Source organism: Hakea prostrata, chromosome 9 (genome assembly GCF_041222555.1).
Source record: "Hakea prostrata isolate BN-2017 chromosome 9, UWA_Hpros_2, whole genome shotgun sequence".
Taxonomy (NCBI): domain Eukaryota; kingdom Viridiplantae; phylum Streptophyta; class Magnoliopsida; order Proteales; family Proteaceae; genus Hakea; species Hakea prostrata.
In genome coordinates this window covers 59715890-59860068 of record NC_142608.1, presented here as the reverse complement: position 1 = coordinate 59860068, position 144179 = coordinate 59715890, and the positions used below count along the sequence as shown (strand labels likewise).

The 144179-nt window shown below is 36.6% G+C and overlaps 5 protein-coding genes and 4 pseudogenes across 12 annotated transcripts; all 9 read right to left on the bottom strand.

Moving 5' to 3' along the window:
- Positions 1-18906: 18906 nt before the first annotated feature.
- On the bottom strand, positions 18907-22102 carry LOC149005873 (uncharacterized). Its single transcript, XM_089169556.1, is given in 7 exon segments — positions 18907-19363; positions 19552-19680; positions 19778-19868; positions 19870-19961; positions 20055-20231; positions 20323-20547; positions 21734-22102. Coding segments are annotated over 7 exon segments (1023 nt in total). The 5' UTR covers positions 21809-22102; the 3' UTR covers positions 18907-19129.
- Positions 22103-32518: 10416 nt separating this feature from the next.
- Positions 32519-66204, bottom strand: LOC149005871 (TMV resistance protein N-like). 2 transcript variants are annotated; one of them, XR_016175518.1, is made up of 7 exons: positions 65610-66203; positions 64113-65214; positions 63532-63819; positions 62512-63435; positions 61605-62365; positions 61400-61552; positions 32519-32558 (listed from the first exon to the last, which is right to left on the bottom strand). XR_016175518.1 is itself a non-coding variant. In XM_089168041.1 (5 exons), exons 1-5 carry the CDS (start codon positions 66098-66100, stop codon positions 61778-61780), a joined length of 3396 nt encoding a protein of 1131 aa, XP_089024167.1. In that variant the 5' UTR covers positions 66101-66204; the 3' UTR covers positions 61575-61777. The 2 variants fall into 2 exon arrangements, 1 of the variants encoding a protein (XP_089024167.1); XM_089168041.1 differs by lacking the exons at positions 32519-32558; positions 61400-61552 and having other exon boundaries at positions 61575-62365; positions 62512-63438; positions 65610-66204.
- On the bottom strand, positions 33852-38490 carry LOC149005872 (TMV resistance protein N-like; annotated as a pseudogene). Its single transcript, XR_016175519.1, has 5 exons — positions 37960-38490; positions 36432-37558; positions 35883-36170; positions 34852-35796; positions 33852-34708 (listed from the first exon to the last, which is right to left on the bottom strand). The product of XR_016175519.1 is annotated as a TMV resistance protein N-like (transcript).
- Positions 66205-71153: 4949 nt separating the features above from the next.
- On the bottom strand, positions 71154-79955 carry LOC149005870 (TMV resistance protein N-like). Of its 4 annotated transcripts, none has more exons than XR_016169973.1 (7): positions 79357-79955; positions 77843-78947; positions 77263-77553; positions 76016-77146; positions 75062-75880; positions 71982-72470; positions 71154-71900 (listed from the first exon to the last, which is right to left on the bottom strand). XR_016169973.1 is itself a non-coding variant. In XM_089136060.1 (5 exons), the coding sequence occupies exons 1-5, from the start codon at positions 79842-79844 to the stop codon at positions 75320-75322; spliced, it is 3576 nt and encodes a 1191-aa protein (XP_088992186.1). In that variant the 5' UTR covers positions 79845-79955; the 3' UTR covers positions 72479-75319. The 4 variants fall into 4 exon arrangements, 1 of the variants encoding a protein (XP_088992186.1); XR_016169972.1 differs by having other exon boundaries at positions 71155-72051; positions 72204-72470; XR_016169971.1 differs by having other exon boundaries at positions 71154-72470.
- A 4376-nt stretch (positions 79956-84331) lies between these two features.
- LOC149005865 (TMV resistance protein N-like) lies at positions 84332-141288 on the bottom strand. The gene is made up of 6 exons (XM_089136057.1): positions 140704-141288; positions 139189-140293; positions 138611-138898; positions 137602-138519; positions 136927-137480; positions 84332-84899 (listed from the first exon to the last, which is right to left on the bottom strand). Exons 1-6 carry the CDS (start codon positions 141171-141173, stop codon positions 84803-84805), a joined length of 3432 nt encoding a protein of 1143 aa, XP_088992183.1. The 5' UTR covers positions 141174-141288; the 3' UTR covers positions 84332-84802.
- LOC149005869 (TMV resistance protein N-like) lies at positions 84807-89021 on the bottom strand (annotated as a pseudogene). The gene is made up of 6 exons (XR_016175553.1): positions 88529-89021; positions 87818-88127; positions 87020-87770; positions 86422-86712; positions 85779-86330; positions 84807-85643 (listed from the first exon to the last, which is right to left on the bottom strand). The product of XR_016175553.1 is annotated as a TMV resistance protein N-like (transcript).
- LOC149005868 (uncharacterized) lies at positions 96967-99027 on the bottom strand (annotated as a pseudogene).
- Positions 103138-107983, bottom strand: LOC149005867 (TMV resistance protein N-like; annotated as a pseudogene). The gene is made up of 5 exons (XR_016169970.1): positions 107379-107983; positions 105852-106970; positions 105273-105558; positions 104247-105181; positions 103138-104087 (listed from the first exon to the last, which is right to left on the bottom strand). The product of XR_016169970.1 is annotated as a TMV resistance protein N-like (transcript).
- On the bottom strand, positions 123655-125585 carry LOC149005866 (TMV resistance protein N-like). Its single transcript, XM_089136058.1, has 2 exons — positions 125341-125585; positions 123655-124946 (listed from the first exon to the last, which is right to left on the bottom strand). The coding sequence occupies exons 1-2, from the start codon at positions 125562-125564 to the stop codon at positions 123800-123802; spliced, it is 1371 nt and encodes a 456-aa protein (XP_088992184.1). The 5' UTR covers positions 125565-125585; the 3' UTR covers positions 123655-123799.
- Positions 141289-144179: the final 2891 nt, after the last annotated feature.

Genomic DNA, 144179 nt, shown 5'->3' with positions numbered 1-144179 from the left:
AGACTAGTTTATGCGTACATTGACTTTATTCTTTGGGTAGCTTTTATATATAGAATTTAAATATACCAAGAGAGACAGTTGAATCCACAACCTCTTCACTAGGAGGCGTTGGTCATTGCCAACAAAGCAATCCTTTGATGTTAGAACCTAATTTTTATCATTTCAGTTAGTCAAGGCGCATGTAAGTTAGCTTGAGTGAACCTCAGTCCCCCCTCCCCCCGAAATTTTTTTTCTTGAGACCCACATTTACATTGAAATTGTTCTTTACAATCAAGAGAAGTTCTTTAGACATGATCGGCAACTTGCATCCCAAACTTAGGATGAATCCGATTAGGACCATCTGGGGTTTCTTGTTTTGACATAAAACTCATTGTGAGCCTAGTTCATGATGAACTAGATCGGAACCTCCTAGAGATGTTTCTTCCACATGATTACCTTCTATAGGTGTTCTTTCAATATGAACCCCACCTTGTGAACCAAAATTGTGATGAATTGGATTGGGACCTCTTGGAGTTCTTGACATGAAAAACTCCAGCTGACCAAAATTTATCACGAAATGGAATGTATTCAGCCGGAGAAGTTCTTTAAAACATGAACACCGTTTGGGTATTGACTTGAAGAAATTTCGCTCACTTGTCTTAATCTTGCTGCAGCAGCACGGGCATGACTTGAATGTATCAACCCTACCATAAGAAATACCGGAAAAAACGTGACATGAGGCTTTCATTGCTTCAAGAAGAATTTCAGGCACAAGCTTGGTTCATATATGAACTAGGAGAAAGAGAGATGTTTTGCTGTTATAGGTAGTGCATATTCCACGTAGCTAGCTAGTTGATCTCCGGATTAAAATCATACAATAATGACCATTGATTTCGTTAGATAATAGAATTCGTTTTTATATAATCAAATATGATTTTGGGCCCTCGTTTCTATTATGATGAGTATGCATTGTGTCCACTTAGGGTCCCAATGAGTTTGGATGCATTGGTTGCAACTGTTGTTGTAGGATGAGTGATGGTGGTTTCCTAATATGGTGTAAATATTATAAATTGTAAATTTTCTTTTGCTATTGTAATAAAGATGACCTTTTAGCAAAAAAAAAAAAAAAAAAAAAAAAAAAAAATTGAATTCTTGCCAATTTTGCATTTTGGTGGGTTTCTCATATTACTTTTTTCCCAGGTAAAAGTCTTTGACATTTAAGTTGAGATCCTTCTACATTTTATTGTTGTTATTTATATTTTTATTTTTAAAAGATTCTATCTTATATTGAATAGCCACAAACACTATCTTATGCCTATTTGCAGGGTTTTGTTATTTTATTTTATTTTTTCTATTGAATTTTATTTCTCCTTCCTATTCCTGTATACCTATTTTATTACACGGTATATTTCATGTACAAATCCTCAACCCACATGGATATAGGAGGAACAATTCCCTTTCATGATGTATATTGTTCACACACTTGTAGGCACGGGTCTCAGAAATTCTTTATGAAATAATCCTACACCTCATGGGAGGTGGAGATTTATTTCCTCCTATACCATCCATTTAAATGAATAGACCCAAAATCATGTATTTGGGTTTAAATAAAAAAAAAAAGAGAAAATAAATAAACTGAAGTAACGATGAAGTTCAAAAAGAAGAAGGAGAAAATAAATACATTTATTTATTCAAATAAACAAGTACGAATTGTAACTACAAATAATTCACATGATCATGAGATAGCGGTAGTTGTTTCGATTCTTCAAACTGGTCGTACAGTAATTAGTCATGGCCTTCATGATTTGGACCAGTTAGAACTAAATGTTTGATTTGGGCATTTCCTTGTGAGTTTACATAGTAATTATGGCCTTCTTGATTTGGATCAGATGGATCTCGTGACATATGAACAGCTCCTCCAAGGGGCACAGAATGTTGACCTAGTTTTGGATCAGATGGATCTCGTGACATATGAACAACTCCTCCAAGGGGCTGATGTTGACCGATGGATCTCGTGACATATGAACAACTCCTCCAAGGGGCACAGAATGTTGACCTAGTTTTGGATCAGATGGATCTCGTGACATATGAACAACTCCTCCAAGGGGCACAGAATGTTGACCTAGTTTTGGATCAGATGGATCTCGTGACATATGAACAACTCCTAGTCTTGCTTCAACATCAACAACATTGCTTGAAAGCACCATTGCAACGATAAAAATCACTAACATTCCCGATAAAAGGTGATTTGTGGCTTCCATTGTGTCAAGAAGAATCACGGGGCAAGATCTAATGAGTTTCCTATGCTTGGCAAATGCATAGTTTATATAAGAATTTTAGGCATCAATAGAGAAAATTAAACCATTTTAACGAAATTACTGCTAATTTAGGAACAAGTAGTTTTCTAAAAGCAAACACAATAACTGTAAGTCTACATTCGAGGCTTTGCAACAACCAGATATGACGTTAGAGAGTGATGGCTACCCAGACTTTACTCTTCATTAGATGAGACTCAATTAACAATGTTCTTACTTTCCACATCCTCGCCCTCAAATAATTGTGTAAAAGCCTATGAAACCAACAAAAAATGGAACTTAATCCAGTTGTTTCTTTCTTGTCTATTAAATGGGTATTTATACAAGTTTTACAAAGGATTTGCAAATTGAGAAATCATAAACCTTGAATATTTTAAAGGAAAAATAACAAAATCTATTAATTATATACATAAAAAGGCAAAGTTATATTTGTCTGCAGGGAGTTAATAGACAAACTACTGATATAAGCTGCAATCCATAAATTGCTCTTTCCTCCATGAGTAAATTTTTAATAATCTTTGGATATTCACTAGATATCCTTAAAGTACATGATCCTTTCGCCATTTATTTGGCATTATATTTAATTATGTTAAATGATTATTCATACATATAAAGATACCCGTTGAATTTATTGTTTCAGTTATGTTTTAAAACATAGTTTTTTTTTTTAATTATTTTTTTTATTTTTATTAATTGGATTTGAGGTTCATCAGGACTATTTTATGTGTACATCGATGTCATTCTTTGGGTAGCTTTTTATATATGGAATTTAAATATACCACTAGAGACAATTGAATCCACAACCTCTTTACTAAGAAGAGTTGGTCATTGCCAACAGAGCAACCTTTTGATGTTAGAACCTATATTTTTATCATTTTAGTTAGTCAACCAGCACAATGTTTTGAAAAAAACATGTGACTTTACGAAAGTTCCTCATGACTTGCAGTGAAAATACAATATTGTATTTGATTTGGACAAAAAGTCTAATATGCCCCCCCCTTTTTAATGTTTCTACTGATATCATTCATTGTTATTTATTAACTAATTGTTATTTAAATTTAATATTTAAAAAAATATGTATCATTTTTTATTTTTATACATATGAAGGCAAAATTGTCTTGCATATGGAGTGTTAATAGACAACCTACTTGAAGTACTTCTATCATCCACCCATAATTCTTCTGTGTGTAATTTGGAGACTCACCATCTTGATTTTCTTTTATAGCAAATCACTACGATACTCTAAATACTCTAAAATAGATGCCCAAATGCACTGCCACCCTTTTTGATTTTTCATAAGCATAGACACACCAGAGTTAGACCTTCGTTGGACATACCGCTCTAACCCATTAGGGGTTGCTGAAACCAACGTGTGTTTTTTTTTTTAATTCCAAATTTAACCAAAGACAAGGAATCTTGGATTCTCATCTTTTTCACTAGCAATGAATCGGGTTCTTTAGTTCCTAACTTACTTGTCTCTACCGAGAATATAGCTTCAATGGAAATAAGAAGCTATATCATTAGGCCTCTTAAGGGGTAGTATGCCCCCTAGGTTGGATGACACTGAGGATAGGACCAAAATATCAAATCATAGGTTCATTATCTTGAGTTGTGGATCCCACTTCCTGTGTGTTGTCAAAAAAAAAAAAAATAAACCCCAAAATGTTGTGTTTCCACTAATGCCCCATTCCTTTGAGGCAATATGCCATGTTATTGTAGTATAACCTCTTCTTTAAACAAAATTAGAAATGTAAAAGAGTACCTTCTACTGCACACTAAACATTTAAATAAATATATATATATATATATATATATATATATATATATATATATATATATATATATATATATATATATATATATATATATATATATATATATATATATATATATTATATATATAAATATAAAAATATATATATATATAGTAGTAATGACGCACGTGCATATGCACGTGTGAAATGTTTTCTAACAAATTTTTTTATTTTTGTGTAATTTAATTTTTATCTTCTTTGAGTTGAGCTTTAATTTAAAACCTGTATATTTGTAATGCCTAGTCATGGTGATGGTGGTAAAGAGATTGTAAATGATGCTTTACTACTATGATTAGACATGTCACCCTTAAGTTTGGATAGATGAGAGATTGCGTGACTCCCCTAAGATAGCAAAGTAATAATATCTCAACTTTGAGGATTTGGAAGATTATTTTGAGATCAATAGCTTCTTTATTAACTGCTAGGCCCGAATCACTTTTTTTGTAGGAGGGGGGAGGGAGGAGGGAGGACAACCAAGAAGTTGAATGTTGTTCAATAGTCATACACGAAATAGGTCGGGCCTTCCTATCCAAGGAGTCTATTATGCAGTTGGACACCCTTGGTACATGATTATAATTAAACACAAAGATCCAAGGGAAGATCACACAAAGTAACCGCTTCCAATTCATTCCCCATCAAAATTGTAGCAAATCTTTGGGAAGTTGTAACCACCCAATTAATCCCAATTGTTGAGGGACGATTGTCGGAGTGGCTCACATGGTTGGATGAGACCAATTCGGTAAAATATTTAAAATTTCTTTTATAGTAAATCATGAATTTTCTTTTTTACAAGAATACAATTATATACCAACAGAGAGAAGACTATTAGGCGTGATAAGGATGATTTTTCATCATTTCCCTAATTGTCTCTAATTTGAATTCTTTCCATATCATTTCATCCTCTCATTTGAATTCTTTTCATATCATTTCATCTTCTCATTTGAATTCTTTCCATTCATCACTCCTTTCATTTAAATTCCTTCCATTCATCATTCTTTACATTTGAATTCTTTCCATACCTCCTCCTTCTTCGCAAGCCCCCCCACGGAACAAGGAAACAGAAGAACAAAGAGATAGGATAGTGACCGTACATAGATTCCGGGGGACCAACCAGTGACGACCTGCCCGCCCCCCGGCGAACGTGATGGCTTACCAAGAGTATTGAGTCTACTGTGGCTCAATACGGTTCACTTTACCCCACGCGTTACCGACCGCCCCCCGGGCCGCCGGCGGCCGACCGGTCCGACCGGGTTACCCGGTCCGACCTAGTTTTCCACTGGTTCGAGCTAGTTTATTTCTCCTTTATCCCATACCATCTCATCCTTCATTTCATCAATATCCTAATTTGGCTTTGGCTTGATTAAGTTTCTCTATTAAATCATTTCCATACAAACATTTCCATGTATTGTATTTCTATGTTTTATATCTTTATTTTATTGTTCATAGTAGCCTAATAGCATGGGATATATGCTGCCTATATATTTGAGTTTCTCTCATATGAAATCATTCAACTATTTTTCCCATTGAGATTGTTTCTTAATATGGTATCAGCCTAACATATGATTCTACCTCTTCATCAGCCACATCTTCTTCTTCCTCGTCTTCCATCTCTTCTTCAATGGCTACCAATACTACGTCTTCAATGGATTCCTCTCATAAGGTTCACTCTTTTGCTGCAACTGCGATCCCTTCAGCTGTTGCACCATCTTTCACCACAGATCAGTACCATAAACTTCTATCTCTGTTGAAATCTGGTAACATTCTACCATTGGCAAATGTTGTAGGTAAAGTATCTTCTCTATGGGTTATTGATTCGGGTGCCAGTCTTCATATGGTTTCCGACTCATCTTTATTTCATTTGGATAGTTTTGTTCCCCACACCCAATCTATTTGTCTTCCAAATGGTGGTTTTGCTCCCGTTACACATATTGGGAATTGCAGCCCCATACCCACTTTACCTCTCACGAACGTATTATATGTTCCTTCTTTTGGTTTTAATTTATTATCTGTTACCCAACTTACCCAACAACTTCATTGTTTCATAACTTTCTATCTTGATCATTGTGTGATATAGGACCTACGCACGAAGGAGAGGATTGGGCTAGGCAAGGTGTACAATGGACTTTATTATTTGGAGTTGGATTATCCTATCATTGCTGTTGTTTTACTCGCCAAAGACCTTTGGCATTCTCGTTTAGGCCATCCATCTTTAAAGGTTTCTAGTTATATTGCACATTTGGATCCTAATATTTCTTTTCCTAAAGATTGTGTTTGCTCCATTTGTCCTTTAGCTAAGCAAACTCGACTTCCTTTCCCATCTAGTACAATTTCTACCACCTCTTGCTTTGAATTGAGACATTGTGACATATGGGGACCTTATTTCGTTCCCTCAATTTGTGGTGCAAAATATTTTTTAACTATTGTGAAAGATTTTTCACGATGCACCTGGGTGTTTTTGTTAAATCATAAATCTGATGCTTGGACCCGATTAAGGGAATTTTTTGCTATAATCAAAACCCAATTTGGATATCAAATTAAACAACTCCGAACTGATAATGGTCGTGAGTTTTTTTAATCACCATTCAAATGCCTTTTTTACAACCTATGGTATTATTCATCAACATAGTTGTGTTGATACACCCTAACAAAATGGGGTTGTTGAAGGCAAACACCGCCATCTTCTTAATGTGGCCCGTGCTCTCTCTTTTCAAGCAAGTCTACCTCATAAGTTTTGGGGTTCATGTGTTTTGACAGCCGCTTACCTAATTAACCATTTACCCACCCCGCTATTACATGGAAAGTCACCACTTCAAGTTTTATTTAGCAAGATCCCTTCATATTCTCATCTTCGAACTTTTGGATGCCTTTGTTATGGTCATAACATTCATCCATTCATCATAAATTTGATCCCCTAGCATCTCCAGGTGTTTTTACTGGGTATCCATATACATAAAAAGGGTATACGATTTATGATTTACAAACACATAAAGTTTATATTAGTCGTGATGTCACATTTGTTGAAGATTCTTTTCCTTTTTCAAAATTGCCATCCCCATTATTGCCTGTTTTACCCATTGCAGCTTCAGATATTGATAGTTTACCCATCTTGTTAGACCCACCCTTATCAACCACACCCTCTCCCCAACCGGTTGAAAAACCTCCTTCACCCACTCTCCCATCCACTACCATCTCTTGGCCATCTCGGGTTCATTGAACACCACCCCATCTTCAAGACTATCATTGTTACGCCATGGATGCCCAAGCTCCTCCTTCATGCATAGGTACTCTCACTCCTGAAAGTTTTTTTTTTTTTTTTTTATCCTATCATAGATTATCCTCACCCCATTTCAGGTATCTCAAGGCCCTCAATGCTATAACTGAACCTACAAGTTTTGCTAAGGCTATTATTTCACCTAATTGGAAGGAGGCAATGGACAATGAAATTGCAGCTCTTGAACTTAACAAGATTTGGTCTCTTGTACCTTTGCCCCCAAACAAGAAACCAATAGGTTGTAAATGGGTTTACAAAATTAAACGGCATTCAGATGGGTCAATTGAACGTTATAAAGTGCGTTTGGTGGCAAAGGGTTATATTCAAATTGAGGGGGTTGATTACCATGAGACATTTGCCCCAGTTGCTAAGTTGGTTATTGTCAGAACACTTCTTGCCATTGCTGCCATCAAAGGATGGTCCTTGCATCAATTGGATGTGAACAACGCTTTTCTCCATGGCGATCTTGATGAAGAGGTATATGACACTTCCACTTGGTTATCATCGAAAGGGGGAGAAATTGGTTTGTCGCTTGCACAAATCATTATATGGGTTTAAGCAGGCATCCCGTAATTGGTTTTCCAAGCTTTCTGGTGCCCTTATTGATCTTGGATATACACAATCTAAAGCAGATTACTCTATATTTTCTCTACTTATAGAGTCTTTATCTACCTTTGTACTTGTTTATGTTGATGACATTTTAATTGCTGGGTCTGACACAACTGTGATTTCCAACTTAAAATCACTTCTTCAGCAATGTTTTCGAATTAAATATCTTGGATTGCTTAAATATTTCCTTGGTCTTGAGGTGGCACGTTCCAAGAAAGGTATTTTCATCAACCAACGAAAATACACATTGGACATCTTAACTGATGTTGGTTTCACAGGTGCTAATCCGACTCAATTTCCAATGGAACAACACCTCAAGTTAACTACTTATGATGGTGATCCCTTATCTGATCCAACACCATACCGTCGGTTATTGGGAAGACTTATTTATCTCACAATTACTCGTCCGGATATTGTTCACACTATGAATGTTCTTAGTCAATTCATGCATGAGCCTCATAAACCTCATATGGATGCTGCTAATCGTTTACTTTGTTACCTCCATGGCACTTCAGGACAAGGGGTTCTTTTATCTACTGATAGTGAGTTATCTCTTCGTGCTTATTGTGACTCAGATTGGGCAAGTTGCCCTATGACTCGAAGATCTACCACTGGATATTGTGTATTTCTTGGTTCCAGCCCTTTATCTTGGAAATCTAAAAAACAAGTTACTGTGTCTCGCTCATCTGCTGAGGCTGAATATTGTGCTATGGCTGTCACTACTTGTGAACTGATGTAGTTAGTTACATTGCTAAAAGATCTTGACGTCATAGTCCCTCGACCAATACCTTTATTTTGTGACAATCAAGCTGCTTTACATATTGCTGCAAACCTAGTCTTTCACGAGCGCACCAAGCACATTGAGATTGATTGTCATGTGGTTCGTGATAAGGTTCGACATGGTCTTATTCAACCCACCTCCACCACTAGTGCTGCTCAAGTTGCTGACATTTTCACCAAGGCCCTTGGAAAAGATCTATTTCTCAGTCATAGAGGCAAGTTGGGAGTTCTTGACATTCACTCTCCAACTTGAGGGGGAGTATTATGTGTGATAATTTGAATTCTTTCCATATCATTTCATCCTCTCATTTGAATTCTTTCCATATCATTTCATCTTCTCATTTGAATTCTTTCCATTCATCACTCCTCTCATTTGAATTCCTTCCATTCATCATTCTTTACATTTGAATTCTTTCCATACCATCTCATCCTTCCATTTCATCAATATCCTAATTTGGCTTTGGCTTGATTAGGTTTCTCTATTAAATCATTTTCATACAAACATTTCCATGTATTATATTTACATGCAAACATTTCCATGTATTGTATTTCTATGTTTTATATCTTTCTTTTATTGTTCATAGTTGCCTAACAGCATGGGATGTATGTTGCCTATATATTTGAGGTTCTCTCATATGAAATCATTCAACTATTTTTCCCAATGAGATTGTTTCTTAATAAAGACTTCTTCTTTATTTTCTTTTGAGATATTCATGGGATTGTTGTGAATTTCTTTTTCACTACTATTTGGATTTGAAATTCATCTTGAGATATAAATGTGACTTATCAAGTATAGAATACCCAACAAATTTAACTACCTGTATTTTGAACAGACAATGCCTATCAAGAAAATACAGCTAAAGACAGGATTTGTTTTGCTTCCTCTGCTCCAATGAAAGTGGCTCAACTAATTGATGAGCGATCTCATTCATGGAACAGGTATATTTTGTAGCAGTGGTGGCCACAAGATTTTATAAAACAAATACCTGCAATTCCTTTACCACTTTCAGCCCAAGAGGGCCGATTTATTTGGTATTAGACATCGTCAGGGAAGTTTTCAGTTCGTTCAGCTTACAGGGCTGGCTCTGAACAACAATCATAGGTCTACCATCTCGGCTACACTATGGAAAAGGTTGTGGAAAGTTCTAGTCCAACCGTGAGTCATCCACTTTAATGGAAAATTCTTCATCAGAAACTTCCCATTGCTTCTCTTTTAATACCAACAAGGTGTTAATGTTCCAATATATGCCTTCATTGTGGGGAGCTGCAAACTTCGCCATATCACATTTTTGTGCAATGCTCTCTTGCAAAGATAGTCTGGGATGAGTTACATTTTCCCATGATGACTACTGATGGGACAATTGTGGAGAAATTCATCCAGTTAGTGACTCAATGGCATTATGGGGTAGCAACTGATGTGACTATTGCCAACTTGAAAGCATTATGGCTTTTGTGGAAATCTTATACAAGGCAAATCGATTTGAATACTAACACATCTCCCTCACAGGTTAAATTTCAAATTTGGAAAGGTCTACAATTCCATTGCCAAGATCCTAATATACACGGTGCTAGAACTTCTTTGATTAAATGGGTGGCCCCAAAACCACCATATTTTAAGTTGCATGTTGATGGATCACTGTTTAAAGAAAGAATGGTAGCTGGTTATGGAGAAATTGTGCAGGATCATTGGGGTCATATGCTGTTCTATTTTGGTCGTGGAGCTGCCGCCCATGACGTACTCCTTGTTGAAGCACTTGCAATGTGGCAAGCTTTACTTTGGGCCATCGATTTTAAACCGACTATGGTGGAAATTGAATCTAATAACCAAGCTCTCATTTGTATCATGAGGAACAATCCAGATGAAGCACCTTGGAAGGTGTTCCCAATCATAGTAGACATAATACGGTTGGTTGCTTCATTTGAATCTTCTCCTTCAATCATGTTCTTGTAGAGGCTAATATGGTTGCAGATGTCTTGGCGAAAGAAGGTGCTCTAACTCAAAACGCTTTTTTAACAATAAACTCCCCTCCCAAGCATCTTTGCTAGTTTTTGTTGTTTGATATTTTAGGTTTAGGTTGTAACCATAGCTTTTCTTTATAAATAAAAACTCTAATTCCTACCAAAAAAAAAAAAAAAAGAAATTAAAAGTATATGCTTCAACTGTGAGTAAGTTTGCCAAGGTGAGCCTTACATCATGTTTCAAATGGTCCAATTCATGGATGAAAAACATCCTACATGGGGGTTGAGGGAACCAAAAGATTAGTGATGTTTTGTTGATTCTTGTCTTTTCTTCTGCTCTTTCAATTTAGAAAGTATAGCAAACCTGCTACTATTTAGAAAGAAAATTACATAGGTAGATTACTTAATGATGTAAGTATTGAACTCCTTTATGATAAGTACTAAAATAAAAATTCATTCACGGATTACGTTGGGCAAGGCATTTACAAATTACAAAGCTTTGGGTAGAAAGTGATTCAAAAGCTATGGTGACTTTAATACAGCAGAAGAAAATACATTGGTATATATTTCATATGTGGAGAGAGTTACAAGAATATTTGCTGACTATAAATTGAAAGATTTCACATTGCTATTGTGACGCTAATACAGTGGCAGATTTTTTGGCAAATTCGGCAGCTAAGACAGGAACTTCTGATATTAACATTCATTGATCAGCTTCAATCCTTAATGAACTTGATGTGGATGCCTCTAGACGTCCTAGATTTCGTTTTATGAGTTAGTGGTTTTCTAATCTGAGTAGGAACCAGTGAGGAAGGGTGTATTGGGGGCAACAGTTGTTGCGGATAAGGGAGGTTGGTTCCTCATAAGGTATTAATTGATGTATTTTTAATATTTCTTCTTCGCTTAATATAATGATCATTTTAGCAAAAAAAAAAAAAAAAAAACTAAAATAAAAACTTTTTTGTTTGGGAGGGTGGGGGTGGGGGGATGAGGATTGTTATGTTATGACCCATTGGACAATAGAAAAGCTGTGATCCTGTAACTCCCTTCTAGTCAGAAACTCCACAAGGCTTGTAACAACAAAAAGCTTGACAACTAAAGCATATACATTGGTAGGATTTTGGCGAACATATGGGTTAGGAGCCTTAACATTAATTACTTTTGCAGCTTGAACTATTAACTAGGGGAGCTCAAGGAGCTAAACTATTATAGTAGATTTAAGATTAGTAAATTACAAAAGAAATACAATCACCTTTGAAATAAATTCAAATTAAATGCATTCTGCTGTTTGGTAGTTTTGGGTAGTGAAGAATAGTGAAACCAATGGTCATTGACTAGAAAGCCTTTTAAGTATGTATGTATGTGTGTGTTATTCTTGGGATGGTGGTTTAGGGAATTAAAAAGAATATATTGAAGTAGCACATGCAAAGAAGCAATAGGAAATTAAATAATTTGTTAATACCTTTGTCTCCCCCATTTGAGGTTGATCAACAACTAACATCCATTCTCCTTCGTGCATTCATCCTAATTTCTCTGCCGAATTGAAGTCAGCTCTGCCAAACATATGGAACCCACCTTGTTCAGACACTGGTGGAGTATTGGAACTCCATACAAACATGTGAAGCTCTTTAGCGTCGTGACTATTCGCTTTACTTTGCACTTGGAACTTCATTTGAATTCAAAGCTAAATAAGATTTGGCTTTCAACTATTAAGCTACATCTTTACTTAAAATCCGTTTTGGTTCTTGATTGATTTGTACATCGTTGATAGGAAGGAATTTGTAAGGTTTAAAGTCCCCTTACAACCTATTATGAATCTAATACATTTTTTTTTTGTTGAACAAAAATATGCAATTTCCAAAAAAAAAAAAAAAAAAAAACTCTCTTACAGTGGTTCATTAGCTGCAATAGGAAAAACTTTAAGTGTTTATCTCTAAAAACTTATTTCTTTTGCGTGTTAGGCAACCATTATTGTCGATCTTTAGACTTTGGTTAAAGTAAAAGAAAAGGAGAAGGAAGAGGAATTGAAGGAAACAAACTTGGAAGTTATGCTAGGGTAGCCTTGAATTTTCTTCATTTGAAAATTGCAGTTTGTATATTTTATCTTCTTGTTCCTTGCGACAATGTCACCGAATAGGATATCATTTTAATTTCTCAATAATTGTCTCATTACATTTTATTTCCCTCCAATATTCCTATGTATTCAATCAATTAGACATTTTCATTGGTAATAAATGATGTCTATAATGTTCAATCACAATTACAATCATTAAAAAAAATTATTTATTCTTAAAATTATTTGAATTCAAAGATTTTTCCAAAAACCAAGGAATGTTAATTGATGAAAACAAACTACAGTAAAAACGTTGAGAATTTTTAATTTCTCCCAAGAAATTACATGGGATTTTGTGATTTAAAAATCCGATGTAACTTCTACTGAAAATCCATAATAGAACAAAAAACCATTTAAGTTTTATTTATTAATAATTATTTTATTCTTTATTAATGGGGATCACAATTCATAAATGGCGATGGTTCGTTGGGCTGTGCGCACAATAGACTAAACGTTGTAATTGTAGGATTATCGTTTCTACCAAAACAAAAAAGAGTCATTTCTATTTATTATTTGCATTTGAACCCTTTTATATCTCTTTGTTTCTGCAAAATCTCTTCTCACCTGAAACAACTCTATGAATCGGTAACCAAAAAAAAAAGAAAAAAAGAAACACCTCGGCAAACGATTCCGTTAAAGTTGGATTCCATTGCAAGGAATTCAATGAATGTGAAGGTCTACTCCATTTTCTAACTCATGCACTAATTGGAGCTCGTCTTGTTCTTCTTTCTCCTGCAACTCCTTTCTCCAGGGGTAACCTGGAAACTTTTATGCTTCTTTCATTCGTCTTCTTCCCCCAGTCTCCATCTCTCTCCGTCTCGGCCTTTATCGGTCACGGTCAGCAGGTGTTAAAACTGCAAACCCACCATGATGCCCATCTCTGGTCGTTGTTTCTCTTTGTAATCATGCAAATCCATTTTGTCTTTCACATATGGATTGATTTCAGCTAGGAAGACAAGGGCTTTGAAGTCAAAATGTCGATTTATATTGTCAACAAGATAAGTTGGCCTCTATTTTGTTCTTTGGGTTCTTGAATTTTCGTTCTCTGTATCTCCTAAACGAGCTGAGGTGGTGATCGAAACCTGGTTTAGTATTTTGTCTATTCGAGGAAGAATATAGAGGAGCGGAGGCAGAAACTTTTTCCCATTGTATGATTTTACCGGTAAGTCTCATTATTCAGATTGTTTCGTTTCTGAAGCTTTTCTAACATCATGGTTTCTGTGACATGTCTCGACAGCAAAACGCTGATTTATATATCACTTTTCTTATTGCTGAATATCTTCCTCTCCGTTGAATTGTCTATTGATGGCCTTATTTATTAACCCCAAAATTTTTTTTAATAGCCTTCTCTCTTCATACTACTGCTTTTTGATGATCATTTCATTATGCCTAGATATCAGAATCATGGGCTATCCTGGAGTGACAAACATGAAACAATAATATGCCTACAAGGTTGATTTTTTTTTACTTTTGAGGTTACTAGGTTGGATCTATCAATGCTAGATACGTGGAGTATCCTTTGAACTATCACTTCTCCTACTACCTCTTGAGTGAGTCAATGAATGTCATGCTACGTAGAATTCATAATAAACATGCTTTAATTCAACAAATATTATAAATTGATTCCAGTAGATGAGCCCAGCATTTTTGTTGTTTTCTGATTTTTATGTTGGCATTTTTGAAAATTTGCCCAGAAACAGAAGTAATAAAAATTTATGGTGGTCAAAAAGATGTGGTGATCAGGGTTATCCCTATTTGTTGCTTCTCTTTCAATTCTTACTTAACTGCTATTTCTATTGTTCTATTTCCGTTGGACTCTTCATCTTTTCTTCTTCCTGTATTCTATTGCCTTTTTGGATGTTTGAATCCTTTCTCTTTCTAATATTTTAGGTGTTGTAATGTGAGATTCAGAGCTCTTTGGTTTATTTGTAATTCCTTATAGTTCTAGGTGTCTACTTTTAACTACCTTGCCTTCTCTTATTATAGATAGAACATGGGTGCTTGCTTTTGCAATTTCCCTTCACAATGTTCCTTGGCCGATTTATTATTCCTCTGACAGCAATGAATCAATAGTTAAATGGATTCTTGCTCAAGCCATGCTCTGGTTTCTTAGACCATTTTTTCTCCCTATTGACAGACCTTGAAATATTCAGCAGACTCAAAGTCTTCAGTGGCAAACTAATTGCAGGGAAAGCTATCTTCTATCTTCCAATTCCATGAATGAGAAAGAACCCTGCAGCTTCAATTGACATATGAAGACACCCACCTTGTGTAATGAAATGAAGAAGTTGTACTGAATCTCAAGAACAATTGGGAGCTCAAAGGTAATTGTTTTTCTCCAGAACTTTTCCTACTGGATTTCTGATGAGAGCTGCCAAGACTGGTTCCATCTATTGCATATGGACCATAGAAGTTTTTGTCTCCAATTTCGTTTAAATTTAGTCTCAGGATCTCAGATAATTTAGTTCATCAATTTCTGTTGGTAGCTTCCCAACCCCCCACCCAAAAAAAAAATCCATTATGGGAAAGAGAACTACTTCCGCTACTATTTTTAAACTAGGGATAGATAAATATTTTAACATTCTTGAGAAAATTAATCAGATAGCCAAATGACCATTTTTGAATGAAAACCTATGCAAGTTGCAGCTATCTTATTCATTATATAAAGGAGTTCTTGCCACCAACTTGTCCCAACCCCCTCCCCCAATTTTTTAATTATGGAAAAGAGATAACTACTTCCAAAATAGATATCTATGTTAACATTTTGGGGCAATTAATCTGATCTTAGGAGAAAAAAACAAACCAAATGACCCCCTCTTTTTTTTATTTTTTATGTTTCTACTAGTACCACTCCCCATTATTATTTGTTGTTTTTTCTGCGGTAAAATTTTCATTGATTAGTATTATGTACGTCCTTTACATTTATAACAACACCATCAAAGGAGCTATGTTATAATATCCTAACTCAATATCATGCTTTTGGACCCGAACCTCAAAAGTCAATCATGAACATGTTAATGATCCATTTGGGTGGGCAACATTGGGTTGGAATCTGAATCTATATGAGGGTTGGGTTAGTAAGAGTGAGTGGTATCTTTCAGACCGGGAAGAAGAGGGAGAGGGAGATGCTGAAAGGAGGCCGGAGATTTAATTACTGCTGTAAAATTAAGCAGAGGAATACAAAGTGCTCCCATGGGGACCTAGAAATCCAGGGGGGGGGGGGGGGGGTGGAGGAGAAATTTAATGGTGAACCTTGAGTGAAATTTAATTATATTTGCTATGAAGAGGATAAATGTAAAATGTGATTTCAGAAAGGGATGCATGTAAAAGAACTATAATCCAAAGGGATGCGTGTTAAAACTCATATTCAAATTGCAATCTTCAATCAAACGCTCTAATCTGAGAGGATGCATGTAAAAAACCCTTGATTTTATTCAAATTGCAACCTTTAATTAGCTTTTATAGTGATGCTAACAAGCTCTTTTCTGGCCCTGCACATATTTGGCCGTCCAGTGCTGACATACGTCAAAACCAAAGCTCAAAGATATAAACTTTTTCCCCACTTGTATATTAGTCAGGGGCAGACCTAGGATCCAATATTGGGGGCCAAAAGTCAGATAACTTTTCCGTTGGGGAAGAACTAATGTTTTTTGCCACACATATCGTGCTATGGGCCCTTGTACGACCCATTGAGAGTCACATATTTTTAAGGAATAGAGCCACATATATTTTGTGGGACCCACACATATTTGAAAAAAAAGGTAAATTATTAATAATGATATTTTTTTTGATGAATTAAAGAAACAATACAAAAAAAATGTACACGACTTCAACCCTAAAGTTAGATGCAAGCCACAAAAATTTTTGGTAGAAGATGTAAACCAATTTTTTTTTTAAGTAAGAGATGCAAACCAATGTATAGACCTTTTATTCACAATACAAAATAAAATGACAAAAATTGCACAAGAAATATAAAGAAACATAGAATAGGCTTGAGAATAAACTCGTTGTAAGATGATATATCATGGTGCTCAAAAGAAAAGAAAAGAAAAAAAAAAAAGAAGCGAAAATTAATGTTGCTTTAATTTCTGTACTATTGATTAATTACTATTTTATCTCTTATACTTTGTAAAATTATTAATTCACCTTTGAATTTTACCAGTACTTACTATTTCCCTCCACCCCTAAATTTCATTAGTTAAGTGATGATGTGATAATTTTAATTTATTTAAAAATCTCAAAATAATCCTAAGACTTTATGTTACTTGTTTATACTTTATATTAGATTATATTATTATCTCTTTTTTGTCCAAAAAAAAATTAACTCTAATTAAATGATCTTTTTTCTAAGAAAACTAAAGAGAGAAAGGAAAATAAAAAAAAAAAAAAAATTCAGCTTCTTCTCTTACCTTGCCCCCCAAAGAAAAAAAAAAAAAAAGGAAAAAAATAATGTTCGTCTTCCTCTTCCACTCAAAACCATCAAGGAATAAAAAAATATATTTACTTTTCAATTTGGTGTTATTTTTAATTTTCCTCATTTACTTTCCAATTTGATGTTTTCTAAGAACTTCCTACTTCCAATACGTTTTTATTTATTTACTGCCTAATTTGATGTTACCAATTTTAAAAAGTTTCTACAACCACTAGGGTGTTTTTTTAAGAATCCAATATAATAAGATTACACATTTACACTTGAAAAATTGGTATTTCATATGGTTTTTTTCTAAATGACTTTTGGCTTTATAATTTTATAATGACAAAATAGACATTAAACATTCAGTCATAATGGTTTCTTAACACCATTAAAACTGGGGAGGACAATAGTAATTTCATAAAGAGCAAGCTCGATCCTTTTAGTATCTGAACTAAAATTCAAGGGGGAAATAGTAATTATCTCCAAAAAAAAACATTGATGCAATTCTTGTTCAAATGCAATGTCTAGGGATGTGAGACTCATCACTCTTTTTTTTTTTTTTTTTGTAAATGAGACTCATCACTCCTTATTAGGAGCTTTGAGTCTAAGATCTTCATCAATCAACACAGCCATGAAGTAATCATGGAAAAGGTTCAAATGTAAATTTTTGCCAAGAAGTCCATCTCAAGATTTGCTCCATGGCAGCAGTGAGTGATCATCCACGTAATACCATTGAGAAAACGTTGAAGCACTCACCATCACTGCCTTGCAGTCAAAAACCACAATCGATCTAATCCCAAACCTTTCCTCCTCGTTGTTATTCATAATTTCAACTGGAACCATAGAAGGTCGCTGAGGAAACACACACACAATTGGGGGGGGGGGGGGGGGGTTTGTGTGTGTGTTGAGAGTGAGTAGCATCTTTCAAACCGGGAAGAAGAGGAAGAAGGAGATGCAGAAAGGAGGTGGTTTAATTTGTTGAAGTTGATATTATTTCTATTGTAGAATTAAACATAGGAATACTTACTGCTCCCATGGGAACCTGCTTTTGAAAAAGAGAAAAAGAGCAAACCCAACGTTGGGTGGGGGGGGGGGAATATTTTAACATGAGCTTGACTTCAGTGCTACGAACGGTTGAGATCGAAATCTCAGTTCGGTGCAGGTGCTGCGCATTAATTTATCAGCACCCAAGCAATTTTATTTCAACACAGGCTTAGTTCAATGATTTTTACTCAGTGACTATTTCAGTACCTTAACCCCATGCCACAACTGTGATCCCCGGACCATTGAGCAGTGATTGCTCAGAAGATATCCCTGGTCAAATTCCAAATCAGTGACTTGATGGTAAAACAACCATGCAGCTACAAAATGCAGGCTTCTGTAACTCTGTAGATGTAGGAAGAAAGTTTCAGTATCATCACTGACCTTATCCTACTAATGTGATAAAAGGACCAAAATGAATCAGTTCTGTGGTATGTTATGCTAACAGCAAAACAGAAGAATCAATGTTAATATCCTGTAAATGCAGGTCCTGACAATTTGTTAGACTGTACAACAGGACAATTGTTTTTCTTCTATAGTATATTACTTTCTCTGGCAAGGTTTTCCCAATGAACCCATCTCCACTTTGTAAGGGATGCACTTGAGAAAAAGAGGATTAAATGGAACTCTTCATATTAGTACAAACCACTCAACAGTTGAAAGCAACCACTATTGTGTAAAAATAGATAGAAATGTTACCACTCACATAAGGAAGCAAAGACAGATCTATTACAATTTGGCATGTCAAGCCATCTCTTTATTGTCTCCAACAGCACATGACAAAGAAAACAAACCATTTATACTCAAATAACTAACAAAGAGAAACCCCACTCCTTAATTAGAGAATCTGTCTCGATCATGTGGTGTAGAATAATCTATATTGGGACCAACAGGAATTATACCATAGGGGTTAATACTAGGATGACTCCCATAATAGTGTCGCTTGATGTGCTCCATGTTCACAGTGGCACTCATTCCAGGAATTTGGAAAATCTCCTTGGTGTAGTTAAACAGATTTGGGTACTCACGTAGCTGCTTTTTGTTGCATTTGAAGTGAACGACATAAACCTGTTGTTCAGAAAATTTCAGAAATGAGATAACCCCAACATAAAGATTTCGTGTAAAGGCAATTTCAATCACAGTTATTAATAAGAGATTTGGCTGATCAAGCAAGTTCATTTGAAAACCAGTAATTCTATACATTGTAATCATAGCTACACAAATCAAACATTTACTTCAACAACAGATCTATATACCTCATCAAATCTAATAAGAGTGACAAACAGACGAATGTCAGCTTCAGTAAGTGTGTTCCCACATAAATAACGCTGCTTGCTGAATATCTCCTCACATTTGTCCAAGGCTTCGAATAATTTTCTAACAGCCTTCATTATTAGAAGAAAGACATACATGATGTCGGTAAGAGAACTAGACTTTTTAAGGAAAAAGTATACTGAGATACCTCAATGTAACAAGAGTTACCTCATCATATGCTCCTTGCTTGACAGCAAACCCACACTTATAGACACCATTGTTTATCCCATCATATACCCATTCATTGATCTCATCAATGCTCTGCTATATCATTGAATTCAGTATTCAACATACGTATTATCTCAGAACTCTCATTGCTAACAATTGTTTTCAATTTCTTATCCCACAAAACCTGTTCAGACAGATAAATCATATTAATGGAACAATTTCAATTGAAGTAAAGAAGCTAAACCATCAAAAGAAAATAATGAAGGGTAATACATACAGGAACAGTGTATTTGCCAGAATAGTTTGTACTAACAAGCTCATAGAGCTCTCTGATACTTTTGGTTCCATTCAAGTGGTCAGGTTCAGCACCTTCTTCTTCTGTGCTTGACGAAGGAAAGACCCATCCCATATGATCATCAGTGTCCTTTGTCCTTCCCCATTTGGGCTTGACTGACTATACCAAGCATGGGTGGAGATTAGATGTATGACAAATATTAGATGGTAAAATTCTAACACCAGCAATAATAACTTTTAGGATGGCTTACTGAGACACTGATTGCTTTCTGAAGTCCCTTAATATTTACATAAGCAAAGCACCGTGATGCCCAGGGACAAGCATATGATATGTAAAGATGGTATCTCCCAGATTCAGCAGGGAACGGAGAGGATGGATCTTTTGAGATAAAGTTGCGGAACGTTGATGGACTACGGTTAAAAGCACCAGTCTCAGAAACCTCATCCAGTGCTGAACGAGCCATTTGAGGAGTAAACTGAACAATAAATACTAGCAACATTCAGTACTTGACAGATTAAAGGAAAAACTTCTAAAATAACCAGAAAAGAAAAGCTTCAAAATGAAACACAGAGATTACCACCTACATGCTTGTGATTACAAGAACTTATTCAAGCTTCTTATCCGGACAAAAAAATCCATTAAAATAGCAGACAGATGAAAGCAAAGCAGAACGGAACATTATTTGGCAAGTTAAATTCTAAAGCCCAAACTCTTTAAACATGCCTGTTTCAAAAAAATTTATGCATTTCCATATATCATGTTATTTGAGCTCTTTGATTTGGTTGACCCCATAGTATTGCATCTTTTGAGAATTATACGCAATACCTAACTCTGTTAACATCATGTCTAGCTCTCTTCTTCCACAAAACCCAATAAGAAACTGATTATGTGCTCAATGAAAAAACTTCTAAAATAACCAGAAAAGAAAAGCTTTCAAAATGACATACAGAGATTACCACCTACGTACTTGTGATAGCTTATTCAAGCTTCTGATCAAGAAAAAAGCGATCCATTTAAATAGCAAAAAGATCAAAGCAAAACAGAACAGGACACTATTTGGCAAGTCAAATTCTGAAGCTAAAACTTCTCAAAACATGCCTGTTTGACAATTTTATGCATTTCTGTTCTGAATATCATGTTATTTGAGCTCTTTGATTTGATTGACCCTATGGTATTGCATCTTTGAGAATCATACGCAATACCCAACTCCGTGAACGTCATGTCTAGCTCTCTTATTCCACAAAACTCAATAAGAAACTGATTATGTGCTCAATGAAAAACAATTTCACTGATGAAAAATTTAAACCTATTGAAGAAATTTCATGTTTCCTCTGCATTAGTGCCTAAATAGAAAATCATAGCTCGATCCTCAGTTAAGTGACAAATGATTCATCAAAAATGCGGAAAATGAGAAAACTATAAGTAACCCAATTAATTTTATTCATTTTTGATCCAATCCCAGAATCCATGAACTTAATTTCCCAAATTTTGATGCTTCTTCGCTAAAACTACTTTGCCCCAATATGCAGAACAGGAAAACAAAAGCAATAGATGGGTAAGGTGAGAACATCTACTACATCGATAAGTAAACTGAGAAAAAAATTCAAAGGTTCTCAGATAGAAAGATAGATAGAAGAGAGAGACAGAGAAAGCCAGTTTACCTGAGACAAAGATCTAACGGAAGAACTTCTCTGTTCCAGACCGAAGGCTATGAAAGCTTTGATGGAAGAGATCATCAAAAGAGGAAAGGTGTTGGGTTAATTATACAGCCTCCTTAATCATGTATTATTGTGGCGTTCTATTTTGTTTTATTCTTTTGGTGTAATTATTGTGGGTTTCTGTATCCTATAAAAGTGGATTGGATTTAAATACTGAAATCACGGCCCTGTAGATTCAATTTCCAGGTCGATTCTCACTTCTCAACTCTGCTTCAGAGAATTTTCTATTTTCATTTCTCGCTTCAAAACCTCTGCGATAGGTCAGATGCAGAGCAGCCCATGTGTTCAACCGAAGGGTGCTGACGTGGTCCTCGCCCTCTGACCTAAACTCCATTTTGGATGAGGCATGGCTGAGGTCATTCTTGCATAAGCAGCTTTACTAGCAAAACCCACCATAGGCTTATTCTATAAAACTCAGGAACCGGAACTGCTAATCCAAGTCGATCCAGATGGTTCTGGTCAATCCCCACTGTTTGTGTTCCAACTCCGCTGATTTCAATCAGGGTTTCTTTTTTTTTTCTTTCTCATTTAGGGGTTGTTTCTCATGATTTTTTTTTTTATCATATTTTTTAAATTAAGGCGGTCCAAATCAAGTATTTGTTATCCACTCTGTTTCCTGCAATTTATTTCCGCTTATTTTTTAAACAAATTGGCACATCGGCACAATTTTGATCTCACTTTGAAAAATCCTAAATTCTCACAACAAAAAAAAAAAATACTGTTCTTGAAAAAATAGATGGACATTCTTATTTTTCAACATCAAAACACAACCTTCAACTTTGAAATTCTAAAAATTGGAAGGTTGTTTCCGTTTAATTCATAATTTGTTATAGAAACGTTTGTTTTTTCATATAACCATTTATGATTTTAGTAACTCAAATCAATGAAAAACGCATAAAAATAAGAAAAATTATTTCTCACGTTTCTACCTCCCGCCCCTTGCAGCGGGAACCTATTGTTATTTGCAGATCAGTGAGTGGAATCTAAAAAATGATTTTCAATGAATTCAGACCTACAAGGATATTTTTGAACCCAGAAGGCTAGTGAATTCTACCATTTTCTGATATATGCAGTTTCAGTTATTATTATTATTTTTCTTTATCCAAAGAACCGCCTGTGTGAACTTGGGAAGATTGTTTCAAATTATTGTTATATTATTTTGTTCTTCTTCTTTTTATTTTTATAACAAAACCAGAGATGGCATTTAGGATACTTCACATCTTCCCTTGTTCAGAGTCCGTTCGGAGGCAATCAAAAGCATGTATGAGAAAGTTTACCGAGTTTTTTTTTTTTTTTTTTTTTTGGGTTCTTTGGAAGTCATCTTTAAAAGTCTTTGGCACAAATTTCTTGGGTTTTTAGGTTGAAGGTAAAGAGATTCTAGACATTTCTCATTTGTGAAAGCTTTTTTACCTCGGATATCTCCACAGACATTGATTTTGAGATCAAGAAGTGGTGTCATTATAGATATCTAGCTCATCCTAGATTATGAATTAAGTTCCATGTTAAGAAAGACATTGATTAACAACTTGCTTGACATGACAATCTAAGCATGAGAAATGCAGACTATTATAATAAACATCACAAAATAACAAATCATAAAAGAAACAAAAACAAAAACAAACAGAGATTTAACGTGGTATGTTACGTACATGGGAGATCTCACAACCAATCGCCAAGAATGACATTATAAGAATTCTCACTCAAAATCTTAATCGAAAATTTCAAATCTCTCAATAATGTGATAGGCAAACATAAGATACATATATATAGACTCCAATAGGGTAAACGGGTCAACCCATCAGGTCGTGTCGTGCCATAACGTGGGGCCTCCGCCTCTGTACCCCCTCCATAGACCTAGATTAGTGATGAGTTACAAGTTTGGGCCCCTCCACTTCCACCACAGATCTTCGCAATCGGATCATTCAGATCGCCTATCAAAATATGTCGGTGCAGGTCCATCTTTTAAATCGAGTACAAGAATTCTAGTCAAAAACATAACGCAGACCAATTAAATTTTGAAATATTCTAGATTTCTACAAACAATCAATCAATAATTCTCGTAATATGCAGGAGGAGCATCTCTCATAGTGGTTACCTGGAGGAAGCATAATCTCATCCCAATAGTTTGGAAGGCATAGGATTTTCACTCAGATTAGCCGATCAACTGCTTCCAGTCCATTTACTCAATTTGAACCAATATGATAGGTAAATATAGGAGGATCCAACAACATCTTGAACAATGCTACATTGCTACCTAAGCCCTTTATAACTAGCAGTTAAACAGTTTTAATAGCTACTCTAAGATGTGAAAGACGGTTTTGAGTGTTACTGCAACATTTGATACCTCTATCTCCACTTCTGTTCTTTCCCTCTCCCTTCCACATCTCTACTTCTCTTTTCTCCACTTCTTCTTCTTCAATGTCCCCCACTTGCAGAAGTAAAATGGATTCGATACTGTTCCAGGAGAATTATCACAGTTGGAAAAACTGAATCGAAATTTGAATATTTGGCCCTACACTACTAATCACACTCTCATCGTTGCAGGGACATCATGTAGGAATGCAAGGCATCAAGGATAGATGTTTTGCTGATCCATAAAGGAAGGAGAGCATCTGCCAAAGAAGATGATGTACATAAGATCATCAGACTTCGTGTTCTTTTTAAACATGTTTAATTTGGAAAATAACTTAATTAACAGGTTTCTAGTTTATGGATGAAGGATCAGGCTTTGTGAAATTTTAACCCCTTCCCTAAAACCCCTGGCTTGTTCATTATGTTGGCCTTATTATATCTATTGCACCCTGCTTCAGCTTGAGGTTAGCCCAGTTCAGGTTTAACTCTAATTTTGTTCAGAAGCAGGCTTTAGAAGCAGTTAGGCAGGGTGATAATGCTATGTAATCTTTCTCTGTTTATGCAAGAGTCACAAAATTTTCAATTGAAGATCCTTACAAGGAGATTCTGTTTATCATGATTTTTAATCTTCACTATGCTCTTTGAAGAATGAAACATATTTTATTTGAATTTCAAACAGGATCACGATGGGTTCTTGAAGCAGACACATCACCAAGTGAAGAAATCTGCTACCGTTAGGGCTGGATCGATAGGCTTTTGAAGGCCATCTGGTTCCCCTGTCCTCCTGCTCAAAGAATAATTCACACAATTTCACCTCAACATGGAGCAATGGCATATCCACTGCTTTTCACAATCCCCAAGCATTAACACCTTCAAATATTTCAGCCCTAAGATGTCGAATATTCCTTCTCAGTGAATTACTGCGGACACACTGAAGTTCAAATAAACTTGAGGAAACTTTTGGAAGGTCTTCCAACAGCTGGCAATCTTCAAGCTTTAATTTCCTCAACTTCTTCAAGTGGCTCAGATCTATTGGAAAAGATTTTAGGTTTCAAGACATTTCCAACACTTCTAAATTTGAGAGCATTGAAAAATCACTAGGGAATTTCTGAAATTTTGGTTCCAATCGGATTAAGGATATGCAAACACCTCATTCTACCCATTGATCTTTGGTAGCTTCACTAGTCTACCACACCTTTCGGCTTTTAATACTTGAAGATTCTCCAATAGTTCAACACTTTTAGGAAATCCTTCAAATCCTCAAAAAAGGATTGAAAACTAAAAACATTTATACCCAAATTGAGCTTAACCAAAATTTTCAGATCTCAATGAACTCAGGCAACTTCTTGAGTGATGACGAATTCTCAAGCTTGCAGATATTATCCGGAAGCTCTTTCACTCTCGTCTTCAACAAATCCATACTTTTTTGAGCTGACTCAACTACCCAATGGATTGATCCAAAATTTTTTAAACACAAGCACACTGAGAGATCCAATTACTCCAAATATAGAAACCATGAAAAGTTAGGAGACATATACCAGTAAGATGAGAACAACCAGTAAGATCGAGAACTTTCAACTTTTGGAACCACTGTCATACAAAAAGAAAACATATACACTATCAGTAAAACATAATAACCAAATAATTAAGAAAAGGAAAAATGGTTCCAATGGATAGACTTCAAATCCAACTACAGAGTTTTGAGTTTACTACATGATCAAGAAAGTTAGGTTTTCTTTTTTCTTTTTTTATTTTTTTGGTCAAAGTAAAAGAATGGAAGAATGCTTAGCAAATCTAAGAAGTTATAAGCCAAACTTGAATGGCTTACCTGGATCAGTGAGCTAGTATATCAAAATCAGGTCATGACTTCCCTTGCAGGCCAATGGCTCCAACTATGCAAGCATAAGTAAAGTCTTTGTAATAGAAGTGAAAATTGATTTTTTTAAATTTTTTAATAATTGAGAAGGCTATAGTTGAAATGCCGCCTTACCCCTGCTTTTGGGAGAGTTTGATTCCTGACTAACAAGAATTATACCATATCGTTTAATATTAATTACCATGACTTCCATACTAGTGTCGCTTGATGTGCTTCATGTTAAAGTGGTCCTCATACCCAGATTTTCAAAACTTTATCTGGTGTAATGCTACTTTGGGTTATTAATGTCATAGCTAGATATTTGTTGCATTGGAAGTGAAAAGTATAAGCCTATTGTTCAAAAACTTTTAACAGTAAGATAACAACTTACATACTGATCGAAATATTCATGAAGTGCAGTTCTGGAGAAATTCCATTTTTTATCAAGGAAACAAACTCTATTTCAATTTCAAACAAGATCTTAATTGGGGGTTTTTGAAGAATCACATTACATTATTTACATCACCCAGATACTCCACCCCACCTATCAAGTATCAATTTTCAATTATCAATTATCAATGATCAATACAAGGTGAAAAAAGCAATGTAAATGGAAGACAAATTAATTCTAAGAAAGTAGTGGTTGAATTATGATGCTGTCTAGGTCCAGAGTCAACACCAGCTGCCTCCTCCTCCTCATCATCATCATCCTTGTCAAGAAGAACCACCTGCTGTCTCTCCACAGCCATCAACACCTCATCTGCGTCTGCTGATTCTTCGTCTTGGTCGTCAAGAATTATCAGCGCCTCGTAGTCTTTGTGCGACTGAGAAATACTCCCATTATTAGCACCGGTGGTTATTTGGTGAAGAGAAGAAACTTGAGGAAACCTCTGGGAGCTCTTCCAACAGCTTACAAGCTTCAAGCTTTAATATCTTCAACTTCTTCAAGTGGATCAAATCTCTTGGGAAAGATTTTAGATTGCTAGACATTTTCAACACCTCTAAATTTGAGAGCATTGAAAAATCATCAGGCAATTCTGAAATATTGGTTCCAATTAGATTAAGGGAATGCAAACACCTCATTCTCCCCATTGATCTTGGTAGCTTCACTAGTTTATGATGACCTGAAGCGTTTAATACCTTTAGATTCTCCAGAAGTCCGACACCGTCAGAAATTTCTTCAATTCCTTCATCGTCATCATTAATATTCTTACACAAATTGAGCTCAACCAAATTTTTTAGATCACCAATGAAATCAGGCAACTTCTTGAGTGCAAAACAATCAATGAGCATAAGGTACTTTAGAAAGCTCAGCTTACACAAATTGTCTAGAAGTTCTTTTATTCTTGTTTTTGACAAGTTAAGTTCAACTAGAGACTTCAAATTACCAATGGAATTAGGCAATTCTATGATTCGGGAACACTCTATAAGATTAAGACCTTTGAGATGACTCAATTGCTCAATGGATTCATCCAAAGTTTCCAACGCCAGACATCTTGAGAGATCCAAATGCTCCAAATAAGGAAACCACAAAAAGTTTGGAGGCTTAGATAAATTAAAACAATAAATAAGATTGAAAACTTTCAACTTTTGGAACTGCTGTCATGCAAAAAGAAAACATATACTTTATCATTAATAAAACATATTAATCTTAATAAAAAAAAGATAAAAAAAAAAAGAAGAGGAAAAAGTCCAATGTTTCACCTTATTTTCTTCTCGAGGTTTAGTATCCCAGGCTTGTCTAATACTACTTCCAAAAAGCTTGAGGTGAACTAGACCCTTGTGATAAAAAGTGGTAGGTATAACTTCCCATGGACATTTTTCCCAACTGAACCATTGCAACGTCCAAGGAAGGCTTAAAAAGTCTCCATTGACACTTTTTGAAGCAATGTGGATAAATTTCAGATTTTGCATCGTCTCAAAGTGATGTTGATGTAAATAAACGTTTGAGAAGCCATGAGGAAGGACCATGCCTTTTACCATGTTAGTTCCCTACAATAGAAAAATTGTCCAAGTAAATAGAAATTGGTGGATACTAGCAAATAAATAAATAAGTGGCCTTTAATAATAATAATAATAATAATAATAATAAGCAAATGCTTCAGTATTACCTTGTTATTTTCTAATACTTGCAAGATATCATCACAAGACCACAATCTACTACACTTGCTTGGGTCTCTACGATTTTCTCCCAGGACAATGCTTCTTCCCATATCTCGGATTTGATCATGCATCTTCAAGATCAAATATGTACCATCTCCATGTGTATCTTCAAATTTAAAGAGGGATCGTTTAATTAAAATGTGTATTGCACACCTTGGAAGATATCCACATGCTTCCCATAAGGAAATTACTTTTTCTTTTTCCCATCCAATAAAAAAGCATGCAGCATCAAGAAAAATTTCTTGATAATCCTCTTCTAACTTATCATAGCTTATCCTCAACCTTTGCTAAACTTCTTTTGGAGGAATTTCTTTCAAATGTTTTAATATACTTTCCCACTCTTCTATACTTGTTGTGTTTGACAACAAAGACCCAAGCACCTCTAAAGTTAGAGGTAATCCTCCTGAATAGCTTGCCATGTCATTTGAAAGTTTCCTATAATTGCTAGGAGGTAAATTTTTTCCAAAGGCATGCAAACTAAAGAGCTTAAGGGATTGGTCATCATCTAGCTCTTGAGGCCTATATATTTTATTTTCAGTAGCTTTAGCCCTACTCAAAATATCCTCATTTCTGGTTGTTATTATAACCCTGCTTCCTCGACCAAACCAATTGGTTTGACCAACAAAAGAATCCACCTGTTCCGCGCTATCTACATCATCAAGAACTATAAGAACCTTTTCTTCACAAAGTCTTTCTTCTATCAACTGTTTTCCTCTATGATAATTAGGTATGTCAATGTCTATGTTGTAGATATCTTTTAAGAAGCCGCTTCGCAAAGACACTAAGCCTGTGCTTGGTGTTGCTTGTTCTCTGACATCTGAGATAAAACAATGCCTTTTGAAGATTGAAATAATGCGATTGAATACATTCTTGGCAATAGTTGTCTTTCCAATACCTCCAATACCCGAAATTCCCACAAACTGAACATCGTCAGAATCAAGATCTAATAAAGATAGCAGATCATTTATGGGAGAATCTATTCCTGTCAACTACTTAGATTCAGCCAAGTGGGTTTTGTTGCTCAATTCAGCCATAACCCTTTCTACGACCGATTCAATTAGATTTGCTTGATCCTTGCAAATTTCACATATAAAAAATAAAAATACAATAATAATAATTGACAACAATTAAATTTACACCCTTTTGGGCAAAAGAAATTTAAAGTTTCCAATGGTTTGGATACAATAAAAAAAATTCAAAAAAATTAAAAAAAAAACCACCCTTAGTTACTAAGTGATTGAATCATAGGAAGAAAATTAAAAACTCAATACTAAATCAACCAAATCTCAGGCTTAAAACAACATATAGATGATTTGGATGATAAGTTGAAGATGGGTTTAATTCTTGAAAAATCATGAACCACTTTAAATCCAAAGTGAATTTCTAATATATGGTTAATAATAGATATTGCACCAAAATATTATTAGACGGATGATCAAATAAACATGTAAATTGTCAAGTTTAAGACGTGATAAAGTTTAAAAGACTTACGTGGTATCGTCAACAACTTCTCATTTCAAACCTCCTACCTCTTTCAAAGCATCCCTCCAGCCTTTTACAGTATCGGGCGTGAAATTCTTCTCATGATCCTCAAATGCTTTTGCAAAACTTTCTTCCTTCTGATTCCGAACATTTGATGGATCAATATTAAAGAAAATAGGCAAGACCAATTGATCAATGGATTTCTGGCATTTAACAATCTCAGCAAGCTCCATCAAGCACCATTTGCTGTCTGCATAATGTTCAGAGAAGACAGGGATTGAAATTTTGGACCCTTGGATTGCTGGAAGTAGCGTTTCGCCAATGGATTCTCCAGTCCATAAACTTTTACTATAGAGGAACACATTGATATCGCTCATTTTCAGAACTCTGTAAAGATAACTGCGTCATCGGATATGGTACTGACATGGACTCATTAAAGTCCCATTTTAATACTTTTATGCTTTGCATTTGGATTGAAGTTTAATTGCAGTGTTTTCATTTGCTATTCAAAATAGGTGCGTTTGAGTCACGGCTCATCAACAATGCCAAATTTACCCGACGGCACTTGGGAAAACTAAACAGAAAAATTACAACGTTTTGGTTTCTTCTCCAAAGACTAAATTAACAAGCAGTGGGTGGTCTCACACAGCCGGTTTATACTTTATATCATCCTCTCATGCATTTTGAGAAAAATATCATATACATTAATCCCATTTGCGAATGGGTTATCAAAATTACTAAATTCCTATTAACTGAAGATTCATCAGGTTGTCTTACTTGATACCTAAAATACCATTGATTAATGGTAAAGTACTTGTCTTTTTAAGTCTTTATGCAAAAGCTCTTAAAATCATGAAAAGAAAAAAAAATAAAAACAACAATTACATAACACCGGCACAAGTGACATATAACAATACAATCAAACTAACAACATACAACTAAATTAGACCAAAAGGTCAAAAGACTGGGATCCTAGATGTAGAAATAGATGAAGGTAGGCCCCCTTCTTCATCGAAAGCAATGAGATTGTCGCATTTAATGCGCAACATTATGCTATCTACAGTTGAGATTTTCTTTGTTTCAATTTTCACCACCTGTGAAATAGAGGATCAAAATCAAAACTCTCGGTCAACCATCTGCAGCAGGTGTTGCGCATTCAAGTTCACTCCCAAAAGACTAAACCGATACAATTTCTCAATTGATGAATGACACGGAAAGCCTTCAATCAATCAGATGTGAAAACCGCATAATGATATATTATTTTATATGAAAACCACGTAATCGGATAACGTTCTCGTTGAAAAAGAGAAAGGAACAAAAAAAAAAAAAGGTGTGCTTGATTCATGGACAATATAGAGTAAAACCAAATTGCCTTTTGGCTTTTTCCTTAACTACTAGATAGCTAAGAAGCTGTGGGTGGTCCCATATTGAAGGGGTAAACTTGTCTTTTAATCCTTTATCCAAAAACTCCTAAAATCATGAAAAAAAGATTAAAAAAATTTATTACCTTCTACGTTGAGAAGCCTTGCTTAGGACTAGGGTTAGATTTTCCTTTTTGTTATCGTCTTTGTTGAGAAATACTACTCAAAACTAGATTTAGGTTTTCCTTGATATTTTTCCCTCACCAAGAAAAGGTTTGAACGGGCAACAGATCTAGGATTGGGCCACTCTTCAGTGAGGCTACAAGAGATAGAAAGGGTTTGTAGGGAAGTGAAGCAAGCGTAGCTGCCTATAGCATCTTTTTCTTTTTCTTAATAACATCGAACACATATTCACAACTCATGAGTGAAAATAGAATTCAAACCTGGGCCAAGGTTTAAGTATCCCATAAAATATGGAATGATTCTAACCGATATATATCCATATTGGTTGCAATCGGTACACTAGATATCGACACGTCTCTTTATTGGATTGCACTAGAATATACTAGCCAGTAAAAGATGTTACATCTCATAAAATTACTTGACCGATAAGATACTCTATACTATACTTTAAAGCTTGACCTAAGCTATCTAGCTTCATGTCTTATCATTTCAAGAATCTTCGTCCCAAAAAGACCAATCTCGGAGAAGCTACCTGTTCTTTAGTCACCAAGTTTGCCATTGCCAATACATTTGTCCCTAAGACATTGCACTATTTTCCATGTGAATGATCCCAAAAGTAAAACGAATCGAATTCCAAGATCAACTTGGCTATCGCATTAGAAGACTTTGACTCATAATTAATCTCATAAATATATAATAATTATCATCGTGCCTTCCACCAAGTTTAATCTACTCGATTAACTAATACACAGCGCTTGGAATATCTGGTGATCAAATGCCTCGGGGAGTAACCAAACTTCCTTTTTATGATAGCAAATTCCGAATTTCCATGGAATCCCCCAAGTCTTTTAGGACTCAGAGATGGTGCAAGTCTTCATAGTTTTCTAATTTTTAATGACGTATTTAAAATAATTAATTTGAATAAGGGGTCGATTAAGAGTTATTTTAATCGCATTTTTCATAACCCACTTGAATTTTAAAAATATTCATAGATGGTTCTCACATGGACTCATTGAACTCCGGCCCATTTTTATATTTTTATGCTTTGCATTTGAATTGCAGTTTAATTCAAATTAGGTGCATTTTGAGTGAGTCATGCCTCATTAACAATACCAAATTGCCCGACAGCGCTTGGGAGAACTAAACGAGCAGTGGGTAGCCTAGTTTTTCCCAACTTAAAAGGAGTTTAATTTCTATGGTACTTACAGTTACAATTGACAAGGCAATCTTATTGTAATAATTAAGAGACTTCGTCATGGATCAAGACAACACACCCGGAACCAAAATATATAAATTAAGACACAGTATGCATATATGGGTACCTGATGACTCAAAATATATAGCTAAACAAATCAAACCTTAAGCAGCCTAACTTGGATACCTCATCAAATGTAGGTGAAGTAATGTGATGCTTTTTGATCAATAAAACAATTTCTGTTTCAATTTCAGAAATCTCACGAAATCTCAGGAAATGTCTTGTTGTATTACTCCTCTCTTCATTATTGCCATCTTCTTCTTCTTTTTGCGACCGAGAAATACTCCAATTATTAGCACCGGTGATTATTTGGTCAAGAGAAGAAAGTGATGCTTCCTCATCATCGTAGTTATTTCTTGGCCATGATCGACGTCTCCTCCTCCTCATTCTGTGAATGACCAGACCACTACTACTCACATTACCACCTGCTATTTGATCTCTTTCACAAATCACATAATCGGGTGTTAAAGCATGCAAGGCCATCAAGAGAAAGAACTGGTGCTTCATTATCATCATCATTGTCATCATCCTTGGCATGGAGATGAAGGCCTCTTGCTCGGCCTTGACATCGACTCTTCCTCTGCCCCCACCACCACAGCTTCAGAAACAGAGTCGTCCCAAATGAAGAAATCTGCTACTCTTCGGGCTGGATCAATATGCCTTTGAAGGCCAGCTGGTTCCTTGTCCTCCTCCTCAGACTATAACTTCCAAAATATCACGTCAAAAGGGAGATATCGCATACCCACATATTCAATCACAATGGAATCTTTACCTTGCAAAGGAATCCCAAACCAGTCAAAGCCTTTGAAATGGTGAAGCCAGATCCTATCTCTTCCTCTAGTATTATACTCAACGCCATCAAAATGCAGCGTATTCAAACACTTGATTGCTTTATCTTTCCGGTGGATCGTAGCTTCAATCTCAAAAATGCAATCTACTAGGTCACCCTCTTTCCTTCCCGTGTTGCCTTTAAGTTGATATCCTCTTTTATCCTCCGAAGAAGATCTTCAGGCATTGTATCTCATTATCTAACTAATCCATTTTCAATTTCTTTTTTCATTTTGGATTGAGGTTTTATCCTGCCAAATTCATAACTCTTTAAATGGTTCTGAAAGGCCAAAGCCACAGCCTGTCTGGCTTTCGCCTTTGTATAACATCATTGTTCATGGGTTTCAACAGTCGTTCCGATTCAAATTTCAGACTGGAGAGAAGAAGATTCTAGGCTTCTCAAATGGCCCATGCACGACTTATGATCAGAAGAACCAGATGCTCTGCTCATCTGGGTCGAACATTCTCTGGCAGACCGAATGCCACTTGGCTTGCAGATAAGATTCAACTGCTCTTGCAATTTCAGAGTATCTTATTCTTTGAAAATCAAAATTGATTATTAAGCGTTCAAAGAGTCCTGTATCATGATGTATGAAAACATTAAAAGCAAAATCTAAGATTTAAATACAAAGATAATATAAAAAATGGTAATTCCTGGTTTCCAAGACCAATTCTTCCAATGGCACTTAACAGCGCCTCTGCCTCATCCTTGTTCTGTGAATGACCATTACTCCCATTAGCGGCTGTTATTTGATCTCTTTCACATCATAGGGTGTTAAAGTAAGGTCAAGAGAAAGAACTGGTGCTTCATCATCATCATCATCATCATCGTTGGCATGGAGATGAGGCCTCTTGTTTGGCCTTGACATCTCTTCCTCTGCCCCCACCACAGCTTCAGAATCAGAGTCAACGAATAAACATGTCAGGAAATCCCTTTCTGTATCACTCCTCTGTTCATAGCCATCTTCTTCTTCTTCCTGGGTTGGTCGGTACTGACCCCAAATGAAGAAATCTGCTACTGTTTGGGCTGGATCGATAGGCTTTTGAAGGCCAGGTTCCCTGTCTTCAAACAATAGCTCCCAAAAGATCACGCCGAAATCCAAGTCTTCCACAGATTTAATCACAATGGAATCTTTACCTTGCAAAGGTATCCCAAACCAGTCAAAACCTTTGAAATGGTGAAGACAGATCGTATCTCTTCCTCTAGTATACACAATGCCCTTAAATCCCAGCGTATGCCGACACTCAATTGCTTTATCTTTCTGGTGGATTGTAGCACCAATATCAAAATAGCCTTCTAATGGGTCACCCTCTTTAAGCCACGTACAATCCTCCTTGCCTCTTAAAACAATACACAAAATCATACCCTTACTAAGAGTAGTAGCACACAAGCTATAATGCTTCTCCTGCCAAAGATCCTCTTTTAAAAGTAGCGTTCCCTACAAAACAAAACAGAGAGAGAGAGAGGAAAGGAAAAGAAACACAAATCAAATAATGGGAGTATCTCCCAGTGTAAAAATAGTTAGTTCCCCATTAATTAGAATATCTAATGATGACAAGACCGAAGTAAGTACTTACACACCTGCCCATGTATGGTCCTCTCAATATCTATCACTGCACCTATCACGTTGGGACAGCGAATGACTTGAAAACATTCCAAGGATTCTGTACCCTCAAGGCCTTGAATCTCCTTCAGCTTTTCACAATCCTCAAACCTTAACACCTTCAAATATTTCAGCCTTGACAAGTTGAATGTTCGTTCCAATGAATTGCAATGGACACACTTAAGTTTAACTAAACTTGAAAAAACCTCTGGGAGCTCTTCCAATAGCTTGCAATCCATAAGGTGCAATGTCCTCAACTTCTTCAATTGGATCAAATCTCTTGGGAAAGATTTCAAATGGCCAGACATTTTCAACACCTCTAAATTTGAGAGCATTGAAAAATCAGTAGGCACTTTTGAAATATTGGTGCCCCGCAGATTAAGGGTCTGCAAACACCTCATTCTCCCCATTGATCTTGGTAGCTTTACTATTCTACCCCAACCTAAAGTATTTAATACCTTAAGATTCTCCAAAAGTCCAACACCGTCAGGAATTTCTTCGATTCCTTCAACATCTGCATGTGCATATTTATAATTATTCAAATTGAGCTCAACCAAATTTTTAAGATCACCAATGAAGTCAGGCAGCTTCTTGAGTGAAAAACACTCAATGAGCTTAAGGTTCTTCAGAGAGCTTAGCTTGGAAAAACCATCTGGAAGCTCTTTTATTCCTGTTACTGACAAGTTAAGCTTGGCTAGAGATTTCAGATTACCAATAGAATTAGGCAATTCCATGATTTGCCTACATCTTTCAAGATTAAGACTTCTAAGCTGGCTCAATTGCCCGATGGATTCATCCAAAATTTTCAACTTCCAACATCCAAAAAGATCCAATTGCTCCAAATAAGGAAACCATGAAAAGTTTGGAGACTCAGATAGATTAAAACAACAACTAAGATCGAGAATTTTCAACTTTTGGAACGGCTGTCATGCAAAAAAAAAAAACATATACCTCATCAATAAAAAAACATAATACTCAAAAAAGAAACGGAAAAAGTCAAATGTTTCACCTTCTTTTCATCTCGAGGTTCAGTATTCCAAGCTTGTCTAATAGTGCTTCCAGATAGCTTGAGATGAACAAGACCCTTGTGATAAAAATTGGTAGGTATAACTTCGCAGGGACAATCCATCCAGCTGAACCATCGTAGCATCCAAGGAAGACTTGAAAAGTTTCCATTGACACTTTTCGAAGCAATGGATAGAAATTTCAAATTTGGCATCATCTCAAAGTGATGTTGATTTAAATAAACATATGAGAAGTCATTAGGAATGACCATGCTTTTGACCATGTTAGTTCCCTACAATATGAAAATTGTCCAAGTTAACAGAAATTGGTAGATACTAGCAAATAAATAAATAATTGGCAGTTAGAAGGATGCGTAGAAGGAAGGATCATGCATTTTAACATTAGAATTCCCTACAAGAGATAAATAATCCAAGAAAATATAAATTGGTGGATACTAGTGGAGTCAAACCAAAACAACATCCAGATGTGAAATTTAAAATATAATTTACTCATGGCATGAACAGAATAAAAAAAGCAAATGCTTCAGTATTACCTTGTTACTTTCTAATACTTGCAAGATATCATCATTAGACCACAACCTACTACGCTTACTTGGATCTGTGCGATTTTCTCCTAAGACAATTCCTCTTCCCATATCTCGAATTTGATCGTGCATCTTCAAGATCGCACATGTACCATCTTCAAATCGATCTTCAAATTTAATGAGGGATTGTTTAGTTAATATGTGTATTGCACTCCTTGGATAATATCCACATGCTTCCCATACAGAAATTACTACTTCTTTTTCCCATCCAATAAAAAAGCACGCAGCATCAAGAAAAATTTCTTGATAATCCTCTTCTAGCTTATCATAGCTTATCCTCAACCTTTGCTGGACTTCCTTTAGAGGAATTTCTTTCAAACGTTGTAATGTACTTTTCCACTCTGCTATACTTGTTGTGTTTGATAGTGAAGACCCAAGCACCTCTAGAGTTAGAGGTAATCCTCCTGAATAGTTTGCAATGTCATTTGAAAGTTGCATATAATTGTCTGGAGGTAGCTTTTTCCTAAAAGCATGCAAACTAAAGAGCTGAAGAGATTGGTCATGATCTAATTCCTCAGGCTTGTATATTTTATTTTCATTAACTTCAGCCTTACTCAAAATATCCTCATCTCTAGTTGTTATGATAACCCTGCTTCCTTGACCAAACCGTTTGGCTTGACCAACCAAAGAATCCACCTGTTCCACGCTATCAACATCATCTAGAACTATAAGAACTTTTTTGTTACAAAGTCTTTGTTCTATCAATTGTTTTCCTCTATGATAATCAGGTATGTCAATGTCTATTTTGAGGATATCTTTAAGAAGCTGCTTCTGCAAACATACCAAGCCCGTGCGTGGCGTTGCATGTTCTCTAACATCAGAGATAAAGCTATGCCTTTTGAAGATTGAAATAATGCGATTGTATACATTCTTGGCAATAGTTGTCTTTCCAATACCACCAATACCCGAAATTCCCACAAACTGAACATCATCAGAATTAAGGTCCAATAAAGCTAGTAGCTCATTTACGGGAGAATCTATTCTTATTAGGTATTTAAATTCGGCCAAGTGGGTTTTGCTGCTCAATTCACCCATAACCCTTTTTGACAACGGATTCGACTAGGTCTGCTTGATCCCTGCAAATTTCATATATCAAAATGAAAACACAATAACAATAATAGACAACAAGTTAATTTATATATTTTTGGGTGAAAGAAATTTTAAAGTTTCTAATTGTATGGAAAGCAATTATGAAGAAAAAAGAAAAAAAATTGCTAAGTGATTCAATCATACGAAGAAAATTGAAAACTCTTCACTCAATAAACCAAAATCTTGGGTTTGAAACAATATATAGACGATTTGGATGATAAGTTGAAGATGGGTTTAATTCTTGAAAAATCATGAACTACTTTAGCTCCAAACGAAGCTTCCAATATGTGGTCAACAACAGATATCGCATCAGAATAATTTTAGACGGATGATCAAATAAACATGTGAACTGTCAAGTTTGAGATGAGATAAAGTTTTGAAGACTTACGTGATATTGTCAACAACTTCTCCTTTCAAACCTCCTACCTCTTTCAAAGCATCCCTCCAGCCTTTTATGATATCACAATTGAAATTCTTCTCATGATCTTCAAATGCTTTTGCAAAGCTTCCTTCCTTTTGATTCCGAACATTTGATGGGTCAACGTTCAAGAAAATAGGCAAGACCAATTGACCAATGGAGTTCCGGCATTTAACAATCTCAGCAAGCTCCATCAAGCACCATCTGCTGTCCGCATAATGTTCAGAGAAGATAGGGATTGAAATTTTGGACCCTTGGATTGCTGCAAGTAGGGTTTTGCTAATAGATTCTCCGGTCCACAAACTTTTATTATCGAGGAACACATGAATTCCGCCATCTTTTAGAGCTTTGTGAAGAAAACTAATAAACGTATAACGAATATCTTCACCCCGAAAACTGAGGAACACTTCATAGCTTGAAGATACAGTTGTGGTGGAAGAAGAAGAGGAAGCCATGAAGTATTTTTGTTGGTTCAGAGACAAGATCTTAATACGAACAAAGCTCTCCAAGGATGAACTCGCTCTATCAACGTACATACGAGGATGGTGCAATGACCGTGTAATTATGTAATCGGATAAGGCTCTCGTTGGAAGAAAAAACGAAGAAAAAAATATTTTTTACACATGGAATCATTCGTGCAGATTTCATTTGCTATTTAAATTAATTAGGCGTGCTGGGCAATAAAGGACAATGCTGAATTGTCTTTTGGCTTTTTCCTTAAAGACTAAGAGCAGTTGCGGCCCTGCATTTTTAAAAGAAAAAAGAAATTCTAGTCGACCAACAGTATCCAACGAGCAAGCATAGTATTTAGCGTAAAGAGCCAAAATGGAAACAAGTAAAGACAGAATAAAGTAAGAAAGGTCGGCACAGAGTTGGTTGGGAGATAATATTATTAATTTTGCTTGGATCACGTGTATTTATTCTAAAGTGAGATTTTGGACCGTCAGATTTAAAATCTTGGTCGAAATTAAATTTTGACCGTTGAATTTGAGCTGTCGAGGTCGCCGTTCTGTACATGCGTAGAACTGAGGCAAAGTCCAAATTTTGAGAAAAGCTTTAGTGACAACTTTATGTGAGACAAGACGTTGGTTAGACTGGATGGGATTTTTTATAATAAAAATTATTGCTCAAACAGTGGGCAGTTGGTGGGAAGAAATAAATAGGTATAGAAAGACGAACCTAATGAGACCCTTGATGAAGGATCCATTTTCACTCCATTATTCCCGACAGATCATAATTGCACTGACGTCCTTCCCAGGTAGAAAACACTATTCAGACTCGGACTAGGAGGAGAAAACAGAGTCCGGCTCAGCGATCCGTACGGGGAGCACAAAGTGCTCCCCCCACACTTTCTGACCACACACATCAGTGGGGCCCACGGTAAAAAACACTTTTTTGAAAAAAAAAAAAAAAAAATTTTTTCACCAGTGGGACCCACTGATATTTGTGTTCAGGAAGCCATGGGGGAGCACTCTGTGCTCCCTCGACGGGGAGAAAATCCGGATTCGAGAAAACAATGCTGGAAAGAAAAGAAACTAGGTAGAGTATAGAAGAGGGGTGTAAGAGGGAAGCCATAAATCTGTTGTAACTGATGCAAAGGAGTCTGGATCTACGACCCCAATGCTTGCTGACCACAAAAACCTGTGGGGCCCACGGTGTAAAATACTTTTTGAAAAAAAAAAAAAATTCACTAGTAAGACTCACTAGTTTTTGTGGTCAGGAAGCCATGGGGTAGCACTCTGTGCTCCCACGACAGGGAGATGATCCGGATTCGAAGCAAAGTTGCTAACAAGAAACTATCACAAATCACCTCTAACTCGAGAGTGGATGTAGACCGATACTCTAGACATTTCTTCATTCACGCGTTTCAAAAACTCCTAAAATCATGAAAAAAAGATCATAATTTTCTTATCTTCTACACTGAGAAGCCTTGCTTAGGACTAGGGGTAAATTTTCCATCTTGTTATTGTCATTGTTGAGAAATTTTGCTCCAAACTAGGTTTAGATTTTCTTTCTTAAAGTTTTTCGCTCACCAAGCAAAGGTTTGAACGAGCACTGGATCTAGGATTGGGCCACTCTAGCTTCAATGAGGCCACAATAGATAGATAGGGTTTGTAGGGAAGTGAAGGAAGTGTAGCACTATAGCACCTTTTTTTTAATTTTTTATTAATTAATAACATCGAACACATACTCAAAACTCATGAGTGAAAACAAAGTACAAACCCGGGCCAAGATTTAAGTGTCCCACAATATGGTATGATTCTAACCGATATATATCCGTATTGGTTGCAATCCATACAATAGATATCAACACGTCTTTCTATTGGATTGCATTATAATATATTAGCCAGAAAAAGATGATATGTCTCTTAAAATCATTTGACCGATAAGATACTCGATACCATACTTAAAAGTTTGACCTAGGCTATCTAGCTTCATCTTTGTCCATTTCAAGAATCTGCATCTCAAAAAGGCCAATCTCAGAGAAACTACTTGTTCTTTAGTCACCAAGTTTGCCAAGGAATCTGCCAACACATTTGTCCCTAAAACAATGTGCTATTTTCCATGTGATAATCTTTAAGTAGGGTTGTAGGGCTTTCCATAGTTCGATCATCGTATTGCAAACCATGAAAATCTTTTGAGTTTGTATTGAGATCACTGTTGCCACTAAATCACACTCAATCCAAACTTTATCCAAATTATCATTATATTTACTAAGAAATTTTTTTTAGTTCCCTTTACTAGAATCGGCCTTGCAATTTCACGAAATAATAATAATAATAATAATCTACTTTATAATTAAATAGAACAATATAAATCTTTTATTCAAGCAAAATCTAGTTTCAAAGGTGATCAGAAAAGTTCACAGGGAGAGTAAAGAAAACTATTGATCTGCTTTGACATATTGTCTAAAACAAAGACAAAAATAGCTTTCAAGTCTCAACGAATTACAACTGAAAAGGGATTGGTAAAATCCAGTTGTTACTTCATCCTAGACGAGATAATGAATACACAAGCATCTACCTTGAAGGAGCAACTGGGCTAGAATATGGTGTTGGAAAATCAATAATTCTTCTCCTACTCGCGTAAAGAAAAATAGAAAAATACCGAAACAAGTTAATAGTGATTGTAAATAATATGAATGGTAATCATGAATAGCCAAAAATGTTCCTAAGAAAATTCACGTATACTAAGTTTTTATGGGCATCATTGAGACTTTAATGTACGTGGAAAATAAAATTTTATGTGACTAACACTTGGGATTTAATTAAACCCATATATGTCCTGTATCTGAAACCAGAAACCCGTTTATACCATATTTCAAGTCACACTCACAAACCCCCTAAAATGTTTAAAATCAAATACGATTCCACAAGCTCACAGCTCACTTAGTGCTTTCTTCAACTGTGTCCACCTTTAGCAATTTATATAGGTGAAAAAACGTAGCAGGCAGATCCAACTGTGTTGCGGATCATCTAGCACGGAAGGCCTACTCGGTTTAGGGCCCGAGTTATTGGTCATGTTCCTCTGATTGGTTATTGAGCTTATGTTCAGTTTCTCATCCTACTCCTGCCAATTAATGAGAGTTTGATCATAGCAGGCAGACAAGAGGTTTTTGCTTGCTTCCAAAAATAAATTTTTTTTTTTGGTAAAGAGCTAACTTTATTAAACAGAGAAACCACAATTACAACATAAAGACAGAACGTCAAACAACATTAGTTGAAGGAGATAATCAGGGGGGTGTACATACAAAATGGTCTCCTGAGTTAAAGCACCCTCTTTGGCCAAAGCGTCCGCTTCAAAATTTGCTTCCCTAAGAATATGGTTGAAATAAATCCACTCAAAATTTGCTGTCAGGCTTTTGATATCCGATATGATAGAATAAAGTTTCCAATGTGTTTCCTGGGGATGCTTTTGTATGATAACGATTAAAGCTTGGTTATCACTTTCCATAGCGATTTTAGACAACTTGAATTCTTATGCCCAAAACATAGCCTGTCTCATTGCTAGAGCCTCCAATGTAAGGATATCTTGGGAATTCGAACCATGTGCATAACAAAAGAGCATTTTGCCAAGGTAATTCCGAGTGATGCCTCCATATCCCGCGAGTCTCTTTTCCTGAAAGTGAGATCCATCCACATTAATTTTTGTAAGATTGGGATAAGGGGGTACCCATTTGATGATGCCATAGATATCAGATGGCTCGTGCTTTCAAATCCGAGTAGGATGATAAAACAATAATCCCTTCCAGATTTAGAAACTGAGTTAAGCCGGTTGTAAAGTTGAGGATGCATCAATATGACTCGTGTATGTTTTCCAAAAAAAAGTTCCTTGTAAAAGATTTAAAATTATTAATGTATCCTTATTTTACTTTAACAATCTTAGTTATTCCATCCCACCTTGCTCCATTTTCATTATACATAAATCTGTTTGAAGAATTATTTCTGCAAGTTAATGCTTGATAGAATAATAATTTTCTTTAAATATTTCCGTTTGAGTCACTCAATTTTCACGAAAAGCAGTAAAAAGCCACTAATTATCTCCATGTGAATGATCCCAAAAAAGTATTATTAAGGAATCGAATTCCACGATCAACTTTACTATAGCATTAGAAAACTTTGACTCATAAATATATGATAATTATCATCGTGCCCTCCATCAATGCAAGTTTAATCTATTTGATAACTAACTAATACACAGCGCTTGGAATATCTGGTGATCGATCAAATCTTGTTTGTTTGCCTTTGGGGGAGTAATCACACTTCTTTTTTATGATAGCAAATTCAGAATATCCAAGGAATCCGCCATAGTCTAATAGGACTCAGAGATGCTGCAAGTCTTCATAGTTTTCTAATTTTAATGACGTATTTAAAATAATTAATTTGAATAAGGTCGACTAAGAGTTATTTTATTCGCATTTTTCATAACCCACTTGAATTTTTAAAATATTCATATTTGGTTCTCACATGGACTCTCATTGATGTCCCATTTTTATATTTTTATGCTTTGCATTTGCATTGCAGTTTATTTGAAGTGGTTTTATTTGCAATTCAAATTAAGTGCGTTTGAGTCATGGCTCACTAACAATACCAAATTGCCCGATAACAAGATGGCATATATTTCCAATTGCCAAAGCAAAAATAACCTTTCTAAGACTCTTAACATTTTTTTTTTTTTTTTTGGGGATATGAGATTCATCCGGGCAGCTTGCGTGCACCACGATTTACATTCTCAAGGGAGCTTTTATATATTAATGCCGCCGAGTGGGTGCGAACCCAATACCTCCGCTAGGGAAGTTGGATCTTTAACCGCTTTAACCCAATACCTCCCCTAGCAAAAATAACCTTTCCAAGACCTTAACATTATTAATGTGCTAAATCTCGTTAAGCATCTTTTAAGGCTTTTAGATTGAGATTTCGATCTCGACAAAATCTGGACCGTTGATATCGGTACGATGACTCATGTCTTTCTCCTAATATTATCATACGGAATCGAAGCGAAATCCCAAAAGCTCTTTTAAATATGCTTTGGACTCCGAGAATGTAAGTGGAAAATCCATTTTAGTTTAGTTTAGTTTTTTTAACACGTGTTGTACATCCAACGGCTGATTGATCCGTAAGTTTCGTGATTCTTGTTGTGGGTAGTTAGAGACTTAGTATGCGTTTGGTAACGTTTCTGATCTGAGAAACTAGTTCTTATGCAAAACCGTTTTTTAATGTTTCTGTGCTAAAAGACCGTTCTTTACTTGAAAATGGGCGTTTGATAAATCCGTTCTGAAAATATTTCAAAGCACTAAATAGAATATGTTAGTGTTTTTTTTTTTTTGGGTTGAAAAATAAATTGGTGTTTGATAAACTTGTTCTAAGGCATCAATTTGAACCAATTTGATCACTTCTCTGTTCTTTGGTAAAAACATCTTTTTTATGTTCTCCAAAAAGTGTTTTTTAAGTTATGCAAAAAGTGTTTTTTAGAACACTTTTCTGACTGGTCCGTTCTTAAAGAACAGAAGAACGAATCATTTTATCAAACGCCTCTAACCCGTTCTTCTGTTCCCAAAGAACAAAAAACGCTAGAAACGTTTTTTAAGAACGTTATCAAACGCACCCTTAGAGTTCATAATTTCTTGTGTTTCGTTCTTTTGTCGTTTTGAAATAGAGAAAAGACCATTACCTCAAAAAAAAATTAAAACACAGTATGGGTACCTGATGAAAATAGCTAAACAAATCAAACCTTAAGCTTAACTTGGATACCTCATCAAATCTAGTTGAAGTAATGTGATGCTTTTTGATCAATAAAACAAATTCTATTTCAATTTCAGAAACAGAGTTACCAAATTCTATACATCTCAGGAAATGTCTGGTTGTATTACTCCTAAACAGCTTGAATCACAATGAAATCTTTACATTGCAAAGGAATCCCAAACCAGTCAAAGCCTTTGAAATGGTGAAGGCAAATCGTATCTCTTCCTCTAGTATACGAAATGCCCTCAAAATACAGCGTATGCCAACAATCGATTTTTTTATCTTTCTGGTGGATCGTAGCTTTAATCTCAAATTTGCAATCTACTTGGTCACCCTCTTTCCTTCCTGTTTTGCCTATAGAAACAATGCACAAAGTTATACGCTTACAACTACTACTACTAGTAGCACACAAGCGATATCGCATTTTTTGCTGATGACTCTCCTCTTCTGAACGTAGCGTTCCCTACAAAACGAGAGAGAGAGAGAGAGAGAGAGAGAGAGAGAGAGAGAGAGAGAGAGAGAGAGAGAGAGAGAGAGAGAGAGAGAGAGAGAGAGAGAGAGAGAGAGAGAGAGAGAGAGAGAGAGAGAGAGAGAGAGAGAGAATGGAAGTATCCCGCCCGGTATCTATTCCATAATGGTCAGTCCTCCATTGATTAGAATAATTAAATTAATACGTAAAGATGCCGAGACTTACATAATTACCTACCTGCCCATATACATTCCTCTTTACACCTGTCATGTTTGGACAATTAATGATCTTACAATGTTCCAAGGATTCCGCACCCTCGAGGCCTTGAATTTCCTTCAACTTTTTACAACATAAAAGCATTAACACCTTCAAATATTTCATCCTTGACATGTCGAATATTGATTCCAATGAATTGCAATATTTGCACTCAAGTTCAACCAAACTTAAGGAAACCTCTGGGAGCTCTTGTAGCTTGCAATATACAAGCTTTAATATTCTCAACCTCTTGAAGTGGATCAGGTCTCTTGGGAGAGATTTCAAATAGCGAGGCATTTCCAACACCTCTAAATTTGAGAGCATTGAAAAATCCTCAGGCAATTCTGAAATATTGGTTTGAGTCAAATTAAGGGTGTGCAAACACCTCATTCCCCCCATTGATCTTGGTAGCTTCACTAATGAATTCAATTGGACAACACTTAAGACCTCAAGATTCTCCAAAAATCCAACATTGTCAAGAACTTCTTCAATTCCTTTATGTACACCATTATACATTGACAAATTGAGCTCAACCAAATTTTTTAAATCACCAATGGAGTTAGGCAACTTCTTGAGTGAAGAGCAACTAATGAGCTTAAATTTCTTTAGAGACCTCAGCTTAAACAATCTATTTGGAAGCTCTTTTGTTTGTCTTCCTGACAAGTTAAGCTCAACTAGGGACTTCAAATTACCAATGGAATGTGGCAACTCCATGATATCGTAACAAAATCCAACATTAAGACTTTTGAGCTGACTCAATTGCCCAATGGATTCATCCAAAAATTTCAAATTTCCACAACATGAGAGATCCAATCGCTCCAAATAAGGAAACCATGAAAAGTTTGGAGACTCAAATAGATTCTCACACCAACTAAGATCAAGAACTTTCAACTTTTGGAACTGCTATCATGCAAAAAGAAAACATATACTTTATCATTAATAAAACATAATAATCAATCAAAAAAGAAAAGGAAAAAGTCCAATGTTTCACCTTATTTTCATCTTGAGGTTCCGTATTCCAAGCTTGTCTAATATTGCTTCTAGATAGCTTGGGATGAGCTAGACCATTGTAATTAAAAGTGGTAGGTATAACTTCCCAAAGACATGCTTTCCAACTGAACCATTGCAGTGTCCGAGGAAGGCTTAAAAAGTTGCCATTGACACTTTTCGAAGCAATGTAGAAAAATTTCAGATTTGGCATCATCTCAAAGTGATGTTGATGTAAATCTACATCTGAGAAGTCATCAGGAAAGACCATGCCTCTTACCATGTTAATTCCCTACAAATAGAAAATTTGTCCAAGTAAATAGAAATTGTTAGATACCAACAAATAAATAAATCGCCTTTTAAAGTATGCATAAGGACCGGACAGATTGTGTTTTTTAACATGTTAATTCCCTATAATAGGTAAATAATCTAGGAAAACGAAAACGGGTAGATACTAGTGGAGTCGAACAAAAACAATATCCAAATGTGGATTTTAAAACATGGTGTTACTCATGGCATGAGCATAAACAAATAAAAATATTAAAAAAATAAAATAAAAAAAGAGAAGAAGCAAATTACCTTGTTACATTCTAATACTTGCAAGATATCATCACGAGACCACAATCTACTATACACCACAATCTACTATACTTGCTTGGGTCTCTTCGATTTTCTCCCCGGACAATTCCTCTTCCCATAGCTCGGATTTGATCATGCATTTTCAAGATCAGACATCTACCATCATTGTCATATCCTCTTGTATCATCAAATTTAATAAGAGATTGTTTAGCTAATATGCGTAATGCACACCTTGGATAATATCCACATGCTTCCCATAGGGAAATTACTTGATTTTTAGACCATCCAATAAAAAAGCATGCAGCATTAAGAAAAATTTCTTGATAATCCTCTTCTAGCTTATCATAGCTTATCTTCAACCTTTGCTGGACTTCTTTTGGAGGAATTTCTTTCAAATGTTGTAATGTACTTTCCCACTCTTCTATGCTTGCATTTAATAGCAAAGACCCAAGTACCTCTAGAGTTAGAGATAATCCTCTTGAATAGCTTACCATGCGATTTGAAAGTTGCATATAATCATTTGGAGGTAGCTTTTTTCCAAAGGCATGCAAGCTAAAGAGCTGAAGAGATTGGCCATCATCTAGCTCTTGAGGCCAATATATCTTATTTTCAATAACTTTAGCACTAATCAAAAGGTCTTCATCTCTGGTTGTTATTATAACCTTGCTTCCTCGATCAAACTGTTTGATTTGACCAACCAAAGAATACACCTGTTTCACGCTATCTACATCATCAAGAACTATAAGAACCTTTTTTTACAAAGTCTTTGTTCTATCAATGTTTTTCCTCTATGATGATTAGGTATGTCAATGTCTATTTTGAGGATATCTTTAAGAAGCTGCTTCTGCAAAGACACCATGCATGTGTTTTGCGTTGCATGTTCTCTGACATCTGAGATAAAGCTATGCCCTTCAAAGGTTGACATAATGCGATTGTACACATTCTTGGCAATAGTTGTCTTTCCAATTCCACCAATACCCGAAATTCCCACAAACCTGAACATCATCGAATTAAGATCTAACAAAGACAACAGCTTTTTTCAATGAGATTTTATTCCTATCAGGCATTTAGGTTCAGCCAAGTGGGTTTTGCTGCTCAATTCAGCCATAACTCTTTCCACAACCAATTCAATTAGCTCTCCTTGATCCCTGCAAATTTTACATATAAAATAAAAATAAAATAACAATAATTGACTACAATCAAATTTATACCCTTTTGGGCAAAAGAAATTTAAAGTTTCTAACGGTTTGGGAAGGCAAAAAGAAAAAAAAGATTGAGCACAACCTCAGTTTACTAAGTGATCGAATCATACAAAGATAATTAAAAACTCTATACTCAATCAACCAAACCTCGGGCTTAAAACAACATGTACATGATTTGGATGATAAGTTGAAGATGGGTTAAAATTCTTGAAAAATCATGAATCACTTTAGATCCAAAGGGAACTTCTGATATATGGTCAGTAACAGATATCACACCAAAATATTCTTTGACAGATGATCAAATAAACATGTAAAATGTCTAGTTTAAGATGTGATAAAGTTTTGAGTCTTACGTGTTTCAAACCTCCTACCTCTTTCAAAGCATCCCTCCAGCCTTGTACGATATTGGGTTTGAAATTCTTCTCATAATCTTTAAATGCTTTTGTAAAACTACTTCCTTCCTTCTGGTTCCGAACATTTGATGGGTCTACGTTATAGAAAATAGGCAAGACCAATTGACCAATGGAATTCCGGCATTTAACAATTTCAGCAAGCTCCATCATACACCATTTACTGTCCGCATAATGTTCAGAGAAGACAGGGATCGAGATTTTGGACCCTTCGATTGCCGCAAAAAGCGTTTTACCAATGGATTCTCCGGTCCATAAACTTTTACTATCGAGGAAGACATTGATTCCGCTATCTTTTAGAGTTTTGTAAAGAAAACTAATGAAGGTATTGCGAACATCTTCACCTCTAAAATTGAGGAACACTTCATAGGTCGAAGATTCAATTGTGGTGGAAGAAGAAGAAGAGGAAGCTATGAAGTGTTTTGCTGGTTCTGAGGCAAGATGCTTAATACTAACAGAACTCTCCAAAGATAAACTCTACCATATCATGTTACATACAAGGGGAGTGCAATGACTGACTTTTGGGCTTGAAATATTTGATCAGATATGAAGGCCGCGAAATCACAGTGTAATCGTGAAAAAGAGTAAAAGCAAAAGATATGGTTCTCTCATGCGATGAATATGATGGTACTCATTAAAGTCCCATTACTGTATTTTTATGGTTCGCATTGCTATTTATATTTGTTGCGTATAGAGCTTCTTCGAGAGTCGGATATTGAGATGACCACCTCAAGTGCTCTCCAACCAAATTGGAATAACTGAGATGCCTGCACACACAAAGAAAGCAAGAACGGTCCGGCCTAGTTTTGGCCGGGAACCGCCTCCGACGCTCAAATCAGCCTAGTACAATAATGGTTCTTGAGAGGTTCTCAAGAACGTAATGAGTAAGTACTCGGATGAAGTTCTCGTACCTTTCTCCATGTTGGAGGTAGGTTTATATAGAAGATACAGGGGGGGGGGGTTCCTAGGGCCGGGGGGGAGGGGGGGGGGGGGGGGGGGGGGAGAAGGCCCCCCCCCTCCGGCCCCCCGCGGCCGCGGCGGGGGGGCCGCCCCCCCCCCCCCCCCGGGGAAGAGAGGGGGGGGGTGTGTGGGAATTATTCTCCTCTTTGTGGAGAGGGGAGAGAGGGGGGGGGGAGGGGGAGGGGGGGGTTTGTTGTTGCCGCGCGGCGCGGCACTAAAAAAAAAAAAAAGGGGGGGGGGGGGGGGGGGGGGGGGGGGGGGGGGGGGGGGGGGGGGGGGGGGGGGGGGGGCCGGGGGGGGGGCCGGCGGCCCGCGCGCTTGCGTATAGAACTTCTTCGAGAGTCGGATATTGAGATGACCACCTTAAGTGCTCTCCAACCAAGTTGGAATAACCGAGATGCCTGCACACACAAAGAAAGCAAGAACGGTCCGGCCTAGTTTTGGCCGGGGAACCGCCTCCGACGCTCAAATCAGCCTAAGTAACAATAATGGTTCTTGAGAGAGTTCTCAAGAACGTAATGAGTAAGTACTCAGATGAAAGTTCTCGTCCCTTTCTCCATGTTGGAGGTAGGTTTATATAGAAGTTACCGGAGGCGGCGATTCCTTAGATTCCGGATCGATAGTTGAGGAGTGAGTGGGGTAGTGGAATAACGGCTCCTTCTTTGTCGCACCTGATATCGCCGTTATGATGACTCACCTCCCCAACTCGGAATAGATATGCTGAGTGTTTATGAGTAACTAACTCTTCTTGACTTAGTCAAGAGAGTCTTCGAGAAATGCTAGAGTTGGATATTTTTCCCAAGTGTGGCACTTCTCCAACGAAGAAATGAATCGCCAAGATGGAGGTGTCTCTCCCGAATGAGGCCCTCGGGACCTTCTTCAAGGAAGAAGCGAGCCATGACAAAAGAGAGGTGTTTGTCCCGAGTGAGGCACTCGGGACCCTTCATGAGGGAAGAGAACCATCAACCCGAGGGAGGTGCATCTCTCCCGAGGGGGGTGCCTGGGGGGATCTCACCCGAGGGGGTGCCTCTCTCCCGAGCGGGGTGCCTCTCTCCCGAGCGGGGGTGCCTCTCTCCCGAGCGGGGGTGTCTCTCTCCCGAGGGTAGAGGATCGGGACCATATTTCCCCACAACAGAGCCCCCCATTCCGTGCGATTGACTTCTCGAACGTATGGAATGTTACTCCCAGGCTTCTTAGAAAATTTTCTTTCTTCTTGGAGAAACTCTTAAGACGTCGTCTTGAATGATAGCCATCATTTCTCTAAAGTCTCGTCGAGTCGAGAAGCCCCCAGCCTGGTTCTCCGAGAGATGCCATTGCCTTTATTAAGGGTGACTACCCGAGCGAGGTCCCAAGTGTGGCGCCTTAGAAATTCCATCTCATGAGAGTCTCACTTGGATTTTCATAAGAGGTGGGGAAAACTCCCGAGTGGCTACCCGAGCGAGGTCCTGAGTGTAACGCCATTGAATAATTCCATCTCATGAGAGTCTCACTTGGACTTTCATAAGAGGTGGGGAACCCTCACCCCGTGGCTACCCGAGTGAGGTCCCGAGAACGCCGAACTCTCTTAGGTTCTTCTTTGATTTGAAGAGCGCTCTGGGTTCTTAAGCTTGTTAAGAACTCCCGGGCTCTTCTTAGGAAGCTCTTGGGTTCTTGAACTTGTCAAGAACTCTCTTGGGTTCTTCGTTGATTTGAAGAGCGCTCTTGGGTTCTTAAGCTTGTTAAGAACTCTCCGGGCTCTTCTTAAGAACGCTCTTGGGTTCTTGAACTTGTCAAGAACTCTCTTGGGTTCTTCGTTGATTTGAAGAGCGCTCTTGGGTTCTTAAGCTTGTTAAGAACTCTCTGGGCTCTTCTTAAGAACGCTCTTGGGTTCTTGAACTTGTCAAGAACTCTCTTGGGTTCTTCGTTGATTTGAAGAGCGCTCTTGGGTTCTTAAGCTTGTTAAGAACTCTCCTGGGCTCTTCTTAAGAACGCTCTTGGGTTCTTGAACTTGTCAAGAACTCTCTTGGGTTCTTCGTTGATTTGAAGAGCGCTCTTGGGTTCTTAAGCTTGTTAAGAACTCTCCGGGCTCTTCTTAAGAACGCTCTTGGGTTCTTGAACTTGTCAAGAACTCTCTTGGGTTCTTCGTTGATTTGAAGAGCGCTCTTGGGTTCTTAAGCTTGTTAAGAACTCTCCGGCTCTTCTTAAGAGCGCTCTTGGGTTCTTAAGCGTAAGAACTCTCCGGGCCAAGAACGCTCTTGGGTTCTTGAACTTGTCAAGAACTCTCTTGGGTTCTTCGTTGATTTGAAGAGCGCTCTTGGGTTCTTAAGCTTGTTAAGAACTCTCCGGGCTCTTCTTAGAAAGAACGCTCTTGGGTTCTTGAACTTGTCAAGAACTCTCTTGGGTTCTTCGTTGATTTGAAGAGCGCTCTTGGGTTCTTAAGCTTGTTAAGAACTCTCCTGGGCTCTTCTTAAGAACGCTCTTGGGTTCTTGAACTTGTCAAGAACTCTCTTGGGTTCTTCGTTGATTTGAAGAGCGCTCTTGGGTTCTTAAGCTTGTTAAGAACTCTCCGGGCTCTTCTTAAGAACGCTCTTGGGTTCTTGAACTTGTCAAGAACTCTCTTGGGTTCTTCGTTGATTTGAAGAGCGCTCTTGGGTTCTTAAGCTTGTTAAGAACTCTCACGGGCTCTTCTTAAGAACGCTCTTGGGTTCTTGAACTTGTCAAGAACTCTCTTGGGTTCTTCGTTGATTTGAAGGCGCTCTGTTTCTTAGCTTGTTAAGAACTCTCCGGGCTCTTCTTAAGAACGCTCTTGGGTTCTTGAACTTGTCAAGAACTCTCTTGGGTTCTTCGTTGATTTGAAGAGCGCCCGTGGTTCTTAAGCTTTTAAGAACTCTCCGGGCTCTTCTTAAGAACGCTCTTGGGTTCTTGAACTTGTCAAGAACTCTCTTGGGTTCTTCGTTGATTTGAAGAGCGCTCTTGGGTTCTTAAGCTTGTTAAGAACTCTCCTGGGCTCTTCTTAAGAACGCTCTTGGGTTCTTGAACTTGTCAAGAACTCTCTTGGGTTCTTCGTTGATTTGAAGAAGACGCTCTTGGGTTCTTAAGCTTGTTAAGAACTCTCCGGGCTCTTCTTAAGAACGCTGGGTCTTAACGCAAGAACTCTTGGGTTCTTGAACTTGTCAAGAACTCTCTTGGGTTCTTCGTTGATTTGAAGAGCGCTCTTGGGTTCTTAAGCTTGTTAAGAACTCTCCTGGGCTCTTCTTAAGAGGTGGGAAGGCAGGGGAAAAAACCGGAGACGAAGAGAGGTAAAAGGGCAGGAGTGAAGATTGAATAATCCATCTCTGGAGCACGACTTTAATGAGAGGTGGGAAGTGGGGGAAGAAAATCGAAGAGATAGAGTCGGAATGAAGGTGGATTTATTGAAAACAAAGGCTTTGACTTACCTGAAATGTTACATATTTGGATTAATTCTATTGATAGAATTCCGAAGGTTAATGGAATTCAAGTCGGCAATGCCGTGGAAGTAGCTTTAGGTGGTTGCTCTTGTTCGGAGATAAGGTCCTTCCCATGTGGGTAGAGTGTTGGTCTGGGAGGAACTGGAGAAAGAAGATGCTTCTATTTTAGAGTATGAAGAAGCACGGTTTGATATCTTGATCGAAAGGAAGATCAAGATACCAAGCCGTTTGCTTCTTCATTGAAGTCGGATATCTCTTGATGAAACCAGGGAAAGGGGGTAGGCAGGAAAAGGTGTTTCTGTAGGAGTTTAGAGGGGAAGACCAAAGGAGGAACTACCAGGTGACTTGTCTCAAGGTTTTATCCATCCAAAGGCCGATGGTATTCAACGCCATGGGGATAGACGGATGATGTTCTATGCTCAATGTGATATCTTTCACAAAAACGAAGGGCTCCGATAAAGCTTTCCAGCGGCAAAGGATCTTTGGGATTCCAAATCGAGATGATTCTTTCTTGGAAGAACTTCTCCAGTTTCTCGGAATAGATGAGAGAGGTTGGCTCCACCCACAGTGAAAAGTGATTGAGACCAAAACTCTAGTTGGCGGCCTTAGGAGCTAAGATCCATTCCCAGGGAAGGGAAGGATGGAGAAGATGTAAGAGGGACAGGGAGTCTTGAACAGATGCAGAAGTTGAATTGCGCAGACAATCCAGGCGCGAAAGTCGGCAATAAAGGCCTGGCGTAATTTTATGGGCCAGGGCCAAGGCTGATATTCCTCGGTACGGCAAGGCATATTGAGCTTGAGAAGGGCAACACACTTTAGAAGAGGGGACCGATCTTTTGTAAAGTTGTTCTTCAATAATGGTGAACGTGCTGATTTCTAATGCCTTAGCCTCTGAGCTTCGGAAGGATATCATTCTTCAAGTATGATATTATTGGGCTCATCCAACAGGCTATCAAATCCAGCCTCGGCCTCGAAGCTAGGAATTTCAACTGTTCAATATAAACGGTGAGCCTAAGGTGAATATTTGGATAAAGCCAACTTGGATAACCGTCGCTACTTCATTTTCCTTTCTGGAATTTGCTTTATCTCAAGATGATCGAAATAATGGGACAATCATCAATTTTGGCTAAGTAATTTGCCATTCTGTTTCCTTGCCTCGACACGCCACGAACTTGATTCACGATCAGTGGAGTCGGGACTTCCAACCGGACTCTTAGGGCTCGGGAAGTCTTAGTCCTGTAGGAGGGCTTCAACGGCCTCATTATTAAAGGCTTTAAAGTTGAATCTTAAAGCATAATGAATAGTGAACCCATCGGGCTGATAAGCATTAGTCGCCCACTCCGAAGAGTTGCCGAGGCAACAGAAAGTCCAAACCGGACCGGGTGAATTTTACCCGAACTAGGCATGCTATTCTCAAGAATAAAGTCGGAGAACTTGTCCCTTTATGGCTGGAGAGTTCTATACCAATTGAATCGCAACCAAAGCAGTGACCACTGGAAGCGGTTTGTAGTATCTTCTCAACGGAAGTTGGTCAAGACTACAATTGGATGAGCTTGGAAGATGGTGAGTTTCGAGATGCGATTACAAGTGCTAAAGCTGTTTATCCACATCCGATACGGTCTGGCATCTATTAAAACATGACTTATGAAATAGATAGGGTTTTGTGAAGTACCTTCTTCTTTTACTAAGACGCGCCGGCTGGAGAAATGGCTAAGTATGTGAATAATTGTTCTCGTTGAAGGTCGGGCTAAGAGAGGTGGAGTCCCGAGCTTCTCCTTCAATTTCTGAAGCGGACATTCATCGGTCCATAAGGTATCTTTGTCTTGAGCTCTTTAAGAGCTTTGAAGAAAGGAAGCATTTCTCAGATCGTGAGATAAACGTTAAGGGCACTCTTCCGTTAGGCATTGGATGTCTCTAACCGTCCTTGGGACTCCACTCGAGCAAGGCTTGATTTCCCGGGTTTGCCTCAATCCTCTTTGATACCATAAACCCAAGGAATTTTCGGAAGAAACTCGAAAGCACATTTCTCGGATTTAGCCTCATCGGTATGTTCTCAAAGTATCAAAAACTTCTTCAAGATCTTCCAAATGACTTCTTCGGACGATACTCTTTATGAGCATATCATCCACATATACTTCCATATTTCTTCCTATTTGGTCTTTGAAGACTTTGTTACCATTCTCGATAAGGGCCAGGGTTCTTCAACCCGAATGGCATTACTTTATAAAAGTAACTCTCGATCCGTCATGAAGGGTATCCTTTCGTCCTTGGGATTCATCATAATTTGATTATATCCCGAATAAGCGTCCATGAAGCTCAATACTTCATGTCCCGCTGTAGCGTCGATCAAAAGGTCGATCGAGGAAGTGGATAGCAATCCTTTGGGCATGCTTTATTCAAGTCCGTGTAACGTAACATTCTCCATTTGCCGTTGGCTTTTTCACCATGACTACATTCGCCAACCAAGTTGGGCATTCTATGGGTTTTATAAAACCCGATTGCTCTAGTTTCTCCACTCGGTCTGATGGAGCATGTTTCTCGAGCGAAAAATTCCTTCTTTTTGGATCATTGGAATTGCATCGTCCCTTATCCATAAGCTATGTTCGCAATTCTTGATCTATTCCGGGCATGTCTTGGCCGACCACGCGAATACATCTAGGTTGTTTTGGAGAAACTCGGTGAGTTCTTCCTTGAATTCCGTAGGTTGTTCGGACCCGATCATAGTCCCTCTCTCGGGAAGATCCGGATGAAGTTGAATTCGCTCAAGCTTTTCAACTGGTTCGGCTCCGATAGCTTCTCATCCCATCATCCCGAACAATACTCATGAGCCCGACTCTCGGCTTTTTGACTTTCTTAAGATAATTCACATAACATTGTCCGGAGAGTCGCGATCCAAGAGCACCCCCGACTCCCGCTGTGGTTGGAAACTTCAACTTCATATGTGTTGGAGAAACCACCGCCCCAAGGCGTTAAGAGTTGGCCTCCCGAGTAAAACGTTGTAAGCTGAAAGGTCCCGAACCACCATGAATGTTGCTTGGACGACGCATCCCGAGGGGAGGTCCCGATCCTAGATCCAATTGGATAGTCCCGGAATGGCGGACGACCCGGCGAACCCAATAAGTGAGTCCCGCATGGAGTCATCATCTCGTCCTCAAACTTCAATTTCTTAAATGCTTCATAAGATAGTAAGTGGCGGAAGATCCCGTGTCCACGAGAACTCGGTGAACCTCGGTTTGCAATTCACTTTGATAACTATAGCATCGCGTGAGGAGAAGTGACGCCTGAGATCTTCGCGGTGAAGGTTATTGGATCTGGGCATAAGTCATCTTCGTCTTGGCAAGCACGATCCAACGAACGGCCTGCCGCCTAATGGATCTCCGTCGGATCCCAAAACGATGTAAATGGGGGAAAACCCGAGTGTCGGGTCTCTCGGGATCTACGCCTCTCGGGACTTTTGGATCGAGTCTTTAGTTGATCTAGGTGGGGACTTTTCGATCTTGTCGCTCTTCGAAGATATTTTCAAGTTGCCCTGCCTGGATGAGCTCTCGATCTCGATCTTTAGATCGCACCATCCGATGGTGGCCGTAGTCTTTGTGGAAACGGCAATACTTTGTCATATTCCTATCTGAGTCGGGCTCTTATCTTGCCCGGCCACTTCAAATGTCGTTATTTCGGATCCGTAATAGAATTTCGACCTCTTAGTATTAAGAGGTGTAAAGTCTCTTTCTTTCCAAACTCCTGCACTCTGCCCGAGCATTGAATCTGACCTCTTTTCCATTATCTCTTGTCCTTACGCCTCTGTGGACTCTCCGGGCCGATAACCGCAACCGTTGCTTGTTTTTGGCATTTCTTGAGAAGTGCTCCATAAGTCCTCGGCTTGTCTTGAGTAAACCCGAGCAAACGCTTGGGTTATTCCACCCATAGCGCATGACGCCACTGTATCATCCAATCTCGACCAAAGCCACACGAATCGAGAAGAAAGTCCCGAACGGACTCATTTGGTTTGCCCGATGGCAAAAAGACTATCGTTGCTCTTACTCCCGACAACGGAATCGGGCAAAAACCCGAGTCTCGAAAGTTTGGATGGATCTTGGCGGTAGGCTAGAAAACCAACGCGGGCCTTTGAGAGATGCCGGGAAAGTTCGGCATAATAGCTCATCTTCTCGGCCAAAACAGCCATGACCGATTTAAAATAACTAAATGTCTCGAGGATTGGACTTACCTTCAAAGGGAGTGAATGTCGGCATGATAAAGTTCGGTGGAAGAGGTGTCTCATGACTCTTCGAGAAGGGTTCTATCAACACACAAGTCGCATCGAGGCCCATCACAAGCCGCTCTCCATGGCACTAATCTCCCAGACAGCGCTCTTGACGCACCGGAGACCGAACACCCAAGATCAGAATATTGGGAAGTTGGTCCATGAGAAGATCCATATGAAACCACCCTCGGTTATTAGATCTAGAAGGCTTTCCGTGACTCTCCTTCTTGCTCCCGAACTCATCGCCCTTCTAGGTAAACTGAGTTGCCAAGCCAAACGGTGGAACACACCCACCACCTCCGGGGACGTGGTCTTCAATATGCACTCTTGAGATCTTTCTCCAACTCTCGGTTGGCCTTCTTAGTATTTGGGATTTCTCCTTTCTTCATTCATCGGGCTGCCTATCCCAGTCGACGGACGGCTTCACGCTTCGTCCCTCTTGGAACGGGGGTCCGGATGGTACCCCACGATGGACTAAGCCTCGAACAACTCCTTGGAGTTCCAACATTTTTGTTGGACTTTGCAACGCAAACGGCACGGTCGCTGGAATAGGAGGTTGACTCGAACCGCCCTCCAAATGGAGTTGGAATAGTTAACGGGGATTCTCCGGAACCCTCTTGACCTCCTCTGGAATAGGAATTGTCGATCTAGAGAAGGGAGAGTTTGTTCTTCAACACGTCCGTCGTCTCCCTCTCTGCTCAGTGAGAATTTGAGAATGTCACCCGAGGTGTGGTACGCTCGTATGACTTTGACGCCAGACCAAATTGCGTATAGAGCTTCAGAGTCGGATATTGAGATGACCACCAAGGCCCCAACAAGTGAATAAGCGAGAGACACAAAAGAAAGAGACGGTCCGGCCTAGTTTTGCGGAACGCTCCGACCTCAAATCAGCCTAAGTAACAATAATGGTTCTTAGAAGTTCTCAAGAACGTAATGAGTAAGTACTCGATAAAGTCGTACCTTTCTCCATGTTAGGTAGGTTTATATAGAAGACAGAGCGATCCTTAGATCCGGATCGATAGTTGAGGAGTGAGTGTAGTGAATAACGGCCCTTCTTTGTCCACCCATATCGCCGTATGATGACCACCTCCCCAACCGGAAAGAAGCGAGTGTTATGAGTAACTAACTCTCTTGACAGTCAAGAGATCTTCGAAAAGAGAGTTGGATATTTTTCCCAAGTGGCACTCCAACGAAAAATGAAGAAGATGAGGTGCTCTGAAGAGGCCCGGACCTTCAAGGAAGAAACCGGATGACAAAAGAGAGGTGTATTTGTCCCGAGTGAGGCACTCGGGACCCTTTATGAGGGAAGAGAATCATCAACCCGAGGGAGGTGCATCTCTCCCGAGGGGGGGGTGCCTCTCTCCCGAACGGGGGTGCCTCTCTCCCGAGCGGGGGTGTCTCTCTCCCGAGGGTAGAGGATCGGGACCATATTTCCCCACAACAATATTATTTTATATAAAACCGCATAATCGGATAAGGTTCTCCTTGAAAAAAAAGGAAAAAAATAAGGTTCACAGATGGACTCATTATATTCTTATGCTTAATTTGCATTGCACTTTAATTGTGGGGTACTCATTTGCCATTCAAATTGCCTTTTGGCTTTTTCCTTAAAAGAAGGGGTCAAGTCTTTCACAACTAATCCCAAAATACCATTGATTATGGGTAAACTTTATGTAAAAATTCCTAAAATCATTAAAAAAATATATTTAAAATTCTTATCTTCTCCCTGAGAAGTCCTGCTTGGACTAGGGTTAGATTTTCCTTCATATTATTTTCTTTGTTGAGAAATCTTGCTCAAGACTTAAGTTTAAAATTTTTTTTCTTGAGATTCTTTACTCACCAAGCAAAGGTTTGGACAAACACTGGATATTAAAAAACAAATAAAATTGCTTCTACCAAAAAACAAATAAAATTGCTGAGAACAAATCATTGCTAAGCAAAAAAGTAGGGGATTAGAACAGCTGTCAATATACATCTTAATTCATACCCAAAAAGTAGACAACATGCATTTTGATTTTTTCTTGTCCCTAAAAATGATTTGTTTTCCTTTTGACAAGAAAATGGTAAATTCAGCAAAGAAAAAGTTACAAGTGTTCAAACAGAGGGGCTGGCCCTACCCAGCAAGGCTAGCCAGCCGAGTGACATTTTGTTTGGTAACTACTTTTCTTCTCAGCTAATATACATTTTGTGGAAACTTTTGCTAAAGGATAACTAAAAATTAAGGATCACTAACATGGGAATGGATTAATCAAAAGATACCTCATCTTCTTAAGAAGAAAAATACTAGAGTAAATAATTGCAAATAGTAATTTTACTTTTTTCAGGCATGACCTCTGAATTATGGGTTGTTGTTATAACCTAGCCAAATTATTACCTTACTCTTTTTTTTTTGGCTTCATTGATAATGATATTTGAAAATCTGACAAGTTAATTCAAGTATTTTCCACTCATTTTGCTGATAAGGAACAAATAAAGTTAGATAAGAATAAATTATTGCAAAGCAAAAAGTAGATCTTACCAGAAAAGAAAAAGTAAAAAGAAAAGGTGAGGAACAGCTGGGAATCATGTTGCGTGAGTAATTTCCCAAATCGTTGAAATTACTTTTCCCACTAACATCTTTAGTTTTTATTTTATGACAAACTAAAAAGTCTTGATGAAAAAAACTCTTCAACAACTCAACATGATTCCCAGGCAGCTGGCATGAACTACTTTGAACTTCAGCAGTAAGATGCAAGAAAACTGAAATCAGTAGAGGGGGAAAAAGAAGAAAAAAAAAACCACTCCATACAAGATTTGTGATGAAGCTGTATACATTGATATCAATTTGCTTTACATCACCCCCTGAATATGAAAGAAGATTTTGCCATAGAAAATATAGTCCATAGTACGAAGGAAAAATTAATCATCTCTCTAAAAGGAAATTTGGATTTTAACATGACTTGAAAAAATGTCACGAGTTATGTCATTACAAATCACACCTATGTACCTTAGTTCTTTCCTCATCTCGATCGAAATTAAATAAGAGTCCATGTGGCCTTTGCTTGACACCGAATATAGAAATAAATGTAAAAAAAAGAGTTTGAATTTTAGCTTATGTTTCATTAGGGTATCTACCCTGAAATAGAATTGAAAAAAAATTTCAAGCTAAATCTGAATGTTAGGCAAGTTAATATGTTAAAATGGGAAAGGAAAAAGGAAAGGTAGAATAGACGATGCATGATTTTTTTTTTTAATGAATAAATAAATTCATTAACAAAAGAAACACAAAGCCAAAAGGGTTTATATCCTCGGTGGCACTCATTCAAGAAGTTGCTCTCGATGAGCATTGCGTGGCACACGATAGCACCTAAATTATTGATTATTGTAAAAGCAAATTGCACTGACACCCCAAAATGGAGCCTTTAAAGCACAAATACCCCATTTTATGTTTTAAAAATACAAAGACTCCAAAATTGAATTTTCATAGATACATTAGTTCAATTTATGACTAAAGACCATTAAGTCACTGTTTATTATAAGGATTTGAAAGCCATGAAGTATTTTGTTTGTTCAGAAACACGGAGTTAACATGAAAAGAGCCCTCCAAAGATGAACCCTGCCATATCATCTTAAATGCAAGAGAGGTGCAACGACTAACTTTCACTTTCGAGTTTGGAATATTCAATATCAAATGTGAAGATCTCATAATCGGATGATAAAGTTCAATTTTTGTATCTTTATGCTTTAAAATTATATTTTATATAAAAACCGCTTAATCGGATATGGTTCTCGTTGAAAGAAAAAAGAAAAAGATATGGTTCACACATGTACTTATTAAAGTTCCGTCTTTATTTTCTTATACATTGCATTGCACTTTAATAGTGGAGATCCATTTGCCATTCAAATTGGGCGTGCAATAAATTCGGAAGAGCTTTGCATTTGGCAAACGGGTATAAATATCTCATTTGTGAATTTAGAGATTTACACAACCAAATGGGTATAAATCTTCAATTTGTGAATTCAGAGATTTGAAATCTTTGGATTCATGTAACCAAACAAGCCCTAAAATCATGAGAAAAAAAAAAGATAACAAACTTTTTTACCTTTTTTCATTGAGAAGTCCTGCTTAGACTAGACTAGGGTTAGATTTTCTTTCTTGTTATCTTCTTTGTTGAGAAATCTTGTTCAAGGCTTAAGTTTAAATTTTCTTTCTTGAGATTCTTTGTTCGCCAAACAAAGGTTTGATCAGACACTGGATATTAGATAACAAACAAAGTTGTCGATAACAGACCATTGCTAAGCAAAAAAATAGAGGATTAGAGCAGTTGGCAATATACATCTTAATTTCCCGTCCCGAAAGTGATTTGTTTTCTTTTTGACAAGAAAAAAAAGTACATTCAGCAAATAAAAAGTTAAAAAGTGTTCAACGACAAGGGCTGGCCCTCCCTAGCAAGGCTAGCAAGTCAAGTAACATTTTGTTTGCAGTATGAACAATTGACAAAGCAATGTAGTTTGTAATAGGAGACTTGATGGATCAAGACAACACAATCGGAAGCAGAATAAATTAAGACACAGTATAGTATAGTATGGGTGCCTGATGAAAATAGCAAAACAAATTAATCAAACCTCAAGCAGCCTAACTTTGGATAATAAACTTCCATACAATTCAACAATCGAATGTCAGCTTGGTATGCATATTATTCCTTCCTAGCTAGATAAGTAATGCTGCTTAATTAATTACCGAGTTTGACCTCAAATTTGTCCAAAGCTTCATGTGATTTTGCCACAGCATTCCTAATTATAATATTAGTAATTATAATAGTCACTATAGTATAGCAAGAGTTACCTCATCATCGATCATATGCTGGCACCATTGTTTATCCCACCATCACGTTCACATGCAGCGATTTTAATTCATGAAATTAAAATTGTAATCCAAACTTGAATTCTTCACATCATCGTCAAGAAGAAGCAATTGTCTCTCCACAGCCATCGACACCTCGTCTGCTGCTGCTGCTGCTACTTCTTCCAATAAGAAATACTCCTAGGAGAAAAAACTGATGGTTTATCATAGTAGTTATTTCTCGGCCTTGACATCGACTCTTCCTCTGCTTCAGAAACAGAGTCGTCCCAAATGAAGAAATCTGCTAGTGTTCGGGCTGGATCGATAGGCTTTTGAAGGCCAGCTGCTGCTTCCCACTCCTCCTCCTCCTCAAGCAATAACTCCCAAAATATCACCTCAAAACCGCTACATGTCGCGTTCACGGATCGAATCACAATGGAATCTTTACCTTGCAAAGGAATCCCAAACCAATCAAAGCCTTCGAAATGGTGAAGGCAGATCATATCTCTTCCTCTACTAATACGCTCAATGCCCGTAAAATCCAGCGTATTCGAACACTCGATTGCTTTATCTCTCTGGTGGATCGTAGCGAAAATCGACAAATAGCCTTCACGTCGTTTTCTCTGGGCAAGCCACTTGGGGGCTCTAAAAACAAAGCACAAAATTATACCCTTACTACTACTACTACTCCTAGTAGTAGCCCACAAGCGATAATGCTTTTTCTGCCGAAGACTCTCCTCCTCTTCAAAACGTAGCAGCGTTCCCTACAAAACAAAACAGAAAGAGAGCAGAGAGAGAGAGAGTCAAATTAATGGGAGTATGATATCCCGCCCAGTATCTATAATAATAGTCAATTCCCCATTAATTGATACCTAAAGAAAAGATGACAAACACTTAGATAATTACCTACCTGCCCATATACAGTCCTCTTTCCATTTCCATTTGTCATGTTAGGACATCTACCGACCCCAAAACTTTCCAAGGATTCTGCACCATCAAGGCCTTGAATCTCCTTCAACTTTTCACAAAACCAAAACTGTAACACCTTCAAATTTTTCAGCCTTGACATGTCGAATGTTCGTTCTAATGAATTGCAACCTTGGCAACTAAGTTCAACTAAACTTGAAACAACCTCTGGGAGCTCTTCCAATAGCTTGCAATCTACAAGCGTTAATTCCCTAAGCTTCTTCAACTGTATCAGATCGAAAGATTTCAGATTATAAGATATTTTCAACACCTCTAAATTTGAGAGCATTGAAAAATCATCAGGCAATTCTGAAATATTGGTTCCAACCAAATTAAGGGTATGCAGACACTTCATTCTCCCCATTGATCTTGGTAGCTTCACTAGTCTACCCCGACCTGAAGCATTTAATACCTCAAGATTCTCCAAAAGTCCAACACCCTCAGGAAGTTCTTCAATTCCTTCGGCGTGTTTCCAACTATCAAGACACAAATCGAGCTCAACCAAATTTTTTAGATCACCAATGAAATTAGGCAACTTCTTGAGTGTAAGACATTCAATGAGCTTGAGGTTCTTCAAAAAGCTCAGCTTACGCAAACTGTCTGGAAGCTCTTTAATTCTTGTTCCTGACAAGTTAAGCTTGACTAAAGACTTCAAACTACCAATGGAATTAGGCAACTCTATGATTCGGTAACACCCTTCAAGCCTAAAACTTTTGAGCTGACTCAATTGCCCAATGGATTCATCCAAAATTTCCAAATATCCACACTTTGAGAGATCCAATTGCTCCAAATAAGGAAACCATGAAAAGTTTGGAGACTCAGATAGAAAATGACAACTATTAAGATCAAGAACTTTCAACTTTTGGAACTGCTGTCATGCAAAAAGAAAACATATACCTTATCATTAATAAAACATAATAATCAATCAAAAAAAAAAAAAAAAGGAAAAAGTCCAATGTTTGACCTTATTTTCATCTTGAGGTTCGGTATTCCAGGCTTGCCTAATATTGTGTCCAGATAGCTTGAGATGAACTAGACCCTTGTGATAAAAAGTGGTAGGTATAACTTCCAAGGGACAATCTCTCCAATGGAACCATCTTAATGTCCTAGGAAGGCTTAAAGAGTTTTCAACGGCACTTTCCAATTTAATGTCAAGAAATTTCAATTTTGGCATCATGTTGAAGTGATGTTCATGTAGATAAAAATCTGAGAAGCCAAATTTAGTGACCAGTCCTCTTACCTTGCTAGTTCCCTACAATAGAAAAAATGTCAAGTAAATAGAAGTTGGAGGAAACCAATGAATAAATAAATAATTGGCAATTAAAAAGATGCATGAGGAAGGATCATGACTTTTAACATTTTTTTTTTTGATGAAAAAATAATCTAGATGTTAATTCCCTACAATAAATAAATAATCCAAGAAAATAGAAATTGGTGGATACTACTGGAGTCGAATCAAAACAACGTTCAAGTGTAGAATTTAAAATATAGTATTACTATTACTCATGGCATGAACAAAAACAAAAAGAAATGTTTTAGTATTACCTCGTTACTTTCTAATACTTGCAAGATATCATCACAAGACCACAACCTACTGCGCTCACTTGGATCGGTGCGATTTTCTCCTAGGACAATTCCTCTTCCCATGTCTCGAACTTGATCATGCATCTTCAGCAAACATTCACCGGAAGAATCTTCAAATTTAATGAGAGATCGTTTAGTTAATATGCGTATTGCAGACCTTGGATAATATCCACATGCTTCCCATATGGAAATTATTTCTTCTTTTTCCCATCCAATAAAAAAGCTTGCAGCATCAAGAAAAATTTCTTTTTGATAACACTCTTCTAGCTTATCATAGCTTATTCTCAGCCTTTGTTGGACTTTCTCTGGAGGAATTTCTTTCAAACGTTGTAATGTACTTTCCCACTCTTCTATGTTTGCATTTGATAGAGAAGACCCAAGCACCTCTAGAGTTAGAGGTAATCCTCCTGAATAGCTTGCCATGTCATTTGAAAGTTGCATATAATTGTCCGGAGGTAGCTTTTCTCCAAAGGCATGCAAGCTAAAGAGCTGAAGAGATTGGTTATGATTTAAAACTTCAGGCCTATATATTTTAACATCATTCAAAATATCCTCATCTCTGGTTGTTAATATAACCCTACTTCCTTGACCAAGCCAATTGGCTTGACCAACCAAAGAACCCACCTGTTCCGGGCTATCTACATCATCAAGAACTATAAGAACTTTTTTTTTACAAAGTCTTTGTTCTATCAATGTTTTTCCTCTATGATGATTAGATATGTCAATGTTTATTTGGAGGATATCTTTAAGAAGCTGCTTTTGCAAAGACACCAAGCACGTGCTTTGCGTTGCATGTTCTCTGACATCTGAGATAAAGCTATGCCCTTTGAAGGTTGACATAATGCGATTGTACACATTCTTGGCAATGGTTGTCTTTCCAATACCCCCAATACCCGAAATTCCCACAAACTGAACATCATTAGAATTAAGATCTAACAAAGATAGTAGTTCATTTACAGGAGAATCTATTCCTGTCAGGTACTTAGATTCAGCCAAGTGGGTTTTGCTGCTCAATTCACCCATAACCCTTTCCACAACCGATTCAATTAGCTCTCCTTGGTCCCTGCAATTTTTATGTTAAAAAAATAAAAAATTTGACAAGAATTAAATTTATACTTTTTTGGCAAGAGAAATTTAAAGCTTCCAATGGCTTTGAAAGCAATTTAAAAAAAAAATAGAGCACAACCTCAGTTACTAAGTGATGCAATCATAGGAAGAAAATTGAAAACTCTACACTCAATCAACCAAATCTTGAGCTTGAAACAATATATAGACGATTTGAATGATAAGTTGAAGATGGGTTTAATTCTTGAAAAATCATGAACCACTTTAGATGCAGAGTGAACTTCTAATCTATGGTCAGTAACAGATATATTGCACCAGTATATTTTTAGACAGATAGTCAAATAAACATGTAAACTATCAAGTTTAAGACTGGATAAAGTTTAGAAGACTTACGTGGTATCGTTTACAACTTCTCCTTTCAAACCTCCTACCTTTTTTAAAGCATCCCTCCAGCCTATTACTATATCGGTCTTGAAATTCTTCTCATGATCCTCAAATGCTTTTGCAAAGTTTCCTTCCTTTTGATTCCGAACATTTGATGGATCAACGTTAAAGAAAATAGGCAAGACAAATTGACCAATGGAATTCTGGCATTCAACAATCTCAGCAAGCTCCATCAAACACCATTTGCTATCGGCATAACGTTCAGAAAAGACAGGGATCGAGATTTTAGACCCTTGGATCGCTGCAAGTAGCGTTTCGCCAATGGATTCTCCGGTCCATAAACTTTTACTGTCGAGGAACACATTGACTCCGCTCTGTTTGAGAGTTTTGTAAAGATAACTAATGAATGAATTGCGTGTATCTTCTCCTCTAAAACTGAGAAACACTTCATAGGTTGAAGATCTAGTTGTGATGGAAGAAGATGAAGAAGTGGAAGCCATGAAGTATTTTGTTGGGGGTTCAGAGACAAGGAATTAACACGAACAGAGCTCTCCAAGGATGAACTACTCTATTATATCACTTTACATAACTTTAAAAGAAAAATAAAAAAGACATGGTCGTCAGTTTTCACATGGGATGATGCATGGGACTCTTTAATGTCCTATTTTTATATCTTTCTGCTTTCATTAATTAATTAATTAATTATAGAGGTTCCATTTGAGATTAACTAAAGCCAGCAGGACATAGACAGTGCCAAATTGCCATTAAACAGCTAAGAAGCCGTGGGGGTCCCACATGAAAGGGGTCAAGAGTCTTTCCCAACTTAAAAGGGAGTTAAATTTTTATGGTGTACCTACAGACTACAGTAGTAATAAGATAGATATATAGATATGAATACAATATTTACATCCACTTATGCATTCATTATCTCATCTTCTTAAGGAGAGAAATACTAGACTAGAGTGATTGCAAATGGTAATTTTACTTTTTTTGAGCATCGACCTCTGAATTATGGGTTTGTTCGTATACCCTAGCCAAATTATTACATTACTCTTTCTTTTGGCTTCATTGATAATGGTGTCCGAAAATCTGACAAGTTAATTCAAGTTTTCTCCACTCATTTTGCCGATAAGGAGCGAATAAAGTTGATAAGAATAAAGAATTGCAAAGCAAAAAGTAAGTTGTACAGAAAAGAAAAAGCAAAAGAAAAAAACAGGAGATGAACAGCTGGGAGTCATGTTGCGTTCAAATTTCTTTTCCCACTAACATCTTAAAAACTCAAAGTCTTGATGAAAATCTTCAACAACTCAACTTGTCCAATTCTGACCCAGGCAGCTGGCATGACCTAAAAAAACTGTACCTAACATGGGTTGATCATCTACCCCTTCAACTACTTTGAACTTTCGCAATAAGATGCAAGAAAACTGAAATCTGAAGATGGGAAAAAAAAAAAGAAAAAAAAGAAAAAAAAAAAAAACCACTCCATACCCTTACGAGGACTGTGCTTGCCATGCAAGTCAAGAGTTCAATTGCTGGATAATTTATTAAGAATTCAGGCAGAAATAGCCTATAAAAAAAAATTAAAACCTTGTACATTTGACCACCCTCCTCTGACCATAATTAAAATCTTGAGTTTTCTTTATTCGGTATGTACTACAGTAAAGAGTTGTGTACTTTAATAGAGGAGAGAAGAGGAAGTGAAAAATACAAAGCCAAAGGGGTTTATATCCTCGGCGGCACTCATTCAAGAAGCTGCTCTAAATGAGCACTGGGTAGCCATTGATTATTTTAAAAGCAAATTGCACTTACACCCTAAAATGGAGCCTTTAAAGCATAAATATCCCATTTTATGTTTTAAAAATACAAAGATAAAAAAAATTAAATTTTCATTAGATACATTAATCCAATTTATGACTAAAAACCATTAAGTCTCTATTCATTATAAAGATTTGAAAGCCATAAAGTATTTTGTTTTGTTTCAGAAACAAGGAGTTAAGACGAAAAGAGCTCTCCAAAGATGAACTCTACCATATCAAGGTGCAACGACTGACTTTCAAATTTGAAATATTCAATCAGACTTGAAGACCGCATAATCGGATGATGCGACTCATTGCATTTTATATTATTTTATATAAAAACCGTGTAATCGGATATGGTTCTCGTTAAAAAAAAAGGAAAAAGATATGGTTCACACATGTACTCATATTTCACTTTAGTTTAAAGATAACTAAAATTAAGGATCACTAACATGGTGTATGGATTAATCAAAAGTATCTCATCTTTTTAAGGAGAGAAATACTAGAATCATTGCAAATGGTAATTTTACTTTTTTTCAGGCATGACCCTTGAGTTACAGGTTGTTGGCATACCCTAGCCAAATTATTACCTTACTTTTGTTTTTGGCTTTATTGATAATGGTGTTTGATAATCTGACAAGTTAATTCAAGTTTTTTCCACTCATTTTCCTGGTAAGGAACGAATAAAGTTGATAAGAATAAAGTATTGTAAACCAAAAAGTAGATTGTATCATAAAACAAAAAGCAAAGAAAAAAAGAGATGAACAGCTGGGAATCATGTTGCATGCTTTTAATTTCCTGGAAATTTCCATCATTCAAGTTATTTTTCCCACTAACATCTGTAGCTTTTATTTTATATTTATTAATATCTGGGCATAACCCTAGGATTCAGAGTTGTTTTGTATACCTGGGCAAGTCATTCCAATGGAATTATCTTATATACTCGTGTTTGTGACTCCCTTGATAATGGTGTTTGGAACTCTACAAGTTGATTTCAATTTTTAATGTTTTAGATAGAAAGTGATTCTTTGAGCTACCACGAGAGGTAGAAAAGGGTTTGTAGGGAAGGGAAAGATCTTAACTTAGGCCATCAAGCTTCATCTCTGTCCATTTCAACAATAATCATCTCAAAAGCAGTCCAACCCCAGAGAAGACACAAGTCTTTTGGCCACCAAATTTGCAAATAGAAGGGCCTAAAAAGCTGATCTTCTACAAGGAGTCTCATCTCAATAGGCCCTTTTATTTGCAAATGATAATGGTTTATAAGCGATGGAACAGAGATTTTTCTGAGTTGGATATATAATGGGTACTTCGTGGGGTCTGTCTTTCAGCCCTTTCTGAGTCCTTTTATTCTGTTTTTCTGTCACGGGTAGAAATTAGAAAGGATATTAGAAGCATAGAACACCCTATTTGAATTGTCAAAGTTTCCTCCTCTGCTTTTGTTGGTGTTTTTTTTTAAGTGATGTTAAAGAGGAGTGGAGGAGAATCTTTATCTTTAGATATGATATTCTAACGGATGTGATTCTGATAATTGATGTAAAACATTTTATTGGACGGTTGGATGTTTGTGTCTTTAATCCTGTTCCAAAGGTTTTTTTTTTTTTTTGGTAAATGTGTCCCAAAGGTATTTAACTATGTTGGCTCAGTTGGCAAAGTCCAACGCTTCTACGTAGGATGTCAGAGATCGAATCCCCTCGGGGCCAAGAGCGAAGCACCGCTTATACTAATTTTATAAAAAGCGTCTTGAGGATGTAGTCGTGGTGCGCGCATGCTGCCCGGATGAACCTCATTTAAAAAAAAAAAAAAAGTATTTAACTATGTAGCACACCTTGGCTTGTAAGTCCTTCTGTGTATGACTATTTGACCACATTCCACTCCTTAATTAATGGGTATTTTAGCCTTGAGGTGTTTTACTTGCAGCAATTCTTACAGAATCTACCCCTCGAATAAGTAAAATGGATTTGATACAATTCCGAAATGAATCCAAATTCCCATGTTTGGCCCCACACTACCAATCCAACAGTCATCATTGCAGGGACATCATGTATAAATGCAACGCATCAAGGATCAGCGTGTTGACTGATCCATAAAGGCATTAAAGAGGGAGCATCAACCAAATTAAGAAGAGGATCGATGTATATAAGATCATCAGACTTTGTGTTCTTCTTAAGATGTTTTGAAAAATAATTTACAGCTTTCTAGGTTATGGATGAACGATCAGAGTTTGTGTTCTTTTTACCCCTCCCCTAAAATCTGCTGGCTTGTTCATGCCGCCTCTCGTCTTGTTCAGAAGCAGGCATTAGAAGCAGCTAGGCAGGGTGATAATGCTATATAATAAACCTGTTTCTGTTTATGCAAGACTCACAAGCACATTAATAGATAGATTAATATAATGTTTATATCCTCTCATGCATTTTGAGAAATTATCACATACTAATCCTATTTGCGAATGGGTTATCAAATCACTTGATTCAACCCATGACCTCTCCATTGAGAAGTCAGGTTCCTAACCATCCTACTATCCCTCCATTGGCAAATCACCTGATTCCTATTAACGTTATGTCTTACTTAATACCCTAGATACCATTTATTAAGGGTAAACTTGTCTTTTAAGCATTTATGCAAAATTTCTAAAAAAATGAAGAAAAAAAAAATTCTTATTTTCTCCTTGAGAAGTCCTGCTTTGGACTATGGTTACATTTTCTTTCTTGTTATCTTCTTTTCTTGACAAATCTTGCTCAAGACTAAGTCTAAATTTTCTTTTGTAAGATTCTTTGCTCACCAGGCAAAGGTTTGAACAAGCACCGAATCTAGGATTGGACCAATCTTCAATGAGACCACAAGAGGCATAAAGGGCTTATAGAGAAGGGAAAGATCTAAACCTAGGTTGTCTAGCTTCATCTCTATGCATTTCAAGAATCATCATCTCAAAACAGTCCAACCCCGGAGAAGACATTAGTCGTTTAGCCACTAAGTTTGCCAAGAAATCTGCTCATACCCGGCTTGTATTCAGAACTAAAAGCTCCTTTTATATCCTCTTTCAATTCACACTCACAAACTTTCTAAAGATTTTCAAAATCAAATACTATTGCACAAACTCACATCTCACTTTGTACTTTCTCTAACCATATTGACCTTTCACCGTCACCACTTTTTATAGGTAAAAGAGCATATAACACTACAAGAAAGGGGGCAATTGCGATGGTATTTTTGCCACAGGCTATAACAACCGTTTTAAAAGGTAGCCTAATGTCACAGAAACTCATATTCAATATGTTATTTGTTACAAATATTACGTATATTATGACTCACTCAAATCATGCAGTGAGCCTCGTGCATTGGATACATCCTTTAGATTGGATAGACTTCAAATCCAACTAGAGAGTTTTAAGGTTACTACATGAACAAGAAAATCACTATTATTTTTCTCAAAGTAAGCAAAATGGAAGAATGCTAGCAAATCTAAAAGGTTACAAGTCAAACCTGAATAGCTCACTTGAATCAATGAGAGTGATAGAATATCAAAATCAGGTCATGACTTCCCTTGCAGCCAACGGCTCCAACTATGTAAGTATAAGCAAAGTCTCTGTAACAGAATGGAAAGTTGATTTTTTTTCTTTCTTTCTTTTTTTAATTGAGAAGGTTAGAGTTGCCACCTTACCCCTCCTTTTGGGAGAGTTTGATTCATGACTAACAAGAATTATACCATATCGGACTTGAATATAGAAAAATTGTATAGTTTGATTTAAGATCCTCACACGGTGTTCTGTTGAGTGTTGAGCATGATGATTTGAATCTTCACTATGCTATGCTTTTTATCAACGAAACAAATTCTATTTCAATTTCAAACAAGATCGTAAAGGGGGCACCTAGATACTCCACCCCACCTATCAATTATCAATTATCAATATAAGGTGAAAAAAGCAACGTAAATGGAAAAAAATTAATTCTAAAAAGGTATTGATTGAATTATAATGCCGTCTAGGTCCAGAGTCAACACCAGCTGCCTCTCATCATCATCATCATCATCATCATCATCATCATCATCATCATGATGCTGTCTCTCCATTGCCATCGACACCTCGTCTGCTTCTTCTTCTTCTTCCTGATTACTGATTAGCACCCGTGGATATTTGGTAAAGAGAAGAAACTGATGCTTCATCATCGTAGTTATTTCTCGGCCTTGACATTTCTTCCTCTGCTCCAGAAACAGAGTCCCAAATGAAGAAATCCGCTACTCTTCGAGCTGGATCAATAGGCTTTTGAAGGCCAGCTGGTTCCCTGTCCTCCTCCTCAAACAATAACTCCCAAAATATCACATCAAAATCCAAGCTGAACACTGATGTAATCCCAATGGAATCTTTACCTTGCAAAGGAATCCCAAACAAATCAAAGCCTTTGAAATAGTGAAGCCGGATCGTATCTCCTCTTCCAAAATACTCAACGCCCTTAAATTCCAGCGAATGACTACACTGGATTGCTTTATCTTTCTGGTGGATCGTAGCTTCAATCCGAACAAAGCCTTCCATTAGGTCACCATCATGCTGCAGCCCTACGCTTCTAAAAACAATGCACAAAATTGTACCTTTACTACTGCTACTAGCACACAAGGGATAATGCTTTTTCTCCGTGCCTCTATAATGTAGCAGCGTTCACTACAAAACAAAACAGAGAGAGAGAGAGAGAGAGAGAGAGAGAGAATGGGAGTATCCCGCCCAGTATCCATAATAGTCAGTTCCCCATAATTAGAATAATTAATTAAATTGATATATAAAGAAAAGATGACAAGACTTATATAATTACGTACATGCCCAAATACATTCTTCTTTCCATATGTCACGTTAGGACATTTAAAAACCTCAAAATGTTCCAAGGATTCTGCAATACCCCACAAGGCCTTGAATCTCCTTCAAATTTTTACAAAATCTAAACTCTAATGCCTTAAAAATTTTCAGCCTTGATATGTTGAATATTCATTCCAATGAACTGCAATAGACACACTTAAGTTCAACTAAACTTGAGGAAACCTCTGGGAGCTCTTCCAACAGTTTGCAATCAACCCATCAGGAAAGGACTGTATATAAAATTCAGGTCAGCATAGAAAATGACACAAAAACTATAACAGAATAAATCCAGTCAAAAAGCACAGCTAAAGGCAATAATTTCAACAGACAACCAACCAACCATATGCAGAGGGGAGAACAGGGGGCAAGGAAGATCTCAAATCTAACCCGCTCTCAGATGCATTTTCAAAATCTGAAGACTACTTGAAAAATCAATGAAACCTCTTTATGGAAACTGATGATCCATTATTGCTGATATATACCATACAGACAACGCAGTAAGTTCTACGTTTATAATTTTAAAGTTCTCATGTGTGAGGTGGATATTTCACACCAGGGAATTCTGGAAGCTTCATGTAATTTCAGTAGACTGTCTCAGAACAGTGGGCACTCAGGAAATTAAGGATGATCTAAAAAGAAATTAAATAGTGGGATACGGGGAAAATATTAGAAAACATTTGAATCAAATTTAGCAATGTGTTAAAGTTAGCATAATGACAAACAAAAGACTCTTTCTCTATTTGTTGATACTTGGCAAATCAAAGAATGAAAAGCTACAGGAAACACATAGACATATAAAAAAAAAAAAAAAAACCCCATAAAAGTGGAAAAACAATTTGAGACCAGCTACCCTAAAGGGGAAAAAACAAACAGAGAAATAATATTACCCTAAACAGGCAGTATTCGTGGGACGGAGAGTATATAACATTATGGACCTGGTTTTCTTACATGGACATTAAGGACTCTCCTTATCAAGCAGCTAGATCTGGTCAGATAGCTCAAATTTCTGTTGTGGGGCAGAAAGAATCCAAGGTGCTCCCCTGCTAACATGTTAAGTTTCAAACAAATAGAGTTTGTCACTTGGCAAAAGCTGCAACCATTGATAAATTAGAGAGTTGCTACAGCATACACTGAAGGGTGGTTGCATTAGACGGGAATGTTAGCAATTGAATTTGATGCTGAAATTTGACACTTGGCCCATTCAGACTTCTAATTATATATGTATTATGGTGGTACACTGAGTTGTAACTTGATAGGAATAAGATTCAGTCCTCTATAAAGTTTTGGTACCTTGCAGTATTAGTCTGTTCAGGAGCTGGTCTCTAAGTTCTTTTATTGGGTGAATGCATGGGTTATTGCTCTCTAAGTTAGTGTTTGAGCTATTTCTATATTTTATGTCAAAATTCTATGCTATGAAAACTAGAAACAGAGTCAAAATTCTATGCTATGAAAACAGCTTATATGTTATTTACAAGTCATACAACATTCTCCCACACTTAAAGAGTAAAAGTTACCTTTTGACATGAGTTGATTTCAACTCGACAGACCCTTATCCCAACCAAATCAGGTTGGACACACATATCCTTTTTCTGCAACAAGCATTACTTACCAGTCCAAGCTACATTTCTTTCTTCACCACTTCTCCTAGTATTGTTCTAGACTTGTAGGCCTACCCCAACTGTTTTTGCTCTTTTAATCTAAATAAACTACCCTTCCATACTACGCATGAAAAGTCTCCATTGCACACCTCAAATGAGACTTTCTTGCAACAATTCATATAATAAAGCTACTTGTAAATTAACACTGATTTCAGAATTTGTCATTCTTATTTTATATTTACTAATTTACCACAAACATTCTCATTTTGGTGCACCAAAAACTAAGTCTAGAGAATATTGATGGAAATGATCTTTTCAACTATTCTCTTGGCATTATCAAATTATATTATGAACAAAAACCGAGTACCATCAGTTTCCCTCAACTTCCATTTGCAACCCCATATAAGATAAGAAATGCAGTAAAAATTCTTGAACTTACACCCAAGTATTGAATGGGGCTCATATGTAATAAAGGAATAGTGACTCCTCTGTATTGCAACTAGGAATCATCCAATTAAATAGATGGCCTTGAAATTGAATCAGAAACACAATAAATTCATTACAATGAGCTTCTAAAATATAATTGACAGTGTTCCTCTGGTCTCCTGAAAAAGAAGAGACCACAAGCAACAAAAAATAATCTGCTCGGTAATAGGACAGCAATGTACCTGAACTTCCTGAATGCCATTATAGCACCATTTAAAGAACTTTCAGTCACTTGATCCTCCAAGCCTACAGAATTATTAAGTAAAGCTATGTATATTACATATATTATGACTTACGCAAATCATGCAGAGGTCAGAACCTCGTGCACTAAGGATATTGAAAAGATTACAATCTTCCTTCTTCATTAACAAACCGTCCGTGGTTTTCCATGGAATGGGCTAATAAGTCTTTTCCGTAGGCAGCTAAATGCAGATATTTGCTCATCTTTGAAGTGAAAAGTATAAGGCTGTTGTTCAAAAACTTTTAACAGTAAGATAACAACTTACATACTGATCGATCGAAATACTCATGAAGTGCGGTTTTTAAGAAATTCTGTTTTTGATGAATGAAACAAATTCTAAATCAATTTCAAACAAGATCTTAATTGGGGTTTCTCTGAAGCATCACATTACATCACCTAGATCCTCCACCCCACCTATCAACTATCAATTATCAATTATCAATACAAGGTGAAAAAAACAATTTAAATGGAAAACAAATTAATTCTAAGAAAGTACCGGTTGAATTATGAAGCTGTATGGGTCCAGAGTCAGCATCAGCAACCTCATCATCATCATCATCATTCTTGTCAATTAAGAAGAAGCAATTGTCTCTCCACAGCCATCGACACCTCATCTGCTTCTGCTGCTGCTTCTTCTTCCTGGTCTTCACGAATTATCAGCGCCTCGTAGTCTTTCTGCGACTGAGAAACACTCCCATTATTAGCACCCATGGCAATTTGGTAAAGAGAAGAAACTGATGGTTCATGATCGTAGTTATGTGTCGGCCTTGACGTCTCTTCCTCTGCTCCCCACCACCACAGCTTCAGAAACAGAGTTATCGAATTCTGAACATTTCAGGAAATCTGCTAGTGTTCGGGCTGGATCGATAGGCTTTTGAAGGCCAGCTGCTGCTTCCCAGTCCTCCTCCTCCTCCTCCTCCTCCTCCTCAAGCAATAACTCCCAAAATATCACCTCAAAACCGCTACAAGTCGCGTTCACGGATCGAATCACAATGGAATCTTTACCTTGCAAAGGAATCCCAAACCAGTCAAAGCCTTCGAAATGGTAAAGGCAGATCATATCTCTTCCTCTACTAGTACGCTCAATGCCCGTAAAATCCAGCGTATTCGAACACTCGATTGCTTTATCTTTCTGGTGGATCGTAGCGTGAATCCCCAAATGGTGTTCACATAGTTCACTCCCGTTAAGCCACTTGCCATTCTGACGAGCTCTAAAAATAAGGCACAAAATTATACCCTTGCTACTACTAGTGGTAGCACACAAGCGATAATGCTTTTTCCGCTCATGACTCCACTCCTTAAAATGCGGCGTTCCCTACAAAACAAAATAGAGAGAGATAATGGGAGTATCCCGCCCAGTATCAAGAATAGTCAATTTCCCATTAATTAGAATAATTAATTAAAATTGATACCTAAAGAAAAGATGACAGACACTTATATAATTACCTACCAGCTCATATACAGTCCTCTTTCCATTTGTCATGTTAGGACATTTACCAACCCGAAAAGTTTCCAAGGATTCTGCACCCTCAAGGCCTTGAATCTCCTTCAACTTTTCACAAGACAAAAACTCTAACACCTTCAAATTATTCAACCTTGATATGTCGAATGTTCGTTCTAATGAATTGCAACTCTGGCAACTAAGTTCAACCAAACTTGAAACAACCTCTGGAAGCTCTTCCAATAGCTTGCAATCTACAAGCCATAATTTCCTCAGCTTCTTCAACTGGATCAGATCTCTCGGGAAAGATTTCAGATTATAAGATACTTTCAACACCTCTAAATTTGAGAGCATTGAAAAATCATCAGGCAATTCTGAAATATTGGTCCAAACCAAATCAAGGGTATGCAAACACTCCATTCTCCCCATTGATCTTGGTAGCTTCGCTAGTCTACCCTGACGTGAAGCATTTAATACCTCAAGATTCTCCAAAAGTCCAACACCCTCAGGAAGTTCTTCAATTCCTTCATCATCTTCATAGACATTATGACACAAATCAAGCTCAACCAAAATTTTTAGATCACCAATGAAATCAGGCAACTTCTTGAGTGCAAAACAATCTATGAGCATGAGGTTCTTTAGAAAGCTCAGCATACGCAAACTGTCTGGAAGCTCTTCTATTTTTGTTCTTGACAAGTCAAGCTTGACTAGAGACTTCAAATTACCAATGGAATGTGGAAGCTCTTCTATTTTTGTTCCTGACAAGTCAAGCTTGACTAGGGACTTCAAATTACCAATGGAATGTGGAAGCTCTTCTATTTTTGTTCCTGACAAGTAAAGCTCGACTAGAGATTTCAAATTACCAATGGAATGTGGAAGCTCTTCTATTTTTGTTTCTGACAAGTTAAGCTTGACTAGAGACTTCAAATTACCAATGGAATTAGGCAACTCCCTTATATTGTCACACCCTTCAAGACTAAGACTTTTGAGCCGATTCAATTGCCGAATGGATTCATCCAAAATTTTCAAATTCCTACAATTTGAGAGATCCAATTGCTCCAAACAAGGAAACCATGAAAAGTTTGGAGACTCAGATAGAAAATAACAACTATTCAGATCGAGAACTTTCAACTTTTGGAACTGTTGTCATGCAAAAAGAAAACATATACTTATCATTAATAAAACATAACATATAACTTATCATTAATAAAACATAATAATCCAAAAAAGAAAAAAGAAAAATTCTAATGTTTCACCTTATTTTCATCTTGAGGTTTGGTATTCCAGGCTTGTCTAATATTGCTTTCAAAAAGCTTGAGGTGAACTAGATTCTTGTGATAAAAAGTGGTAGGTATAACTTGCCAGGGACAACCTATCCATTGGAACCACCTTAGTCCCCTAGGAAGGCTTGAAAAGTTTCCAATGGCACATCCCAGTTTAATGTCAAGAAATTTCAAATGTGGCATCATGTTCAAGTGATGTTGATACAGAAAAACATTTGAGAAGCCAAGTTCAGAGAGGTCCAGTCCTCTTACCTTGCTAGTTCCCTACAATAGAAAAAATGTGAAGTAAATAGAAGTTGGAGGAAACCAATGAATAAATAGATAATTGGCAATTACAAAGATGCATGAGGAAGGATCATGCCTTTTAACAATTTTTTTTTTGATGAAAAAATAATCTAGGTGTTAATTCCCTACAATAAATAAATAATCCAAGAAAATAGAAATTGGTGGATACTAGTGGAGTCGAATCAAAACAACGTCCAGGTGTATAATTAAAAATATAGTATTGCTCATGGCATGAACAAAACCAAAAACTCAAATGTTTTAGTATTACCTCGTTACTTTTTAATACTTGCAAGATATCATCACGAGACCACAACCTACTACGCTCGCTTGGATCGGTGCGATTTTCTCCTAGGACAATTCCTCTTCCCATGTCTCGAACTTGATCATGCATCTTCAGCAAACATTTACCGGCAGAATCTTCAAATTTAATGAGAGATCGTTTATTTAATATGCGTATTGCAGACCTTGGATAATATCCACATGCTTCCCATATGGAAATTACTTTTTCTTTTTCCCATCCAATAAAATAGAATGCAGCATCAAGAAAAATTTCTTTTTGATAATGCTCTTCTAGCTTATCATAGCTTATTCTTAACCTTTGTTGGACTTTCTCTGGAGGAATTTCTTTCAAACGCTGTAATGTACTTTCCCACTCTTTTATGTCTGCATTTGATAGAGAAGACCCAAGCACCTCTAGAGTTAGAGGTAATCCTCCTGAATACCTTGCCATGTCATTTGAAAGTTTCATATACTTGTTCGGAGGTAGCTTTTCTCCAAAGGCATGCATACTAAAGAGCTCAAGAGATTGGTTAGGATTTAAACCTGTAGGCATATATATTTTAGTGTTTTTCAAAATATCCTCATTTCTGGTTGTTATTATAACCCTGCTTCCTTGCCCAAACCAATTGGTTTGACCAACCAAATAATCCACCTGTTCCGCGCTATCTACATCATCAAGAACTATAAGAACTTTCTCTTCACAACGTCTTTCTTCTATCAATGTTTTTCCTCTATGACAATTAGGTATGTAAATGTCTTTTATATTGAAGATATCTTTAAGAAGCTGCTTCTGCAAAGACACCAAAGCTGTGCTTGACGTTGCATGTTCTCTGACATCTGAGATAAAGCAATGCCTTTTGAAGGTTGGAAAAATGCGATTGTACGCATTCACGGCAATAGTTGTCTTTCCAATACCACCGATACCGGAAATTCCCACAAACTGAACATTGTTAGAGTCAAGATCTAATAAGGATAGCAAATCATTTACGGGAGAATCTATTCCTGTCAGATATTTGGATTCAGCCAAGTGGGTTTTGCTGCTCAATTCAGCCATAACCTTTTCCACGACCGATTCAATTAGCTCTGCTTGATCCCTGCAAATTTCACGTATAAAAAATAAAAATACAATAACAATAATTGACAACAATTAAATTTATACCCTTTTGGGCGAAAGAAATTTAAAGTTTCCAATGGTTTGAAAGAAGGGAAAAAAAAAAAAAAAAAAGCAAAGCCTCAGTTACTAAGTGATGCAATCATAGGAAGAAATTTGAAAACTCTACACTCAATCAACCAAATCTTGGGCTTGAAACAATATATAGACGATTTGAATGATAAGTTGAAGATGAGTTTAATTCTTGAAAAATCATAAACCACTTTAGATCCAGAGGGAACTTCTAATATATGATTAGTAACAAATATAACACACCAAAATATTTTTAGACGATGATCAAATAAACATGTAAATTGCCAAGTTTAAGATGTGATAAAGTTTAGAAGACTTACGTGGTATTGTTGACAACTTCTCCTTTCAAATCTCCGATCTCTTTCAAAGCATCCCTCCAGCCTTTTACGATATCGGTCTTGAAATTCTTCTCATGATCCTTGAATGCTTTTCCAAAGCTTCCTTTATTCTGATTCCGAACATTTGATGGATCAACTTTAAAGAAAATAGGCAAGACCAATTGACCAATGGAATTCCGGCATTTAACAATCTCAACAAGCTCCATCAAGCACCATTTGCTGTCCGCATAATGTTTAGAGAAGATAGGGATCGAGATTTTAGACCCTCGGATCGCTGCAAATAGCGTTTTGCCAATGGATTCTCCGGTCCATAAACTTTTACTATCGAGGAACACATTGACTCCGCTCTGTTTTAAAGTTTGGTGAAGAAAACCAGTGAACGAATTACGAGTATCTTCTCCTCTAAAACTGAGGAACACTTCATAAGTTGAAGATCCAGCTGTGGTGGAAGAAGAAGAAGAGGAAGCCATGAAGTATTTTGTTGGTTCAAAGACAAGATGTTAACACTAACAGAGCTCTCCAAAGATGAATGCTACTACTATGTCACCTTACATACAAGGGAGGTAAAACGACTGACTTTCGGGGTTTGCAAAAAGATGTGACCTCAATTCTTTCAACCTGCTTTATATAATAATACAATGTACAGCAATTGGAATATTTGGTCACCAAATCTTGTTTGTTTGTTTTCCACAAGAAATCCATACATTTTTTTTTTTTTTTTGTGGTACCAAATTCAGAGTTTCCATGGAATCCACCAATCCTTTGGCACTCAGAGATGCCGTAAGTCTTCAAGAGCGTGTAATTCGTTTTAAAATGATTCATTTGAATTTTAAAAGCATTCATCAACGCGTAATTATATTATTTTATATAATGACCGCGTCATCGGATATGGTTCTCACATGGACTCATTAAAGTCATCATCATTTTAATATTTTTATGCTTTGCATTTGCATTGCAGATTAATTGCAGTGGTTTCATACTTCATTTACAAATTCAAATTAGGTGCGTTTGAGTCACGGCAGCACATTAACAATGCCAAATTGCCCGACAGCACTTGGGAGAACTAAACAGAAAAATTACAACGTTTTGGCTTTTTCTACAAAGACTAAACAAGCGGTGGGTGGTTTACCAACTTAATAATAGTTTAAAAATAGATAGATTAATATTATGTTTACATCCTGTACGTCGTGCATTCTGACACAATATCATATACTAATTAATCCTTATGATGATGTCCAAGCACTTTTTTATGCATGCATGGGTTATTTGGCTCGTTTCATGCATCTGGATTGTCTCGGTTCATTTCATATTGAATTGGCACCAGTCTCTTAGGTTAGATTTTGGAGTCTAAATTCCAAATATTGGGTCATTTCTCATTAGCACAAAGTGTTCTTGAGGAATTAGTTTTCTAGGTTTTTTTTCTTCTTCATCTTCTTCTCCCTGCTTTCGAAGATTATTGTATCTGTAGCTGGTCTTGATCAAAATCTTCAACAACCCAATAACATATACAATTCTCACCCAGGCAGCTGCTATGAACTAAAAGAGTGTACCTAATATGGGTTGATCCGCCCCTTCAACTGCCACTTTGATGAACTTCTGAATTACAGGTGCAAAAAGACTGAGATCAGAAATATCCGTAAGTCAAAGTGTTCAATTGTTGCTGTGGCCTCAATCCTTTCAACCTGGTTTATATACTAATACACAGCGCTTGGAATATCTGGTCACCAAATTTTGTTTGTTTGCCTTGTGCAGTAAGCCAGACATCGATCTGTTTTTTATGATACCAAATTTCAAAGTTTCCATGCCATTCCTTTGGGATTCAAGAGATGCTGAAGTCTTGAAGACCGAGTAATTTCTTAATGATACATTTAAAATAATTAAAATTAAATTATTCGCATTTCCGGCCCATAACCTACTTGAATTTTAAAAGCATTCTTCACCGCATAATCATACATTATTTTATATGAAGACCGCGTAATCGGATATGGTTCTCAAATGAACCTACTAAGGGCCCATTTTTATACGCTTTGCATTGCATTTTAATTGTAGTGGTTTCATTTTCCATTCAAATTAGGTGTACGTGTCTGAGTCAGCAGACCATTAACGCCAAAAAAAATTAACTTTTGGCTTTTTCCCTAAAGACTACACAAGCCGAGGGTGGTCTCACATGGGAGTTCTTGTTTTTCCCAACTTAAAAAGATTTTAATTTCTAGCGTACCTACAGGCTACAACAAGACTACAATAATAGATAAGAGTAATATAATATTTACATCCTCGCATGCATTTTGAGAAAATATCATATACTAATCCCATTTGTGGGTGGGCTATCAAATTACTTAATTCTTATTAACTGATGATTCATTAGGTTGTTTTTTTTAGTACCCAAAATACCATTGCTTAAGGGTAAACTTGTCTTTTAAGTTTTTATGCAAAAACTCAAAAAATAAATAAAAAAAACAAAAAATTTCTTACCGTCAACATTGAGAAGCCCGCTTAGAATTAGGGTTAGATTTTCCTTCTTGACATTTTTTGCTAACTAAGCAAACGTTTGAACGGCAACAAATCTAGGATTGGCCACTCTTCAACGACGCCAGAAGAGATAGAAAGGGTTTGTAGGGAAGTGAAGGAAGCATAGCTGCCTATAGCGCCTTTTTTTTATTTTTTTTTTTTTATATAACATCAAACACATATTCAAAACTCTTTTTTTATTTTATTTTTATAATAACATCGAACACATATTCAAAACTCATGAGTGAAAACAAAATATATTCGATACTTATCTTAAAATCACTTGACTGATAAAATACTCTATACTATACTTTAAAGCTTGACCTAGGCTATCTAGCTTCATCTCTGCCCATTTCAAGAATCGTCTTCATATCAAAAAGACCAATCTCAGTTAAGCTATTTATTCTTTTGTCACCAAGTTTGCCACTGGCAATACATTTGTCCCTAAAACAATGCACTATTTTCCATGTGATAATCTTTAAGTAGGGCTGCAGGGTTTTCCATAATTCGATTGTCGTATTGCAAACCATGGAAATTTTTGAGTTTGTATTGAGATCACTGTTGCCACTAAATCACACTCAATCTAAACTTTGTCCAACATGAGATTACCATTATATTTACTATGAATTTTTTTTTTAGTTCCCTTTCCTAGAATCGGCCTTGCAATTTTCACGAAATAATAATAGTAATAATAATTTACTTTGTAATTAAATAGAAAATAATAAATATTTTATTTTAAAATTACTAATGTATCCTTATTTGACTTAAATATCCTTATTACTCGTCCCATTCATTTTCTGCTCCATTTTCACTATACATAAATTTATTAGAAGAATCGTTTTCTGGAAGTAAATGCTTGATAGAATAATAATTTTCATTAAATATTTCAATGAGAGCCACTCCATTTTCACAAAAGCAGTAAAAAGCCACTAATTATCTCCAAGTGAATGATCCCACAATTCAGTATGAGGAATCGAATTCCAAGATCAACTTGGCAATCGCATTAGAAGACTTTGACTCATAATAATTAATTTCATAAATATATGATAATCATCATCGTGCCCTCCACTAAGCTTAATCTATTTGATTAATTAATACACAGCACTTGGAATATCTGGTGATCAAATCTTGTTTGTTTGCCACTTTGCCTTGGGGAGTAATCACACTTTTTTTTTTTTTTTTTTTATGATAGCAAATTTAGAATTTCCATGGAATTCGCTTGGACTCAGAGATGCTGCAATTCTTGAAGACTGAGTAATTTTCTAATGTGAATGATGTATTTAAAATAATTAATTTGTAATAAGGTCGATTAAGAGCAATTTTATTCGCATTTTCCATAACCTACTTGAATTTTAAAAGGGTTCTTGAGGAGTTAGGTTTCTAGGTTTTATTTTCTTCTTCTTTCTCCCTGCTTTTGATGCTTTTTGTATCTGTAGCTGGTCTTGATCAAAATCTTCAGCAACCCTACATATACAATTCTGACCCAGGCAGCTGGTATGAACTAAAAGAGATGTACCTAATTAATATGGGTTTATTTGCCCCCGCTTTAACTGTCTCTTTGAGCTCCTGAATTACAGATGCACTGTAATTCAAGAAAATTGACATCAGAAGAAGGTAAAAAACAAAACAACTATCCCATAGCCTTAAGAGGGATACAGTCAGTAGTATCTAAGAAAAATTTGTCTTCTCTCTAAATTTGAATTCTACTTCAACTTGGAAAGATGTCATGAGTTAAGTTATTACAAATCATACCTATGTGCCTTAGTTCTTTATTCATCTGGACCGAAATTAGAAAGAGTCCATGTGGCATTTGCTTGACACCATAAATAAAAATAAATGTCTTTTTTTTTTTTTTTTTTTTTTTAGCTTTTATTTCATAAGGGGGTATCTACCTTGAAATAAAATTGAAGAAAATTTTCAAGCTAATTTTGAATGTTAGGCAAGTTAACATGATAAAATGGGAAAGGAAAGGGTAGAAAAGATGATGCATGGTTTTTTTTTTTTTTTTAATCAATAAATAAATTCATTTTGGAAAGAGGAGAAAAGAGGAAGTAATCAAAAAACACAAAGCCAAAGGGGTTTACATCCTCCGCCGCGGCACTTGTTCAAAAAGCCGCTCTGAACGAGCATTGCGTGGCACATGATAGAACATCAACCGTTGATTATTTTAGACATTCAATCTCTCTTTAAACCTTTCTAATATATTCTCGCTTCATCAAACAAACTGAATAATAAAAAGGTTGGATTTTGCCCAATGCTCCATTCCGTTTCATTGTTTTACACTAAAAATTCCCGCTTATACTTCTTTGCCTTTATTTCATTATTTGAATAAACTGAGTTAATAATAATCTATTGGTTTCAAAGCTGTAGTCAAGAGAGGATATAGAGATTTTTTTTTTAATTTTTTTCATTTTTCACAAGCTGGAGCTCTGCTGAGGATACAGTAAAAACACCTGTCTGAGGTATGCGATCGACCATCTCCTATAAAGCTTGGAAGAGGAATTTGTAAAACTCTGTTCAACAAAGTCCGGAGGCAATTCCACAATTCCAGTTTTTTCATTAACCCCTGGAAACACGTATGCCATCTATAAGCTTTAATGTGTGGATGAATTGAGCGGGGAAGCAGTGCAGGGTAAAGAACTTCCTTTTTGTTGGACCAACAAAGAATTGACTCCTCCGGCCTTGAATTATCCTTTAAAATTAATACCACCCCTGGTTATATTAATCAGACCCCCCGTAACAGAAGAAAATGTATCAACGAATTTAATTGAGACATGCATCTCATAACCTAATGCAAAACCTGGGATTTAAATACAAAGATAATATAAAAAAAATGGTAATTCCTGGTTTTCAAGACCAATCGTCTGTTCTGTGAATGACCATTACTCCCATTAGCACCCGTTATTTGATCTCTTTCACATCACCTGGTGTTAAAAGCAAGGTCAAGAGAAAGAACTGGTGCTTCATCATCATCATCATCATCATCCTTGGCATGGAGATGAGGCCTCTTGCTCGGCCTTGACATCTCTTCCTCTGCCCCCACCACCACAGCTTCAGAAACAGAGTTATCGAAGTCTAAAGATTTCAAGAAATCCCTTGTTCTATTACTCCTCTGTTCATAGCCATCTTCTTCTTCTTCTTCAAAATCATCATCATCATCATAATCTTCTTCTTCTTCTTCTTCTTCTGCTTCATCATCATCATCTTTGGCACGGATATGAGGCCTCTTGCTTGGCCTTGACATCTCTTCGCCATCATCTTTTTCTTCTTCTTCATCATCATCATCATCTTCCTGGATTGGTCGATACTGGCCCCAAATGAAGAAATCTGATACTGTTCGGGCTGGATCAATAGGCTTTTGAAGGCCAGCTGGCTTCCCTGTCCTCCTCCTCAAACAATAACTCCCAATATATCACTCTAGATTTGGAGCCAATCACGTTCTCAATCACAATGAAATCTTTACCTTGCAAAGGAATCCCAAACCAATCAAAGCCTTTGAAATGGTGAAGCCAGATCATATCTCTTCCTCTAGTGTACTCAACGCCCTCAAAATGCAGCGTATTAGTACACTTTATTGCTTTATCTTTCTGGCGGATCGTAGCTTCAATGGTAAACAAGCGTCCTAGTAAGTCAAGAGACGTTTGCCTAATGGTTCTAAAAACAATGCACAAAATTATACCCTTACTACTACTACTAATAGTAGCACACAAGCGAAAATGTATTTTCCGCCAAAGACTCTCCTCTTCAAAACGTAGCCTTCCCTAGAAAACAAAACACAGAGAGAGAGAGATAATGGGAGTATCCCGCCCAGTATCTATAATAGTTAGTTCCCCATTAATTAGAATAATTAAATTCATACCTAAAGAAAAGATGTCGAGACTTATTTAATTACCTACTTGCCTAAATACATTCCTCTTTCGATCTGTCATATTAGGACAGTTAAGGCCCTCAAAACATTCCAAGGATTCTACAATACCCTCAAGGCCTTGAATCTCCTTCAACTTTTCACAGCGACAAAGCTTTAACACCTTCAATTTTTTCAGCCTAGACATGTTGATTTGTTCCAATGAATTGCAACGAACACACTCAAGTTTAACTAAACTTGGGGAAACCCCTGGGAGCTCTTCCAACAGCTTGCAATCTTGAAGCCTTAATATCCTCAACTTCTTCAAGTGGATCAGATCTCTTGGGAAAGATTTCAGATTGCTAGACATTTCCAACACCTCTAAATTTGAGAGCATTGAAAAATCATGAGGCAATTTTAAAATATTTGTTCCAATCAAATTAAGGCTTTTGAGTTGACTCAATTGCCCAATTGATTCATCCAAAATTTTCAAATTCCAGCACTGTGAGAGATCCAAGTGCTCCAAATAAGGAAACCATGAAAAGTTTGGAGACGCAAATAGCTTATCACAATATCTAAGCTTGAGAACTTTTATCTTTTGGAACTGTTGTCATGCAAAAAGAAAACATATACCCTATCATTAATAAAACATAATAATTAGTCAAAAAGGAAAAGGAAAAAGTCCAATGTTTCACCTTATTTTCATCTTGAGGTTCAGTATTCCAAGCTTGTCTAATATTGCTTTCAGATATATTGAGATGAACTAGACCCTTGGGATAAAAATTGGTAGGTATAACTTCCCAAGGACAATCCATCCAATGAAACCACCTTAGTGTCCTAGGAAGGCTAAAAACTTTTCTAGCCACATTTCGCCGTATAATGGCGAGAAATTTCAAATTGGACATCATATTAAAGTGATGTTGATGTAGACAAATATCTTTGAAGGTACCATGGAAGTAGTCCATTCCTTTTAACATGCAAGTTCCCTACAATAGAAAATTTGTCAAGTAAATTAAAGTCGGAGGATACCGGTAAAAAAATAATAATAATAAATAATTGGCAACTAAAAGGATGCATGAAGAAGGATCATGTCTTCTATCATTTTATTTATTTATTTTTTGGATGAAAAAATAATCTAGATGTTAATTCCCTACAATAAATAAATAATTCAAGAAAATAGAAATTGGTAGATACTAGTGGAGTCGAATCAAAACAACGCCCAGATGTAGAATTTAAAATATAATGTTACTCATGGCATGAGCAAAAGCAAAAAGGCAAATGTTTTAGTATTACCTTGTTACTTTCTAATACTTGCAAGATATCATCACGAGACCACAACCTACTACGCTTACTTGGATCTGTGTGATTTTCTCTTAGGACAATTCCTCTTCCCATGTCTCGAACTTGATCATGCATCTTCAATACACATCTACCATCTCCATATTTATCTTCAAATTTAATGGGAGATCGTTTAGTTAATATGCGTATTGCAGACCTTGGATAATATCCACATGCTTCCCACACGGAAATTACTTCTTCTTTTTTTCCATTCAATAAAAAAGCATGCAGCATCAAGAAAAATTTCTTTTTGATAATACTCTTCTAGCTTATCATAGCTTATTCTCAACCTTTGTTGGACTTTCTCTGGAGGAATTTCTTTCAAACGTTGTAATGTACTTTCCCACTCTTCTATGTCTGCATTTGATAGAGAAGACCCAAGCACCTCTAGAGTTAGAGGTAATCCTCCTGAATAGCTTGCCATGTCATTTGAAAGTTTCATATAATTGTTCGGAGGTAGCTTTTCTCCAAAGGCATGCATACTAAAGAGCTCAAGAGATTGATCATGCTCTAAAGCTTTAGGCCTATATATTTTAGCATTATTCAAAATATCCTCATTTCTAGTTGTTATTATAACTCTGCTTCCTTGCCCAAACCAATTGGTTTGACCAACCAAAGAATCCACTTGTTCCGCGCTATCTACATCATCAAGAACTATAAGAACTTTTTTTTCACAAAATTTTGTTCTATCAATGTTTTTCCCGTATGATGATTAGGTATGTCAATATCTATTTTGAGGATATCTTTAAGAACCCGCTTCTGCAACGATATCAGGCCCGTGCTGTGTGTTGCATGTTCTTTGACATCTGAGATAAAGCTATGCCCTTTGAAGGTTGAAATAATGTGATTGTACACATTCTTGGCAATGGTTGTCTTTCCAATACCACCAATACCCGAAATTCCCACAAACTGAACATTGTTAGAATTAAGATCTAACAAAGATAGCAGAATGTTTACAGGAGAATCTATTCCTGTCAGGTATTTAGATTCAGCCAAGTGGGTTTTACTGCTCAATTCAACCATAACCCTTTCCAAAACCGATTCAATTAGCTCTCCTTGATCCCTGCAAATTTTACATATAAAAAATAAAATACAACAACAATTAAATTTATACATTTTTGGGCGAAAGAAATTTAAAGATTCCAATGGTTTGGAAAGCAAAAATAAAAAGTAAAAAAAAATTGAGTACAACCTCAGTTACTAAGTGATTGAATCATAGGAAGAAAATTAAAAACTCTATACTTAATCAGCCAAATCTTGGGCTTAAAACAACATATAGATGATTTGGATGATAAGTTGAAGATGGGTTTAATTCTTTAAAAATCATGAACCACTTTAGATCCAAAGGAAACTTCCAATATATGGTCAATAACAGATATATTGCACCAGAATATTTTTAGACGAATGGTCAAATAAACATGTAAACTTTCAAGTTTAAGACTTGATAAAGTTTAGAAGACTTACGTGGTATCGTTTACAACTTCTCCTTTCAAACCTCCTACCTTTTTTAAAGCATCCCTCCAGCCTTTTACTATATCGGTCTTGAAATTCTTGTCATGATCTTCAAATGCTTTTGCAAAGCTTCCTTTCTTCTGATTCCCAACATTTGATGGATCAACGTAAAAGAAAATAGGCAAGACCAATTGACCAATGGAATTATGGCATTCAACAATCTCAGCAAGCTCCATCAAACACCATTTGCTATCAGCATAACATTTAGAAAAGACAGGGATCGAGATTTTAGACCCTTGGATTGCTGCAAGTAGCTTTTCGCCAATGGATTCTCCAGTCCATAAACTTTTACTATCGAGGAACACATTGACTCCGCTCTGTTTCAGATTTCTGTAAAGATGACTAATGAATGAATTGCGTGTATCTTCTCCTCTAAAACTGAGGAACACTTCATAGGTTGAAGATCTAGTTGTGATGGAAGAAGAAGAAGAAGTGGAAGCCATGAAGTATTGAGACAAGGAATTAACAGGAACAAAGCTCTCCAAGGAAGAACTACTCTATCATATCACTTTACATACCAAGGGAGTTGCAACGATTGACTTTCGAGTTTGGAATATTCAATCAGGTGTGAAGACCGCATAATTGGATAAGCTTCCGGTTGAAAAGAATAATAAAAAGACATGGGATGATGGGACTCATTAATGTCCCATTTTATATGGTTATGCTTTAATTAATCTAATCGTAGAGGTTCCATTTGCCATTAAAGCAGCAGGACATTACAACAACAACAACAACAATAAGCCTTGACGGTGCCAAATTGCCATTAAAATAGCTAAGAAGCCAGGGGTCCCACATGAAAGGGGTCAAGTCTTTTCAGTTGGAGTTTAATTTTTATGGTACCTACAGTAATAAGATAGATTAATACAATATTTACATCCTCTCATGCATTATGTTTGGGAAAATATCATAAATTAATCCCATTTAGAGAAAATCTCATGCATTATGTTAGATTATTCTTAATTAACTGGTGATTCATTAGGTCATGTCTGTCTTAATGCCCAAAATACCATTAATTATGGATAAACTTATACAATTAATTATTAGATATCTCATCTTCTTAAGGAGAGAAATACTAGAGTGATTGCAAATGGGAATTTTACTTTTTTCATATGGGTTGTAGGTATACCCTAGCCAAATTATTACCTTACTCTTATTTTTAGCTTTATTGATAATGGTGTTTGAAAATCTTACAAGTTAATTCAAGTTTTTTCCATTCATTTTGCTGGTATGGAGCAAATAAAATTGATAAGAATAAAGTATTGCAACGCAAAAAGTAAATTATACCAGAAAAGAAAAAGCAAAGAAAAAACAAAGGAGATGAACAGCTGGGAATCACGTTGCGTGCATAATTTCCTGAAAATTTCCCATCGTTCAAATTTCTTTTACCACTAACATCTTTAGTTTTTATTTTATGAAAAACTCAAAGTCTTCCCCAACAACTCAACATGTACAATGGTTCAAATTACTTTTCCCCTTTAACTGCTTTGAACTTCAGCACTGAGATGCAAGAAAACTGAAATCAAAAGAGGGGGGCAAAAAATAAAACAAAATCGCTCCAACCTCCACACCCTTACAAGGAATGTGCTTGACATGATTCAATTGCAGGATAATTAATCAAGAATTCAAGCAGAAATAGCCTATGAAAAAAAAGGTTAAAACTTTGTATATTTGACCATCCTCCTTAGACCATAATTAAAATCAAGAGCTTTCTTTATTCAGTATGTACTGCCTTGCCTCTATACAAGATTTGTGATGAAACTGTATATGTTGGTATCGATTTACCTTACATTTTCCCCGAACATGAAAGGAGATTCAGCTATAGAGAATAGAGTCAGTGATACTAACAAAAATTAGTCATCTCCTTAATAAGAAATTTAGACTCCCGACAAAACTTGAAATTATGTCATAAATTAAATCATTACATATCACACGTGTGTACTTGAGTTCTTTGTTCATCTAGATCAGAAGTTGGACAATCCATGAGGCCCCCTGATTAACACCTGATATATATAAAAATAGATATCCAACAAAACATTGAATTTTAGCTCCAATTTCAGGATATTTACATTGTAACATAATAGAAGAAAATCTTTATCAGCAACCTTTACTAAAGTTTGAAATTTTAATAATCGAGGTGCGCACAAGCCGGTCAGGATGAACCTCAGATACAAAAAAAAAAAAAAAAAAGAGAATGAAGGAAAGACAAGAAAAGACAAGAAGCAAGATGAACCCCAGAAAAAATAATAATAAGTAATGGATGAATAATAATAATAATAATAATAATAATAATAATAATAATAATAATGTAATAATAATAAAAAACCTTCAATCAGATGTGAAAACCGCATAATCATAAATTATTTTATATAAAAATCACGTAATTGGATAACGTTCGTGTTGAAAAAAGAGAAAAGAACAAAAAAAAATAGGTGAGCTTTAATCATGGACAATATAGAGTAAAACCAAATTGCCTTTTGGCTTTTTCCTTAAAGACTAGATAGCTTACAAGCCGCCGGTGGCCCCACATAGAAGGGGTCTAAGGCTCTAAAGTCTTTCCCAACTTTAAAAAAAAAGTTTAGTTTCTATCGTACCTACAATAACAGATAGATTAACAAAATGTTTACACCCTCGCATGCATTTGAGAAAATATCATATTCTTTAATTCCTATTAAGTATTAACCGATGATTCATCAGGTTGTCTTATTTAATACCCAGAATCAAGGTTTAAAGTATCGGTCTCGAGTATCGTATCGGTCAAGTGATTTTAAGAGACGTATCGTCCTGTATCGAGTATTGTATCGCTCTGACTAATGTATTTTAATGTAATTCAATGGAGAGACGTATCGAAATGTATCGTATCGGTTGGGTCAAATATGGATATGTATTGGCTAGTATCGCATGGTATCGAGAGATACTTTAAACCTTGCCCAGAATACTATTAATTAAGGGTAAAGTTGTCTTTTATTCCTGCTCAAAACTAAGTTTAGATTTTCCTTGATATTTTTCCCTCACCAAGAAAAGACTTGAACAAGCAATGGATCTAGGATTGGGTCACTCTTCAATGAGGCCACAAGAGATAGAAAGGGTTTGTAGGGAAGCGAAGGATGCGTAGCTGCCTATAGCACCTTTTTTTTTTTTTTTTTTTTTTTAAACATCAAACACATATTCAAAACGCATGAGTGAAAATAGAATACAAACCTGGGCCAAGGTTTGACACGTCTCTTTATTGGATTGTGTTGTTCCATTGGCCTAAAATGAAGGTGTTGTCATTGTTGGCAACTTAAGTGGGTTTTGATTTGGTACAGCAACACACAAAAAGGTTCCGAGAGAAAGAATCCAATTCAAATAAAGAAAACTCAAGAATCCCGTTTTTGAGGGTCTCTGTCCAGTTTTGATCAACATCTTCATCGGATGGTCATCCAGTGTCCGATTGAGCCTATTTTTGGAGGAGAGCTTCACGACTTCTTGATCTTCAAATCCAACGGTGGGATTGTTCATTTGAGATCTCTAAGTTAGTCCGATTTATACGTCAAAACACTCATTGTTTAAGTCAAATAGGAACTCTGAGTTTGATTCAAACTCTGAGTCCAGTTTTGATCAACCACTTCATCGGATGGTCATCCAGTGTCCGATTGAGCCGATTTTTGAAGGAGAGCTTCAAGACTTCTTGAACTTCAAATCAAACGGTGGGATTGTTCATTGGAGATCTCTAAGTTTATTCAAACTCTGAGTTAAATTAATCTATAAAAGGAGAGCAAACTCCAGCAGAAGAGAGGACGTTTTGAGGAGCTTGGGAATAGTGTGGAGGTCGAACTAGAAGACGTTGGTTGGCTATGGAGATCTGAAGCTTGGGAATAAAAGTTGCTGTTGAAGGAAGTCTTTTTTTTTGCTGAACAAGAAAGAAAGTGAAAGAGAAGGAAGAAGAAGCAGCAGAAGAAAAGAAAGGAACATGGTTGTAGTTGCTTGCTTTCAAGAAAGATAAATGGCTGTTGTTAGCCTGTCTGAAAAGTGCAGCAGAAGCGTGGTGGGCCCATAACCCAAGAGAAACAAGTATTGTTACCATGTATCTCACACAAGTTGAGGTAACCCGTATTCACAAGTTATTGTCTATTATTTTCTAGGTTATGTTTAATGATGAAGAATCTAGCTCATGAATGTAATTTGGGGAACTTGAATTATTGGTTTACATTGTGACCTAGCAAATTGGAGCTTATCTAGGGGGTTGGGATTGATGCCCTTGTTTGAATTGCATTTTAGACTATAGCAGGGATTGGTGTTCCTGGACTGTTGTAGCAGTCAAAATATCTAAGAGTGTATTGAATAATATACGAAACCCTAGGTATGGGTATTATTCCGTGGATGTAGACAATTTGGCCGAACCACGTAAACTCTGGTGCATTGCGTTTTTTGTTTATTTTTCTTTGTTGCACATATTAGAGTGCCTTGATTGCAGAGTGGTGGTACACTGTCTTGTAGCCCCAACCACATTGTGGTAAATTTTTGAAGACACTGATTCACCCCCCTCTCAGTGTCAATCTGGGAATAACAGATTGCACTAGAATATACTAGCCAGTAAAAGATGTTACATCTCTTAAAATCAATGGCTGATAAAATACGCTGTACTATACTTCAAAGCTTGACCTAGGCTATCTAGCTTCATCTCTACCCATATCAAGAATCTTCATCTCAAAAAGACCAATCTGAGAAGCTACTTGTTCTTAAGACACGGTATGCATGGGTACCTGATGAAAATAGCTAAACAAATCAAACCTTAAGCTTAACTTGGATACCTCATCAAATGTAGGTGAAGTAATGTGATGATTTTTGATCAATAAAACATTTTCTGTTTCAATTTCAGAAACAGAGTTACCAAATTCTATGCATCTGATCAGGAAATCTCTTGTTGTATTACTCCTCTCTTCATCGCCATCTTCTTCTTCTTTCTGCGAGTGAAAAATACTCCCATTAGCATCCGTGGTTATTTGGTCAAGAGAAGAAACGATGCTTCATCATCGTAGTTATTTCTCGGCCATGAAGTCCTCCTCATTCTGTGAATGACCACTACTCACATTACCACGGGTATGCATATTCCTAGATAAGTAATGGTGCTTACTGAGTTTGACCTCACATTTATCCAAAGCTTCATATAGTTTGCCACAGCATTCCTAATTAGAATATTAGGATATACAAAATGTTAGTAATACACCATTGTTTATACAGCAACTTTAATTCATCAAATCGAAATTGTAAGCAGTGAGGAGGATAAAGATCCAAACTCGAATTCTCTACTATGTGATTGAATTCAAAATTCTGCATATAGAAAATCTCATAACTCTATCAGCTTAACAGTCTCTTCAATTTTTCCTTCCCTTAATTCCGTTAGAACTACATTAGAAAGCTCATAGCGTTCTCTTATATACTTCTGGCATTCAATAGGTCAGGTTCAGCACCTTGTTCTCCTGAGCTTGAAGCAGGAAAGACCCACACCAGTTGTTCATCAATATCCTGTCTTTTCCCATTCGGATTTGACTACAAAACCAGGACACATATCACCGTCAAGTAATATTTTGACATCAGCTTTAATATTCCTGGCAGGTTATTCAACCTCTTGCACAGAGATTGAAATACCCAGTCAGAAAGGATAACTCCATTGAAGAACATTTTCGTGTTAACAATAGGGAGAGGGTTTTCTGAGCAAGCGATGCAAGGGAAATGAGCCCATAAGGCAAAATGATTTATAAATAGAGGCCAAATAGATTATTTCATGTGAGTAAAGAGAAAAAGAGAACCCTTTCCCCCATACAAATATTAGGATAGACCATCTCTTATTATTTCTTTCTATTTGGATGAATACCATCTCATTATTGGGAAAAAATTGTCTAAGCCAACTGCAGGGATACACCAGCAACATCTCCCTATGTCTCCCCTCACACGAAATGACCTCTTATACCCTCTATTTATGAAACCATTTCCACGTCCCTCATTCGTGTGTTCCCCTATGTCACTCAGTACTTGAGAACCATTATTATTTTACAATAATTTAGAAAGTATTACAATCCATCTTCTATTCAAAGAATTTTACTATGTTATTCGAAGGATTCATACTCTCTGTCCATAGTTTGATAGTCAGGATTTGACTGGGGCAAATGGCCCATGTCAAGTAAAAAAAATTGCATAACATAGTCAACAGTCATGACTCAGCCAACACAAAAATTGCCTATTGTCTGAGATCATCTGTGACAATTGATTAAGCGTTTATAAGTCAGATAAAACTAATGAAGTCCTGTCATTTCTACTCCCGCTAACCCCGTATCCCTCTTCTAAAACCCCAACGGTAGATGTTGAGGTAGACTACAATACAATCTAATGACCACCAAACCTACTGCACCATATTCTTTATTGACCAAATCTGAACCACTCTACCACATAATGCCGGCCTCAGCTGTTGACAACCAAATCCCTGAAATCCAATGTGCACATCAGGAGAGACTAAACCAGGAGCAGCCCCCTCATGAGGTTCATGCCTGTGGCTGTTGTACTGTTATTGGGATTCCTCTGTCCTCTCTCTTTGATACTTAAAAATTTAATGCTTGTCAGAGGAATTGATGAATAAGACAAAGGGAAGAACGTAAAATAAAACTGATGGTAAGAAGCCAAGCTGGGGTTTTATTATAATGATTAATGACTAGCTGATATGGAAGTGATTGGCTTAGCAAAATCCAAGGCTAGTGCCGTCTCATCTCACTAGGCCCTTTTATTTGCAAATGAGCAGTTTATAAGCGATGGAACAGTGATTTTCCCAGATGGATAATGGGTACTTCATGGAGTCTTTCAGCCATTTCTGAGTCCTGAATATTATTTGCTCAGCTATTCTCACCACATTCCAAGTTTTTCTCTTCTTCAGTCAATATCACCATTACTGAACTTGTCGACCCTTCTCTTTCTCTTTCTCATCTTCAAACCCCTTCAACTCCCACCTCAGCCATTTCCCACATTAATCCACCTCTTTCTCACTTCTCTAGTCAATATTTCTGATCCTCAAGTGCTCCAACCTAAGCAGAAACTTCCTATTTCTCTGCTCTTACACAGCAGTACTGCAGCCGTTCTGCTGCCCAAACCAAAGTTTCCGAGGCTGCACGAATGAAAGATGTTCATTCTGGTACATCAGTTAACCACTAATGTGGCGAAGGCATTGGGGCCGGACTGGACAGGAGCTGTCATACAATTTGATTATGCTTTCTAAACTCAGTTTTAAAATACATGACAACCTAATTGTGACTTTGGGATAAGCAATTCCAGTATGGTATCAAATCTCAGATGGTGCAGGATTTCTGGTATGCATGAGGGGCTTTGTGTGCTTTGCACCTACAATATGTGCCCCTTGGTGGCATGATATATAGTGTCACATAGAGAGCGTTGTGTGACTGGGTATGCACAAATCGTCCGTGGTTTCGAAGTCTTTCCCGTAAACTTTTAACAGTAAGATAACAACTTACATACTGATCGAAATATTCATGAAATGCAGTTTTTAAGAAATTCTATTTCAATTTCAAACAAGATCTTAATTGGGGTTTTTTGAAGCATCACATTACATCACGTAGATCCTCCACCCCACCTATATATCAAGTGTCAAGTATCAATTATCAATTATCAGTTATCAATACAAGGTGAAAAAAGCTATTTAATTAAATGGAAAACAAATTAATTCTAAGAAAGTAGTGGTTGAAGAAGAACCGCTTGTCTCTCCATTGCCATCGGCATCTAATTTGCTTCTTACTGGTCGTCAAGAATTATTTCTGCGACTGAGGAAACCCGCACCAGGGGGGGGCAAGAGAAGAATTTGCTTCCGTTACTCGGCCAACGCCCTCGTCACGAAAGACCACAATTGCATTACCACCTGAGAATCTCTTTCACATCACGCGGGACTAAAGCAGGCCACGAGAATACTGGCCCCCCCCCGGCGCCCCCCCATTAGTCATCTCCCGCTTCAGACGGTCCCAAATGAAAAAAAGGCGGTCCCCCCCATTAATTAGAATTATTAATTAAATTGATACGTAAAGAACTAAAAATGATGAGACTTTATATAATTACCTACAGGCCCAAATACATTCCTTTTACTATCTGTCATGTTAGGACAGTCAATGACTATAAAACTTTCCAAGGATTCCGCACCCTCAAGGCCTTGAATCTCCTTCAACTTTTCACAATGATGAAGATTTAACACCTTCAAAATTTCCAGCCTTGATATGTCAAATATTCGTTCCAATGAATCGCAATAGATACACTCAAGTTCAAATAAACTTGACGAAACCTCTGGGAGCTCTTTCATAAGCTTGCAATTTACGATCTCTTGGGAAAGATTTTAGATTGCCAGACATTTTCAACTCCTTTTAATTTGAGAGCATTGAAAAATCATCAGGCAATTCTGAAATATGGGTGAAATTCAGATTAAGGGTATGCAAACACCTCATTCTCCCCATTGATCTTGATAACTTCACTAGTTTACATTGACTTGAAGCATTTAATACCTTAAGATTCTCTAGAAGTCCAACATCGTCAGGAATTTCTTCAATTCCTTCAACGTCTTGATACATATCATGACACAAATCAAGCTCAACCAAATTTTTTAGATCACCAATGAAATCCGGCAACTTCTTGAGTGCAATAAATCAATGAGCCTGAGGTTCTTCAGAAAGCTCAGCTTACACAAACTGTCTGGAAGCTCTTCTATTCTTGTTTTTGACAAGTTAAGCTTGACTAGAGATTTCAAATTACGAATGAAATGTGGAAGCTCTGCTATTGTCGTTCCTGACAAGTTAAGCTCGACTAGAGACTTCAAATTTCCAATGGAATGTGGAAGCTCCTCTATTCCTATTCTTGACAAGTTAAGCTCGACTAGAGACTTCAAATTACCAATGGAATTAGGCAACTCCTTGATATAGTAACACCCTTCAACATTAAGACTTTTGAGCTGACTCAATTGTCCAATGGATTCATCCAAAATTTTCAATTGATTACAATGTGAGAGATCCAATCGCTCCAAATAAGGAAACCATAAAAAGTTTGGAGACTTAGATAGATTAAAACAAAGACCAAGATCGAGAACCTTCAACTTTTGGAACTGCTATCATGCAAAAAGAAAACATATCACTTACCATTAATAAAACATAATAATCAAAAAAAAGAAAAGGAAAAAGTCCAATGTTTCACCTTATTTTCATCTTGAGGTTCAGTATTCTAGGCTTGTGTAATATTAATTCCATATAGCTTGAGATGAACTAGACCCTTGTGATAAAAAGTGGTAAGTTTAACTTCCCAATGGCAATTTTCCCACTAGAACCATCGCAGCTAGACCTGTAAATGGATAGCCAAAATTCGCCTCCAAATTCGCATTCGTATTCGTTTAAAGGTATCCGTATCCGAAAATTTTCTTACCGGAAAATATCCGTATCCGTCCGCTAAGCACTGGATTCGGATTCGGATAATTGTTTATCGGATCGGATAATGTCCGGATAAATTTTTATTCGGATAGAATAAAGTATTTAACATTTTTTCTTTAAAAATAGATGATAATCGGATTCGGATAGCGGTATTCGGTAATCGGAAATTAGAAATCTATAATAAAAATGTAAAAAAGTGACAATTATCAATCAATAATCGGATATTTTATCGGATCGGATTATTATCGGATATCCAATAAAGTTTCAGTTTCGGATTCGGATTCGGATGATTTCTCTAAATTTTTGCCGGATTCGGATAGCATATTTGCTAATCGGATTCGGATTCGGATACTGGTGTATTCGAACCAAATCCGGTCCGTTTACAGGCCTAATCGCAACGTCCAAGGAAGGCTCAAAAAGTCTCCACTAACACTTTCCGAAGCAATGTGGAGAAATTTCAGATTTGGCATCGTCTCAAAGTGATGTTGATGTCAATAAACATCTGAGAAGACATCAGAAAGGACCATGCCTTTTATCATGTTAGTTCCCTACAATAGAAAAATTGTCAAAGTAAATAGAAATTGGTGGATACCAGCAAAAATAAATAAATAAATAATTGGCCTTTTAAAGGATGTGTAAGGACGGATCATGCCTTTTGACATGTTAATTCCCTATAACAACTAAATAATCTTCGAAAATAGAAACTCGTGGATACTAGTGGAGTCAAATCGAAACAATATCCAGATGTGGATTCAGAATATGGTGTTACTCATAGTATGAAAAAAAATAATAAAAGAAAACAAAAATGCTTCAATATTACCTTGTTACTTTCAAATACTTGTAAGATATCATCACGAGACCACAATCTACTGCACTTGTTCGGGTCTCTTTGATTTTCTCTCAGGACAATTCACTCTTCCCATATCTCGGATTTGATCATGCATCTTAAGCGGGTCAACCCATCAAATCGTGTTGTACCATACCGTCATGCCTCAGCCCATGCACCCCCATTACAGACTAAGACTAGTGATGAGTTACAAGCTTGGCCCCTCCGTTTCCACCACATATCTTCGCAAACAGATCATTCGGGTCGCCTATCAAAATATATCAAAAAATGAATTTAAATTTGCATATTTGGCCCTACACTACTAATCCCACTCTCGTTGTTGCAGGGACATCATGTAAGAATGCAAGGCATCAAGAATAGGTGTTTACTTTTGCTGATCCATAAAGGAAGGAGCACCAGCCAAAGAAGATGATGTACATAAGATCATCAGACTTCGTGTTCTTTTTAAAGATGTTTAATTTGGAAAATAACTTAATTAACAGCTTTCTAGTTTATGGATGAAGGATCAGGGTTTGTGTAATTTTAACCCCTCCCCCAAAACCCCTGGCTTGTTCATTATGTTGGCCTTATTATATCTATTGCACCCTGCTTCGGCTTGAGGTTTGCCCAGTTCAGGTCACCTCGAATTTTGTTCAGAAGCAGGCTTTAGAAGCAGTTAGGCAGGGTAATAATGCTATGTAATCTTTCTCTGTTTATGTTAAGAGTCACAAAATTTTCAATTGAAGATCCTTACAAGGATTCTGTTATCATGATTTTTAATCTTCACTATGCTCTTTGAAGACTGAAACAAATTTTATTTGAATTTCAAACAGGATCACGATGGGTTCTTTAAGCAGACACATCACCAAGTGAAGAAATCTGCTACCGTTAGGGCTGGATCGATAGGCTTTTGAAGGCCAGCTGGTTCCCCTGTCCTGCTCAAAGAATAACTCACACAATTTCACCTCAACATGGAGCAATGGCATATCCACTGCTTTTCACAATCCCCAAGCATTAACACCTTCAAATATTTCAGCCCTGAGATGTCAAATATTCCTTCCAGTGAATTACCTCAGACACATTGAAGTTCAAATAAACTTGAGGAAGCTTCTGGGAGATCTTCCAACAGCTAGCAATCTTCAAGCTTTAATTTCCTCAACTTCTTCAAGTGGCTCAGATCTATTGGGATTGATTTCATGTTTTAAGACATTTCCAACACCTCTAAATTTGAAAGCATTGAAAAATCATCACCGAATTCTGAAATATTTGTCCCAATCAGATTAAGGGTATGCAAACACCTCATTCCCATTGATCTTGGTAGCTTCACTAGTCTACTACACCTTTCAATTGACAGTCACAAGCCCATACAGATGTTCAAAATCAAATACTATTCTACAAGCTCATAGCTCACACTTGTGCTTTCTTCAACTGTATCAACCTTTCACCCTCACCACTTTATATAGGTGAAAGAGCATAGAAGGCAAATAGGAGGCTTTTGCTTGCTTCCTAAAAAATAAAAATCCTTGTAGAAGATCAGCTCAAGGTGATCAAAATCTTCAACAACAACCTATACAATATGACCCGGATGGCTAGTAGGAACTAAAGAATTATGCCTAATATGGGTTGATCCACCCCCATTAACTGCATCTTTGAACTTCAGCACTACAATGCAAGAAAACTGAAATCAGAAAAAAGAGAAAAAAAATGCAATTCCATATCCTTACGAGGAATGTGCTTGACATATAAATAACTCGAGTGTTCACTTGCTAGATACTTGATCAAGAATTCAAGTAGAAATAGCCTCTGGAAAAGGGGAAAATTATTAACACTTCATACAGTTGACCGTGTCTCAATACAAGATTTGTGATGAAACTGTAAATGTTGAAATCAATTTGCCTTAAATCACTCCTGAACATGAAAGAAAATTTTGCCTTAAAAGAATAGAGTCAATAGTACCTAAAAAACTTAGTCATCTCTTGAAAAGGAAATTTAGATTCCACCACAACTTGAGAAGATGTCATAAGTCAAGTCATTACTAATCACATGATTCACACCTGCATACCTGAGTTCTTTTCTCATCTGGACCGAAATTAGATAGAATGACCCCTGATATAAAAATAAATACCAATTGTTTTTGCTTGTGTTTCATTAGTGCATCTACCTTGAAACAGAACAGAATAAAATCATCAAGCTAAATCTGAATGTTATGCCAAGTTAATATGTTAAAATGGGAAAGGTAAAAGGAAGAGTAGAAACAAATGATACATGATTTTTTTTTATTGTAGGAAATGATACATGATTTTTATTTCTTTTGAATAAATAAATTCATTAACCAGTATTGAATCCTTGTGGATGCAAAAGATCCTCGTTGGGAGACTCACCCACCACAGCCAGGTGTGTGACGCGGGTCGAACACCGGTTTATAAAAAACCGGGGTTGGCAAACAAAATTTTTTATATATAATAATAAATTCATTGACCAAAGAGAAGAAAAGAAGAAGTGAAAAACACAAAGCCAAAGATAGGCTCAATACAACGATTGCACAACAAAAGTTAAAGATGGACTCAAAACAAGAAGTGCATAACCAGAACAAGTGGCTCACAGCAATACAATCAAACCAGAAGATATAAATATTAGCACAACCAAATTGATCAAAAGAGTAAAAGACCCTGCTAGACTAGTTTTTCAATTGGTCATTGACAAAGAGAGCCTTCATTACACCAATGTGTGGACTTGCAAAGATAGACACAGCTTTGACAATGCATAATATGTTTAAGATAATACCACAATGGAAACAGAGGAATGTCATGCTAAAATTTCCATAAAAATGAAAAAAAAAAAAAAAAAAAAATCCTCTTCTCTTACCTGTCACTGTCAAAGACAAAATAAAGCCATCTCTCTTTAAAAAAAAAAAATTCAAATTTTATATGGGAATAAGAATCAAATAGTTTTAAAAATCAAAATTCCCTCTAATGGTAAAATAACAGGCGAGGGCTTCAGTCTACAAGTATTTTATATAAGAAAAAAATAAAAAATAAAAAAAAAAAAAACCCAACCAAACACAATTTTTTTTATAACAAAGCACGAACACAAATTTTTATTGAATAATGCACCTTAATTAAGGACCCAACCGGTTCTAATGATTCCTTTTGATGTAGTGCGCTCCCATAGCCAGTTTTCTTGCTTAATGCTGGTGCACAAAAATAAAAATTGAAAAATATTTGACTCCCCAAGTATGAGATGAAACAGCCTCAGTGTGGATGTAAATGGATGGTTAAAATATGAATTCGATATGTATTTGTATATGTATCTGTTTAAGAGCATTCAAATTTGATTTTTTCGGATTCGAATTCGTATGGCTGTTAAATAATTAAATTTGAATTCAGATATGCCAATTTTAAGCTAGATACTACCCAATTCGATTAAATATTTGATGATACTATCCGTATTTGATTAAAGTTTCATTTTAGGAATACATCATGTCTTCATTAATATTCATTAATAGTGACTAATTACATTAAACTATCAATACATCATTACATTAATTAGGCCCAACAATCAAGAATGAGCTTAAAACCCATTTGGATTTGAATATTTTTATCAATTGGACTACTTTCAATTCGGATTGGATATTATCCAAAATCCGATGAACTAAATAAATTCGAATTCTGTTATAAATTTAGAAATTTGAATTTGGACAACGTGTTTAATAATTAGATTCAAAATTAGATATTACCATATCCGAGCTGAATTCGACTCATTTGCATCCCTATCCTCAGCTAAATATTGATGTTTCAGTTATTGGTGTTGGCTATAGACCTCCAATGTGTCTAGTTAGGAGTTAAGTTGATATCCTATTTTAGGCTCTGAAGAAGATCTTCAGCCGTGGTATCTCTTTATCTAACTAATCCTTTTTCAATTTCTTTTTTCATTTTGGTTTGAGGTTTTCTCCTGCCAAATTCATACCTCTTTAAATTTGTATAACATCATTGTTCATGGGTTTCAACAGTCGTTCCAATTCAAATTTGCTACCATTAGAGCTTGATCAATATAGGCTTTTAAAGGCCAGGTTCCTGTCCTCAAACAATAACTCCCAAAATATCTAAGTGTATGCTCAAAGGTATCAAAATTCACCGTATTATGACATTTGATTGGTTTATCTTTCTGGTGGATCGTAGCCTCAATCTCAAAATAGTCTTTTTTTAGGCTGGGCCTTTTTTTGCTTTAAGCCACATGCCTCTTAAAACAATGCACAAAATTATACCCTACATGGTTAGTATGTCACACCAGAATGTGTAGACGGACGATCAAATAAACATGTAATCTCTCCTATGCTCTTTGACAAATGAAACAAATTTTATTTCAATTTCAAACAAGATGCTAATGGGGGATTTTTGAAGCATCACATCGCCTAAATCCTCCACCCTACCTATCAAGTATCAAAGCAAGGTGAAAAAAGCAATCTAAAGGGAAAACAAATTAATTCTAAGAAACTACTGGTTGAATTATGATGCTGTCTAGTTCCTGAGTCAATACCAGCTGCATCATCATCGCTGAGGGCATGGAGGCGAGTCCTCTTGCTCGGCCTTGACATTTCTTTGCCATCTTCTTCTTCTTCTTCATCATCACCATCATCATCATCATCATCATCTTCTTCTTCTTCTTCTTCTTCTACCTCATCACCATCATCATCATCTTCTTCTTCATCATCATCTTCTTCATCTTCTTCTTCTTCATCATCTTCTTCATCTTCTTCTTCTTCATCATCTTCTTCTTCATCTTCTTCTTCTTCTTCCTGGGTTGATCCATACTGGTACCAACTGAAGAAATCTGCTACCACTGGGGCTAGATCAGTTGGCTTTCGAAGGCCAGGTTCCCTGTCCTCAAACAATAACTCCCAAAATATCAAGTCATCAACGTGGAGTTTCCTGACTCTAATCACAATGGAATCTTTACCTTGTAAAGGAATCCCAAACCAGTCAAAGCCTTTGAAATGGTGAATGCAGATTGTATCTCGTCTACTTGTACGCTCAAAGGTATTGAAATTCACCGTATTATGACACTTGATTACTTTTTCTTTCTGGTGGATCGAAGCTTCAATGTCAAGATAGCCTTTTTTTAGGCTGACCCATTTTTTTGTTTTAAGCCTCGTACCTCTTAAAACAATGCACAAAATTATACTCTTGCTACTAGCACACAAGTCATATTGCTTTTCCTGCCAAAGATCCTCTTTCAAACTCGTTCCCTACAAAACAAAATAGAGAGAGAGAGAGAATTAAGGGGGGTAGGAAAAGAAACACAAATCAAATAAATGGGAGTATCCCGCCCAATATAAAATAGTTCCCCATTATTTAGAATAATTAAATTGATAAGTAAAGATGACAAGACGTATATAATTACCTACCTGCCCATATACATTCCTCTTTCTTTCTGTCATGTTAGGACAATTAATGACCTGAAGATGTTCCAAGGATTCTATACCCTCAAGGCCTTGAATCTCCTCCAGCTTTTTACAATCCCGAAGCATTAACACCTTCAAATATTTCAGCCTTGACATGTTGCATATTCGTTTCAATGAACTGCAATCAAGACAATGGAGTTCGACTACACTTGATGAAACCTCTGGGAGCTCTTCCAACAGCGTGCAATCTTCAAGCATTAATATCCTCAACTTATTCAAGTGTATCAGATCTCTTGGTAAAGATTTCATATTGCAAGACATTACCAACACCTCTAAATTTGAGAGCATTGAAAAATCATTAGGCAATTCCGAAAGATTGGTGCCCCGCAGATTAAGGGTATGCAAACATCTCATTCTCCCCATTGATCTTGGTAGCTTCAATAGTGAACGCCAACCGAAAGTACTTAAGACCTCAAGATTCTCCAGAAGTCCAACATTGTCAGGAACTTCTTGAATTCCTTCATCATCTTGATGCTTATACATATAATTACACAAATAGAGCTCAACCAAATTCTTTAGATCAACATTGAAGTTGGGCAATTTGTTGAGTGAAATGCAATTACTGAGGTCAAGTTTCTTCAGAGAGCTCAGCTTACACAAATTGTTAGGAAGCTCTCTTATTCCTGTTTCTGACAAGTCAAGCTTGGCTAGAGATTTTAGATTACCAATGGAATTAGGCAACTCCATGATTTGGTGACACCCTGCAAGATTTAGACTTTTGAGCTGACTCAATTGCCCAATGGATTCATGTAAAATTTTCAACTCCTCACACCCTAGGAGATCCAATTGCTCCAAATGAGGAAACCATGAAAAGTTTGGACACTCGGACAGATCCCAACAATGGCTAAGATTGAGAACTTTCAACTTTTGGAACCGTTGTCATGCAAAAAGAAAACGTATACCTTATTAGTAAAACAAAATAATCAATCAAATAAGGAAAAAGAGAAGTCCAAGTCCAATGTTTCACCTTAGTTTCATCTCGCGGTTCAGTATTAAAGGCTTGTATGATCCTGCTTCCCCATAGTTTGAGATGAACTAGACCCTTGTGATAAAAAGTGTTAGGTATAATTTCCCACGGACATTCTTCCCAACTGAACCATCGCAACGTCCCAGGAAGGCTTAAAAAGTTTCCATTGACACTTTCCGAAGCAATATGGAGAAATTTCAGATTTGGCATCATCTCAAAGTGATGTTGATGTAAATAAACATCTGACAAGTCATCAGGAAGGACCATGCTTTTTACCATGTTAGTTCCCTACAATAGAAAATTTGTCCAAGTAAATAGAAATTAATGGATACAAGAAAATAAATAAATAGATAAATAATTGGCGGTTAGAAGGATGCACAAGGAAGGATCAAGCCTTTTAACATGTTAATTCCCTATAATAGATGAATAATCTAAGAAAATAGAAATTGGTGGATACTCGTGGAGTCGAACCAAAACAACATATAGATGTGAAGTTAAAATATAACATCCAATTTGAAATTTAAAATATAATATTATTCATGGCATAAGCATAAACAAAAAAGTAAATGCTTCAGTATTACCTTGTTATTTTCTAATACTTGCAAGATATCACTGCGAGACCATAGTCTACTGCGCTTACTTGGATCTGTGTGATTTTCTCCTAGGACAATGCCTCTTCCCATATCACGAACTTGATCATGCATCTTCAAACATTCACCAACTCCATCTTCATCTTCAAATCTGATGAGAGATCTTTTAGTTAATATGCGTATTGCACACCTTGGATAATATCCACATGCTTCCCATACAGAAATTACTACTTCTTTTTCCCATCCAATAAAAAAACATGCAGCATCACGAAAAATTTCTTGATAATCCTCTTCTAGCTTATCATAGCTTATCCTCAACTTTTGCTGGACTTCTTTTGGAGGAATTTCTTTCAAACGTTGTAATGTACTTTCCCACTCTTCTATGCTTGTCGTGTTTGATAGCAAAGACCCAAGCACCGCCAGAGTAAGAGGTAATCCTCCTGAATAGCTTGCTATGTCAATTGAAGGTTGCATATAATTGTCTGGGGGTAGCTTTTTTTAAAGGCATGCAAACTAAAGAGTTGAAGAGATTGGTCATGATCTAACCCTTCAGGCCTGTATATTTTATTTTCATTTACTTCAGCCTTATTCAAAATATCCTCATCTCTGGTTGTTATTATAACCCTGCTTCCTTGACCAAGCCATTTGGTTTGACCTACCAAAGAATCCACTTGTTCTGCGCTATCTACATCATCAAGAACTATAAGAACTTTTTTCTTATGGAGTCTTTGTTCTATCAATGTTTTTCCTCTATGATGATTAGGTATGTCAATGTCTCTTTTGAGGATGTCTTTAAGAAGCCGTTTCTGCAAAGACACTAGGCCTGTGCTTTGAGTTGTATGTTCTCTAACATCTGAGATAAAGCTATCCCTTTCAAAGTTTGAAATAATGTGGTTGTACACATTCTTGGCAATAGTTGTCTTTCCAATACCACCAATACCCGAAATTCCCACAAACTGAACATTGTCAGAATTAAGATCTAACAAAGACAATAGTTTTTTTCTGTGAGATTTTATTCCTATCAAGTATTTTGATTCAGCCAAGTGGGTTTTGCTGCTCAATTCACCCATAACCCTTTCGACAACCGATTCAATTAGCTCTGCTTGATCCCTGCAAATTTCATATACAAAAAACAAAAACACAATAACAATAAGTAGCAACTATTAAATTTATACTTTTTTAGGCAAAAGAAATTTAATGTTTCCAATGGTTTGGAAAGCAATAAAAAAAAAAAATGCAGCACAACCTCAGTTACTAAGTGATGCAATCATAAGAAGAAAATTGAAAACTCCACATTCAATCAAACAAATCTCGGGCTTGAAACATTATATGGACGATTTGAATGATAAGTTGAAGATGGGTTTAATTCTTGAAAAGTCATGAACCGTTTTAATTCTCCAAAGGAAGCCTCTAATATATGGTCAGTAACGGATACTGCACCAGAATTTTTTTGGACGAATGATCAAATAAACATGTAAAACGTCAAGTTTAAGACGTGATAAAATTTAGAAGACTTACGTAGTATCTTCAACAACTTCTCCTTTCAAACCTCCTACCTCTTTCAAAGCATCCCTCCAGCCTTTTACGATATCTGTCTTGAAATTATTTTCATGATCCTCAAATGCTTTTGCAAAGCTTCCTTCCTTCTGATTCCGAACATTTGATGGATCAACATTAAAGAAAATAGGCAAGACCAATTGACCAATGGATTTCTGGCATATAACAATCTCAGCAAGCTCCATCAAGCACCATTTGCTGTCTGCATAATGTTCAGAGAAGACAGGGATAGAGATTTTGGACCCTTGGATTGCTGCAAGTAGCGTTTTGCCAATGGATTCTCCAGTCCATAAACTTTCACTGTCGATAAAGACATTGACTCCACTATCTTTTAGAACTTTGTGAAGAAAACTAATGAAGTTATTGCGAACATCATCACCTCTAAAATTGAGGAAAACTTCATAGGTTGAAGATCCAGATGTGGTGGAAGAAAAAGAAGAAGATGAAGCCATGAAGTATTTTGTTGGTTCACAAACAAGATGTTAACACCACAGAGCTCTCCGGGGATGAACTCACAAGATCACCTTACATACAAGGGAGGTGCAACGACTGACTTTCAGGCTTGAAATTTTCAAATCAGATGTGACCTCAATTCTTTGACCTGCTTTATATATAATACACAGCGGATGGGATATCTGGTCACCAATTCTTGTTTGTTTTGCCTTGTGGAGTAATCATACATCTTGTTTTTAATACCAAATTCAGATTTTCACAATTCCTTTGGGACTCAGATGCTGTAAGTCTTGAAGACTTTGTAATTTCCTAATGTTAATGACGTGTTTAAAATAATTAATTTGGGTATGCTCGATTAGAAGTTAATTTATTCGCATTTCCCATAACCCAATTGAATTTTAAAAGCATTCATTAAGAATCAGGCGTAATGATCATATATTAATTTATATGAAGACCGCGTAATCGGATATGGTTTTCGATGAAAAATAAAAAAGTTCTCACATGGACTCATTAAAAGCCCTATTTTTATATTTTTACGCTTTGCGTTTGCACTGCACATTAATTGTAGAGGTTTCATTCGCTGATATGCCATTCAAATTGCCTTTTGGTTTTTTCCTTAACGACAATACAAGCCGTGGTTACTACCAAGGAACGAAGTTTCGGAAAAATTCGCCGGTTCGCCAGCCAGCGAACCTAGCGAACCGGCGAAGTTTCGCCGAAACTTCGGCGAAAAATTATAATTTTCGCTGGCGCGGATATGGGAGCTGCACGCCTGCACAATTGAAAATAAAAAAAAACAAAAAAAAACAATCACATGTGACCTGACATAGTGACATCACATTGCTTGGGAGAATGGGAAAGTGGGAATCGTGGGATAATATAAAAATCAAAACTGAGGAGAATGGGAAAGTGGGAATCGTGGGATAATATAAAAATCAAAACTGAGTGGGAATTTGGGAATTGGGATAATAAATTATAAAACTCAAAACTGCCCAAATCACTTTAGGTTTCGAGAACCGTGAACTTCATCTTTGCAGATGCAGTCATGGAGGTGAAGCGATGGAGTGGAGCGGTGTTCGTTGCAGATGGAGGTTTCAGACGATTAGTTGCTGATGGAGGTAGATCGTTTTTAGGCTTCTCTTCTTCCCTGAAATTCTATGTTCCTTCTCCGACGACGACAACACCTGGAGCTTACAAGAAGAAATAAGAACAAACGAGTAACGAGTTCGAAAGCGAGGAGAAAAATCACAAACCATCGCCAACACTGTCAATTCCTTGTTCGATTCTCTTGTTTTTTTTTGCATTTCTTCCCTTCAAATGTAGGGATTTCATTCAAGATTGGGTTTTTAAGGTTAGGGTTTGAGATTTTGGGAATTTTTAGGGTTTATTTCTTCTGTTAATGGGGCTGGATTCTCTGGTTTTCCATTAGAAAATGACGAACACCGCAACCAGGGAGAAGCAGAGGGACCGAATGTTCGAGAAATCGGCCGGATCTCGCCAATTCGGCGAGAAAAGCCGAGATATCGCCGAGAAATCGGCGATATCCGGCCAATCTCGTTTCGCCCCACACTTTCGGTTCGCTGAGTACCGACATCAGCGAATTTCGGCGATATTTCGCCGAAATTCGCCGAAATTACCTTCCATGGTTACTACGGTGCCTACAATAATAGATAGATTAATATAATGTTTACGTCCTCACATGTATTTCGATTACTAATCCCATTTGTGGATGGATTATCAAATTACTTAATTCCTATTAACTGATACTCCATCAGGTTGTCTCAATACCCAAAATGCCATTGATTAAGGGTAAAGTTGTTTTGTAAGCCTTTATCCAAAAACTCTTAAATCATGAGAAAAAAATAAAAATAAAATTAAATTCTTGCCTTCTTTCTTGGGAAGCCCTGCTTAGGAATAGGGTTAGATTTTCTTTGTTGTTATAATCTTTATTGAGAAATCCTGCTCAAAACTAGGTTTAGATTTTCCTTCTTTTGAGATTTTTCGTTCACCAAGCAAAGGTTTGAAGGAGCACCTGATCTAGGATTGGGCCACCTTTCAATGAGGCCACAAGAGATAAAAATGGTTTGTAGGGAAGCAAGGGAAGCATAGCTGCCTATAGCACAACATCCCTCCCCCCCCTCTTACCGAAAACAGAAAAACCCACCTGGGCCAAGGTTTTTAAGTATCCCACAATACGGTATGATATTGACCAATATATATCCATATTGGTTGTAATCGATACAATAGATATCGATACATCTTTCTATTGGATTGCACTATAATATACTAGCCAGTACAACACAAGATGATGCTTCTCTTATAATCATTTGACCGATACGATATTCGATACTGATACTTTTAACCTTGACCTTGGTTATACATCCAGCTTCATCTATGCCCATTTCAAGGATTTTCATCTCAAAAAATCCAATCTCGGAGAACCTACTTGTCGTTTAGTCACTAAGTTTGCTGACAAATTTGCCAATACATTTGTTCCTAAACCAATGCACTATTTTCCATGTGATAATCTTTAAGTAAGACTATAGGGCTTTCCATTGTCTACCATGGAATTCTTTGGATTTGTATTGAGATCACTGTTGCCACTAAATCACAGTCAATCTAAACTTTGTTCATCATGATATTACCATATATTTACTAAAAAAATATATTCCTTTCCTAGAATACTTGCAATTTTTATGAAATAATAATAGTATAATTTATTTTGTAATTAAACATAATTATTTAAGCAAAATCTAGTTTCAAATGTGATCAGAAAATTTCACAAAGCGAGTGATCTGCTTTGGCATATTGTCTAAATCAGAGACAAAATATAGCTTTCAAGCATCAATGAATTCAAATATTTGAGTTTGAACTACAACTTGTTTACAATCAAACTCTACAACTTGTTGGTATTTTAACTATAACTCAAAACTCTTCTTGATCGGATGGAGATAAGATCAATCAAGAATAGAGTTAGTTATGGTGGATTTGAATTTGAAGAGACTTATCATTTACATAAATAAGTAGATAAATAATTGGCCATTAGAAGGATGCATTGGAAGGATCATGCCTTTTAACATGTTAATTCCCTATAATAGATGAATAATCCAAGAAAATAGAAATTGGTGGATATTAGTGGAGTCGAATCAAAACAACATCTAGATGTGAAACTAAAATATAACATCCAATTTGAAATTTAAAATATAATATTATTCATGGCATGAGCATAAACAAAAAAAAAAAGGCAAATGCTTCAGTATTACCTTGTTATTTTCTAATACTTGCAAGATATCACTGTGAGACCATAGTCTACTGCGATTACTTGGATCTGTGCGATTTTCTCCTAGGACAATGCCTCTTCCAATATCACAAACATGATCATGCATCTTCAGACATTCATCTACTCCATCTTCATCTTCAAATCTGATGAGAGATCTTTTAGTTAATATGCGTATTGCACACCTTGGATGATATCCACATGCTTCCCATACATAAATTACTACTTCTTTTTCCCATTCAATAAAAAAACATGCAGCATCATGAAAAATTTCTTGATAATCCTCTTCTAGCTTATCATAGCTTATCTTCAATTTTTGTTGGACTTCTTTTGGAGGAATTTCTTTCAAATGTTGTAATGTACTTTCCCACTCTTCTATGCTTGTCGTGTTTGATTGCAAAGACCCAAGCACAGCCAGAGTAAGAGGTAATCCTCCTGAATAGCTTGCTATGTCAATTGAAGGTTGCATATAATTGGCTTTTTCTCCAAAGGTTAAACCACCCCAGTAGAAGTGATATAGTTTTTCCCAACTTAAAAAATAGTTTAATTTCAATGGTACTTACAGCTACAATATTAGATAGATTAATATAATGTCTACATCCTTCCCATGCATTTTGAAACAATATCATACACTAATCCTGTGAGGGGGCTAATCTGTCCGTTTATGCGTGGGTTATTTGGCTCATTTCATCCGGATTGCCTCGGTTCATTTCACATTGAATCGGCACCAGTCTCTTAGGTTGGATTGGAATATAAATTTCAAATATTGTGTCAATTCTCAGCTGTTGACAACCAAGTCCCTGAAATCCAATGTGTACATCAGGAGAGACTAAACCAGGAGCAGCCCCCCTCATGAGGATCATGCCTGTGTGGCTGTTGTACTGTTATTGGGATTCCTCTGTCCTCTCTCCTTGATATTTTAAAATAAATAATTCTTCTATTTAGGTTTGATTTTTTGGATCATTTCAATTTGAATGTTACAAAACTATGCTTACTGAGCAATATTCAATTCAAACGGTTTGAGATGTCGATCCAATTAAAACAAGGTTTGAAACTTCATTTGAATTCCCCCCCCCCCCCCCCCATTCCTTTTTCTTTTGCTGTCTCACTTTCAACTGGATTGATGAAGAAGCATGCTAGACATCTTTAAATAGTCAAAAATCACTCCCAAGAAATAATATATTTATTTTAATTAAATTGTGTGTTTTTGAATATTAAATTATACGTTAGATAAATTATATTAGAGAAAACAAAAAGCATGCTATTGAAAAAAATTAGCATAGGCAAAAAATTGAGTGATTGTAGATGTGTGTGTATTTTTAATATGACCATTTGCCTTGAAATGATTAAACAAAATATCAAGCTGAAATGTCTATTATAGATTCTCAGCGGTTAGTTTAAGATTATAACTGCATCCATCAGTTTTGCCTCCTATGTTCGGGAAATTAACATAGGCAAAATATTGAGTTATTGAACTTAACAGAGCTTAGGCTTTACTGTTTGGATTGAGAATAGGGTGTGATCTTTAACAGAAGATAATCCAACAGTTGCAGGGTTCTTAAGTTGATCGAGCTGCTTCTTTTCATGGCGAAGCAGATATTTAATGTACACAAAGTTCTTGTAATCCATGGATTTTGCATTTTGGCAAAGCTCACTCGAGACGGTCAATTCGATGCAACGGCAGTCTTGATGATCCTTAAATTCTTTTGCAAAACTTCATTCATTCTGTTTCCAAACATTTGATTTGTCAACTTTAAAGAATATAGGCAAAACCAATTGACCAATGGAATTTCGGCATTTAACAATCTTAGCAAGCTCCATCAAGCACCATTTGCTATCCGCATAAGGTTCAAAGAAAACAAAGATCAATAATTTGTACCTGCAATAGCTTTCCGCCAATGGATTCTCTAGTCTATAAACTTTTACTATCGAAAGAAAACATTGATTCAGGTGTTTTTTAGAGTTTTGTGAAGTAAACTAATGAGTGTATTGCGAGTATCTTCACCCCTAAAACTAAGAACACTTCATAGGTTGAAAATCCAGTTGTGGTGGAAGAAGAACAGAAAACCATTGAGTATTTTGTTGATTCGAAAACAATAAGTTGACAATAAGGATGAACGAACTCACTATATATATCACCTTTACATAGAAGGGAGGTGGAACGACCAGGTCATATATAATATTATAAAAATTATATATATTTTTTTTTCCTAGTAATAACCTGTTTTATATAATTTAGGGTAAACTCGATTACGTTTGTGTTAAAAAGAGTCATGGCCAAGTCAGATGAATAAAAAGATTTCAATCTTGCTTATTCATTAACAAACCGTCCGTGGTTTCACATGGAACGGGCTAATAAGTCTTTTCCATAGGCAGCTAAACGCAGATATCTGGTGCATCTTAGAAGTGAAAAGTATTAGGGCTGTTGTTCAAAAACTTTTACAGTAAGATAACAACACATTATGATCGAAATACTCATGAAGTGCAGTTTTTAAGAAATTCGATTTTTCATCAATGAAACAAATTCTATTTCAAAGATCTTAATTGGGGGGGGGGGGGGGGGTTTGAAGCATCACTGGATCCTCCACCCCACTAGCTATCAAGTATCAATTATCAATTATCGATACAACGTGAAAAAAGCAACGTAAATGGAAGACAAAAATTTTAAGAAAGTAGTGGGTGAATTATGATGCTGTCTGGGTCCCGAGTCAACACCAGCTGCCTCATCATCATCCCTGTCAAGAAGAAACGCTTGTCTCTCCATTGCCATCGACACCTCATCTGCTTCTTCTTCTTCTTCCTGAGTAACAGCCGTGGTTTTCTGGTTATTTCTCGGCCTTTGACATCTCTTCCTCTGCCCCCACCAAAGGTTCATAAACAGAGTCCCAAATGAAAAAATATGCTACTCTTCGGGCTGGATCAATAGGCTTTTGAAGGCCAGGTTCCCCGTCCTCCTCAACCAATAACTCGCAAAATATCACTTTAAAATTGAAGCTGATACGGGAGTTAATCACAATGGAATCTTTACCTTGCAAAGGAATCTCAAACCAGTCAAAGCCTTTGAAATGGTGAAGCCAGGTTGTATCTCTTCCTCTAGTATACTCAACGCCCTTAAAACGCAGCCTATGCGAACACTCGATTGCTTTATCTTTCTGGTGGATCATAGCGTTAATAATAAAACAGCCTTCTGTTAGGTCACCCTCTTTAAGCCTAGTGTAATCCTCATTGCGTCTGAAAACAATGCACAAAATTATACCTTACTAATACTACTAGCAGTACACAAGCAATAATGCTTTTTCTGCCCACGACTCTCCTCTTCAAAACGTAGTGTTCCCTTGAGAGAGAGAGAGATAACGGGAGTATCCCGCCCAATAACTATAATAGTCAGTTCCCCATTAATTAAAATAATTAATTTTTTTTTTTTTTTTGGTAAACGAAAAAGAGGGGATGCAGTAGCGGTGATCTAGCGCCCCCCGCTACGCAATGTTCGGACTTTTTATCGAGTGCGACCTATGCAAGCATTGGCCCCGTCAACGGAGCCCCACCGGAGGCCTAGTATAGTCCACAGAAGCCGGTAGCACTCATGCCCAGGCCAAAGAGCACACAACTGTCCAATGCAAGAAACCAGAGGGGATTCGAACCTGGGACATGAGGTTTACCAAACCACTTGGGAGTGAGCTTGGGACCACTAGACCACCACCCCCGGTGGTATTAAAATAATTAAATTGACACGTAAAAAAAAGATGACGAGACTTTTATAATTACCTACCTGCCCATATACATTCCTCTTTCCATCCGTCATGTTAGGACAGTTATGGCAGACCTCAAAACGTTCCAAGGATTCTGCACCCTCAAGGCCTTGAATCTCCTTCAACTTTTCACAATGATAAATTTGTAACTCCTTCAAATTTTTCAGCCTTGACATGTCGAATATTCGTTCCAATGAATTGCAACTGTGACACTGAAGTTCAATTAAACTTGAGGAAATTTCTGGGAGCTCTTCCAACAGCTGGTAATATTTAAGCCATAATATCCTCAACTTCTTCAAGTGGATCAGATCCCTTGGGAAAGATTTCAAATTCCACCTCATTTTCAACAACTCTAAATTTGAGAGCATTGAAAAATCATCATGCAATTCTGAAATATTGGTGTAATCCAAATTAAGGGTATGCAAACACCTCATTCTCCTCATCGATTTTGGTAGCTTCACTAGTTTAGTCCAACATGAAGCATCTAATACCTTAAGATTCTCCAGAAGTCCGACACCTGTCAGAATTTCTTCGGTTCCTCCTCGAAGTCTAAAAATAGCACTACACAAATTGAGCTCAACCAAATTTTTTAGATCACCAGTGGAATCAGGCAACTTCTTGAGTGCATAACAACGAAAGAGATTGAGGTTTGAAAGCTTAGCTTACACAAATTGTCTGGAAGCTCTTCTATTTTTGTTTCTGACAAGTCAAGCTTGACTAGAGACTTCAGATTACCAATGGAATGTGGAAGCTCTTTTATTCTTGTTTTTGACAAGTTAAGGTTGACTAAAGACTTCAAATTACCAATCGAATGTGGAAGCTCTTCTATTCTTGTTTCCGATAAGTTAAGCTTGACTAGAGACTTCAAATTACCTATGGAATTAGGCAACTCCATGATATGGAAACACCGTTCAACATTAAGACTTTTGAGCTGACTCAATTGCGCAATGGATTCATCCAAAATTTTCAATTTCTCACAATTTGTGAGATCCAATTGCTCCAAATAAGGAAACCATGAAAAGTTTGGAGACTCAGATAGATTATGACAAGAAGGAAGATTGAGAACTTTCAACTTTTGGAACTGCTGTCATGCAAAAAGAAAACATATACCTTATTATTAATAAAACATAATAATCAAAAAAGGAAAAAGGAAAAAGTCCAATGTTTCACCTTATTTTCATCTCGAGGTTCAGTATTCCAAGCTTGTCTAATTAAGCTTCAAAATAGCCCGAGATGAACTAGACCCTTGTGATAAAAAGTGGTAGGTATAACTTCCCAGAGACATGCTTCCCAACTGAACCATCGCAACATCCTAGGAAGGCTTAAAAAGTTTCCATTGACACTTTCCCAAGCAATATGGAGAAATTTCAGATTTGGCATCATCTTAAAGTGATGTTGATGTAAATAAACATCTGAGAAGCCATTAGGAAAGACCATGCCCTTTACCATGTTAGTTCCCTACAATAGAAAATTCGTCCAAGTAAATAGAAATTGGTGGATACCAGCAAATAAATAAATATATAATTGGCCTTTTAAAGGATGCATAAGGACGGATCATGCCTTTTAACCTGTTAATTCCCTATAATAGATAAATAATCCAGGAAAATAGAAACCGGTGGATACTAGTGGAGCCGAACCGAAACAATATCCGGATGTGGATTTTAAAATATGGTGTTACTCATGGCATGGGCATAAACAATAACAACAACAACAACAACAACAACAACAACAAAAATAGGGGGGAAAAAAAGAAAAAAATAATAATAAGAAGAAGAAGCGACTGCTTCAGTATTACCTTGTTACTTTCTAATACTTGCAAGATATCATCATGAGACCACAATCTACTACGCTTGCTTGGGTCTTTGTGATTTTCTCCCAGAACAATCCCTCTTCCCATATCTCGGAGTTGATCATGCATCTTCAAGATCACATATGCACCTTCGATGTTAAAACCTCCTACTTCAAATTCAATGAGAGATCGTTTAACTAATATGAGTAATGCACACCTTGGATGATATCCACATGCTTCCCATAGGGAAATTACTTCTTCTTTTCCCCATCCAATAAAAAAGCATGCAAAATCAAGAAAAATTTATTGATAATCCTCTTCTAGCGTATCATAGCTTATCCTCAACCTTTGCTGGACTTCTTTTGGAGGAATTTCTTTCAAACGTTGTAATGTACTTTCCCACTCTTCTATGCTTGTTGTGCTTGATAGCAATGACCCAAGCACCTGTAGAGTTAGAGGTAATCCTCCCAAATAGCTTGCCATGTTATTTGAAAATTGCATATAATTGTTCGGAAGTAGCTTTTCTCCAAAGGCATGCATACTAAAGAGCTAAAGAGATTGGTCATGATTTAAAACTTCAGGCCTATATATTTTAGCATTATTCAAAACATCCTCATCTCTAGTTGTTATTATAATCCTACTTCCTTGACCAAGCCAATTGGCTTGACCAACCAAAGAACCCACCTGTTCCACGTTATCAACATCATCAAGAACTATAAGAACTTTTTCTTTACGAAGTCTTTCTTCTATGATTTTTCTTCCTCTATCACAATTATTAGATATGTCAATTTCTATTTTGAATATATCTTTAAGAAGTTGTCTTTGCAAAAACACCAAGCCCATGCTTGACGTTGCACGTTCTCTAACATCTGAGATAAAGCTATACTTTTTGAAGGTTGAAATAAGGAGATTATATTTTTTCCTAGGGTTTTTTCCCATTTTATTTCTCTTCAGATTTCTCGTCACTTAATGAAAATTTACTTTTTTCAAATTCTTGAATCTTGTTTCCACTTACCAGAGTTTTCCAAAGTAGCCCCGTGAAGCAAGAGAGTTTAAGCTAGGGATTCAAAGTTAAATGAGTTGAATGAAGAAACATTCATGTGTTTGATGTTCTTAGAGCAGTTGTGGTGTTTCGCTATAGTTCTGAAGAACAGGATTTTGAGAATCACAAATGAATATTAACTTTCTTTTTTTTTTTTTCATTTTGATTTCCTATGTTTTTTGTTTAAATAAAAAAAAAAGGGGTAAATTTGTCATGAAAGTGATAATTTGTCCTTAAATTGACTTTTTCTATAGTACAGGGGAGGTAGATGCAAAGTTTCAGTGTTTTTGGACTAAAAATGACATAGACCAAACCTCAGGGGTCCAGATGAAAATTACCCAAGGTTAAAAGACTGAGTTCAACTTCAATGCTGTAAATTTAATGCACAATATTATGCTGTCTACGGTCGAGATTTTGTCTATTTCAATTTTCACCACATGTAAAATAGACGGGTCAAGATAAAAATCTCAGTCGACCGTTGACTGTAGGTGTTGCACATTCAAGTTCACTCCCAAAAAACTAGACCAATACAATTTTTCAATTGACGAATGACACGGAAAGCCTTCAATCAAGATGTAAAAACCGCATAATCATATATTATTTTATATGCAAACCACGTAATCGGATAACGTTGTCGTTGAAAAAAGAGAAAAGAACAAAAAAATAGGTGTGCTTGAGTAATTTGAACCAAATTGGCTTTTGGCTTTTTCCTTAAAGACTAGATAGCTTACAAGCCGTGGTGGCCCCATATGGAAGGGGTCTAAGGCTCTTAAGTCTTTCCCAACTTTAACAAAGTTTAGTTTCTATGGTAACTACAATAACACATAGATTAACATAATGTTTACACCCTCGCATGCATTTGAGAAAATATCCCATTTGCCCATTTGCGGATGGTTATCAAATTCTTTAATTCCTATTAACTGATGATTCATCAGGTTTTCTTATTTAATACCCAGAATACTATTAATTAAGGGTAAACTTGTCTTTTAAGCCTTTATGCAAAAACTCCTAAAATCATGAAAAAAAAATTAAAAAATTGTTACCTTTTACATTGAGAAGCCCTGCTTAGGACTAGGGTTAGATTTTTCTTTTTGTTATCATCTTTGTTGAGAAATCCTGCTCAAAATTAGGTTTAGATCTTCTTTGAAATTTTTCGTTCACCATGCAAAGGTTTGAACAAGCACCGGATCTAGGATTGGGCCACTATTCAATGAGGACACAGGAGATAGAAAGTGTTTGTAGGGAAGCGAAGGAAGCGTAGCTGCCTATGGCACATTTTTTTTTTTTTTTTTAATAACATCGAACACATATTCAAAACTCATGAGTGAAAACAAGATACAAACCTGGGCCAAGGTTTAAGTATACCATAAAATATGGTATGATTCTAACCTATATATATCCATATTGGTTGCAATTGACACACTAGATATCAACACATCTCTCTATTGGATTGTACTAGAATATACTAGCCAGTAAAAGATGTTACGTCTCTTAAAATCACTTGACCGATAATATACTCTATCTATACTTTAAAGCTTGACCTAGGCTATCTAGCTTCATCTTTGCTATAGTGACTATTTATATATTTATTTACAATCTTAATTAGTATATGATATATTTACTAACATTTTTTATAAAAAAAAAAAAAAAAAAAAAAAAAAAAAAACATCACCATATATCATCTAAATCACACTCACAAAACAACCCCCAAACCAAAACAAAAACCACAACCACACTCACAAAGATACAACATACAACACTCAATAAGCTAAAAAAACACAAAAGACTATCCTCCCACACAATTAATTAGAATAAACGCCAGGATAGATGGGATAAACAAGTACCACCATAGATCGAGATGAGGTAATCTGGTAGTGATATTATTTTTCCTATAGTATATGATATATATTACTAATATTCTAATTAGGAATATTGCTGTGGCAAAACCACATGAAGCTTTGGACAAATTTGAGGTGAAACACAGCAATTAAGCAGCATTACTTATCTAGGAATAATATGCATACCAATTAAGCTGAGATTAATTCGATTGTTTGTACTTTATAAGATTAGAGGAGGTATGGAAGTTTGTTATCCAAGTTAGGCTGCTTAATAAGGTTTGATTTGTTTAGCTATATATTTTGAGTCATCAGGTACCCACCCATATATGCATACTGTGTCTTAGTTTATATATTTTGGTTCTGAGTGTGTTGTCTTGATCCATGAAGTCTCTTATTACAATGAGATTGCTTTGTCAATTGTTTGTATTGCTAAAGCAGAGGTGCTCACGCAGCCTGAGAGCATTGTTTTCCCATACATTTGATATCTTAAAAACTGCACTTCATGAATAGATATTTCAATCAAATATGTGTTGTTATCTTACTGTTAAAAGTTTTTGACCAATAGGCTTATACTTTTCACTTCTAATGCAACAACTATATATCTATGGCATTATACCCAAAAGTAGTAATATTACACTAGATATATTTTTGAAAATCCAGGCGTGAGGACCACTTTAACATAAAACACCTCAAGCGACAATAATTCATTCTCATATTAACCGGTATGGGTATAATTCTTATTAGTCAGAAATCAAACTCTTCCAAAAGTATTGGTAAGGTGGCAATTCAACTATAATCTTCTCATAGAAAAATTAAAAAAAAAATGGACTATACCTTTATGTTACAGGAACTTTGCTGATGCTTGAATAGTTGGAGTCATTGGCCTGTAAGGGAAGTCATGACCTGATTTTGACGTACTACCACTGGCTAGCTCACTAATCCAGGTGAGCCATTCAGGTTTGGGTTACAACTTCTTAGATTTTGATAGCATTCTTTCATTTCCTTTACTTTGAAAGAAGAAAAAAAGTATTTAATTGTCTCATTCATGTAGTAACCCTTAAAACTCTGTAGTTGGACTTGAAATCTATCTAATTTTAGAGAAAAAGACAAAAGGTTGCCATTTTCTGTTTACTTCTCCTGTGTGCTGTCCGGCAATTTGGCATTGTTAATGAGCCATGACTCAAACGCCCCTAATTTGAATTGCAAATGAAACCACTGCAATTAAACTGCAATGCAAATGCAAATGCAAATGCAAAGCAAAAAATATAAAAATGGGCCGGAGTTCAATGAGGTTATGTGAGAACCATATATGAAGTGGGTTATGGAAAATGCGAATAAAATAACTCTTAATCGACCTTATTCAAATTAATTATTTAAATAATAAGTCATTAAAATTATAAAATTACTCAGTGTTCAAGACTTGCAGCATTACAAAAAAAAAGAAGTGTGATTACTCTCCTAGGCAAACAAACAAGATTTGATCACCAGATATTCCAAGCGCTGATTTGACAAGATTTGATCCTTGTCAAGAAGAACCACTTGTCTCTTCATTGCCATCGACATCTCATCTGCTTCTGCTTCGGCTTCCGCTTCTTCTTCTTCCTGGTCGTCAAGAATTATCAGCGCCTTGCAGTCTTTCTGCGACTGAAAAACACTCCCATTATTAGCACCCATGGTAATTTGGTAAAGAGAAGAAACTGTGATGGTTCATCATCGAAGTTATTTCTCGGCCTTGACATCTCTTCCTCTGGCCCCATCACAGCTTCAGAAACAGAGTTACCAAATTCTATACATCTCCGGAAATCCCTTGTTTTATTACCTCTCTTCATCGCCATCTTCATCATCTTTGGCACGGAGGAGACGAGGCCTCTTGCTCGGCCCTGACATCTCTTCAGAAACAGAGTTGTTATCGAATTCCAAACATTTCAGGAAATCTGCTACTGTTCGGGCTGGATCAATAGGCGGCTTTTGAAGCCCAGCTGCTGCTTCCTCCTCCTCCTCCTCCTCCTCCTCCTCCTCAACCAATAACTCCCAAAATATCACCTCAACATCAAAGAATGTCGTATTCACGTCTTTAATCACAATGGAATCTTTACCTTGCAAAGGAATCCCAAACCAGTCAAAGCATTCGAAATGGAGAAAGCAGATCATATCTCTTCCTCTACTAGTACGCTCAACGCCTGTAAAATCCAGCGTATTCAAACACTCGATTGCTTTATCTTTCTGGTGGATCTCAGCTTCAATCGACAAAATGCCTTTACGTTGTTCACCCTCGTCAAGCCACATGCCATGCTTATAGAGGCTATAACCTTTAGTTTGGTGACCCTGATCCTCACAACCTCTAAAAGCAATGCCCAAAATTATACTCTTACTACTACTACTAGTAGCACACAAACGATAATGCTTTTTCTGCGAAAGACTCTCCTCTTCAAAACGCAGCGTTCCCTACAAAACAAAAAAGAGAGAGAGAGAGAGAGAGAGAGAGAGATAATGGGGAGTATCCCGCCACCAGTATCTATAATTGTCAATTCCCCATTAATTAAAATAATTAAAATTGATACCTAAAGATTACGAGACTTAGATAATTACCTACCGGCTCATATACATTCATCTTTTTTGTCATGTTAGGACAGTACATGACCCGAAAAAGTTCCAAGGATTCGGCAACACCCTCAAGGCCTTTAATCTCCTTCAACTCTTCACAAGACATAAACTCTAACACCTTCAAATTATTCAGCCTTGATATGTCGAATGTTAGTTCTAATGAATTGCAACTGTGGCAACGAAGTTCAACTAAACTTGAAACAACCTCTGGGAGCTCTTCCAATAGCTTGCAATCTACAAGCTTTAACTTCCTCAGCTTCTTCAACTGGATCAGATCTCTCGGGAAAGATTTCAAATTATAAGATATTTTCAACACCTCTAAATTTGAGAGCATTGAAAAATCATCAGGCAATTCTGAAATATTGGTTCCAACCAAATCAAGGGTACGCAAACACTTCATTCTCCCCATTGATCTTGGTAGCTTCGCTAGTCTACCCCGACGTGAAGCATCTAATACCTCAAGATTCTCCAAAAGTCCAACACCCTCAGGAAGTTCTTCAAGTTCTTCAATTTCTTCAACGTCTGAATATGTATCATAACACAAATCGAGTTTAACCAAATTTTTTAGATCACCAATGAAATTAGGCAACTTCTTGAGTGAAAAACAATCCCAGAGCGAGAGGTTCTTCAGAAAGCTCAGGTTACACAAACTGTCTGGAAGCTCTTTTATTCTTGTTTTTGACAAGTCAAGCTCGACTAGAGACTTCAAATTACCAATGGAATGTGGAACCTCTTTTAATTCTGTTGCAAACAAGTTAAGCTCGACTAGAGACTTCAAATTACCAATAGACTTAGGCAACTCCATGAATTGGTCACACTCTTCAAGACTAAGACTTTTGAGCTTACTCAATTGCCCAATGGATTCATCCAAAATTTTCAAATTTTTACACTTTGAGAGATCCAATTGCTCCAAATGAGGAAACCATGAAAAGTTTGGAGACTCAGATAGATTCTCACACCCACTAAGATCAAGAACTTTCAACTTTTGGAACTGCCATCATGCAAAAAGAAAACATATACCTTATCATTAATAAAATATAATAATCAATCAAAAAAGAAAAGGAAAAAGTCCAATATATATTTCACCTTATTTTCATCTTGAGGTTCGGTATTCCAGGCTTGTCTAATATTGCTTCCATATAGGTTGAGATGAACTAGACCCTTGTGAATAAAAGTGGTAGGTATAACTTCCCAGGGACAATCTCTCCATTGGAACCACCTTAATGTCCTAGGAAGGCTTAAAGAGTTTTCAACGACACTTCCTAATTCAATGTCAAGAAATTTCAGATGTGGCATCATGTTGAAGCGTTGTTGGTGTAGAGAAACATCTGAGAAGTCAAATTTAGAGAGGACCAGTCCTCTTACCTTGCTAGTTCTCTGCAATAGAAAAAATGTCAAGTAAATAGAAGTTGGAGGAAACCAATGAATAAGTAAATAATTGGCATTTAAAAAGATGCATGAGGAGGGATCATGACTTTTAACATTTTTTTTTTTTTGATGAAAAAATAATCTAGATGTTAATTCCCTACAATAAATAAATAATCCAAGAAAATAGAAATTGGTGGATACTAGTGGAGTCGAATCAAAACAACGTCCAGGTGTAGAATTTAAAATATAGTATTACTATTACTCATGGCATGAACAAAAACAAAAAGAAATGTTTTAGTATTACCTCGTTACTTTCTAATACTTGCAAGATATCATCACAAGACCACAACCTACTACGCTCACTTGGATCGGTGCGATTTTCTCCTAGGACAATTCCTCTTCCCATGTCTCGAACTTGATCATGCATCTTCAGCAAACATTCACCGTAAGAATCTTCAAATTTAATGAGAGATCGTTTACTTAATATGCGTATTGCAGACCTTGGATAATATCCACATGCTTCCCATATGGAAATTACTACCTTTTTTTCACATCCAATAAAAAAGAATGCAGCATCAAGAAAAATTTCTTTTTGATCATGCTCTTCTAGATTATCATAGCTTATTCTTAACCTTTGTTGGACTTTCTCTGGAGGAATTTCTTTCAAACGTTGTAATGTACTTTCCCACTCTTCTATATCTGCATTTGATAGAGAAGACCCAAGCACCTCTAGAGTTAGAGGTAATCCTCCTGAATAGCTTGCCATGTCATTTGAAAGTTGCATATAATTGTTCGTAGGTAGCTTTTCTCCAAAGGCATGCAAGCTGAAGAGCTCAAGAGATTGGTTATGATTTAAAACTTTAGGCCTATATATTTTAGCGTTATTCAAAATATCTTCATTTCTGGTTGTTATGATAACCCTGCTTCCTTGCCCAAACCAATTGGTTTGACCAACCAAATAATCCACTTGTTCCGCGTTATGTACATCATCAAGAACTATAAGAACTTTCTCTTCACAACGTCTTTCTTCTATCAATGTTTTCCCTCTATGATAATCAGGTATCTCAATGTCATTTCTTTTGAAGATGTCTTGAAGAAGTTGCCTCTGCAAAGACACCAAGCCCATGCTTGATGTTGCATGTTCTTTAACATCTGAGATAAAGCTATGCTTTTTGAAGGTTGAAATAAGGTGGTTGTACACATTCTTGGCAATAGTTGTCTTTCCAATACCACCAATACCCGATATTCCCACAAACTGAACATCATTAGAATTAAGATCTAACAAAGATAGCAGTTCATTTACTGGAGAATCTATTCCTGTCAGGTACTTAGATTCAGCCAAGTGGGTTTTGCTGCTCAATACATCCATAACCCTTTCCACAACCGATTCAATTAGCTCTCCTTGGTCCCTGCAATTTTTATGTTAAAAAAAAATAAATTTGACAACAATTAAATTTATACTTTTTTGGCAAAAGAAATTTAAAGCTTCCAATGGCTTTGAAAGCAATTAAAAATAAAAAAATAAAGCACAACCTCAGTTACTAAGTGATGCAATCATAGGAAGAAAATTGAAAACTCTACACTCAATCAACCAAATCTTGGGCTTGAAACAATATATAGACGATTTGAATGATAAGTTGAAGATGGTTTTAATTCTTGAAAAATCATGAACCAATTTACATCCCAAGGGAACTTCTAATATATTGTCAATAATAGATATCACACCAAAATAATTGTAGACAGATGATCAAACAAACATGTAAACTGTCAAGTTTAAGACATAATAAAGTTTAGAAGACTTACGTGGTATCATTGACAACTTTTCCTGTCAAACCTCCTACCTCTTTCAAAGCATCCCTCCAGCCTTTTATGATATCGGGCTTGAAATTCTTCTCATGATCCTCAAATGCTTTTGCAAAGCTTCCTTCCTTCTGACTCCGAACATTTGATGGATCAACGTAAAAAAAAATAGGCAAGACCAATTGACCAATGGATTTCTGGCATCTAACAATCTCAGCAAGCTCCATCAAGCACCATTTGCTATCTGCATAACGTTCGAAAAGACAGGGGATCGATATTTTAGACCCTTTGATTGCTACAGGTAGCTTTTCTCCAATGGATTCTCCGATCCATAAACTTTTACTATCAAGGAACACATTGACTCCGCTCTGTTTCAGATTTTTGTAAAGATGACTAATGAATGAATTGCGTGTATCTTCTCCTCTAAAACTGAGGAACACTTCATAGGTTGAAAAGCTAGTTATGATGGAAGAAGAAGAAATGGAAGCCATGAAGTATCTTGATGGTTCAGACTTCAGAGACTAAGGAATTAACACGAATAGAGCTATCAAAAAAAGGATGAATTACTCTATTATACATACCATACCAAGGGAAGTGCAAGTGCAACGACTGACTTTCGAATTTAAAATATTCAATCAGGTGTGAAGACCACGAAATCAGATAAGCTTCCGGTTGAAAAAGAAAAATACAAAAAACATTGTCGTCAGTTCACACATGGGATGATGGGACTCATTAAAGTTCCAAGTTCCAACAACAAAAAGACACCGTTGTGATGGTGGGCACTCATTAATGTCCCATTTTTATATCTTTATGCTTTTAATTAATCTAATCGTAGAAGTTCCATTTGCCATTTAAAACCAGCAGGAAATTGAAAGTGCCAAATTGCCATTAAACAGCTAACAAGCCGTGGGGGTCTCACATGAAAGGGGTGGTCAAGTCTTTCTCAACTTAAAAGAGAGTTTAATTTTTATGGAAACTAGCTACAGTATTAATACATAGAGAGATTAATACAATATTTACATATCCTCTCATCATGCATTCATTATGTTTGGGAAAATGTCATGTATATATATTAATCCCATTTGCGGATGATGGGTTATTAAGTAAATTACTTGACTCCTATTAACTTAACTGGTGATTCATCAGGTGATCATGTCTGTCTTAATACCCAAAATACCATTAATTAATTAATTATGGATAAACTTGTATAATTAATTATATATTAATAGATATCTCATCTTCTAAAGGAGAGAAATATTAATGTATCCTTGTTTGACTTAAATATCCTTATTACTCCTCCCATTCATTTTCTGCTCCATTTTCACTATACATAAATCTATTAGAAGAATCGTTTTCTGGAAGTTAATGCTTGATAGAATAATAATTTTCATTAAATATTTCAATGAGAGCCACTCAATTTTCACAAAAACAGTAAAAAGCCACTAATTATCTCCATGGAATGATCCCACAATTCAGTATAAGGAATCGAATTCCAAGATCAACTTGGCTATCGCATTATTAGAAGACTTTGACTCATAATTATTTTATCTGCCCCCTTTAACTGCGTCTTTGAACTCCAGATGCAAGAAAATTGAGATCAGAAGATGAAAAAAACCAAAACAACTATCCCATAGCCTTAAGAGGATACGCTTGACATATATTAGTCAAGCGTTCAATTGCTGGACACTTGATCAAGAATTCAAGTAAAAATAGCCCCCGAAAGAAAAGAAAGGAAAAAAAAAATTAACACTTCGTACATTTGAATATTCGTAGATCAAATTAAAATCAGAGCTTTGTTTATAAAGGATGTATCGCTTCAATACAAGATTTGCCATAAAAAATACAGTCAGTAGTAACTAAGAAAAATTATTCATCTCTCTAAATGGAAATTAATTTGAATTCTACCTCAGCTTGAAAAGAAGATGTCATGAGTTAAGTCATTACAAATCATACCTATGTACCTTAGTTCTTTACTCACCTGGACTGAAATTAGACAGAGTCCATGTGGCATTTGCTTGACACCATATATTGTTGTTCCATTGGCCTAAAATGAAGGTGTTGTCATTGTTGGCAACTTAAGTGGGTTTTGATATGGTACAGCAACACACAAAAAGGTTCCGAGAGAAAGAATCCAATTCAAATAAAGAAAACTCAAGAATCCCGTTTTTGAGGGTCTCTGTCCAGTTTTGATCAACCTTTTCATCGGATGGTCATCCAGTGTCCGATTGAGCTGATTTTTGGAGGAGAGCTTCAAGACTTCTTGATCTTCAAATCCAACGGTGGGATTGTTCATTGGAGATCTCTAAGTTAGTCCGATTGGTACGTCAAAACACTCCTTGTTTAAGTCAGATAGGAACTCTGAGTTTGACTCAAACTCTGAGTCCAGTTTTGATCAACCTCTTCATCGGATGGTCATCCAGTGTCCGATTGAGCCGATTTTTGGAGGAGAGCTTCACGACTTCTTGATCTTCAAATCCAACGGTGGGATTGTTCATTGGAGATCTAAAAGTTAGTCCGATTTGTACGTTAAAACACTCTTTGTTTAAGTCAGATAGGAACTCTGAGTTTGATTCAAACTCTGAGTTAAATTAATCTATAAAAGGAGAGCAAACTCCAGCAAAAGGGAGGACGTTTTGAGGAGCTTGGGAATAGCGTGGAGGTCGAACCAGAAGACGTTGGTTGGTTATGGAGATCTGAAGCATGGGAATAAGAAATCTTTTGTTTTGCTGAACAAGAAAGAAAGTGAAAGAGAAGAAAAGAGAAGCAGCAGAAGAAAAGAAGGGAACATGGTTGTATGGCTTTTTTAAAGAGAGAAAACTGAAAAATATTGAAAAGAGAAAAAAAAAGAGTTGGAGAAAAAGAGAAACAAGTATTGTTACCATGCATCTTACACAAGTTGAGGTAACCCGTATTCACAAGTGATTGTCTATTATTTTCGAGGTTATGTTTAGTGATGAAGAATCTATCTCATGAATGTAATTTTGGGAACTTGAATTATTGGTTTACATTGTGACCTAGCAAGTTGGAGCTTGTCTAGGGGTTGGGGTTGGTGCCCTTGTCTGAATTGCATTTTAGACTATAGGGAGGGATTGGTGTTCTGGGTGTTGTAGTGATCAAAATAATGTGACCTAGCAAGTTGGAGCTTGTCTAAGGGGTTGGGGTTGGTGCCCTTGTCTGAATTGCATTTTAGACTATACAGGGGATTGGTGTTCCTGGACTGTTGTGCGTCAAAATAATGTGACCTAGCAAGTTGGACCTTGTCTAGGGGTTGGGGTTGGTGCCCTTTCTGTCGAATTGCATTTTAGACTATAACGGGGATTGGTGTTCCTGGACTTGTTGTAGCAGTCAAAATATCTAAGAGTATATTGAGTAATATACGAAACCCTATGTTGGGTATTATTCCGTGGATGTAGGCAATTTGGCTGAACCACGTAAACTCTGGTGCATTGCGTTTTTGTTTATTTTTCTTTGTTGCACATATTGGAGTGCTTTGATTGTAAAGTGGTGGTACATTGTCTGGTAGACCCAGCCACATTGTGGTGAATTTTTGAAGACACTGATTCACCCCCCCCTCAGTGTCAATCTGGGAATAACAAAATTCATTAACGAAAGAGGAGAAAAGAGGAAGTAATCAAAAAACACAAAGCCAAAGGGGTTTACATCCTCCGGCACTTGTTCAAGAAGCCGCTTTAAACAAGCGGCACACGATAGAACATCAACCGTTGATTATTTTAAACATTCAGTCTCTCTTTAAACCTTTCTAATATATTCGCTTCATCAAACAAACTGAATAATAAAAAGGTTCATTCCATTTCATTGTTTTAGACTAAAAATCCCCGCTTACACTTCTTTGCCTTTATTTCATTATTTGAATAAACTGAATTAATAATATATTGGTTTCAAAGCTGTAGTCAATAAAGGATATAGAGATTTTCAAAGCCTCAATTTTTATTTACTTTTACTCATTTGATAATCTGTTATGTCTTTACTCTCGACAACCAGTTATCCTTAAATTAATAGTTAAATTTTAGGAAATTTAGGACTGACACATTTGAATTGGATTACCTTTTAAAATTAATATCACCCCTAAGTTATATTAATCAAAACCCCTAAGAGAGGAAAATGTATCAACGAATTTAATAGAAACATACATCAAATAACCCCGATGCAAAATCTGAGATTTAAATACAAAGATAATATAAAAAATGGTAATTCCTGGTTTTCAAGACCAATTCTTCAAATGGCACTTAACACCGCCTCTGCCTGATCCTCTGTTCTGTGAATGACCATTACTCCCATTAGCATGCACCTGTTATTTGATCTCTTTTGCAACAGATTCAATTAGCTAGCTCAGCCAAATTTATGTATCAAAAATAGAAACATAATAACAATAATTGGCTACAACTAAACTCATACATGAACCACTATAGATTCAAAAGGAACTTGTAATACATGCATGGCTAGTATGTCACACCGGAATACGTAGACGGACGATCAAATAGACATATGTAATCTACACTTTGCTCTTTGACGAATGAAACAAATTTTATTTTAATTTCAAACAGGATCGTAAATTCGTAATGAGGGGTTTTGAAGCATCAACATCACCTCCACCCTAGCTATCAAGTATCCATGCAAGGTGAAAAAAGCAATCTAAATGGAAAACAAATTAATTCTAAGAAACTACTGGTTGAATTATGATGCTGTCTTGGTCCTGACTTGTAAAGAACCACTTGTCTTTCCATGGCCATCGACACCTCACCTGCTTCCTGGTTGTCAAGAATTATCAACGCCTCGTCCTCGTGCTGCGAGGGGCAACTACTTCCATTAGCACCCGTGGTTATTTGGTAAAGAGAAATAACTGATGCTTCATCATCATAATCATCCTCGGCATGTAGATGAGGCCTCTTGCTCAGCCTTGACATCTCTTCCTCTGCCCCTACCACCACAGCTTCAGGAACAGTGTTATCATTGCCATCTTCTTCTTCCTGGGTTGGTCCGTACTGGTCCCAAATGAAGAAATCTGCTACTGTTCGGGCTGGATCACTAGGCTTTCGAAGGCCAGGTTCCCTGTCCTCCTCCACGAACAATTACTCCCAAAATATGACTTCAAAAGTGATGCTCTCAACTGATTTAATCACAATGGAATCTTTACCTTGCAATGGAATCATAAACCAGTCAAAGCCTTTGAAATGCTGAAGGAAGATTGTATCTCGTCTAAATGTATGCTCAAAGGTACCAAAATCCCCCATATTAAAACACTCGATTGCTTCATTTTTCTGGTGGATCGTAGCGTCAATAATAAACCAGCCTCTCACTTGGTCACCCTCTTCAAGACGCAAGAACTTCTCATCGCCTCTAAAAACAATGCACAAAATTATTCCCTTACTACTACTGTTGCTAGCACACAAGCGATAATGCTTTTCCTGCCCAAGACTCTTCTCTACAAAACGTAGCGTTCCCTACAAAACAAAATAGAGAGATATAGAGAGATAATGAAGTATCCTGCCCATTAATTAGAATACGTGAAGATGACGAGACTAATATAATTACCTACCTGCCCATAAACATTCCTCTCTCTATTTATCATGTTAGGACAGCCAACGACCTGAAACCTTTTCAAGGATTCTACACCCTCAAGGCCTCGAACCTCCTTTAACTTTTCACATTTGTCAAACCTTGTACACCTTCAAATATTTCAGCCTTGACATGTCGAATATTCGTTCCAATGAATTGCAACCGATACATAAGTTTAACTAAACTTGACGAAACCTTTGGAAGCTCTCTCAACAGAACGCAATTTACAATCATTAATTTTCTCAACTTCTTCAACTGGATCAGATCTCTTGGGAAAGATTTCAAATTGCCAGATATTTTCAGCACCTCTAAATTTGAGAGCATTGAAAAATCCTTAGACAATTTTGAAATATTGGAGCCCTGCAGATTAAGGGTATGCAAACGCCTCATTCTCCCCATTGATCTTGGTAGCTTCACCAGTGATTGCCGACCAAAAGTACTTAATACTTCAAGATTCTCCAGAAGTCCAACACCATCAGGAATTTCTTCAATTCCTTCATAAATAGTAACATCAATATGCAAATCGAGCTCAACCAAATTTTTTAGACCACCAATGAAATCAGGCAACTTCTTGAGTGCAAAACAATCAATGAGCCTGAGGTTCTTCAAAAAGCTCAGCTTACACAAACTGTTTGGAAGCTCTTGTATTCTTGTTTCTGACAGGTTAAGCTTGACTAGAGACTTCAAATTACCAATGGAATGTGGAAGCTCTTTTATTCTTGTTCCTGACAAGTTAAGCTCGACTAGAGACTTCAAATTACCAATGGAATGTGGAAGCTCTTTTATTCTTGTTCCTGACAAGTTAAGCTCGACTAGAGACTTCAAAATACCAATGGAATGTGGAAGCTCTTCTATTCTTGTTCCTGACAAGTTAAGCTCAACTAGAGACTTCAAATTACCAATGGAATTAAGCAACTCCCTGATATGGTAACACCTTGCAACATTAAGACTTTTGAGCTGACTCAATTGCCCAATGGATTCATCCAAAATTTTCAATTTCTCACAATATGAGAGATCCAATTGCTCCAAATAAGGAAACCATGAAAAGATTGGAGATTCAGATAGATTATCACAATGACAAAGATTGAGAACTTTCAACTTTTGGAACTGTTGTCATGCAAAAAGAAAACATATACCTTATCATTAATAAAAATTAATAATCAATTAAAAAAGAAAAGGAAAAAGTCCAATGTTTCACCTTATTTTCATCTTGAGGTTCGGTATTCCAGGCTTGTCTAATATTGCTTCTAGATAAATTGAGATGAACTAGACCCTTGTGATAAAAAGTGGTAGGTATAATTCCCAAGAACAGTCTTCCCAGCCGAACCATCGCAGCATCCGAGGAAGGCTTAAAAGGTTTTCATTGACACTTGCTGAAGCAATGTTGAGGAATTTTAGATTTGGCACCATCTCAAAGTGATGTTGGTGTAAATAATCATATGGGAAGTCATCAGGAAAGACCATGCCTTTTACCATGTTAGTTCCTACAATAGAAAAATTGTCCAAGTAAATAGAAATTGGTGGATACCAACAAATAAATAAATAAATACTTGGCCTTTTAAAAGATGCTTAAGGACAAATCATGCCTTTTAACATGTTAATTCCCTAGACTAGATAAACAATTCAGGAAAATAGAAATTGGTGGATACTAGTGGAGTCGAACCGAAACAATATCCAGATGTGGATTTTAAAATATGGAGTTACTCTTGGCATGAGCATAATAAAAAATAAAAAAAAGGCTTTAGTATTACCTTGTTACTTTCTAATACTTGCAAGATATCATCACGAGACCACAAATCTACTACGCTTGCTTGGGTTTCTGAGATTTTCTCCCAAGACAATTCCTCTTCCCATATCTCGGATTTGATCATGCATCTTCAAGACCAGATATGTATCTTCATCGTCATATACACTTTTTTCTTCAAATTCAATGAGAGATCGTTTAACTAATATGCGTAATGCACATCTTGGATAATATCCACATGCTTCCCATAGGGAAATTACTGTTTCTTTTTCCCATCCAATAAAAAAGCATGCAGCATCAAGAAAAATTTCTTGATAATCCTATTCTAGCTTATCATAGCTTATCCTCAACCTTTGCTGGACTTCTTTTGGAGGAATTTCTTTCAAATATTGTAATGTACTTTCCCACTCTTCTATGCTTGTGTTTGATAGCAAAGACCCAAGAACCTCTAGAGTTAGAGGTAATCCTCCTGAATAGCTTACCATATGATTTGAAAGTTGCATATAATCGTCTGGAGGTAGTTTTTTTTTCTGAAGGCATGCAAGCTAAAGAGCTGAAAAGATTGGTCATGATTTAAAACTTCAGGCCTATATATTTTAGCGTTATTCAAAACATCCTCATCTCTGGTTGTAATTATAAGCCTGCTTCCTTGACCAAGCCAATTGGCTTGACCAACCAAAGAATCCACCTGTTCCGCGCTATCTACATCATCAAGAACTATAAGAACTTTCTCTTCACAACGTCTTTCTTCTATCAATGTTTTTCCTCTATGACAATTAGGTATGTCAATGTCTAGTTTGAAGATATCTTTACGAAGCCGCTTTTGCAAAGACACTAGGCCCGTGCTTTGCATTGCATGTTCTCTGACATCTGAGATAAAGCTATGCTTTTTGAACGTCGAAATAATGTAGTTGTACACATTCTTGGCAATGGTCGTCTTTCTAATACCACCAATACCCAAAATTCCCATGAATCGAACATCACCAGAATTAAGATCTAACAGTGATAGTAGCTCATTTACGGTAGAATCTATTCCTATCAAATATTTAGATTCAGCCAAGTGGGTTTTGCTGCTCAATTCACCCATAAGCATTTCCACAACTGATTCATTTAGCTCTCCTTGATCCCTGCAAATTTTATATATGAAAAATAAAAATCCAGCTACAGAAATTGACAGCAATTAAATTTATACTTTTTTGGGCAAAAGAAATTTAAAGTTTCTATAACAGTTATTTGCCAAGGAATCTGCCAATACAGTTGTCCCTAAAACATTGCGTTATTTGCCATGTGATAATCTAGTTGTAACCTTATCCTAGACAGAATAATGAATATGGTATTTGACTCTTCATGAAAATCTACCTTGAAGGAGCAATGGGCTAGAATAAGGTGTTGGAAAATCATAGTTCTTCTCCTACTCGTGTAATGGAAAATGGAGAAATACTAAAACAAGTGAACGGTGATTGTAAACAATATGAATGGTAATCTTGGGCTTTAATTAAATCCATATCCGTCCTATATCCAAAACCAAAAACCCTATTTTTATCATCTTTCAAGTCACGCTCACAAACCCCCTAAATATGTTCAAAATCAAATGTGATTCCACAAGCTTACAACTCACTTAGTGCTTTTTTTAACTGTGTCGACCTTTACCACTTTATATAGGTGAAAAGATATAGAAGGCAAATAAGATGTTTTTGAATCCCCAGGGGTGGCTAAGTTGGCAAAAGACCAATGCTTTTACATAGGAGGTCAGAGTTTGAATCTCTTTGAGGCCGGGGCCGAAGTTCTGCTTATATTAATTATATAAAACTCCCATGAAGATTAGTCGAGGTGTGCGTAAGCTCATCCAGATGAAACCTCGAATCCGAAAAAAATAAATCTGTTAGAAGAATCGTTTCTGGAAGTTAATGATTTTCTTTATTCGCATTTTCCATAATCCATTTGAATTTTTAAAATATTCATATATATATGGTTCTCACATGGACTCATTGAACTCCGGCCCATTTGTATACTTTTTATCCTTTTCATTGCAAAGTTTAATTGCAGTGGTTTCAATAATTTGCAATTCAAACTAGGGGCGTTTGAGTAGTCATGGCAGCTCATTAACAATACCAAATTGCCCGACAGCACTTTTTGGGAGAACTAAACTGGAAAATTACAACCTTTTTGGCTTTTTCTCAAAAGACTAAACAAGCACTGGGTGGTGTGGTTACTAGACCTGTAAATGGATAGTCGAAATCCGCCTCCGAATTCGCATTCGTATTCGTTTAAGGGTATCCATATCCGAAAATTTTCTTACCGGAAAATATCCGTATCCGTCCGTTAAGCAACCGGATTCGGATTCAGATATTTGCTTATCGGATCGGATAATATCCAGATAAATTTTTATCCGAATAGAGTAAAGTATTTAACATTTTTTCTTTAAAAATATATGATAATCGGATTCGGATAGCAGTATTTGGTAATCGAAAATTAGAAATTTATAATAAAAAATGTAAAAAAGTGACAATTATCAATCAATAATCGGATATTTTATCGGATCGGATTATTATCGGATATCCGATAAAGTTTCGGATTCGGATACTGGTATATTCGAGCTGAATCCGGTCCATTTACAGGCCTAGTGGTTACACATGGAAGCTAGGGGTCTAGCTTTTCTCAACTTAAAAATTATAGTTTAATTTCTATGCTACTTAATTACAATATCAGATAGATTAATATAATGTTTTACATCCTCTCATGCATTTTGAGACAATATCATATACTAATTAATCCTGTGAGGGAGCTAATCGAAATGTCCAAGCACACATTTCTATGCGTGGGTTAATTGGCTCATTTCATCTGGATTGCTTCGGTTCATTTTACATTGAACCAGCACCAGTATCTTAGGTTGGATTTTCTAAATATTGGGTCATTTGACTCATTTCTCATTAGCACAAAGTGTTCTTGAGGAGTTAGTGTTCAGAGCCTTGAGCATTGATTACATCTTTAAAATTAGATAGATTTCATGTCTAACTACAGAGTTTTAAGGGAAATGGAAGAATACTAGCAAATCTAAGAAGTTATAAGCCAAACCTGAATGGCTCATCTGGATTAGTGAACTATAGCCAGTGGTAGTATATCAAAATCAGGTCATGACTTCCCTTGCGGGCCAGTGGCTCCAACTATTCAGCATAAGCAAACTTCCTGTAACAGAAAGGTATAGTTGATTTCTTTTTTAATTTTTTATGAAAAGGTTATACTGCTTGAATTGCTGCCATACCAATGCTTTTGGAAGAGTCTGATTTTTGACTAACAAGAAAATTATACCCATACCGGTTAATATGAGTATGAATTATTGTCGCTTGAGGTGTTTCATGTTAAAGTGGTCCATCCTCATGCCTGGATTTTCAAAAATGCCATAGATAGTTAGTTGTTGCATTAGAGGTGAAAAAGTATAAGCCTGTTGTTCAAAAACGTTTATATAACAGTAAGATAACACACACATATTGATTGAAACTTCTATTCATGAAGTGCAGTTTTTAAGATATCAAATGTATGGGGAAACATTAATGCTGTCAGACTGCGTAGCATATGCTAGCACCTCTGTTTTAGCAGTATGAACAATTGACAAAGCAATGTCGTTTGTAATAGGAGACTTGATGGATCAAGACAACACAATCAGAAGCAGAATAAATTAAGACACAGTATAGTATGTATGGGTGCCTGATGAAAATAGCTAAAGAAATCAAACCTTAAGCAGCCTAACTTGGATAATAAACTTCCATACAATACAATCGAATTAATCTCAGCTTGGTATGCATATATTCCTTCCTAGATGATTAAGTAATGCTGCTTAATTAATTACCGAGTTTCACCTCAAATTTGTCCAAAGCTTCATGTGATTTTGCCACAGCATTCTTAATTAAAATATCTAACACAAGGTGAAAAAAAGCAGTGTAAATGGAAAACAAATTAATTCTAAGAAAGTAGCGGTTGAATTATGAAGCTGTATGGGTCCAGAGTCAACATCAGCAACCTCATCATCATCATCAGATCATCATCATTCTTGTCAATTAAGAAGAAGCAATTGTCTCTCCACAGCCATCGACACCTCATCTGCTTCTGTTGCTGCTGCTTCTTCTTCCTGGTCTGACCACGAATTATCAGGGCCTCGGACTCTTTCTGAGACTTGAGAAATACTTCCTAGGAGAAATACTCGAGCACCCGTGGTTTTTTGGCGAAGAGAAGAAACTGATGGTTCATCATCATTGTAGTTATTTCTCGGCCTTGACATCGACTCTTCCTCTGCTTCAGAAACAGAGTCGTTCCAAATGAAGAAATCTGCTAGTGTTCGGGCTGGATCGATAGGCTTTTGAAGGCCAGCTGCTGCTTCCCAGTCCTCCTCCTCATCAAGCAATAACTCCCACAATATCACCTCAAAATCGCTGCATGTCGCATTCACGGATTGAATCACAATAGAATCTTTTCCTTGCAAAGGAATCCCAAACCAGTCAAAGCCTTCGAAATGGTGAAGGCAGATCATATCTCTTCCTCTCCTAGTACGCTCAATGCCCGTAAAATCCAGCGTATTCGAACACTCGATTGCTTTATCTTTCTGGTGGATCGTAGCGAAAATCGACAAATAGACTTCACGTGGTTTACTCTGGTGATGGACCATACCACTAGACAAGCTTCTAGGTTGTCCAGCCCCTTGATTCCAATGGCAATCCTCGCGGTGTCTAAAACCAATGCCCAAAATTATACCCTTACTACCACTACTAGCACACAAGCGATAATGCTTTTTTTTCTGAAGACTCATGTTTTTAAAATACAGCCTTCCCTACAAAACAAAACAGAGAAAGAGAGAGAGTCAATTAGATAAAGCGTATTCGAATAATTAGAATAATTAATTAAAATTGATACCTAAAGAAAAGATGCCATACACTTAGATAATTACCTACCGGCCCATATACAGTCTTCTTTCCATTTGTCATGTTAGGACATCTAATGACCCCAAAACTTTCCAAGGATTCTGCACCCGCAAGGCCTTGAATCTCCTTCAACTTTTCACAACACCAAAACTCTAACATTTTCAAATTTTTCAGCCTTGACATGTCGAATGTTCGTTCTAATGAATTGCAACTCTTGCAACTAAGTTCAACTAAACTTGAAACAACTTCTGGAAGCTCTTCCATTAGCTTGCAATCTACAAGCGTTAATTCCCTCAGCTTCTTCAACTGTATTAGATCGAAAGATTTCAGATTATAAGATATTTTCAACACCTCTAAATTTGAGAGCATTGAAAAATCATTAGGCAATTCTGAAATATTGGTTTCATCCAAAATAAGGGTATGCAAACACTTCATTCTCCCCATTGATCTTGGTAGCTTCACTAGTCTACCCTGACGTAAAGCATTTAATACCTCAACATTCTCCAAAAGTCCAACACCCTCAAGAAGTTCTTCAATTTCTTTAGCATGTTTCAAACCATCAAGACACAAACCGAGCTCAACCAAATTTTTTAGATCATTAATGAAATCAGGCAACTTCTTGAGTGTAGGCCATCCAATGAGCTTGAGGGTCTTCAGACAGCTCAGCTCACGCAAATAATGTGGAACCTCTTTTATTCTTGTTTTTGACAAGTTAAGCTTGACTAGAGACTTCAAATTACCAATGGAATTAGGCAACTCCATGATTCGGTAACACCCTTCAAGCCTAAGACTTTTGAGCCGACTCAATTGCCCAATGGATTCATCCAAAAATTTCAAATATTCACACTTTGAGAGATCCAATTGCTCCAAATAAGGAAACCATGAAAAGTTTGGAGACTCAGATAGAAAACGACAACTATTAAGATCGAGAACTTTCAACTTTGGGAACTGTTGTCATGCAAAAAGAAAACATATACGTTATCATTAATAAAACATAATAATCAATCAAAAAATAAAAGGAAAAAGTCCAATGTTTCACCTTATTTTCATCTTGAGGTTCGGTATTCCAGGCTTGCCTAATACTGTTTTCAGATAGCTTGAGATGAACTAGACCCTTGTGATAAAAAGTGGTAGGTATAACTTCCCAGGAACAATCCAACCAATGGAACCACCTCAGTTCCCTAGGAAGGCTTGAAAAGTTTTCAACGGCACTTTCCAATTTAATGGCAACAAATTTCAATTTTGGCATCATGTTGAAGTGATGTTGATGTAGATAAACATCTGAGAAGCCAAATTTAGAGACCAATCGTGTTACCTTGGTAGTTCCCTACAATAGAAAAAATGTCAAGTAAATAGAAGTTGGAGGAAACCAATGAATAAATAAATAATTGGCAATTAAAAAGATGCATGAAGAAGGATCATGCCTTTTAACAATTTTTTTTTTGGATGAAAAAATAATCTAGATGTTAATTCGCTACGATAAATAAATAATCCAAGAAAATAGAAATTGGTGGACGCTAGTGGAGTCGAATCAAAACAACGTCCAAATGTAGAATTTAAAATATAATGTTACTAATGGCATGAGCAAAAACAAAAAGGCAAATGTTTTAGTATTACCTGGTTACTTTCTAATACTTCCAAGATATCATCACGAGACCACAACCTACTACGCTCACTTGGATCGGTGCGATTTTCTCCTAGGACAATTCCTCTTCCCATGTCTCGAACTTGATCATGCATCTTCAGCTGACATCTACCATGTGCATCATTTTCAAATTTAATGAGAGATCGTTTAGTTAATATGCGTATTGCAGACCTTGGATAATATCCACACGCTTCCCATACGGAAATTACTTCTTCTTTTTCCCATCCAATAAAAAAGCATGCAGCATCAAGAAAAATTTCTTTTTGATAATGCTCTTCTAGCTTGTCATAGCTTATTCTCAACCTTTGTTGGACTTTCTTTGGAGGAATTTCTTTCAGACGTTGCAATGTACTTTCCCACTCTTCTATGTCTGCATTTGATAGAGAAGACCCAAGCACCTTTAGAGTTAGAGGTAATCCTCCTGAATAGCTTGCCATGTCATTTGAAAGTTGCATATAATTGTCCGGAGGTAGCTTTTCTCCAAAGGCATGCAAGCTAAAGAGCTGAAGAGATTGGTTATGATTTAAAACTTCAGGCCTATATATTTTAGCATCATTCAAAATATCCTCATCTCTGGTTGTTAATATAACCCTACTTCCTTGACCAAGCCAATTGGCTTGACCAACCAAAGAACCCACCTGTTCCGGGCTATCTACATCATCAAGAACTATAAGAACTCTTTTTGTACAAAGTCTTTGTTCTATCAATGTTTTTCCTCTATAATGATTAGATATGTCAATGTCTATTTTGAGGATATCTTTAAGAAGCTGCTTCTGCAAAGACACCATGCACATGCTTTGCGCTGCATGTTCTCTGACATCTGAGATAAAACTATGCCCTTCGAAGGTTGACATAATGCAATTGTACACATTCTTGGCAATAGTTGTTTTTCCAATACCACCAATACCCGAAATTCCCACAAACTGAACATCGTTAGAATTAAGATCTAACAAAGAGAGCAGAATATTTATGGAAGAATCTATTCCTGTTAGGTATTTAGTTTCAGCCAAGTGGGTTTTGCTGCTCAATTCAACCATAACCCTTTCCAAAACCGATTCAATTAGCTCTCCTTGGTCCCTGCAATTTTTATATAAAAATAAAAAAATAAAAAAATAAAAATTGACAACAATTAAATTTATACTTCTTTTGCAGAAAAAATTTAAAGCTTCCAATGGCTTTGAAAGCAATTAAAAAAAAAAAAAAATAGAGCACAACATCAGTTACTAAGTGATGCAATCATAGGAAGAAAATTGAAAACTCTACACTCAATCAACCAAATCTTGAGCTTGAAACAATATATCGACGATTTGAATGATAAGTTGAAGATGGGTTTAATTCTTGAAAAATCATGAACCACTTTAGATCCAAAGGGAACTTCCAATATATGATCAATAACAGATATATTGCACTAGTATATTTTTAGACGGATGGTCAAACAAACATGTAAACTATCAATTTTAAGACTGGATAAAGTTTAGAAGACTTACGTGGTATCGTTTACAACTTCTCCTTTCAAACCTCCTACCTTTTTTAAAGCATCCCTCCAGCCTTTTACGATATCGATTTTGAAATTCTTCTCATGATCCTCAAATGCTTTTGCAAAGCTTCCTTCCTTCTGATTCCGAACATTTGATGGATCAACGTTAAAGAAAATAGGCAAGACCAATTGACCAATGGAATTCTGGCATTCAACAATCTCAGCAAGCTCCATCAAACACCATTTGCTATCGGCATAACGTTCAGAAAAGACAGGGATCGATATTTTAGACCCTCGGATCGCTGCGAGTAGCGTTTCGCCAATGGATTCTCCTGTCCATAGACTTTTACTATCGAGGAACACATTGACTCCGCTCTGTTTCAGAGTTCTGTAAAGATAACTAATGAATGAATTGCGTGTATCTTCTCCTCTAAAACTGAGGAACACTTCATAGGTTGAAAAAGAAGGAGTGGAAGCCATGAAGTATTTTGTTGGTTCAAAGTTCAGAGACAAGGAATTAACACGAACAGAGCTCGATCTCCAAGGATGAACTACTCTATTATATCACTTTACATACCAAGGAAGGTGCAACGAATGACTTACAGGTTTAGAATATTCAATCTGGCGTGAAGACCGCGTAATCGGATAAGAAGCTTCCGTTGAAAAAGAAAAAGAGAAATAAAAAGACACGGTTGTGAGTTCTCACATGGGATGATGGTACTCATTAAAGTCTCACTTAATTTTGTATTTTTATGCTTTAATTAATTAATCGTAGAGGTTCCATTTGAGATTAATTAAAGCCAGCAGGACATAGACAGTGCCAGCAAATTGCCATTAAACAGCTAACAAGCCGTGGGGGTCCCACACGGAAGGTAGAAAAGTCTTTCCCAACTAATTAAAGGGAGTTTAATTTTTACAGTAATAAGATAGATAGATTAATACAATATTTACATCCTCTGTCGTGCATTATGTTTAAGAAAATATCATATTCTGATCCCGTTTGCAGATGGGTTATTAAATTATTATTATTATTATTTTTGGTAAACAGGTTATTAAATTACTTGACTCCAATTAACTTAACTGGTGATTCATCAGGTGATCATGTCTGTCTTAATACCCAAAATACCATAAAAATATGGATAAGCTATCTCATCTTCTTAAGGAGAGAAATACTAGATGAGGATACTTGTGAAATCCAGCCCAAAAGAGAGGTTACTTGTGAAATCCCATCCGGTGCTCCTCCAGTGGTCAACTACCAAGAAATCATTAATCTTTGGTGAAGAGGGGCATTTTGGTAAATTTTTGGAAAAGTTTGTTTTTTTATGGAAACTGCGATTTGGACATGTTAGCATGTGTATAAGAGTTGGTTTAACATGATAAGAAGGTTTGTTTGGAGAAGATCCATTGAAACCCATGGAGTATGGAAAAATTCTGCAAGAAGGGCATTTTCGTAAATTTTTGAAAATTTTGATTTTGTCAAAATTTCGATTTGAACATTCTAGTGTGTTCATAAGACTTGGATAAACATGCTGGGATGATTTGTTTGAAGAAAACCCATCAATTTTGCTTTATGGACATGAAAATTCAACAACTTTGGAAGAAGGAATCCTCTTATGGACAAGGTGTTGTGATTTTTGGAAAGTCGGATTTTGACGAACGGAGAGTGGGAGCATCTTCCCCATAGTAAATCAGTCTTGTGGGAATTGGTTTGATGTTAAAATTCAATTTGGTTTGAAAATGGGACAAGCGTTTGTAAAGTTGGGATTTTGTAAAGTGAATAGTGTTTTTGAACCAAAGTGTGAGAAATCTTTTTGGTTGAAGTTTGGTTTTGTTTGGAAAATAATGGGATCATGTTTCTAAACATCCCTAGGCACTATTCTAACCTTCAGCCTCAAGTATTTCTCAGTTTTAAAGAAAAAAACATACCAATGGAAAATGAAGTTTGAAAGAAAAGAGAAGAAAGAGAAGGTCTTACTTGTGTTGTTGATCAATGAAGGTTGTAAGTTGTCGTTGAAGCCTCTTGAGAATCTTGGAACCTTAGGAGCCCTAGATAACCTTTTCCCCTGAGCCAAACTTGAAGTTGGAAGTGTTTGAAATGGGATTGAAATAGAGAAAGTGGTCCCTTTAAGGCTGTTTTCTCAAACAGGCGCAGGATTTTGTTGTTATGGCAGTTTTGGGAAAATATTGATTTTGATGCATTGTTTGGATTTTTAATGGCATGTGCAGTTGAAATCAAGTATGTTTGACATGTTGGGAGTGTGATTTTGAATTTGGACATATTCTCGTAGATTTTTGACTTTCGATTTGTTTGTCAGAATGACCGGAAGAAGGAACTGTGGTGCTTCCTCAAGTCGGAATGGAAAGAGAGTTGTTCCTAGAGCTGGAGTGTCCTCTGGCAGTGTTGAAGTCCAGAACCCTCCGACAGGTCAAGCGATCGGTAACCCATCCGGTGCTCCTCCAGTGGTCAACTACCAAGAAATCATTAATCTTATGGGGGATATGTTACAACAGCAGAGTGCACAGTTCAATCGAATCTTGACTGGGATTTTGGCCATGCACAATGAGACTCGTGCTGCTGCCCAGACAAACCCTAATCTCGCTACTATGCCTGATGTTGGAAGAAAGAATTTTGGTCACCAGAAGTCCCTACCCAGTAGAAGTCCTAGCTATGTTAAAAGACCCAGCAGAAAGTTCATTATGCCTACACCGTATTCCACCTTGACTTATCAAACCCGGACTGTGGGACAAAGTGTTGGGAATGCAAACCTCAATCAAATTTCTGCAGACCTGAGACCAGTGAATTGAAGACCTCTAGAGCCAGTGCGACCTGTAGGACAGAGAGAACTTGTTTGTTTTTACTGCCGTAAAAAAGGACATTTGGCTATTCGTTGTCCCTCATAAACCAAGTCGTCAAGCCGCTTTAGCTGCGACGTCGATTCAAGCCCCTCCTGCTGGTAAAGTGTGGCGTAGTTGGAAGTGAGATAGAACCAAACCAAGATCTCGTAACCGGTACGTTGCTCTTATCCTTTAACTTCTGCTATTGATCTATTCTTTACTTATGCGTTGTATAAATACCATATGCACTACCTTGATTTATCTTTGCTTGCGCATTGTATGAATACCACATGCATTGCCTTGATTTATTCTTTATTTATGCATTACATACATATCATATGCGTTGCTTGATTTAATCCTTACTGATGCATTGCATATAGGCCATATGCATTGTTTTGATTTATTCTTACCATGTGAGTTTTCCTAGTCTCTATGAAGTGCTTGTCAGTATTGTTTTGAATTCCTCTTAGCTGTTTGAGAAGTCAGCCAAGAGTCCAATATTCTTTACCTATTAGATCTATTTCTCGTTGTACCTTCCATCCCCTGGTAAAGTTTCGGTGGAAGAATCACACCCCTGAAGAACTTTCCTCATCTTAGTGGGAGCCCAAGTATGCTTTCAATTTCGAGGACGAAATTTTTTAAGGGGGGGAG

Coding starts and splice junctions, on each gene's coding strand:
- LOC149005871 (XM_089168041.1), bottom strand. CDS start 66,100: ATGGCTTCCACTTCTTCATCTTCTTCCATCACAACTAGATCTTCAACC. Junction 63,820..64,112: donor AAGTATTAGAAAGTAACGAG/GTAATACTAAAA, acceptor TTTCTATTGTAG/GGAACTAGCAAGGTAAGAGG. Junction 62,366..62,511: donor AGAGGACTGTATATGGGCAG/GTAGGTAATTAT, acceptor TTTGTTTTGTAG/GGAACGCTGCTACGTTTTGA.
- LOC149005870 (XM_089136060.1), bottom strand. CDS start 79,844: ATGGCTTCCTCTTCTTCTTCTTCCACCACAGCTGGATCTTCAACTTAT. Junction 78,948..79,356: donor GAAGTTGTCAACAATACCAC/GTAAGTCTTCTA, acceptor TGAAATTTGCAG/GGATCAAGCAGAGCTAATTG. Junction 77,554..77,842: donor AAGTATTAAAAAGTAACGAG/GTAATACTAAAA, acceptor TTTCTATTGTAG/GGAACTAGCAAGGTAAGAGG.
- LOC149005866 (XM_089136058.1), bottom strand. CDS start 125,564: ATGGAGCTTGCTGAGATTGTTAGATGCCAGAAATCCATTGGTCAATTG. Junction 124,947..125,340: donor AAAGTTGTCAATGATACCAC/GTAAGTCTTCTA, acceptor TAAAAATTGCAG/GGACCAAGGAGAGCTAATTG.
- LOC149005865 (XM_089136057.1), bottom strand. CDS start 141,173: ATGGCTTCCACTCCTTCTTTTTCAACCTATGAAGTGTTCCTCAGTTTT. Junction 140,294..140,703: donor GAAGTTGTAAACGATACCAC/GTAAGTCTTCTA, acceptor TAAAAATTGCAG/GGACCAAGGAGAGCTAATTG. Junction 138,899..139,188: donor AAGTATTAGAAAGTAACCAG/GTAATACTAAAA, acceptor TTTCTATTGTAG/GGAACTACCAAGGTAACACG.